We start from the raw sequence: 144,179 nt of genomic DNA on the forward strand, positions 1-144,179 counted from the left end.
CGGACAGTGGAGGAGAGTGCCACAGAAACAGCTACATAAGCAAAGGTAGTTACTGGTCTGTAACGTATATTACACACCTCTTCGTCCACATGATATACCTCAGTTGCTTTCTGGCTGTTTACATTCAGTCTCTGGGACATTTTAAAAAACAATGGGCCTGTACAGACAGGCCAAAATAAAGCTGCTTCTGGTCAGTTTGGAGGTATGCGGTTTAAATGCTGCATGCTTTTTAAGAGGCCAGAAGCCATGCCAAAGCCACACTCCAGACCTAAGGACTGGAGCGCAACTTTGGTGCAGCTTTTAGCGTCTTAAGATGTGTGTGTCATTAAACAGCATACCTCCAAAGTGATCCAAAGCAGCTTTATTTTGACCTGTCTGTATGGGCCCAATGTCTGTTGAACAGAGTACTGCTCACTCCCTTGTTTCTTCCTCTTCCGTGAGGGATCCTGAAAGAAATGATGCCTACATCTAAGTTTTTTAAAACATGGATACTATCCAAGTGAGGGAATGAGTAGAATTTAACAAAGGCAGGTGGGCTGATCTCATTTGTGGTAATCCAAGTTTGTAATCCTAAATAAATTGGCTGAGAGAGAAAGTGGGACTTACACCTGAGTAAGCATACCCAAATATGTAATTTGTAAGAACAGATGTACTGAGATTATCAGGTGTACAGTACAGTGTGATAATCCTACATAGGGTTGTTAGAAAGGAGGAGTAATCGGATCACAGATTCACTGAAGATGTACTGAGATTATGTAGGATTGGGAGAAATGAGTGGTAATAGGAACCCAGATTCTCTATGGCACAGGTGACCTAAGAATTATGCTTGAGCAGGGAACCCTGATTTCCAAAGTCATAGTCCAACACTCAAATCACTATACCATTTACACTTCTCGTATTACAAAAAGAAATAGGCACAATTTTTTACAGTCTGGGTTTTTTATGTCAAATTTTCCTCTTACTAAATTAGAAATTAAAATCTTACCAAATTGAAAAGTGGTGAAAGTTGGGCAGGATCTGGATTTCATTTATCTCCCCCCACCCAATTATTATATCCTTTATTGATACTTCATGTATATATACAATCTCAAATTCACATATATCTTTTTAAACCATATCAAACAAAATAGAACAATAAGGGATAATACTAACTCATTTATATTATTCTCTTTTTGTATCTCAACTCTTTGAATCTTCTATTAACAAAGCATCCTTCCTCTTAATCAGTATAGTTATTCCAATTTAAAAAAGGAAATTAGTACTGTTATTTAATTTCCCTCCGATTGTGGCATAAATTTGAATCTTACAGTTCCCCTTCTTATCTATAATTTAATATTAACCCCATATTAATAAAACATTGTGGGCGGGACTACCCCACCCCTAGGCGCCGCCCCTGGGACTGGCTCCATGAATGCCACCAAAATTAGTTTTAAACACTCCAGAAGTCCAGTATTCAGGCTCACAGTCTTTATTTATTATCACTCGGTGGTTACACAATTACCAAGCCGACTTCCCAGTTACTTCACTGGTGATAGTAGCAGAAAATAAAGTCTCCAAAAAAATGGTTGTAACACAGCCTAGTTGCTTCACTGGCTCCGTTAGGACTCCTTCCTTCCCTCCAGGGCATCCTTAGCTCTAGGGCTCTTCTTTACAGAGTGTGTGAGCGGGAAGGACAATACTCCTCTCCTGGGTTCCTTGCTCTTTCCCTTGTAGAATGTCTTGGCGGGGCTGCTCCTGCTCGGCGTCTTTCTCTCAGCTCCCACCACGGCTCCTCGCCTTCCTCCAGCCCCTCCCTTCTTCTCCCTACTTCAGGGTTCCAGGGCCATCCTCTCTTTTCCCACTCTTCTCGGGAACAAGTGGGGTGAGTCCCTAGCACTGGCCCCACTCGCCCCTTCCCTCCTATGAAGTCTCTTCCTTTTCCAGCTGCTTCTCCCCTTCCCAAGCTCACCTCCTCTTTCCCTCTCCACGCTTCCTCTCCGCGTCCCCGTCTTCCGCGTACTCTCCTCCCCCCTTGCGCCTCTCCCTTGCCTCTTTTAAACAACTCCAGGGCCTCCGCCCTCCCCTCGGGTGCAAAGCCAAACTCCTTTCTCTCTCCCACCTGAGTTCCTTCTCCCTCTCTCTCTTCTTCTGGGTCCTCCTGACCTCCACTCGCCCGCTCAACCCGACCACTAGCCTCCTTATCTTTACAAACATATAACAAATCTGTGATATGTTTGTCTACATTTTGTATACATATCTCTCTGCATATACACACATGTACACAAACATGTTTCTTGCCACTAATAAGTCACTTATTAGAGGACTACGGAGAGGCAATACGCACAACAAAGAATTCGTTCTATGCTGCCCGTATTGCGTCCGCTGAGTCGCGTCCGGCAGAGTTGTTCAGGGTGGTCAGGGAGCTAACCCAGCTTCCTCCCGCCCTGAACCAGATCCTTGAACCTTCTAAGGCCTGCTGTGACTTGTTTAACGACTTTTTTGCGGATAAAACCTCTCGTATAAGCGAAGGTCTGAACGCTGACATTACAGCAGAACCTAGGGTAGAAGTGTCCAGAGCCTCCGTGGACTATGTTAAACTGGATCAGTTTGAGTTGGTGAGTACCGAGGATGTGGACAAGATCCTTGGAAGTGTTCGGAAAACGACCTGCTCTCTTGATCCCTGTCCCTCGTGGTTAGCGGCCCAGGGGGGACCGGAGGTAACGTCATTGTTACGCCGGATAATTAATACATCTTTGAGGGATGGGCTATTTCCATCGGATCTTAAATTGGCCATAGTAAAACCGATCCTAAAAAAGCCCTCCCTCGACCCCCTGGTACACAATAATTATCGGCCTGTTTCGCTGCTACCATTTTTGGGAAAGGTGATCGAGAGGGCGGTTGCTATCCAGCTTCAGGCGGTCTTGGATGAAACGGATTATCTGGACCCATTTCAAACTGGCTTCCGGGCGGGTTACTGGGTTGAGACGGCCATGGTCGCCTTGGTCGATGATCTCTGTCTGAGCATTGACAGGGGAAGCGTGTCCCTGCTGGTGCTCTTGGACATCTCAGCGGCTTTCGATACCATAGACCATGGTATCCTTCTGGGACGCCTGGCAGAGGTGGGGGTCGGGGGCACCGTGCTTCAGTGGTTCCGGTCCTACCTCTCTGGGAGGTCCCAGATGGTGCAGCTGTGAGACGTGTGCTCCGACGAGAGGCCCCTTAAAACTGGGGTCCCTCAAGGGGCCATTCTGTCTCCCATGCTATTTAACATTTACATGAAACCGCTGGGAGAGATCATCCGGAGACATGGGGCGCGGGGTTATCAGTACGCTGATGACACCCAAATCATTTTCTCTATGACTCCGACTGATGCAGTGACTGGGGATGGCGTCTCTCCTCTCGTGGCCTGTCTAGAGTCAGTAATGGGCTGGATGAGGGGAAACCGACTCAAGCTGAATCCAGAGAAAACGGAGGTACTAGTGATAGGTTCTCCTGGTCCAGGAATGGCGGTGGTTCCACCTGTCCTGAACGGGGTCACGCTCCCTGTGAAGGACTCCGTGCGCAGTCTGGGGGTGCTTCTTGACTCGTCGCTTCACCTGACTGCTCAGGTGAATGCGACGGTCAAGAGCACCTGTTATCAGCTTCGGCTGATTCGCCAGCTGCGCCCATACCTGGCCCAGAGGGACCTAGAAACTGTTGTACATGCTCTGGTAACTTCGAGACTGGATTTCTGCAACGTACTCTACATGGGGCAACCCTTATACCAAACTCGGAAGCTGCAAATGGTGCAGAACATGGCAGCCCGGCTGGTCACTGGTGCTCCCAGGACCAGCCATATAACACCGGTTTTAAAAGATCTCCATTGGCTGCCCATTCGCTTCCGAGCTCAATATAAGGTGTTGGTAATTACCTATAAAGCCCTAAATGGCTTGGGCCCAGGATACCTAAAGGACCGCCTCTCCCCGTACATTCCGCCTCGCACCCTCAGAACGTCTGGGCAGCAGCTACTGAAGGTGCCTGGGGCCAGGTTAGTCTCCACTACACGGAGGACGTTTTCCATAGCTGCCCCAGCCCTTTGGAATGCGCTGCCCACAGAGCTCCGCTCGTCTACTACCCTGGCCCAATTTAGGAAGGACCTTAAAACCTTCCTATTCCAACAGGCATTCCCCGAATAAATATCCTGTGGGCCTCCCCCCTCTTTCGTGGCCAAGAGGTCGGGCTATGGGGCTTTTTACTGTTGGTTTGTTTTAATATGTATTCTATTTTGTGTTTATTTTATTCTGATTGTATTTTAACATGTTGTAAGCCGCCCTGATCGGAGGAAGGGCAGCATATAAATAAAATTTTATTATTATTATTACTTATATACCTATTTATCTTTTAACCTTCAGTGGGAAAATTCAACTGCAAACCCTTTCACACAAACCAATTATAGCACTATGATTCCACCTTAATTACTATGGCCATATCCTATGAAACTCTGGGACTGGCAGGTTAGAAAGGAGTCTTTGGAATCCCCAGCCAGGGAGTTCCTCTGGTTTGTTGTTGTGTGCATTCAAGTCATTTCAGACATCTGGTGATCCTAAGGCAAACCTATCATGGGGGTTTCTTGGCAAGTATTTCTTCATAGAAGGTTTGCCATTGTTTTCCTTTGAGGCTGAGACCATGTGACTTGCCCAAGGTCACCCAATGGGTTTCATAGCCGAGTTGGGAATCGAACCCTGGTCTCCAGAGTTGTAATCCAACACTCAAACAACTATGCCACGTTGGCTCTCTCTGACTAAACTGTAAACCCCAGGAGGGTTCCACAGGAGACAGCCATGGCCATTAAAGTGGAATCATACAATTATAATTACATAGTGTGATAGGTTTGCTTCTTTAATTCAAGTGTTTCCAGACAGTGTAATCCAAACATTTTTGATTTATGTATAACAAAGCTTGATTTTTTTTAAAAAAAACCTTTTGAATTATAGCTATTACCTCTACAGTAGAGAAATTCGCTTTACACGTTCTCCCATTTGACCCAAGTTATTGTTGCAATGATGAAGTGTTCCTAGACAGAAAGATCATAAGGCCCTAAGTAATGAAACAAAGCTGCTAACAGTAACAGAAAGATCGACTGGTTCTCCTCAGTTAATGAGTTATTTGAAATTTATTACAAGGTCATCCTGAAGCTAAAGAATCATTAAACCTGATGATTTATAAATAGCGCAGTGGTGAATAATACTTGAGATTGAGGCTCACAATCCTCTTTTAAGAAAAAGTATTTTGCCTAAACATTTTCAGGGACTTTTATGACAGACGCTTTACAACAATAAACCCTTTCAGATTGCTTTTCATCACCCTCCTTCCTCAGCTCACATTTCTAAAGAAAACCAGCTGAAAGAGTCACAAAGTGGGCCTGACACCATCCCCAAAATGCCAGCCACCTCTTTTTCTTGTTCTCTGCATAAACTATTGTGTACATAAACAGTACACCACTGATGTGCCCTTGACATACAGTATTCTGCTTTCTGCCTCACAAAGGGATCTGTGTGTTAGGTCTGGTGAGGGAGACTAATCCAAAAACTGCTAGACTTTAGAATATGCTGTATATTTTTAATGGAGGGCACGGGCATTAATGTTTCTATATCCCAGTATCCTTCAATGCAAACTTGAAATCTGGTTTGCACCAAGATGGTATTAATTCAGTTAGCACAGCAATCCTAACTCAAAGATGTGCCATCTGTAGAGGGCTAGGATTCAATACAAGTCTCTTCTATTGGCAGAAATGCTTTTCCTGCCTGCTGATCAGAGCAATCTACCTGCGTAACTGCTTTGCTGGCTAAGATCTTCTGGCAGAAAAGGCAAAGTGATGCAAAAAGAAAAAACGTGGCTTGGTGTGAGGAAAGAACCAAATTATGCCAGAGGAAGATGTTGGGATATAGAGTCACAAGAAAAATGTAGACTGTGGGTTTTAATAGTAACCAGGCATAAAAAGGTGACTGTGAGCCATAATGATTAGGCATTTAAACAGGAAGTGACATTAAAAGATAGTCAGCAAGTGCTGTAAAGAAGTCCTGTAGGATGCTGCCAGTCTGAAGAGTCCCTCAGGAGGGAGGCTGGGTCCTTTGTGGCCCCAGAGGGAAAGGCAAGTCCTAGTAGGCCTCACAGAGCCTTGGCTAGAGTAGTGACAAGCGCTTCACCCAGAGAGGGTTGTTACTGGTGTGGATGGAGGATGGTGTCGATGTATATAGTGTTGCACACAGTGGGACTCCTAAGAATACAAGCCTCATCTGAGAGAAGTTTACAGTGTCTCTTTGCTCACTGAGAAAGGGAGAGGTGTTTCTCCAGCTCACAAGCTGCTGACTACAGTCACGAAGGTGGAAAATACAGTGCCAAACGTTGACGTGTTGCCTCACGCGCTGCGTAACAACATCAAAAGCGTTTTAACAGACGAACAGCACAGTCATTGTAAAAACAGGCAAGAAGGCACAAGGAATGGCAATAGAAGAGACCTTAATGGCCTTACATTTGCTCCCTGAAGCCAATCATCCTTGTCCTTTTCACTTCTCATAGCCATCCACTCAGCCCGTTTCCCATTAGCCTGTTCACTTCCTTTCCCAGTGGAACTGAGTGGCCATGGTAGCACTTAGAGAAAGGACAGTACTGCCCTTGCTTAAATCCATACCTTCCAAGTGTCCCAGTTGGCCAACGACAGTCCCAATTAATTCTCTATCGTTCCACTTTTTTAGTTCTTCTAAAATGTCCTTGCTTCACTGTCCTCCTTCTACCTTCCCCTTTGTTCTCAGCTTATTTCAGTCTCTGCAAACTGTGTTCAAACTGCAAACGTAGCTTGTACTCAGTCGCCTCAGCTGGGTGGGGGCAAGAAGGGGCAGAGTCTTACCCTTCCTAGTAGGCTCAGGCAAAGGCAAACTGCTGCTGCTTCCTTCCCTACCTCATTAATACCTTTTGGCTAACCTGACCACACATTATTGTAAGGCCACAATGTGTCCCTGTTTTCATTTGTGAAATGTTGGTGCTAAAGAAAGACCCTGTGATAAGTTCACCTTAATGTGCCTTAAATTGGAAACAACTTGACACACACATGTAAATCTTTCTATCCTGAGTAGTGTTAGGAAGTTTCTAATTAGGGAATATTTAATAAGTTCAAATTGCTAAGAGAGAGGGCCCTAACAAAACCCTCACAAGACTGTGTCCCGATAGCGTATACCAGAGGACCAAACAATCCTTTGAGAGATGATGCGGAAACAGACTCTTTCTAATTAATGTCTAAAGTTTATTAAAAGGGAAAACACATGGCAAATGGTCACACACACACATTCAACACTTGCAGAAAGCAAAGGAGGGAAATAGTGAAATAGGTTAAGAGAGGCACCACTACGGGAGATACGTACCTCTGAAGACTTGTCTGGGAGTCCGATGCAGATGGGGATGATGCAGATGGGGATGATGGAGTAGACACGGCTGCCAGAATGTGGGGAAATGGCCGTGAGAGGTAAAATCAGAATCCAGTCTGGCGTCAACCAGTCAGTATTCAGGTAATAGTGCACCAGGTGGACAAATCTACAGATATTTATAGGCGAAATCTAGCCTCTAACTATGAGCTTAATGGTTTGGCTGAAGCCAAGACAAAGGGTGTGAGGACCCAGACTATTGGGTGAAGAATAGCCTAGGCAATGCACATGGGTCTTGACACAATCGGGGAAGACAATCAGATGTATGGGTGCATCACATCAAGTGTGAGGCTGAAAACAAACAATCAGCATTGTGTTGGTTTTGGAGGTGATAGGTTTCCCAATGGCAACTCCCAAACCTTCCTGTGTGGAAATTCCTAAATGTTATTTTTCAGGGGTCTTGTGAGGCTGATGGCCACGCTGACCTTCTCGCCTAGCCATAATGGCGGACTTGTGCTGGCCAAATGGCCGTAATAAAGTTATTATTATTATAATGGCGGACCCTCTTAGGAGGTCAGCTTGGGGTCACGGAGGGAACGTCACACTCCAAAAATTTTAATAAAAGCAGATGTTCTAACAGTAGTAAGCCAAATATTTTTCTGAACAGATGGGGTAGGGGCAGAGACGGACTGGTTGAAGCAGAGAGTAGGGAAAAGAAGTAAGGAGAAAAGCTTTGGCTGGGGAGAGCAGAGCTGGGCTGGACAAGGAAGGAGGATGAGAGTAAGATGGACTTCTCTCTGGTACAGGGGTCGGCAGGACTGGCCCCAGCCCGGTCTTGCCACAACTGCTGCCGCTGCCGCTGCCTCCTCCTCCTCCACTTTCTCCTCCTCCACCTCCTCCTCCTCCTGGGCTGCTTGACCACGCTGCCCTCCTCCTCCTCCACCACGCGGAGGAGGAAGAGGAAGGCCACGTGGCCTGGGGCAGAGGAGGCAAAGGGGGAAGCCCCGCGCTGCCCTCCCTGCCTCCCTGCACGGCCCCGCGCCGCCCACCTCCTTCTCCTCTGCCTCCTCCGCCCCGCCCCCAGGCCGCATGGCGCATGGAGGAGGGGGGAGGAGGAAGAGGAGGAGGGGGAGGAGGAGAAGAAAGAAGAGGAGGAAGAGGAGGAGGGGAGAGCAGAAGGAGGAGGAGGAAGAGGAGGAAGGAAGAGGTGGTGAGTGGCCAGAGGCCTCAAGGTTTTTTAAATTTTTATTTTGGGTGCTTTTAATGCTAACAAGTCTCCCTTGGTTTGACAATGATAGTGTGATGATGATGATGATGATGATGATGATATGAGTCAGCTTGAGAGGCATGCAGGCACTGTTTCTTAAGCCGAGAGAATGTCACCTTCCAAAGTGTGTTTTGGGGGCTTTTAATGCTAACAAGTCTCCCTTGTTTTGACAGTGATAGTGTGATGATGATGATGATGATGATGAGAGTCAGCTTGAGAGGCATGCACGCACTGTTTCTGAAGCCAAGAGAGTGTGACTTTCCAAAGTGCCTTTTCTGTGTGTTTTTGGTTCTTTAATTGTGATATTGATATCAGAAAGCCTCTGAGGCAAGGCCAATGTAAATTGCTGTGAGTTTTACAAACTCATGCTCAGTGAAGAAAAACCACAGTCCCTTGACCAAGTACACACTTCTGAGAAGTACACTTGGTGCAAGAACTGTGAAACCACCTTGACATGTTCAATATGCATAGCCATGTGAACCCATGTTCAGTGCGAAACCTAAAGAGTTTGGTTATGCAATAAGCCTCTGAAATATGCAAGAGGCCATGTTAAGTAAAGCCATGTTCAATCCCCAAATGTGCTGTTTGGAATGGGGGGGGGGGGTTGGCCAGAAAGGGAAGTCCATTTCTGCCATCTGTCTAGGAATAATGCCCAAATGTCCTCCATTTTGATCATGCCTAAGAAACATGCGTTTATATTAAAAAATCCCCAAATTTTGGGCATGTCCTCCATTTTTAAAAATGTGTCCTACATTTGAAAATGTCATCCTATATTATTTAATTATCCCCCCCCCCCCCCCCGTTATTTGTAGGACACCAACCTGGCCCCCGGCTCAAAAAGGTTGCCTACCCCTGCTCTGGTATATGGCCAGATTTATGAAAGTTGTTTGAAAAATGAGGGAAGTCTTGGTATGGTTTGAACTGTGTAAAAAGTAGCCACAAATGAGTGGAAAGATGACTGTATAAAAGAAGCATGTTTGAGTTTCATCCTTTTTGCTTCATTGTGTTATCTTGTATTGTGTACTCTTCCAACATTGTGCTTAGTTTCACTGGTTCAGATGAAGGAATGGATGGATCTTTCTTTTACAGCTTAGCTTGAAATCTGATCTCTGTCTAGTGTTTTATAAGAAATGCAAATGGTTCAAATACCATTTTAATAGAAATTCATGAGGCATAGCTTCCTGTATGCCAGCTGAATTCATTGGAGAAATGGGGGATATAAATATAACTAACGTATAAATAATACATGTGTGTGTATATATGACTATCAGGGGAGTGAGTAAGTGAAGAAGAGATAGAGAAAGCCTAGAGGACCAGTAATAGCAAAGGAGTAAGGTAGGTGTTAAATGAGATGGAAGTTCTCTTTAAAAAAAAATCTTTAAAAACATCACATTTTACCAAATTTTCATTTCAACTACATAAACTTGTTTGTGTCTGTGTGTGTCTCTGTGTGTGTGTGCACGCGTGTGCGCAATTGCATTTAGGCTATTCATATGATATTGTGATTTTAAAATATAATTTTAATTTGCTAGTTGTTTATGTCACAACTATTACCATTATATTCAGTTATATACAGGAATTACAATTAATGATTAACATTAATAGGAAAAAAAATTTCTAAGGATTCTACTGGATGGGATGGGAAAAGGTCAATTGGGAGGGTTGACACCAAACCTAGTTTGGTGATACAGGGATGATTATTTAAGATTTGCAGAGGCCATCCAAAATGACTTTGGTCCCTGGAGTAGAAAATCCAAACTATACCACCTTTCCACACATTAACATGTGGTACAGCCTAGAGACTAGTGACATCCTTGGTTTGATTTTGTTTAGCCTCACATTTTGTTCCATCTGCTTTGAAGAACAGCTACATTTAATCTCAGAATCTCCTGTGGAGCTTGGCAGCTTTTAGTTCATGTTTCTTTATTTCCTACAAAAAAAAAAAAAAGAGATCTTTCATTCAATTGCACAATCACATCTGGATGCATTGTGATATACTCAATGTGCATATGCTTTGGTGCACTTTGATAGTTTTTGTGAAAGAAAGATGCAGACTGAAAACTGTGACAAACTGTGCCCACTCAATTGTGTGAATGAAGTTCAGAAGTGAAAAGAATGAGGGATCACCACAAAACTTCTGGAAGCAGATTTGTTTCGGCTTTGATCCCCCCCCTCCAGTGCCAGACAAAAACATTACTATTCAGAATGGTGTTTCAATTGCTATGGCATTGTTACTTTGCTCTATTTTTAGCCTACTGCTGCTGAGATGGTGATTGCATTTTAATCTTCCATTTCACTGCATCACAGTTAACAGGCCCAGACAAGGAAGCATGCACGAGATTTTCTGACTGTAGTTCTATCAAGTGTTCCTCAGAACCCTTCATTTTTTGGATTTTCTGTGACAACCATCATGGATTTGTCTGAATACATTTGGCCCTATTACCGTAACCTTTATTAGACATAAAAGCAGAAGAGCCAGTGTGATCCAGGGTAGGGATGTCACCGTGTGATCAAATGAGAGATGGGCCATGGTTTAGTAGCAGGTCACATCACATGCCTTGCATACAAAAAGTCTGAGGTCATTCAGACATTGTTTGTTTTAGCTTTCCAGGTTTGTTATTCACACTATGGAACCGCATCAATGCACATCTCTGCAAGTTTGGTTGCTCACACGTGCAAACATTCATATAAAGATGGAGTCAATGATGCAAATGTATCTGGAACAAGTTCAAGGCATGCAGCGTTTTATCCTGGGTCTATTTGCATCAGTTATTCACACTACCGGTGATATGGATCTTTTTTAAAATCTTGGGGGTAAATCCAATATTGAGTATCTGTATTTAGTGAGTTCTTTGGCGGCCCTCCCAAATTTAATCGGGTGCATTCAGGATGTGTATGAACAATGAGGATTCATCCTAGCTTATTTTCACAGTGTGAATAACCACTGAGATGACATTTCTTGAATCTCCAGGCAGGGTTAGGAAAGACTTGTGATAAAAATGTAGAGGACTGCTAGTACTCAGTGCTACTGAGCTGGGTGGACCAATGGTCTGATTCAGTATGACCACCTTCCTATTTTCCAAAGCACACAAAGTGCCTAAGACAAAGACTCAAATTTCACCTCTTCTACAGATTCAGAAGAATTAGACAAGTATAATAGTCACAGTGTTCAGACATAGATAGAAATTTGTTTAGCAAGACAACAGTAAGTCTAGGTCAGTCTGGGGCTCACATGCTCCCCTAGTCTTGGTTGTAGAAAGAGATCTGAGGCTTTACTTCATAACAGCTACCTGGAATGGATACAAGGCTAACATGATCACATACCCACCCCTGGGAGCAATTAGGCTGGCAGGTACAAGGGACAGGGCCTTCTTCATGATCACCCCCTACTTGGGCTGCAATTGACATACTCTACATTCCTTCATTACAAGCCTTTAAGTGGGCCCTAAAACCTTTTGGCCTAAATCAGAGCTAATTTAACAGTTGGTGATAACTGGCTTTCATAGTTAATTTTTTTATGTGCTGTTCCTGTTTTATCATTTTTTCTATTGTGTTTTTTTATTTTGTACACCTCCTCTAAAAATGTCCTATAACTCTTTTAAATAAACCTTAAAAATAAGTGAATGCTTTTGAAATTCACATTGCACAAGTGGGTAGCTTCAAGGATGAGTCAGAAGAGGTCATTAGCAGGTCTTTCTGTCTTTTTCCAGTCTATGAATGATTGCAGCAATTGTCACAGCATTCATTTTTGACCTAAATTCCAATAGGAGTTGCTTCTCTTTAATTACTTAAAACAAAAAGACATTGAAAACAGCAGAGGATTGTGTGAAGTATGCTCTGTACAGGTAACATATGTCTATGGCCAGGTCATTTTGCTAATCAGTAAAGGGCTATTGCTCACACAGTTGTAGATTTTTCATGAAAGTTGTACTTGAATATGAAAAAGAGAATGCAGGGGCAGGGGGGAAGTCTATTCCTTCTGTTAACGTTCAAAAGTAAAACACAGCACGAAAGGTGATCTTATGCACTAATATCTTACCCTACAAGTCTAGTAGCACAAACATAACCGCATGCTACAATCACGTAACTTCTGTCTTTACCTTATCCTTGCCACTGAGGAAAGATCACTTGCTCTAGTTATCTGCTTTTTGTTAATGATCTAGTTCTCTTACTCCTGACTGAGCTTTATCAAGTCCATATTCTTATTTTGGAGATAACTACTGCCCCCTTGAGGAAGATGCCTCCACCTTCGGGTTCAGGTAGCTATTGAGATATCACTGCAAGTTGTCCGCAGCACTAAAAGCAAAATAAAAAAATAAAATAAAAATGGAGGATGATCTGTTGTACCCTTCAACGGGATGCGATCTTATACACATCTGGAACAAGGCAGCTGTCCAAAAGAGGTCAAGCATAAAACCTCTCGAGTCTTTTTTTCTTCTTCCTTGGGTTACTATAAATAGCTCTCTCACATTGCTCTTGGGCCCTTATTCATTTGAAGGTCAGTTACAAATTACAGACATTTTTTCATGATAGCACGTTGCATAAGGATAAAGCTCAATAGTGGGAGGAGACAGGGAGATGCTACTTAATAAAGAAAAAGAGGGTTCTAGGGTGTTTTAAGGAGGACAGTTGCATTAGCTGTGGCACGTGGGCACCAAAGCTTCTCTCTTCAAAACAGGTGACAATGTTGAAATATCTAGATCTGAAGCAATGGCTGAGAGCTGACAAGCTTAGAGCACAGCAATTCATCCTAGATATAAGAGTTATCACTGCTTGTTGCCCTAAAACCCAAATCAGTATAGGATGCCTGGCTGCATTAGAACAAGTTACTCTGTTGTGGTTTCTTTCCTTCAAGACAGTTGGCAAATCTGGGCTGCTGAGCTCATTGGCTCCCCCCCTCTTCTTTACCCCCCCCCCCAAAACCTAACCTAAAACAGATCAGCGAGTGCAGGGAATTGAGATTTTCATGGCAGTGTTGAATAAATTAATGCATGGAAGAGCAAACAGGGAGAATATGAATCATTCAGCTCTGGCAATGCATGTGTAAAAGAATGCATGAATTAACACACACACGCACACACACCCAATTAATATGAGGAAAGAGAGGAAAGGAGACATTCCAAATAAAAGCCCTGTAGCACAATGTGTAAGAACAGAGACTCTGAATTTTCTGCTCAAAATCTAACAGAGTTGAAATCCTCTAACTCTGTATTTGTGGATGGGGGGAACGGGATCTGACAACAAATAATGCAAACAAAATATTTGTATATTTTCAGTTCATCTGCAAGTTTTATACACTTGGTCAAGCTGATCTGTTTTTAAAGTGAGAAGAAAACTGTGTCCAAAAATTGTTTCAAGTCGAGCTCTTTCACTGAAGAATTTTCTCAATATTTATTGATGATGTAGCAACATGTTTTTAGAGCCTACACACGCACACACACTCACCAACATTCTTCTATGAACCACAATGGATAAAATAAACAAAACATAGATCTACAGCTTTCTTTTATTTAATCTTTCTGCTAAATCAACCAGATTTGTCATTAGACACTATCTTCTGCAGTATGTGGTACAGCTGGATCCAAGAATTGGGATTAGCAGAGTCTTCTCCTTAGTAATATTGTTGAATTGGCATCATTATCTCAACTTCTAGAACAGGAATCAAAACAGCAAAAACCATATCAGGCCACAACTTTATTAATATTATGCAGAAATTTGGGGGCTCATTTTCTCTTTGTGGCTGAGAAGGCTGCTTAACAAGTCCTGGATTTTCACAATAAACCACGAAATGACATTTGTGTCCTTTAATCCATAGGAAGCACAAACAATGTACGTCTTTAATCATTTCCAAAATCATCCACTTCACTTGGCAAGACCTCAGGGAACCCCTGGATGGTTTTGTTTCCAAGAGGCAAGGTTTTGTCAAATTGTTCTTTATACAGTATTGTCTTATTTAGAGGATGCAATTTAGTTCAGAGGTTTCAGGGGACCAGCAGTTACAGATGGATGCCAGCAGGTGGCATCCCGAAAAGACAGCACAACCATCATGGTTCCCTGTGGGAGAGTGACAGGAAGATCCAGCGCAGTGGCTTTCTTGGCCAATGAAGGTGATTTTCTTGACTTTTTTGCATCTGTCAAAGTCACCAAATATAACTATACGTATATGTATGCTGCACTCTAATGCACCATCTCAACATTAAAGTATGGCTCCCCACCCCTTTAATGAAAAGTAGCTATCACTATGAACATTCATCTTTCTATTTAAATAAGTGCTTCTTCAGGCTTGATATTATGGTTGTTATTTTCATTATCACAGGAATGTAGATTAAGGTCTAAAACACACTGCAGAAATAATCCAGTTTGAGACAGCTTTAACTGCCCTGGCTCAGTGCTAGGGAATCCTGGGAATTGTATTGTGGCACTAGAGCTCTCTGACAGAGAAGGCTAAATGTCTCACAAAACAAAAAAACAGAATTCCCTAGCATTGAGCCAGAGCAGTTAAAGAGGTCTCAAACTGGCTTTTTTCTGCAGGGTATTTTGGACCTAAGTTATTATTAATAGTGACTATTTAAATTGCTTTTAGCTCTTAGAATGATCTCATGCCATAATACCACAGCAAGCTTGCATCATTTTTGGTCCACACAGTGAAGCTCCACCACCCATATAGTGTGGCCTTACAGGCAGACCAATAACTTTTTTGCTTTTTCAGTTATCAAGAAACTGATAACTGGTCAGTTAATGGGGCAGATATTATCACATCATCCAATATTTCACAGATGAAAAGCAGAACACATGTGGCCAAGCATGTGTTGTTGCCTAAATCTAAAAAAAAGGGCAAGATCCTGATCCTTTTCTCCTCTCCCTCTACTGATATAATTGAGTGCAAACTACTTTGGAACTCACTTTGAACTCAACTTGCAGCAACTGAGGTCAGCTGAGGACAAAAGGAGGAGGAACTGGGGTATTTTAAAAGCATCTGAATAAAGTGGGACAACAAATTAATAGCAACTGTCCTTGCCAAATCAGGACAGCTAGACGATAGTTGACATTTGGCCAGTGTGTTGTAATGGTTTGAGTGTTGGACTAGGACACTGGGAGACCAGGGTTCGAATCCTGGACTGGCCATGGAAATGCACTGGTGCCCTTGGGCAAATCAGACTCTCTCAGACTCAGAAGATGCCAGTGGCAACCCCCTCCAAAGAAACTTGCAAAGATGATCCTGTGATAGGGTCGCTTTAAGTCAGAAATGACTTGAAGGCACACAACAAAAACAAGGTATTCATTTTGTTGCAGAAGATTCTCCCTCCCTCCACCCACCACCCACCCCCAAATTGGGAAATGGTATAGGGCTTCCATCACACTTGAGGACATCAGGCTTCTTAAAGGGGCAAAGAACACACTGCATGGAATTTAAAGCTTGGTATGTAGACGGGAAAGGTCAGTGGGCTCAAAAGGAACTGCGTTGCTGCTACTGTAGCACTACACCTACCCAGTATGTGCCATGTGAAATTATTTCCTCCCTGTGCCTAACAGTAGAACCAATCCTAGCTCTTTTTTGGTGCCATCTGGTTTATGAGATCCAGTTTGATACCACTGATTACAAATTCTGTAGGCATGCTCCCTACTTATCAGTGGCCTGTTTCAGACCGCCAAAATAAAAGCTGCTTCGAGTCACAGTGGAGGTATGGTGTTTCAATGATGCATGCGTCGTAAGAGTCCGAAAGACGCCCACAAGCCACCGCTCCAGCCCTAAGGACTGGGGAGCGTGGCTTTGGTGTGGCTTTTGACTCTTAGGACGCAGTATCATTGAAACACCATCCTCCACTGTGACTCGAAGCAGCTTTATTTTGGCTGTCTTGTAACGGCCAGTGATTCCTATTTTTAAATTCTGTGAGTTCTTACCCAAATTCCTTACATGTATTGGCAACTGGCTTAGACATAATATGTAACAGTGCCCTTTGCCTACCTTTGGCCTACTAGGGTTCAGGAGCGTGTGGTTGCTGTGCGCTCCCAACTGTAGAATCGCGTTAGCACGCTGCTTCCTGCCCATATGTACTGGGTCTAAATCTCAAAGTTACCATGCTTTTAGAGCCTCAATACTAATAAACTGCAGGAAGCTGGGGGAGGGGGGGCTTCAGTTTGCCTACTTTACAGCAGGCTTCTCTAGCTTTCATGACCAGGAACAGATCAAGGATACGTTATCTTGTTATTTGAAGGCTGATGATGCCACCTTGCTTGTTGGCTTTTAAGCAGTTTGGAAATAACTCCCTCAATTGATTTTGGTTTTCCTTCTTTGTTCACAACATTTAATAAGAGCCAGCTCTTCACTCTGGAGTCTTTTTTTCCTCTCACACACAGGTACTGCAATGATTGTTTATTCCCAAAACAAATAACTCTGGCCATACACAGAAACAGCAACAAAGCAATTTTTATGCCTGGAGGCCACACCCAGCTCTAACGTTAATAATATTTCATAGCCTTCAGGCTACCCTTTATGAAAGCAGAATAATTTTTCACCAATTTATGACACTGATTATTTCTTTTATAGGTATCTGCCAAGCTCTCTTCAACAGAGACCAAGCTTGACTCTGCAAAGTGTGAAAGCTTACAATTCATAATAAAGGCATATTTTCTTTCTCCTCTGGACTCTCTTGTGTTGTCCTTTAGTTTTTTTGAAACCTGACTTTTTAAAGTTAAACAGTGTTGAATATTCATTGTTGTTAACTGCTGTCAAGCTAACTTCATCTTATGACAACTCTATGAATAAGAGCCATCCAAGTCACCCTATCATCAACAGGCCTGCTCAGGTCTTGCAAACCTAGGGCTGTGGCTTCTTTGATTGAGTTTATCCATTTGTAATGCAGCTTCCTCTTTTCCTATTGCCTTCTACTTTACCAAACATTATTGTTTGTTCCAGTAACTCATGTTTCTCAGGATAAGTCCAAAGTACAACAGTCTCAGTTTAGTCAACTTGCAGGGTATACAGATGGGAGGCTAAAAGCTGTCTGTCTTTGCCCCTGGTTGGTACTGCAGCAGCCACACGCTGCAGCACTGACCGGCTCCCTAAAAAGAAGCCACTCTAGGCAGCTTCTTTGAAGGGGCACCATAATGGCGTGTCCAGTATGGAGATGTGCGTGCCAAGATGGCGCAGGGCAGTGGATGCCCAGCCCTATCTAGCCCTACTTTCGGCTCCAGGCCGGCACAAAGTGCCAGACTGTTTAGGGCCTTAGTTTCTAGGGAAAGTTCAGGCTTGATTTGCTCTAGCACCCATTTATTTGTCTTTTTAGCAGTCTAAAAAGTAGGAAAGTTTCTCTGTATTTTTGGCCTGATGGTAGTCTCTAGTCCTGAGTACAAGTTACACATCAAGACTATCAAATGTTGTGGTACACCCATTTTTTACAAGAGAGATCCATAGATTTTTTTTATTACCTTCAATAATAAAAGACTTTGCAACCATCTTGGAGGAAGGAACATCAGTAATTTAATATGTGTTGTGCAGCTTCAGACAACGACCACAGATACATAACTTTAAAGTAGACACTGAATACACTGAAATAGGTCAAGATCTTCCATACCTTGGCTCAGTCATTAATCAGAATGGAGACTGCAATCAAGAAGTCAGAAGACTAGAACTTGCAATGGCAACTATGAAGAAACTAGAGAACATCCTGAAGTCTAAAGATATTTTATTGAATACAGTCAGCCCTCAATATCCACAGAATCCTTATCCACAGATTCAATCATCCATGGCATGAAATATTCAAAAAATACATGAATTCCAAAAAGCAAAGCTTGATTTTGCCATTTTATATAAAGGTCATCATTTTACTACAACATTGTATTGAATGGGACTTGAACATCCATGGATTTTGATATCCACGGGGGCTTCCGTAATCAAACTCGAGGATACCAATGGTCCATTGTACTAAATTTAGGATCGTCCATGCCATCGTATTTCCTACTTCTATGTATAGTTGTGAAAGCTGGACAATAAAGAAAACTGACAGGAAGAAAATCAACTCATTTGAAAGGTGGTGCTGGGGAAGAGGTCTGTGATACCTTGAATGGCTAAAAAGAAATAAACTAGTCCTAAAGCAAATCAAATCTGAATGTTCCCTAGAAGCCAAGACGATTGAGTCTGTTGTACTTTGGACATACTATGAGAAGACAGGACTTGTTAGAGAAGACAGTAATGTTTGAGAAGCTAGAAAGCAGCACAAAAAGAGGAAGACCACATACCAAAGGGATAAACTGAATCAAGGAAGCCATGGCCCTGAGTCTGGAAGACCTGAGCAGGGTAGTTGATGACAGGTTGACTTGGGAGTCTCTCATTCATAGGGTTGCCATAAGTTGAAGTTGACTCGATAGCAGTTAACAACAATCCCGAGTAATGCATAGGCGCTGGGTGGTACATTAGCCATCTTGAATCTTTGGGGAGGAAAGTAGGGTATAAATAAAGCTAATAATAGTCATAGATGGGTGGGAAAAGAATATTTATATAGAAGCAGTATTTATTATTTGAATTTGTAGCTCACCCTTCACCTTATGGTTCCAGGGTAAGCTACATTCATAGCAATAAAATAATATAAAACAACTCATAAAACCACAATCATCCCCCCACACTAAAGCTTCGCTATAGAGGGGAGACAGCATACTCCCTGATCACTCATCCACTTCCAAAAGAGTGGGTAAAGATACCTTGTTTTCTCAACAAAGCACATAATGAACATGCCACATGCACCTCATTGAGGAGGAAGTTCTATAATCTGGGACCACAACAGAGATACATCATCATATCTGTCATAGGGCTGAATTACATTGCCCTCCATAAATTTACTGACTGAGGGTACATAGGCTATGTAAAAAATGTAGGCTATGTACAAAATGTATATCCAGTATTAAGAAGATCTTAACTTTTTATTTAAGATTATGTAATGATCTCTGAGATCATTGGTTTTTTCTCATAACCATTTACACAATTTCAATTTAAACTACATGATTTAATAATTCCAATCAAAAATCCACCAAACAGTGATACCTTTAGTGGCCAATCAAATGTTGCAAGCTTTGGAAGCTCCACTGGCTTCTTCATCAGGAAAGGTGTTACAAACTAAACAGGAGATTAGGAGAAAAAAATTGAAAGATGTTAGTCAAAGGCCTGGATTTTGCTGTTTCTCTTAGTTAAGATGGTATAATGAGGGTCATATCTTGCAGGTTGGCACCTCCTCCTTCTGGCCATGTGGCAATTGGGAGATTCTTAAAGTCCAGGAAATTTAACATCCATTTGCATCTAAACAACTTTGTGATTTAATAATGTTTTTTGAAGGCTGAGGGAAAGCTACCATAATAAAACTATAATTTAATCATCATAATTATGAAAAAAAGGTGATTTAGATGGCTGTGGATGTGTTCCCGTTTTGAAAACAACAGATAAAAAGCTGTTTTTCAAGCCTTTTAATAAGAAGGAATTGCAGCTTTTATGGAGTAGATCTGCAATCCAGTAGTTGTGAATTTGGCCACGCTGGGGTAGCAACTAAAGAGGGGGAAGCAGTGCTGCCTCATTCACCATGAAGCTGTAAGAAGGAGACTTTAGGAAACTGGGAATAAGGCTATTGTTATTTTGCTATAAGGCTATAAGAAAGCTGTTAAGGCGAATCTCTTCTGGCAGGCCTTCCCAGAATAAACCACTGGGCCATGTAATGACCCCCCACATACACAGATATGTGATGAAGCTGGCCACCATTAGTGTTTTAACTGTTTTATGTAATTTGAATCTTAAATTGTTTAATTCATTTTTTAAGGGGGGGGGGATATTTTGTCTATATCGTTGTATTCTTTTAACATTGTAAGCCACTTTGATTGTTTTAACAAAAGGTGGGATAGAAATAAAAGTTTTATTATTATTTTATTTATTACAGTGCACAACCTTCTTGACAACACAACAAAATGTGTCCTTATCCAAAGTGTAAAACAAACTCTTTACTGCCATACAGTTGTACGGAGACACAGGGTGCAAGTACATTGGAGAAAGAATACGTCTGATACGACTTTAACTGCCCTGACTCCATCCTAGAGAATTTTGGGATTTGTAGTTTGGTGGGGCACCAACTCTCTTTGGCAGAGAAAGTGTATATAAACCCCATACTGACAGGCCAAAATAAAGCTGCTTCAGGTCACTTTGGAGGTATGCTGTTTAAATGATGCATGCGGCCTAAGAGTCCGGAAGCTGTGCTCCAGTCCTTAGGACTGAATCGTGGCTTTGGAGCGGCTTCCGGATTCTTAGGACTCATCATTTAAACAACATACCTCCAAAGTGACCCAAAGCAGCTTTATTTTGGCCTGTCTATATGGGGCCTTAGGATTCCATAGGATGGAGCTATAGCACTTGGTGTCAAACTGCATTATTTCTACAGTGTAGATGCACCCACATCTGCTCATTTTCAGGTTTGTATTACAATCCTCCCCTCTGGCCTTTTAAAGTTACTGGACTACAATCCCCATCAGCCATAGCCACGGGATGATGGGAACTGCAATCAAACATGCAAAAAAGTGGCTGCTCCTCTTCCCTGTTCAAGAGACTAAGATCCAAAACAAACTGCATAAATAATCCAGTTTGAGATTGCTTTAACTGCCCTGGCTCAGTGCTAGGGGATCCTGGGAAATGTAGTTTTGTAAGCCATTGAGACTTCTCTTTCAGAAAGCTCTGGTGCCACAATAAATTACAATTCCCAGGATTCCCTAGCACTGAGCCAGGGCAGTTAAAGCAGGCTCAAACTGGATTATTTCTGCAATGTGTTTTGGACCTAAGTCCTTATCCGCACTGCAGAAATAATGCACTTTGACCCCGCTTTAACTGCCACAGCTCAGTGCTATGGAATTCTGGGATGTTTAGTTCTTCATTTAGACTTCTCTGTCAGAGAGCACTGGTGCCACAACAAACTACAGATCCCAGGATTCCATAGGATAGAGCCATGGCAGTTAGAGTGGTGTCAGACTGCATTATTTCTAAATGTCTCACAAAACTATAGATCCCAGAATTCCACAGCTTTCAGCCGTGGCAGTTAAAGCAGAACCAAACTGCATATGTCTCACAAAACTACAGTTCCCAGAATTCCCTAGCCTTGAGCCAGGGCAGCCCTGACTCCGCCCACTTCCTCGGAAGCGGAGGTCTGTTCGTCGTCAGTACAGCGGTCGGGATCCGCCGAGGGGAGCAGCCATATTTGTCTCGGGAAACGAAGGCTTCTAGGTCTCTAGAGATAAACTTTAAAGAAAAGCCACTCAGCCGGGGGGCACTGGCTTTACGAAGAGAGGAAAGTAAAAGCCGACGGAAGCCTCCTGGGGACTTAATTGTGGGGTGGGACTCGGGGTAAGTGTCAGGGGGCGCGTTGCCCTCACTCAACATGTCGGCACTGCGCAGGCGTCCCTAGGCTAGGGCCAGGCCTAGCTGCACTCTTCCCCAGCGCCTCCCGCGGCCATAGAGACGGAGGTCTAGAGCGTCGCCTTCTGCATGAAATGGCCGCCTAGGGCAGAAGGCGGCGCTCTAGCCTTCCGTCTCTATGGCCGCGGGAGGCGCTGAGGAAGAGTGCAGCTAGGTCTGGCCTTAGTGTAGGGAGACACTGTCCTCCTTCGCACCTTCTTAGTCTCCCCTTTACCCCTCCCTCCGCAACCCTCGCCCTCCTTTCCCTCCAGACACTCCTCTCTCTGGGGAAGAAGCAAGCCCACCCCTCTGAGCAGCCTCACAACCCAGCTCTTCTTCTAACTAAGACCTTCATCCCTTTGCCCCTGGCCTCTGGTTCCTCTCAGAAAGAAAAAGCCTTTATTATTCTCAAATACTGTAACCCCCACTCCTTCCCCCTCCGTTCCCTCCTCAGCAGGGGAGTGTGTTGTCTGTGGTTTATTTGTCTGGAAGGAGGCGTGTGAAGAAGCAACTCCCAGCTAACTTGCAATACTATATATATATATATATATATTAACTTGCAATACTTTTGAACATGCAAACTATATAGTCATTGAGTTGTGGTGGAGGGAGAGATAGTCTTGGTAAAACTCCTCTGTTGTGTTGTGTGTTTGTGTGTCCTTTAACCCCTGTGCTCCCCTGCCTTGGTTTCCTTGCCTTCCTGTAACACAATTCTCTTTCCTGTCTGGTGCTGTTTCTTTTTTTCTTTTTGCCCTCTCAGAAACCCTTTCTGGGCACTTTTCCTTTCCCTCTGGAAAACTCTTACTGAGACTGCCTCCCCTTTTCCACTTTCTCCCTTTCCTTGTTTCATATTAACAGGCTTCATTGCTTGCATTTTTTGCTTTTCCCACTCTGGAGCCACTAACTCCTTCCCCCTCTGTTTGGGTTTGGAAACAGTACCCTGAAATAACAGTTTCTTCATTCCTCCTTCATTCCCCCTCCTCTTTCAGCCTTCAAGCTTGCCATCTCCTTTCCTTTTTAGGCTTCTTTAGCCAAACTTGTGTTTGCTTCTTCAGAGGCAGCTTCCGGAAGGGGGGCATGTGAAAGACTAACTCACCACTAACTTGCAATACTATATAGTTGCGATACATTTGAGCATCTAAACTATAGGGTCATTGAGTTGTGGTGGGGGGAGACCTAGTCTTGGTAAACTCCTCTGCTCCCACTTTCCACCTCTCTGTGGGTGGAGAATAGTATTTGGAGAGAGAGGCTGAAGAGGAGGATGCCAAGGAAACTGCTGTTACCTTATAAATCTGTTTTTTCTCACTCTCGAGTTCCGAGGGGTTTGCATGATTCCTTGGCAATGAATGCGGCCAGAAGTGGCTACCGGGTCTTCTCGGCAAACTCCACAGCAGCCTGCACAGAGCTGGCAAAGAGGATCACAGAGTGAGTGTCTCAGACTTTTCCGTTTACCTCCTAATCTGTGTCCATGAGTTTTATCATTGGAAGTTGCTTGAAACCACCTGTGGACAAGAAAATCAGTGGTATAGGTTGAGCCTCCCTTGAGACCAGAGGTGTTTTACATTTTGGAAATTTTTGGAATTTAAAATGCATACGTGTTTTATACAGATAGCCTTTGTTTAATCATGTTGTGGATGAAACAAAGTTGGTGCACATGGAACCATCAGAAAGCAAAGGCCACCATAAAAAACAAGTTTGGTTTTTGGAATATTTCACATTTTGGAATTCCAGATAAGGGAGACTCAACTTGTATTTGCTAAAACAGGCCTGGTAGGAGGAGGGTTTTTTGTTGCAGGGTTACTCGCGGTTAGTTTAATTCAAGGTGAAATGAATTAATTAACCTTAAGTAATGTGTTTCACTTCAGCTTAGTTCAAGAATGCATGTCTTTACTGCTTTGGTGATTCAAATGTTCATAGTCTTATTTATTTCCATTTAAAATTGCATTGGTTTGAAATAATAGTCAATTTGTATTTTTGCTGATAATTGGATTTAAATATTTTAAATTAGCTCCTACTAGGCTTTATATGAGATTAGCAAGCAGTCATGATGTTGTGGTTTGTGCCCACATTTATTAATTCCATTATTGCAGCTGAGGACTCCTACAAAGCAAATGGCTTTGTTTCATAAAGAGAGGCAATGTCTTTCCTTATGTGTAAATTATCAAATTTTGTTTGTTTTTCTCCGTAAAATATTTAACCACACCCTCATCCATTTTTGTTGCAATTTATTGCACTGTGATTGGACAGTTTGAAAATGAAATGTAATATGTAAGTACTGTACTTTTTTGTTCATAATAATAATAATAATAATAATAATACATTTCATTTGTATTTTCATGACTTGAGAAGATTTGGCTTTTCTTGGTAGGGTGCCAAAATCTGTCATCATATTATACCTATGTTTACCTGACACAAGGCCTTACTGCACTACTCCTTTATACAGCATTAATCTGCTCCATAGAATCATAGAATCGTAGAGTTGGAAGAGACCACAAGGGCCATCCAGTCGAACCCCCTGCCATGCAGGAACTCTCAATCAAAGCATCCCCGACAGATGGCCATCCAGCCTCTGTTTGAAGACCTCCAAGGAGGGAGACTCCACCACACTCCGAGGAAGTGTGTTCCATGTCGAACAGCCCTTACTGTCAGGAAGTTGTTCCTAATGTTGAGGTGGAATCTCTTTTCCTGCTCTGGGTCCTGTTCTCTGGAGCAGCAGAAAACAAGCTTGTTCCCTCCTCAATATGGCATCCCTTCAAATATTTAAACAGGGCTATCATATCAGCCCTTAACCTTCTCTTCTCCAGGCTAAACATCCCCAGTTCCCTAAGTTGTTCTCATAGGACATGGTTTCCAGACCGTTCACCATTTTAGTCACTCTCCTTTGGATACACTCCAGTTTCTCAATGTCCGTTTTGAATTGTAGTGCCCAGAACTGGACACAATATTCCAGGTGGGGCCTGAGCAAAGCAGAATAGAGTGGCACTATTACTTCCCTTGATCTAGACACTATACTTCTATTGATGCAGCCTAAAATTGCATTGGCCTTTTTAGCTGCCACATCGCACTGTTGACTCATGTTCAGCTTGTGATCTACTTGGACTCCCAGATCCCTTTCACACGTAGTTTTATTCAGCCAAGTGTCCCCCATCCTATATCTGCATTTTATTTTTCTGCCCTAAGTGCAGTACCTTACATTTCTCTGTGTTGAATTTCATTTTGTTAACTTTGGCCCAAGTTTCTAATCTATTCAGGTCATTTTGAATTTTGATCCTATCCTCTGGAGTATTAGGTATTCATCCTAATTTGGTGTTATCTGCAAATGTGATAAGTATGCCACCAATTCTGTCATCCAAGTCATTGATGAAGATGTTGAATAGCACTGGGCCCAGGACATAGCCTTGTGGGACCCCACTGGTCATTCTCTTCAGATGAAAAGGGCCATTGTTGAGGACTCTTTGGGTTTGGCCGGTCAACCAATTAAAATCCATGTAACAGTTACCTGTCTAACCCACATTTACAAGTTGTTTGCAAGAATGTCATGGGAAACCTTGTCAAAGGCCTTACTGAAATCAAGATATACTATATCCAACAGCATTCCCTTCATCTACCAGCTGGTAATTTATCAAAGAAAGAGATGGGTGTTGTCTGGCATGACGTGTTCTCTGAAACCCATGTTGACTTTTTGATTATGGCATTGCCTTCTAGATGTTCACAAACTCCTCTTTTAATGATCTGCTCTAGAATCTTTCCTGGTATAGATGTGTTACTAACTGGACGATAATTGGTTTGGATCCTCTTTTTTCCCCTTTTTGAAGATGGGGACAACGTTTGCCCTCCTCCAGTCTGCAGGGACTTCTGTTCTCCAGGAGTTTGCAAAGATTATTGCCAATGGCTCCGATATTACATTTGCCAGTTCTTTTAATACTCTTGGATGTAGTTCATCTGGTCCTGGTGACTTAAATTCATTTAGGTTAAACAGGTATTCCTGTACTATCTCTTTACTTATTTTGTGCTGAAATTCCCCTATTCTGTCCTCTGCTCCATTATCCTCAGGTTGAGCACCCTTTGCCTTTTCTGAGAAGACTGAGGCAAAGAAAGTGTTGAGTAATTCTGCCTTTTCTCTGTCCCCTGTTAGCATTTTGCCATCTTCTGCATGTAGTGGCCCTACTATTTCCTCCTCCTTCCTTTTGCTGCAGACATATCCATAAAAGCCCTTTTTATTGTTTTTAACCTCTCTAGCAAGCCTGAGTTCATTCTGCGCGTTAGCTTTTCTGACTTTACCTCTGCACAGGCTAGCTATTTGTTTGAATTCCCCTTTGGTGATTTCCCCATGTTCCATTTAAAACTTAGCTCAGTTGAAAGTTCCTTAGTTATCCATCCTGGTTTTTTGAGACACCTCCCATTTTTCTTCCTCACTGGGACTGTTTGAAATTGTGCCTTCAGTATCTCCCTTTTGAGAAACTCCCATTCATCTTGAACTCCCTTCTCTTTTAGTATTCCTGACCATGGGATCACCCCCAGTATTTCTAAGTTTACTGAAATCCGCTCTCCTGAAGTCTAGAATGCGTGTCTGACTATGCCTGGCTTTTCCTTTCCACTGTATAACAAACTCCAGGAGAAGATGGTCACTTCCACCTAATGATCCCACCGCTTGCCCCCCATTAACCAAGTCATCCTTGTTGGTTAGGATCAGACCTAAAATAGCTGACCCCCTTGTTGCCTCTTCCACCTTTTGGATCATGAAATTGTCTTCCAGGCAAGTGAGGAATTTGCTAGACCTTGAGGATGTGGCTGAGTTTAACTTTCAACAAATATCAGGATAGTTGAAGTCACCCATCACTACTACATCTCTCTTTTCTGACTGTGTGGTCATCTGTTCTAGAAAGATATCATCCAGTTCCTCCGTCTGACTTGGGGGTCTGTAGTAGACTCCCACCGTAACATCCTTGTTGTTTCCCTCCCCTGTAATTTTTATCCAGATGCTCTCCACCTGGCTTTCAGTATTGATGTCCTGGATCTCTTTACTGGTGTAAATATCTCTGACATACAGTGCTATTCCTCCTCCTTTCCTGTTTGGCCGATTTCTCTTAAAAAATTTTATACCCCTCTATTTCTACATTCCAGTTCTGAGACTCATCCCACCAGGTTTCAGTGAGGCCTATTATATCATATTTGCTTTGTTGTACTAGGAGTTCAAGTTCATCTTGTTATTTCCCATGCTCTGTGCATTAGTGTAGAGACATCTCAGACCATGGGTCCTCTTTAGTTGCTGCCTGTGCAAGTTTTTTTTGCCTTCCACGGTTGAGTCCTTTCACTATTTGTCTTGTTTCCTCTGTGTCAGTTTGACTATTTTCTCCATCCCTTTCACCTTCCATAATATTGTCTCCCTCCCCCACAAAACTCAGTTTAAAGCCCTCCTGATCAAATTCTTGAGACTGTTGGCAAAAACATTTCTTCCAACTGGCATGAGATGCAACCCATCCGTTGCAAAAAGCCCCCCCTCATGGAACCACAGCCCATGATCGAAGAATCCAAATCGTTCTCGGTGGCACCATCTGCGGAGCCAGTTGCTCACATCCACTGTTTTCCTCTCCCTTCCTGGACCATACCCTTCAACTGGCAGAAGAGACGAGATGACAACTTGTGCATCTATTTCTTTCAGCTTCCTACCAAGAGCCTCATAATCCCTTTTAATGTTCTGCAGGCTGTGTCTTGCAGTATCATTGGTTCCCACATGGACCAAAAGGAAGGGGTATTGGTCAGTTGGCTTGACCAGTCTTGTCAGCCACTCTGTCACATCACGGATCTTTGCCCAGGGAGACAACACACCTCTTGAGACATCTGGTCAGGCCTATAAATCACTGCTTCTGTATCCCTCAGCAAGGAGTCCCACACTATGACCATGTGCCTCCTCTGAGGCTGAGTAGCAGCTGTTGCCTTTGGTGGTACTCCCAGGGTCCCCTACTCTATCCCTGAAGTCTGTACATGATGCTCTTCCTCGTCTTCCTTAATAAGGGAAAGAGCTTCAAATCGATTCTCTAGCTGCAAGCTCTTGGAACAATCCCTTGTTGGCCTAGTTCTCTGTGTGACATTCCTCCAGCTGTCTGCCTCCTGTGTATGTGAAGTGATCTCTTCCTCCCCAGCAACTTCTTCTGTGTGGTCCCCATCCAAGACTGTTGGTTCCGTTCTGTCCTGGAAATCCTCTTGCTCCCTAATATGCTGAACCCCCTCAGCAACAAGCATACTCTCCCAAGGGTTAAAAAAAAATTCAAACACTCACCTTTCAAAATGGCCACCCAGCTACTTCTCTCTCCTCCTCTCTGTTTATGGTAGGGTTGCTGATTGTATATGAACTGTATTGCACCTTGCAGGCTTTCTTTAGTAATCATACTTTTACAGGGGTACCCCGGGTTACGAATTTAATTCGTTCCGCCGCCGCTTTCGTAACCCGAAAAGCTTTCGCAAGCCGAAAACCCATAGGCGCTAATGGGGAAAAGCCGCGATTTGGTGCGAAAAAGCGCCGAAAAGCACCAAAATTTCTTTCGTAACCCGAAATAACCTTCGTAACCCGGAACAGTTTTTTTCAATTGATTTTTTTCGTAACCCGGAAATTTCGTAAGGCGGCGCATTCGTATCCCGGGGTACCACTGTACTATGCTTCCCAAACTTATTTCTTTCACAGTAATGACATCATGGCCTCCATAATATCCTTTCCCTTGCTTCACCATTGGTCTGTTTTGGGGGTTGCTGTTGTGATGTCGCGGTGGAATGACATCATGATAACACTTGGCAATGAACAGGACTCTTTCTTGTGAGAGGTCAGACCGAAAAAGAAGGTGGTCATGCTGCCCTTGTCATTTTTTTTCCATTCAGTGTAGTTGTAACTGCCTTGACTTTTCAACTGTGCCATTTTCCCCCCTGTTAAATGCATGACTGTGTTTTGCCTTTTGTGTGGTAGGGTTCTCTTGCATCCTCCAGCATACCTCTACCATGGCCATGGATGGCACGTATGCTTGGAAGAAACCCAAACTCGTAGAGTAGTCATGCATCGCCCTGGTGGAAAGTTTCATGAAAGTGTTTAATTGTTATGCTAAAATTTAAAGGCACTATAATTATATGCTACTGCATAACAGAAGGAAAGGTATTAAATTAAATATGCCACAAAAGTTGTCTTTGCCATCCAAGCACCAGAAGTGGTCTGTGAATTCCCTGCACAGATCTCCTGGTGAATCTTTGAAAGAGGAATTAGATGGCCACACCCACAAATGGAGTTTTTATTAAAGAAACCACAGTGGGTGTTCTGAAGCACAAAAAGTTATTGTTTGGTAAGGGACTCATTAACATATTTGCAATAGTGCTACAATGAGACAACACCAGGACACCTAACAGCATGCGGAAAGGCATAATTACTAGCTGTACCAATGTGTCCCTATGACACTATAGCAACATGGTGCGATAAAGCCCATAGAGAAGTGGGTATTGTGTCTCTCTTACAGCATGAGACAAGAAAGCTGAAATGAAACTGGAGAAAAGTGGCTTTCTCCTTCTCCACGTGCTATTGTAGCACTTCTGTTATCCTTCATGAGGGAGATGGTCATAAAAGTGTGCATTTTGCCAAACAGCATTTTCCAGTATGGCAAATGACATCCTTATATGATCATTTCCCTCTGGAAAAGAACAGAAGTGTTTTGGCAGCATGTAGAGTCAAGGAGAAAGTCACTTCTCTCCGGCTTTGTTTTGGCATTCTTTTCTCATATGATAAGACTTTTAGCAATCTCAGGGTACTTCCGGGTAGAGGGCTCCTAATGCTGTCAGTCAGAAGCCATGGTGCACATATTCCATCTTTTTCTCCTTAATTGATAAAAAAAATTTGAGAGAGAAAATAGATGGGAAAAGTGGTGGGAAAACACAAGTGTTTCAAATGGAAAATGCTGTTGATTCGTTGTTTGATAAAATTTCATGTTGGAGGCAGGAAACTGCAGGGTATAAAAAGCCTGTTTGGATGTGCCTGAGTTCTGGAGGCTTTTAAGAAGCGTCCCTACCTTGGAGTGTTTCTGAGGCTAAGCAGGCCTGTGGGACAGACCTTTGCCATGCTCTCATGTGCTTTTGAAGTCCTGTACAAAGTGATTGCTGAAGTCCTGTCCACCTCTGGTTGTAGATTAGGACAGGCATCACAAATACACTTGTGAGAATAAAAGTCATGTGTAAAAGACAAACTTTGAATGTATGGATTTGTCAAATCTGACAAGGACGAACAGAGATTTTATTTCTCCCCCTCTTTTTCTTTTAACAGCCTCTGAAGCCCTGAATGAGTAATTCCTGTTCAAAATGTGTTGAGCTGGATTTTAAATTGAAAAACCATATCTTTTACATGGTCGTTTCCAGTTGTTCCTGCTTTTGTGTTTGCAGGTTTCTATCTTAGGGTGTGACTACACTGTAGAAAAAATGCAGTTTGACACCATTTTAACTGCTATGGCTCCATCCTACCGAATTTTGAGAGTTTTATGAGCACTAGCACTTGTTGGCCATGAAGGCTGGATAAATTAATGGCGGTTAGGGCTATTGGAGGCTCCCATATCAGAAGTGATATACCTTTGTGATTTTTGCATGAGCTGGAGGGAAAAATTCTACTCATGTCTGGGAAGGCCTTTCATAGGCAATAGATATCAGATAAGCCATTGGTCTGGTTCTGCATGGCTCTTAATGCTTGTCTATAGCATTTAAAGATACTTTTACTTTCTAATTCTGTTTGTTCAGAGTGAAATAGAATTTCTATTTTCATATTAAAACAAAATTGCCTCCCATATACACATCCTACTTCTTCTCAATTTTGACAGGGATTGGGGTTGGGGAGAAGAGGAAAAGCTAGATGACCATCTTCTTGGTTCTTATTTGCAAGGATGAGTTATTATGTAGCTGCTAGTATTTATTTAACACTCTGGTAGATCAAAGTGTTACGAGCAATACATGTGTGCATGTCTAGTTTTCTAATTTTCCTAACTAATTTAAAGTGTCATCTACCCTTGGTTGTGATTGTATGGTGTTGTGCATTTCCCCGTTTCTGTCAGTGATAGTCAAAAGTACCGTACATATAATGAAGAAACTGTATGCCATTATGAGATACTATTCCACACTGTGATCCTACAGATAATGGTGAAAAGAGTAAAAAACCCAAGATGGGAACTATCATCTGCAGAAGTAACATTATGTCTCTGATCAGGGCCTCTGAGATAAATTTAGGAAGGCAGAAGAAGATGGCTTTTGGGCCTGGAGGCAGGGGTGAAGGCAGCTCTCAAAACTGATGATTCAAAGTCCAAATGGACCTTAAATCCTCAGTTGTCTTTTAAATAAAGATAATGGCATAGTATGAAATTCTAAAGCTGTGGTTTTTCCTACAGAATGACTAATCTTAGGTTGTTTGAATATGACTACTGGTAAACTGTTATTTCTGCCATCCTGATTTGTACGGATTCATTCTAAATTATTCATTCACATGATTTGTGAGGATTCATTCTAAATGGAAAAAAAAAGATTTTTGTGGGTTTTTCGGGCTATGTGGCCATGTTCTAGAAGAGTTTCTTCCTGACGTTTCACCAGCATCTGTGGCTGTGGTGAAACGTCAGGAAGAAACTCTTCTAGACATGGTCACAAAAAACTGTGGATGCCGGCCATGAAAGTCTTTGACTTCACAAAAATAAATAAATAAAATTTGGAAATAAAAGACATAGTACATATGTTATATGTGTGTATGAGTGAGAGAGACCATTTTATAGGAAAAATAGACAGGTTCCTGTTGAAAGCCAAGAAAATATCTGAAGAGCTGCTTGTTTGCTAACCTTTGTAAAATAATGCAGTGGAAGGGGGCTGTGAAGTTTTCTTTTATAGGGAGGGGCTATTAGAAATTCTTGGGGCCTTTCTTGGCTCTCCAGGCCCCAGATTAATGCATTGACTGAAACACACACACCAGAGACAGAGGCCTTGTGTCTGATAACATCTTGTTCTGCCCTCTGTCATTTTTTTGGGTTAGATTCCTTTAAAGATGGATGTGTGCATGAAGAGATAATGGGCTCTGATATTCAGCGTCCGGCCTGAGGATTAGTTTTTCCTCCAGTATCCCATCTCTTAGGAATTCCTTCTAAGATATGTAAGAGTCTTAGTTTCATTCTGTTTTGAATGTGGCAGTTTTATGGCCATTAATGACACACTGGAAATGGGAAATAAGAGGCAGTAAGAATATTAAACAACAGTATTAAAGAGTAATGGGAAAAATTAAGTGAGGCTACTAGAACTTTTTTTAGCAATGTTTTCTATAAAAGAAAAATGGCAGTAACCCTCCACATCTGAATTAATTTTTTAGGGTGTAAATGGGATGTCAGAGGCTAAGATTTTGAAACTTGTTGACAGATTTAAAATGACTGTGTTGACAGAAACAGAAGGTATTCTCTAAGAGTTCCTAAAGAACTAAAATGTGAAATAATGGCCCTTCTGAAGTGAAACAGAAAAAAAGTAGCATGGCTAAAATAATCTTGTTACAACAAAGCTTATTTAATTTTGTTTTTGTTCTTAGTACAGTCGTTCTTTTGTATCTGCAAGGGATCTGTTCCGCCCCACCACCACAGATAACAAAACAAAACAAAATGCTGGACCTCAAGTCCTGCTTCCTATGGCAGCCTGATGTGCATGTGGCCACATCCATGCGCTTCCATTAAAAACAATGAGGCTTGCTAGCTGCAGAAGCTCAAATTTGCTGATGGCAAGTACACAGATAAGAAGAGCCCACTGTATGTGTTTTCAAATATAAAAATCAGAATCCTCTTGTGTTATGTCCTATGAACTGCCTTAGGAGTACTTTGGGGCCAAAAGGTGGGGATGCCCATGCTTCTGTGAATAATAAATTGTACAATATATTGTAAACCTGAGGGTGGGAACAATCAAATTAAGGATTTGCCCTGGGCATCTTTTTGGCTAAAGGATGAAGTACAAATGCTCTATATTAACAAATACATTTGGTCTGGTTAAATAGTAGAAAGCATTATGGTTCATGTTAACCTGAATTATGTGGTTGAATAAAATTGTTTCATACCCATAATTAATTAGAAGAGAGAACTATAATTTTAAAACTATACATGTCTAATTTGATATTAAAAACATGTCTGCTCTGGACATACAGTTTTTAATTTGGACTGTTAAGGCTTACAAGGTATGAAATTTTCAAAGATAGTTGCAAATATGGAAAATACTTGGGCACTCAAGTTTGAAAGTATTTTTCACTATGATGTTTGAAAGAAACCATAACATAAGCCATATGTAAGTATAATGTGCAGTTGGAGCAGATCATCATGTTGAGGTATCACTTTGAGTTAGTGACAAATAGCAGCCTACCCATAGAGATGAGATGGGTTAACATTAGGATTGATTTATCGAGGGTCTAGATGTCATGTTCATACAAGTGCTTAGATGTGGGAACAGTGCCTATCCCATCATCATATTACGCCTGCCTAAGAGAGGTTGCAGTTTAAGTAGGGCTCTATCCCAAAAGAAGATCCTTTTAATACTGTGTCACGACCATGTAGTTGTAACGCATGAGCAGAACATGTTCAAAGCCATTTTCTCTACAGGAAGGGGCAAGAAGGAGCTGAATCAATACTGATGGAAGTAAAAAATTGAAGTTAACCAAAATCAAATATGCAGTGTGGTGTGATTATTTGAGGCTATTGGAAGAAGGCCTCAAAGCACATAGACACATGGTCTGTTCACATTCAGTCCTGCAAGTGGCTTACTGTAAAGTAATTACCACACCTGTCCCGTTGTCTGGATAACACTACTCTGAAGCTTTTGTAATGTGTAACTAAATCACCTTATCAAACAGTTGTTGTTGTTGTTGTTGTTGTTGTTGTTGTGTGCTTACAGATTGCTCCTGACTTATGGCAACCCTATCACAGGGTTTTCTTGGCAATATTTGTTCAGATGGGGTTTGCCTTTGTCTACCCATCTCCTTATATGAATAATAATAATGATGATGATGATGATGATGATGTTTTACTTATACCGCTTTTCCAAATTAGATCAAAGCGGTGTACAACAGGAAGTACAATACAAAGTCAAAATAAAACATAACAGGCCTCTCTCCTCCTCAAGATGGTGGCTGAAGGGAGGGCTCTTAGTCTTTCAGGCCAAGCCTCTCTCCCACTTAAGATGGTGGTCGGAAGGAGGGCTTTTTCTTCTTTCAGGCAGGCAGTTGGAGCTAGCCTGCCTCTCTCCCCCCAAGATGGTGGCTGAAGGGAGGGCTTTACTTCTTCCAGGCAGGCAGTTGGAGCTAGCCTGCCTCTCTCCCCCCAAGATGGTGGCTGAATGTTGTGGTGTCTTAAAATGTTACTGATGAGTGGGTGTTCGGAGCACTCAGTGCTGAGAAATTCAAGACTCATATCTTTGGAAGTAGTCAGCTTTACAAAACTAAGTCCCTAATCTTATATGGAATGTGATAGATAGTGCAACCCTCCCTATGTTTCTTAATCCTATATAATGGATAAGAGGAACTCTTTTCTTGTTGGGTAAATTTCTGTATGTGGGAGATAGCAAAAAGAGAGACTTTTGAGAAGGGCACAGGCTGGTAGTGGGAGCAGAGGCAGAGCCAATGGATGATAGAGTTTACGGCATTACAGGATTGTGGAGCACACAGTTTCTCAGCTTTCCTTCATTTTCTCTTTTCATATAACACCTACCCCTGTAAAGAAGTAGGTCTGACTGATACCAGTGTGTCTTGTTCTCAAAATAATATAGCATTGCAGTCAAACCTGAATTACTCTTTGCACCCACTGTTAACAAAGTAAATCAGTTCTGGCATCAAAGGAAGTATTGCCCATCTGATTGGGGACTCTTGCTGAATGTCAGACCTGCTCCATCAAGGGATTCTTTGTTCAGAAAATATGGCACTGTCTGTCTCAGCTGAATATCAGTTTTGATACCAGCTGAGGGTAGTTACACTAGTATAGAGCTTAGTGGTTTGTGTGTTGGACTATGGCTCTAGAGTTTGTTGTATGCCCTCAAGTCATTTCTGACTTACATTGACTCAAAGATGAACCTATAATAGAGTTTTCTTGGCAACATTTGTTCACAGGAGGTCTGCCATTGTCCCTGAGGCTGAGAGCATGTGAATTGCCCAGTGTCACTCAGTGGGTTTCATGGCCAAGCTGAGAATTGAACCCTGGTCTCTAGAGTCATAGTCCAACACTCAAACCACTATGTTATGCTCATTCTGGAGATCAGGATTCCAATTCCTGCTTAGCCATGAAACCCATTGGGTGGCCTTGGGCAAGTCACACTCTCTCATCCTCAGAAGAAGGCAGTGGCAAACCTCCTGAACAAACCTTGCCAAGAAAACCCCATGATAAATTCACCTAGGGTCTCTGTAATTCGGACACAACTTGAAGGCCCACAACACACACACACACACAGAGAGAGAGAGAGAGAGAGAGAGTGCTTTTTAGGTATAGTTTTGAAAACCTTTTAATGAGTGGCCTGACTTCTCTGCTGTTTACCTATCTTTTTAGATATTGTCCATAATAATAGCTTCTTCATATTTGCTTTTGAGTGGAATAATACTGGCTCAACCTACCTTTATGTTTTACTGTCTTAAAATGTTACTGAAGTGTGGGCGTTGGGAGCCCTCAATGCTGAGAGACCCAAGGCTATACACAGAGAATGTATTCACCCCAGGTATGTTAGATGAGCTTTTAAAAAGAAAATAGTCATGGGCAAACACACATAGATATGCTCTTGCACCTTTCTGAGCACACTCATATAGGCTTCTTCCTTCTTGGAGATCATCATCATCATTTATTTACACAGCACCATCACTGTACATGACTCTTTACAAGTAAAAGAACAACAAAACAGTATCCTGCCCTCAGTCTTATAGTATGATTAAGACATGACACAAAAGGAAAAGGAGATGGCAGTGTGGGAGGGGATTAAGTCCAACAGATACTGCCTCTTCTTCTCTCTCGCTGAGGCCAGGAAAGTAGCAGTTGGGATGGAGGAAGGGCCTTAGTAGCTGGGAAAGCACTTGCAAATGGCTAGTGTGCCCATCAGGTCTCTTGGGGGCTTAATTCTAAAGTATTTCATTTCCAGTTAATGAGTTGCATGTTGTGGATGCAGCTGACATCATTCTAGACTTGAAGGCACATTTTTAAACAGATATATACATTTCTTCACAAGTAATTTTATAAAGCTTGCTTCTGTAAATACTGATGTGCTGTGCATAGCTGGAGGTAAAATATTTAAGCCCAATTTTGAGCAATAATCATATACAACCCAGCTAATTGGGACAACCATAACCCTTATGCTAACCAGCTAGAAGGGTTTGGACCTCTCAGGATCAGTTTTGTTGATAACCTCTCTGTTCATTCTTTGTGTGACAGGATACATACTCTAGGGATGAAGTGCAATTAAGGTTGCCATAAGTCAGGACCTCCAAACCGGGACAAATGTAGGACACATTTTTTAAAAAAAAATGGAGGACATGCGAAAAAATATGATGATTTTTTAAAAAATGTTAATATAAACGCATGTTTCTTAGGCATGATCAAAATGGAGGACAGTTTGGCATTATTCCTAGAAAGATGGCAGAAATGTACTTCCCTTTCTGCCCAAACCACCCCCCTCCATTCCAAAACACACACAACACACATTTGGACATTGAACATGGCTTTATTTAACATTGCCTCTTGCATATTTCAGAGGCTTATTGAATAACCAAACCCCTTGGGTTTAACACTTGGCATGGTTTAACATGGCTATGCATATTGAACATGTCAAGGTGGTTTAACAAGAAGTGGATTTGCCGTTTCAGGTTTCTTGCACCAACTGTATTTCTCAGAAGTGTGTACTTGGTCAAGGGACTTTGGTTTTTCTTCACTGCGCATGAGTTTGTAAAAATCAGAGCAAATTACATTGGCCATGCCTCAGAGGCTTGCTGATATCAATATCACCACCATCATCACTATCATGGTTAAAACAAGGGAGACTTGTTAGCATTCAAAGCACCAAAAACACACAGAAAAGTCACTTTGGAAAGTCACACTATCTCGGCTTCAGAAACAGTGAGTGCAGGCCTTAGAAGCCGGCTGATATCAATATCACCATCTTCATCATCATCACTATCATTGTTAAAAGTGATGAAGGCCTTGAGTTCTGGTCCCCACAACACACTGCAGCTCCCAGAATTCCACAGCCTTGAGCTATAAAAGAGTCAGGGCTTGGGTTCTGGTCCCCACAGCACACCAGCTCCCAGAATTCCACAGCCTTGAGCCAGAAAAGAGTTAAAGCATTGCCAGCCAAACTGGGTTATTTCTCCAGTGTGGATGCAGTGTGATGGAGCCACTCCCATCCCTCCCTCCCTCCCTCCTGGGCTCCCTTTTGCCTGGTGCCTCCCCCTCAGACCCCACCCATGGCCCCCACAAGTCCTGGCTTCCCTCTTGTTGGGAAATGCAGGCCTGGCCAAGGAGGGAGTTGGGCACACAACAACAACAGCAGCAGAGGCGGAAGGGGGGAGGAGGAGAAAAAAGAAAGGAAGGAGAAAGAAGGAAAGGAGGAGAAAGAAGAAGAATAGGAAAAAGATAAAAAGAGGAAGGGGAGAAGAAAAAGAATAGGAGGAGGAGGAAGAGAAAGAACAAGAGAAAGAGGGGAAAAAACAAAGAGGAGGAGGAAAAGATAGAACAAGAGAGAGGGGGCGAAAAAAGAAGAGGAAGCACTTTGCCGGTAAAGCCCTCTCCATGCTGCTCAGCCTTGGGCCCGTGTGGGGAGGAAAAAGAAGCTCCTCCTCTTGAGGCTGGCTGGCCAATGGGAGAGTGGAGCTGGAACAGCCCCGCCCCTGCTAGCTTTCACAGGCTCCTGCAGCAGGGGCGGGCTGCCCAGTTATTGGCCAGCCAGCCTGAAGAACAGGAGCCCCTGCTCAGCCCTGCACGTGCCCATACAAGAACGCGCAGGGCAGCCCAGGGTGCAAAATGGAAGCACCGGAGGGCTGCAAAGGCTGCAGCAGGAGCGGCTGCAAGAGTGGCCACGTTGGTGGCAGACTAGCAGTCGGCAGCAATAGCTGCAGAGCAGCTGTAACTGCTGCTGCTGTGGCGATAGCCACAACGGCAGTGGCAGGGACCAACTCAACCCGGGGCAAACCCGAGGGAGGGGGAAAAAGGGACAGGACAGTCCCAGGGGGCAAAAAAAATGGGAATTTCACACCCCCAGGCGGGATATGGCATCCCTAAGTGCAATTAATAGTAACTAAGCGAAGGACCCAGATGTCAAAGGGCTATAGAGCCAAATATATTATCCTGAACTCTGCACACATACTCATTCTTGTTTAGTATTGGCTTTCAAAGCAAGAGATGTGAGTCTTCACTTGGTATGAAATGCATGGCACATGTTTTAATTTGCTAATTTATGTAATTCAGATTTGAATATTAGATAGAATATGCCTTTGGGGCATACCATGCATCTTTAGAGCATGTCATAAAACTGAGTTTAATTTATCTATCCAAGGAATACAGTAACAGGATAGTAGCAACATCTCTGATAAGCAAGCAGAAAAAGTTGATACTTTCATCCCTTTTAGGGGGTGTTCTCACTAGGTGAAACCCCGCGTTCTGAATCGAATCCTAGGAGTGGCGTTCCTACTAGGAACCGATTTAAATCTAGAACTGTTCTAGAGCAACCCGCAATCGTCCCCACTACAAATCGAATCGTGGAGCGGTTTAAAATTTTGAATCGTGTTTTCGTCATTTAACGCGTGTTAATAAAGTACTAGGGTCGGACCTACGTTTTTCCCTTGAATCGGGATAGGAACCGGAGCATTTAAATAGGAACGACAGCCTTTGAAATCGGGTTAGCTGGATGGGAGGAGCAGAGTGCGATGGGGCTGGCCTTGGGGGAGTTGCCCTTTCTGTCCCCATCCGTCGTGGCTGTCGCCATTTTTGCTTCCCTCACCCCTTTGTCCGCTGTGGTCTTTCAATAAGAGATAAGGATTATTTTTATTTTTTATTTTAATGGTTTACAGGCGCTTAATCTCTTCAGCGCTTTAAGCGCCTGAAATCCCGGCTGCTCAAGCGCCTGCATCTGCCAAAGGACTACAAGGCTTCCCCCGGTGGATTGCAACCTCCCCTCTGTGTGGGGAGAGCCCATTTCTAACGAAGGAGAGGCAGGAAGGGAAGCCTCCTCTCGAAGAGGCATTCCCTGCCCGCTTGGGCACTGATCTCGCCCAGGCAGGGAAGGGAAGGCTCCTCGCGAGGAGGCATCTGATCTCGCCCAGGCAGGGAAGGGAAGGCTCCTCGCGAGGAGGCATCTGATCTCGTCCAGGCAGGGAAGGGCTCTGATCAATGGGGGGGGATAGAACCTTTCTCCCTCCCTTTCTCAAATGGAAACTGCCTTCTCCTCCAACCCTGGAAAGAGAATCTTTGGGAAGAGTGCTCCCTCCCTGCTTTTCCAGCAGCCTCCTTCATTGATCTCTGGGCTCTCTGAAGGGATTCTCCCTGGCTGTCTTGGGAGACATGAAGAGGGGATGCTGTTCTGCAAAACCCATCCCCATAGTTTCTCTGGAAACAGCTTGGGCTCCCCAAATTTGCTTTGCCAGAAGCCTCTCCCATTGATCTCTGGGCTCTCTGAAGGGATTCTCCCTGGCTGTCTTGGGACGTCTCTTGCTCTTGCTTTATTTGGCTTTCACTCTCTCCTCTCTCTTAGGTCTGCAGCCTCTTGCCGCTGGGATTGTTCTCTTTTCCCCTTTTCTGTCTTGTGTCTCTATCCCACTTAAACTGACTGCCTTCTCCTCCTTGATCCCATTTTCCAACCCTGGGCTTTGGATGCAGAGTCTCTACCCACTGAAACCCACTGCCTTCTCCTCCTTTATCCGATTTGGCAAACACACACACACACACACACACTACAGACAGACAGACAGACAGACAAACGATTATATATGAATACTCTCAGACACACATGCATAAATGCATACACACACAAACATATAGGTATATATACACATATATATTTGTGTGTGTGTGTTTGCACACACATGTGTGTGTATATATATTTATATATATATGCATATGAGTGTGTGTGTGTATATATATATATATAAGGTAATTATAAAGTAACAACTTTTTTAATTTATGAAAAAAACTCATCTGTAGTTCCAAACCCACTGTAGAAATAATACAGTTTGAGACCCCTTAACCTGCCCTGGCTCAGTACTAAGGAATTATGGGAACTGTTGTGTTTGTGAGACATTTATCCTCCTCTGCCAGAGAGTGCTGGTGCCATAATAAACTACCATTCCCAGGATTCCCTAGCACTGAGTTAAGGCAGTTAATATGGGGAGACGCAGAAGAGGACGTTTGAGCGATTAAGCGCCTTCATTGGTCCATTTGGGGGGGGAAACCCGCCAAAAATACATCGATTCACAAACTGTCAATGAAATGGAAACGATGCCAAAAGTTAAATCGCTTCCAAATATTCCGGATTAACGTTATGTCATTCTGATGTACTATTGATTGACAGCTCCAAATAAGGTATGGAGGAGAAAAATCGATTTATTTAAACACTGATTTCATGCCAAGTAGGAACGCTTGCAGGTAAAAACTTCGATTTAAAAAACCAGATAGGAACGAAGAATAAAAGCGATTCGGAACGCGGGATAAGACCAGGGTTATTTTGAATCGGTTTTATTAAAAACGTTGTATTTTAAATCGTTTCAAATCTTAAGTGAGAACACCCCGTAAGACTAGTTTGGGCACATCATGTTGTTTGATTCAGTAAACTAGTGTGGTGCAGGGATGAATTATGAGTTGTAACAAATCCGAAATAAACTTCACTCCACCACTTGCCCTCACCAAACCAGAGTACTGTTGTGCTGAAAATCAGCCTGTGCTTGTCTCCATGTGACTTAAGTGTCCCAAAAAAAGGTTACATGTTAAATTGTTGTGATTCAATCATTGTATCAGCTTTCTAAAGCTCTTTGTTGATGCCATTATAAGCTGGCCTTTTTATTCAGAAGAGTTCATTATTGTATGTTGAGACTGTGCTGGCTCAAGTGAATGAAGCAGATCCAGTTTCAAATAGAACTCTGTGTTGTATTGACCTAGCTGAAGATTTAATCTTTTTTCATAGATGACTGCTGTGACCCCTGTTTCATGAGCATAAATTCTTAAAATGCAAATCTTCTCTGTATATATTTATTTATTATAATATTTGATTATTTTTCTTACAACTGTATACCACAGTTGGGTATTTATTATACTTGTATCCCACACTGTGGATACTAGGGTGTCATATGTTACCATTGCATGGTAGATCAGCAGAGCAAATGAGGTGTGAGCAGAATGTACAGTAATTTCCATTCCACTGGTAGATGGAGGTGGCAGTGCATATAAACAAATGTTTTTACACAAGATAATGTTGAATGTATCATTTCTGCAAGAACAATCTGCTAACATAAAAAAGTTCTATTATTTCAGAAGCCTCCACAAGCTTTTCATTCATTGGGTCTGTGCAATGTGTATGTGCCTTCAGGTTGTATGTCGATTTATGTCTATCTCATGAATTTCACAGGGTTTCCTCAGGCAACGAACTCTCACAGGTGGTTTTGCTAGCTCCTTCCTCTGAAATATAGCCTACAGCACCTGTTATTCATTGGCAGTTGCTTTGTTATAGGCACACTTAATTTATATCTTTTCTTAAATGGTGGCATTTCCTAATGTCAGAATCCATTTGGGAGGGAAATCATTTTGCACATGAACTTCTCTCATAAGACACATTACACATTTCTGGGAAGTTCTTGGATAAGATTGTCTTAGCAGACATATATTGACAGCTAAAGCAACTTGAGTATGGATCTTTTCATAGAGAGAGAGCAAAACAATAGAAGCACTGCTGATAAGGTCCCCTTATACTGATTTTAATGAGGATTAGAGAGAAAGAGAGATTTTTGAGATCAAACAAGTAGTTCCAAATTGCCTGTTAAAGAAACTTTTCACTATATCTTAAATAGTCAGGTGGGTGGTTGGCAATGGCAAAGCATACACCCTTTCCAAGTCATGATTTATTGATATACCACACACAAGCCCTACTCAGGTGTTGCAGAACTTAAGTATAGAGGGGATTGGGACATCATTCTGTGTCACTGTCCCCACCACCTGTGATCTTCTCATTTTTGTCAGGAGGATCTGAATTCAGAAGTATCAAGGAAACATTGTATTACACATGATAGGAACTCTGCAGTATTTGGGTTTCACTTTGTACAGAGCTCTTAAACCACATTTAGTAACAACAATCCATTCAATTTTTTTTGACTATTTTAGATTGTTGCACAAGGCTGATTTCTTGGTGATGGTATGAAGATGTGCAAATTAAAGAGGATCTCTTTCCTGGTTCTCATTTTCATCCTGGAGAGAAGTGACCACTGGGGTCCCACAGGGCTCTGTCCTAGGCCCAGTGCTATTCAACATCTTTATCAATGACTTGAATGACAGAATTGGGAGCATATTTATCAAATTTGCAGATGACACCAAATTAGGGGGAGTAGCTAATACCCCAGAGGACAGGATCAAAATTCAAAATGACCTGAATAGACTAGAAAGCTGGGCCACAGCTAACAAAATGAACTTCAACAGGGAGAAATGTAAGATACTGCACTTAGGGCAGAAGATTGAAATGCACAGATATAGGATGGGGGACACCTGGCTGAACGAGACTACATGTGAAATGGAGCTAGGAGTCCAAGTAGACCACAAGTTGAACATGAGTGAACATGTGTGTGCGGCAGCTAAAAAGGCCAATGCAATTTTAGGCTGCGTCAATAAAAGCATAGTGTCTAGATCAAGAGAAGTAATAGTGCCACTGTATTCTGCTCTGGTCAGGCCCCACCTGGAGTATTTTGTCCAGTTCTGGGCACCACAATTCAAAAGGGACACTGAGAAACTGGAGTGTATCCAAAGGAGGGTGACTAAAATGGTGAAGGGTCTGGAAACCATACCCTATGATGAACGCCTTAGGGAGCTGGGTATGTTTAGCCTAGAGAAAAGAAGGTTAAGAGGTGATAATAGCCCTGTTTAAATACTTGAAGGAGTGTCATATTGAGGAGGGAACAAGCTTGTTTTTTGCTGCTCCAGAAACTAGGACCCGGATGCAATGGATCCAAGGTACAGGAAAAGAGATTCCACCTCAACATTAGGAGGAACTTCCTGACAGTAAGGGCTGTCCGACAGTGGAACACACTCTTTCCTCGGAGTGTAGTGGAGTCTCCCTCCTTGGAGGTCTTTAAACAAGAGTCTGGATGGCCTTCTGTTGGGGATGCTTTGACTGAGAGTTCCTGCATGGCAGGGGGTTGGACTGGATGGCCCTTGTGGTCTCTTCCAACTCTATGATTCTATGGACACTTTTTGTACAGTGGCCCCTTGGCATCCACTGGGATTTGTTTCTAGGACCCTCCACAGATACCAGAATCTGTGGATACTCAAGTTCCATTAGATATGGCATAGCTAAATGGCAAAATCAAGATCTGTTTTTTGGTGTATAGGCATGGATGGTTGAATTCATGGAGAAAGAATATGTGGATATGGAGGGCTGATTGTATATTAGGAAAGACAACTCGATACCTATGTTATTACCCACAAAGATGTAAGGCTGTGAGAGACTCCACCACTAGTAGTAGTCTGTCTTCAATAAGTTGGGGAAATTTAGCTTGGCTTGTTATTGGGAGGGGGTAATGTCTGAATAGAAAGCACCAACTCTACCAGTATTCATAGATGAAGACTCCAGGCATGAGTAAACTAATTAACTTTTATTTGGGAAGAATATGAAATTGACTTATTCTAACACCTAGCATACACACCTAATCAAAATAGAAAAAGTGAAAGGAAACAGTTTAGGGTTGGGTTGAGAGGTAAATTCTACCTGTCTTGAATAATAGTCCGTGGAAAGCAGGAGCGATTCAGAGCAGAGTCTGAGGGCAACAGCCACTGGACAAAGCAGGGTGGGGCTTGACTGCAGCAGAGAAGCCAGGTTTTCCTGATCATATTTATATTTTAAAAATAGCCCCAGACCAAGGTGATTTCATGGGGAAAAGACTGGATAGCCATTCGGAAGGACCAAAAGGGTTCCTGAAGTGGTGGTTGGCTTTGATATCCAAAAGTTAAGACGCTAATTTGATTTACTTCACAACACCCTGACAAGATCTGGAGTACCCCAAAATGAGCAGACATGAAGGGCATTTAGGATCGCAACCAGGGATGAAAGGGAACCCTGTCTTGTTTGATCTTGTTGTCACATGCTGCTATGCGCCACGTCCCCATGCCGCCGTCACGTTGGCGTGTAACGCTGATCTGTAGAGCCTCTTTGTGTGGGTGAATGCATTTATGCTTCTTCAATAAAGTGCTAAGTGTATTTTTGTACAAAGTTCAGTGATTATTAAGCAAAACGCTGCATTGTTAGAGTAATCATGCTTTTGAAATGCACTGCTTGGAAAAGTTCTGGATTTTATCTAATTCATTTGTTGCTTTATCTTGTTCCTGGTCAGCTAAAATATAAACAAAGGATTTATCCAAAACACACAAATACATCAATTTTCTCTGAAATGTTTAAGGTGAACATATCCCATACAAACTATAGAAGACTGAAAAACAGAACTGATAAATGTGTAACTTTCTAAAGTGTGATATACCTGTCTAAATCAAAACAATGAAGATGACTTGGAAACTTCAGACAGTACAAAATGCAGGAGCAAGATTGTTGACTGGCACTCTTTTCAGAAACCAAATAACACCAGTTCTGAAGGAATTGCTCTATCTGCCAATACACTTCTGAATTTAATATACTGAATTGAAGGTGCTGGTGATAACATTTAAAGCCCTAATTGGGACTCCCAATACTTGAGGAGGTATCTCTTTCTATATATGCCTGCCCATGAATAGAGGCCTGTTGGAGGCATGCTCCTTTGTATCCCACTGGTAGGGGAAATACTTGTGGGAAGATGTAGGAAAAAGCCCTTTTCTGTGGTGGCACCCCATTGTGGAATAACCATCCCTGCTTGGAAGCCTGGTTGACACCAATGTTGGTATCATTTCAGCATCACATGAAAACTTGACTTTTTATTAAAGCCTTTGGGCCTAAATGATTTTACCCAGGCTGTGCATGTGCTACATACAATTGCATTATTGTAAATTGTTTTAAATTATCCGGTTTTTATTGATAAATTATTCAATATATTGTAGTCTTTTAAAATTGTTGTTTATTGTTTTGAATGTATTTTATTGTAAATCGCCATGAGGTCTTCAGCTATAATGTGGGATATAAATATTTTAATAAATTTTAATAAAGCAGTTTCATCACAAAAGGTGTGTTTGAACAAATCTGTTGATCGTAATGCCTTAACATGTCATTACTTAGTTTTTTGTTGTGAAAGAGCTTGTGAAGTTATTACATGTGATGTTGTATCTTGTAAATAATGCATAAATATTTGCTTAGGGTTGACTTTAATTAATAGCAGAGTTTCGTTTAATGTAATTCTGGCATCAGAAATGGAATGCTGTGGTGGGAATTGAACTATGGTTGTTATGAAGTGGCTCAAGATTCTATTTTTAAAAATTAGCTGTAAAATCAGAACAGAACTTATTTTATCACTTTTATTTAATGCATTTCTTAGCTGCCTTTCAAGACAACAGACCTCCTGGGATGGCCTACAAATTCTTAAATCATAAATTACTTTGAAAACAGATTTAGAATAAACCAGTAGAAAAGCAGGATGTATAATAAAAAGGTTCACTTAAAGCTAAAGAAATCAAACGAATTTTAAAACCTTAATTAGAAATAGAATTAGCTAGATATAGATATCTTAAGGGGGACTTTTTCAGAGCAGGGGCCACCAATAATAAGGTCCAATCTCTTCTACCCCACAACTGTCCTGATTTGGCAGAGGTAGTCATGATCAATGCTTAGTCATCCCACTTTTTCAACTGCTTTTAAAATGTCCCAGTTTCTTTCTCCTCCCGCTTTTTTCCATTGTCCTCATCTAATTTCCATTGCTACAAACTGAGTGAGTAATGCAGAAGTAATTTTGCACTCAGTTAACACAGTGGGGAGGGTGAGGAGATAGGGGGACAGATGTACCCTTCCCAGTCAACTGCTTTAGTCTCTCCTAGCTTCTGAATTCTTCCTTGTCAATAACTTTTGCCATCTTGACCAAAGTCAGGTGTTGCTCAGCCACATATGGCCCACTTTTCATATGTGAAATACAGGAAAGTATGATCCTTACGGCGCTCAACTTTAATGGTGGGCCATTAAATAGAGCTTCCAGTTTTGATCTGTACACATTGTAGGTCCAAAAAGAGGTGTAGGCTATAGAGCCATAGAATCGGAGTTGGAAGAGACTTGCCATCAAAATCCAACCTCCTGCCAGGCAAGAATACATAATCAAAGGACCCCTGATAGATGGCCATCCAGCCTCTGTTCACTCTCCAAGGGAGTGTTTTCTACTATTGAACAGCATTTATTCTCAGGAAGTCCTTCCTTATGTTGAGGTGGAATCTCTTTTCCTGCAGTTTGCATCCATTGCTCTGTGCCCTAGGTAGTTCTCTAAATAACTTGTGCTGTTAGAATTATTATGGCTTGGTTATTAGTTAAGAAGTTTAGCAGCAGCAGCAGCTGCATCAACAATAAGCATGTACTCCACAGGTATTTGGTAAACATCTAGATCTCAGCTTCTGGTAAATAAACAGGATACATTGGTAGATAAAAAGAAACTTGTTTTATTGCTACATCACGGTTCTACAAAAAATAACTAATCAGTAGAGAAAACTATACTTGGTAGAAGAGTCCCTGGAGTTGACTCTCATGTGTGTAAGTAAGAAGAAAAACATCTTTAATAGCACAGCTTGGTTTCTGTGTCCATGCTTGGTGAGAGCAGAGAGAGGAAGAGGGAGAACAAAGGGCATAAACTTTATTGATCCCCAGAAAGGAAGGGGTATGGGAAGTGACCTCTTCACAAGCACACTGACCAAATGACCATAGAGATATACATCAGTGTTCCTGCTGAAAGGAAAGAAACTATAGAGCTACACACAAGCATTGATGCTAATACTTCAACCGTGCCTAAGGTCTTTTTAAAGCTTTATCTTAAGATCACAACTGCACCTAGAATGTTTCAAATAAATGTTGGGAATATATGGAGGGCTGTTGTTTCATATGTGGGGGAATTGAAAGAAGGAAAAATGTTATTGATCTAAAATTTATATGTTAATCCAAAAAAAATTCTAAAGATACATATTGTAATTTTACCAGAAATTTTTCTGTTAGGCATTATGGGCCTGAAACACATGGGCCAAACGAAGCAGCTTCTAGCTGCTTTGAGGGAGTGGTATTTAAATAATGCACACCCGAATGTGGACTGAAGCTACTCTGATGCCGTGAGGAACGGAACAAAAAGGAGTCTATTTAAACTGACTCCTGGCTGTGTGGCTTGAGGCCTGCCACAGTGGCCCACTTTGAGAGCAGGCCATGTGATTGCCATGGTTCCGGCCCAATTGTGGCTGGAGCAGCCAGAAGCTGCTTCTTCCTGGCTCTCTGTTTCACCCCATGGATAAAGCACTGGATAGTAAGTATGGATAAATATTTACTGGAGAGTAAATATGTTCAATATATGAAGAGCAACAAGAATATTGTTTGTTCAAGCTTCGAAATGGACTTAAGTACCAACAATGGAAGAATAGATTGTTGCTGAGTTGGTCCAAATTGCCAAATTAATGTGGGTTCTAAAGGATAAGCCAGTTGAAGGCTTTTTGAAAGATTGGAAACCATTTATGGATTTATTGACAAAGAAATCTAACAATAATAACACATGCCTATTATTAGTAGTAATTTTAGCAGGATTATTTAATTGGATCTGTAATGACAGAATTTTTTTCCCTTTTTTCTTTTCATTGCAGTCACAATTAGTGGGTCTGAGCCCTGTTATATACAGGTGCCCCTCCTAATTCAGAGGGACGACCTCCACTATTTGCAATGGCTGTGAGACTTGAATAATCATGAGCCTCCATTTTCACGGGGGGGGGGGGGGGATAAATCCCCTGTGAAAATGGAGGGCCAACTGTATTGTGTGTCTTTTTTATTTTATGTTTTTCTTCTGCTTTTTCCTACCATTTCTTTATCTTTTATTGCATGTTAGTTTGATTGTAAATTAGAGTGTTCATGTTAAAAAGTAATAAAAATTAACCTCAAAAAAGAGAAAAGAATGCTGAATTTGATGAGCCTTTAGCACAAAACTACACAGCTTCTTAAGTTCTGAATTAAGGTAAGTATAGAGCTGATATTTAGTATTCTAGGTGTTCATGTTTGGTGTACACATGTGTACATGTGTGATGTACAGTGCCTGCTACTAAGCTACTAGTGAATATCTCCTTGCTCTTTCTCTTTCTCTCTTAAGGCGTCTTGGGGCTGAACTTGGAAAATCTGTGGTGTATCAGGAAACTAATGGAGGTAAGGCAAGATTTTTTACTTTTATTTTCTTTTTATTTGATAGTGTGTATAGGCACTTCAAATGCTTTCAGAGAGATTTACAATACAAAACCCAAAACATAATTAAAACACCAAATTAGTAAAACAACATACAGGGCAATAAGATAAAAGTCAGTATAAAGTTACATTCACATTCAAAAGTGATGTGATTGTGGGAAAGTGATGTTGCATTTAGAAACTTGCAAAAATTAAAAATTGACCATATCACCTAGTTTCTATGAGCAGTATCTGCAAAATATGTTTTGTGTGTGTGTTGTGTACCTTCAAGTAGTTTTTGACTTAATGACAACCTATCATGGGGTTTTCCTGGCAAAATTTGTTTAGAGGAGGTTTGCCATTGCCTTCCCCTGAGGCTGAGAGCATGTGACTTGCCTAAAATCACCCAGTGGGTTTCAGTGACCAAGCAGGAATTCGAACCCTGGTCTCCAGAGTTATAGTCCTACACTCAGACCACTATGCTGTGCTGGTTCCTACGAAGAAGTAAATAAGATTCTGAAGTCTTGAGGTGGCTTCAGTTCTTGAGCCCTCTGACCCCCCCCACCCCGACAGTCATTATTTCTAACGGCTTTCATTGCACTTAATTTTCCACTAAAACAAATTTGCTAAGACTTGTGAATCAATGGCTGAATGAGCCATTGACTAAACTATTCTCTGTTCTATATGGTAAAAGACTTCTCTTCCTGTTTTATCCTTGTCCAATCAACTGGCTCTTTTTAAGGCTATGGATTTTCTCTGTTTATTACAGTCATATCCCACCATTCCTCCAAGGAACTCTAGATGACATACATTGAGTTCTTTCCCCACCCTTTATCCTTGTGCAACTCCATAACATATGTGGGTCTGAGAAATTCTGATTGGCCCAAGATCAGCCAGTGAACTTAATGCTTGAGGGGTGAAGCAGATGGCTGTTAAAGAGTGGCCTCTGGCTGTGATTGGGCTGGGACTGTGATGATTGCATGGCCCATTTCCAGAGTGGGCCACTGCCAGCAGTCTCAAGCCACACCAGCCAGGAGTTGATTCAAATCGATTCCTTTTTAATCCAGTCCTTTGGACTAGAGTGTGGCCTCGGCATGGCTCCTGGTTGCTTTGGGGGCGTTTATCATGTAAATGTCATGCCCCCAAAGTGACCAGAGGCCACTTTATTTGCCTCATACATTTCGGGCCTGAGTGAGGTTTTGAACCCAGATCTATGTGGCCTTCAGATTATCCCAGGAAGTGAAAATAGGCACCCAGACCAACTCAAGCTGCCCGCCACTGATTTTGTTCATCAGTCTGTTTTCAGTACTAGCTAGTCATGTGTCTCTGAGAACCCTATGTGCACAGCATTAGCATTAGGGCAAAAATGCTCTTTTGATGTTTCCCCCCAGCCTCTGATATTCAAAGACATTATCCCTTTCAATGTGGAGAATTTGCTTAGTTATCATTGCTGTTGAAAGGGGGCATTCAAAGGCAGAGCTTAGACAGCGTAGGTAGGAAGAGCTTGGAGTGCAGGTGAGATACAGTGTGGTAAGAATCACTTGCGTTGGATGGCAGCATGCCCTTCTGTAAGGCATCAGCTACTTGGACTCACAATACCTAAAGCATATGTTCTTGCGCTCATACTTATCCCACCTATGATATGAAACCTATGACTTCCTTTTCTATCCCTCTTCCTCCACACCAACTTTTAAGCTGCAAACTTTATCAGAGGGCCTTATCAGTGCAGAATTAAAAACAAAACACAGTTTCTCAGGGATGCTTTTTCAGTCCTCGTAAGTGCTTAGAAAGGTTTTTTTAAGCTTCCTTTATTCCACAGAACAGTATTTCTTGTTGGATGTGAACATACCATTAGGCCAGAGAGTCTTAAATTTTCTGCCTACTTGGTAAGATAACTAAGGCGGGGTACAGACTTCCAGAAAGAGGCGCCAGGGAGGTGCCTCTCTTTGCTGCACAGCAGCATTGCAGCAATCAGATTGTGTAATGCTGCTGCACAGCAAAAAAGGAGCAGTAAAAAGCGGCTCCTTTTTGCTGCGCTGCTGCGCCGCAGCAAACCTACAAAGACGCCCCGATGGTGTCGCAGCTGCGCAGCACTGTTTTAACGCTGCGCAGCTGTGACGTCATAGCTGTGCACGCCGTGTGGGTGGTGCTGCGCAGCTGTGACGCCCTCGTTACATGCGAGGGTTGCCGGGCGTGTGGGCGCTCTGCCCACCAGGCAACCCTCACACGTAACGAGGGCACCACAAAGGTCCATCTGTTGAGGGCCTAAGGCTCCTACAGCTCACAGAATGATAATGCTGAGTAGAGTCAAGTACACAAGTCACACAGCTTGGCATAATCAGATGGCAGTTGCTTATTGATATCTAATTCCTCTAATTCCTCTTGTAGGAGGGGATTGCAGAGTTTCATTTTTATCAAGCTAAGAATAGACATTGGCTTGGAAATATGGCATACTCTCTCCATTTCTGCTGAATTCTAAGTGAATTTTTAAATGTTACATGTCTTCCTTCTTTCTAAAGGTATACCTTTCTCTTATCATATCTTCTTTCCTTTGTATTTCACACATAATCTGTATCTTGTCCCTATCCTGCCCAATTCTTTCATCTCGTCTACCTTTTGCTATTTGAACATTCACTTCCTCCTTACAACAACTTCTGTCTTTTAAACCTTTCCTCTTTATTTCTAAGGGTGATGTCATTATGGACAGCTATAATACTTTAAAAATTCAACCAAAAAAAAAAAAACCCTGGCTAATTTCATTCAAAAACCTCTGTTCTGCAGCCACCTCTACTGAGTGTTATGTTTTTTCTCTCCCTTCTCATGAAGGGACACATCTATATACAACCTCTCCAGTTTCTAGTGACACAGTGCCCAGTACTGGGTTGTTTCTTTGAGGTGGTAGAGTAGGTTGCTGCCATAGCCAAAATGTACAGCAGCAGCCTTAACGTTACTCCTTTTCTTTCTCAGTCCATCTGTCCTTTTGCTGTCTTTATTTAAAAGATTCTTAATATGTTTAAAACAATAACTATGGTGGTAATAATTTTAAAATTATATTTATGATTTCATACTAGAAGAAGCAAAACTTCCTCAAGGTAGTTTACAAAATAAACACCTATAACAAGAAATACTTTTTATTCCATTCTTCATACTCAGCCAGCCACTCGGATAGTCTGTCATCCACGTGAAGTGTCCAGAGTAGTAGGTCTGTTAGCTATTTTTGTTGAAACAGCCTAATGCAAGAATCTTATGGTACTTTGAAGACTAGCCAGTTATATTTAGTGTAACCCCTGCAACAGCTGGAGAAAGGGGCTGTTCACAAAACATAAATCAAATAAAACTAGTTGTCCTTGCAGCTGCTACAAGATTAGACTTTTGTCTGTCTTCTTTCCTGTCTCTTTTTTCTCCAACTTTGCAAATTGTAGCCATGCTCTGTGACCATCTCGTACATCATTGATTAATTAATTAATTAATTATGTTATTTATACCCCACCCTTCATGCTGCTGTTTTTTATTTAATCAAATAACTGTAGAACAACTAATGGGTGGAGTGGCCAAGCAAGGAGATTCTGGCTGGGTTACAGCAAGACTTCTGAGGCTATCTAATGTAAGGGCCCACAATTATTTTATTATTATTTTGCCAATTTATCAGGGAGCATCACCATAGTTGTGCCCATTGGATACAGCTGTTCTTTCTTGAAGACTCACCAAAGATTGGCAGTCAGTGGCTCAGAGATTGGCACTGGTAAAAAGACAACCACTTTGAGAAGCACTGGGCTAGAATAATGTGCCTCAGCAAAAAATGGGCTGAGACCCATTGCTGGTTCCTACCCTACAGTTTTTCATGAGAAATGCTGCATTAGATTGTCTTGCAAAGTCAAGCCATGTAACTTTATTGCAAAGTGTTTAAATTTCTGTGCTTCCTCTGCAGAAACAAGGGTCGAAATAAAAGAATCTGTCCGAGGGCAGGATGTGTTCATCATTCAGACAATCCCCAGGTATGTTTACATGGATTCTCCTTGAACTGTGTAGATTAAAAACCCAGATTCCTGAATAAATGCAATTTCCTGTTCAGTAGATTTAGTCTAAGCATTTACAAGTGTAAATACTACTCTGTTTCCCTTTCTGATTTACCTTCTCCTTCATTACAGGGAGAACATGTGATGTTAATAATGCCAGTTAATCTCTTGCATCAACAGTGAGAACTTTAAATCAGACAGTTTAATGAGGCACTGAAAATGACAGTAAATGAAACCAGATTACATTTCTTAGTCTGTGGAGCTATCATGAAGACACTCTTACATAATTACTCTTTTTCTTTTGTTATGTTTTGTTTCTGTTCTGAGGATTTTAAAAAAAGTATTGTTGCTTGTTCAACTAGAACATTCTTTATAGCAGAATGAATAAATGTTTCCATCTACTGACAATAAAAATATTGCTTGATATTCTTTAGAGATATTTGGATACAACATTCCTGCAGAGGAGTTTCTGTCTTCCTGGATCTGAGCTGTAGCTCAAAAATAATACCATTTTGATTGTGTTTTTCCCATTCCCTGCATGGAGTACTTCAGGAAGATCATCTCTGTAGTTGTCTTTATGTTGTTCTTACAGGTTATCTACTGGATAGCATGGGTTTGTGGTTTTCAAGCCACTCAGTTGTAACAAAATGGTGAGGATATGTAAAGCAGCCTTGCAAAGCAAGTCCATAAAAGCTACTAGCTCTTCCATCTAAAATATTTTGTTGCATGCCTGCTTATTAATAGTTGTGGCACAGAAATAGCCTTAAAGCAAAAATGAACCATGCATACATCTCTGCCTAGTTGCCATGCCTAATTGATACAGGTCTGCAGGCAACCAGCTGTCTACTAGGCTGTAGTGATTCTAGCAGAAATAGCATTGCAGTACATGTGAGTAAGAACAGAGGAAATAATTTAGATAAAGTTCCTTTACATGTACCGATGAGGTAAGAAAGGGAGACGGTTGCTTCTCACTTTCATGCTCCCCTCCCTGATGTCCTTGTTTTACTAATTTGAATCCTCTTTCTAACTTAATGCTGTACCTAGACTTTCTCCTTTGGTAACATTTAAACATACTTGAAGTCATTATTCACAGTGGCTTGTGATGAATTTTAGTTTAAAAACATAAAACAGAAGGTGAAAGTTTTCAAAACGGGTATATCTGTAACATGCAGGGTCTTGGCAAACATTTGCCCTTCCATAACCTCTGCTAAACCACAGAGGAAAATGGTGTATTGTTCATTTTTTGTCTTAATTACTTGGAGGTGGGGTGGTTTTTATGTAATCCTTGGCTGCTTCCATGATGGTGAACAAAGCTTTCTTGTGCATAAAACCATCACATCAGTGCAGTGTGGTGGAGATAGAAGACAGAACAAACCAGAAAATACTGGCCACCGTGTCCAGATAAATAGGTCTCATTTTTCAATGAGAGGTTTACAGTGAAGAAAATGAGAGTGCCTAGCTAAACTAGAAATTCAATCAGTGGTGTATTGTTAAGAGCCAAAAAGCTCTTAAAGGTGTCATCTTAAAAAGTCTCTGGTCTCAATCTCATGGAAGCCCATGCAGATGACAGAAGTATTGCAGCTTCAGAACGTGTGTTCACAGAGTTGTTTGTCTAGCATGCTTCCAGTCAGAGAGCTCCCCATTATGCCTCCCATCAAGTGTAGACAAGTGACAGTTTCTGTTTAGACCTTTCCATCTTACAGTGATATAGCTGGATTGACCACTTTAATGAAGCTGCCCGTGATTCCTCACAACATCTGTATTGAGCCCTACACTGGCTGCCTATTAGCTTCTGGGCTCAATACAAAGTGTTGGTTATTACCTATAAAGCCCTATATGGCTTGGGCCCAAGTTACTTGAAGGACCGCCTCTCCCCATATAGTCTGCCCCGCACTCTTGGAACATCAGGAAAAAATTTATTAGTACATCCTAAGGTGAGACTAACAGCAACCCACCAGAGAGCATTCTCATCAGCTGCACCAATGTACTGGAATAAACTTCCAGAAGAGCTTTGTACGACCCCCACATTTTAAAAACTTTTAAAAAATAAATAACAACATGGAAGCTTTTTCAGCAGTGCTTCTTAGTTCTGGGGCAGGAACATTCCTTCTTCTGACACGAACAGGTTCATAGGCTAGTATGTGGGGCCCATGGATATTAAAAGTTCTCTTTGACTCAAATGCATGGAGAAAATTTACTGTATGTAATTTCCATGATTTGTGATGACAAATCCTTCTCTAAGTCAGAAATTCTTTCTCTAAACAGGACTTTTAATATGTTTGAGGCAGTTAAAATAAAATGGAATAAAGTCTGTTTCCTCTATGGCAATATGTTAAACAAGTGAAGAAACACTAGTTTTAAAACTTTATTTATGGATGACATCTCCCAAATTGATCTAATTGCCAACTCTACCCCCCCCCCCCCCCAAACACACCTTGCTTTAAGATCTGTGTTTATTGCAGAAAATGGAGGATTCATTCCCAAGTGTACTCTAGTTATATGTGGAGCAATTGCTGGGATGTTTGAGCCCTGTGCAAAGTAAACATGCACTTAAGGACTTTAGAAATTTAGTACGTAATAGATACCTTTGGGGGACAGCTTTTTTTCTAGACATCTGTGCTCTGACTGCTATTTAAATTAGGAAATCTCTGACAGTGTCGGCAGGAGCCCAGGGTTCTTGAACATAGTTAGGAAATTCAGAGGAGGGGGATTTTTCTTTAGAAACTGCTAATGATATTTGGGCTGATGTTTTTGCCTGGGAGGAAGCTGTTGCCTGAACTTTCCTGGCAAAGGGATGGCTGATTCATATTTTCAACCATTTCAGAGATGTGAACACTGCAGTGATGGAACTGTTGATCATGGCTTATGCACTAAAGACATCCTGCGCCCGAAATATCATTGGGGTAATTCCCTACTTCCCCTACAGCAAACAAAGCAAAATGAGGAAGAGAGGCTCAATAGTCTGCAAACTCCTTGCTTCCATGTTGGCCAAAGCAGGTACGTAGGTTTATCAGATGCAGCAATATTTTACCTCCCACCATTGTGCTAGGTGATAATTAATCTGGCTATAAAGAAGCAAGTGGAAATCTCTCCTCCCACCATAGGAATGTGTTCCTTTTTCAGAAAGAGATGCCACTTTCTTTCTCTCTGCTCTGCCTAATAATATTGTTGTACGGAGAAAACAAAGTGTGAAAACCATGTGTTCTACCCTTGGAATTCCTTGAAGCAAAGATGGGTGTGCTCACCTACACACTTGGATGCTTGACTAAGCCTGTATTCCAGAGTGAGACATATGTTCAAAATTGAGCATTTGAAGGCAACCACTAAGCTAAAAGAATTCACAGATGGGTCATTGGAGCTTAATGAACTATTGTACAAGTGTGTCTGCCTTTTAAAAAAACAAACAACAAAACACTCAACTTGCATCCTGTATGAAAACATCAACCCAAAGCAGTGTACTTTAGCCCTATTCTTGTTCTGTGTTTTGATAGGTTGTTTTATAGTGACAAAGTCCAATGTGAGTGATACATGCTCCATGACTGAGGTTCATGTAACCTGGTTTGCAAAAGTATATGTAGCAAATATGTAATGTGTTTTTAAACAGAATTGTTGTTTAGTTATTTTTTTAAAAAAAACCTTTTGTGTTAGTCTTTTTAGCTGTATTTTGTTGTGGTAAACACCCTTCAGTCTTGTGCTAAAAGAAAAGTGGGATATGAACTAATTAAATAATTAGTAAAGTGTCCTGATTACCCGAACCTTGAGAGATCGGGTACACCTAAGTAATTAATGCTAACCACTATATGAACAAGAATCTTAAAACCTAGTATTTAGGAGTGCGGTTGTGTGATTCATATCTAACTTCTTATTTGGATTCTTTGATCAGTGTAATCTGTGTTCTTTTTAGGTTTAACTCACATCATCACCATGGATCTTCATCAGAAAGAAATCCAGGGCTTTTTTAGTTTTCCTGTTGATAACCTGAGGGCATCACCTTTCTTACTTCAGTATATACAAGAAGAGGTGAAGTAACATCTTGTCTATTGCTAGTCATTGTCTCAGTTTGATTAGTAAACAGTTTGGCATTGCACCTTTTAAGACTTCCTTGAAGAAACTGAGACGGAGAGTGGGATGCAAAATTTACATGGAGACCCTGGTTCTCTCTGGGAGCTTGTAACCTTTCCTCCTCAGGCAAAGGTTGCCCATTGTGGATCATGAATTAGTCCAGGAGGTCTGAAGCATGCTTCTAAATCAGATAGGAGTAACACCCAAACCAGATGCTCTTTTTAAAGTGGTAGTAGCAGTTTTGGGGGTAATGGGTGATGCAGATCTGCAGTACAGTGCTGAGGAAAGCGGAAAGCATAACCCTTACCACCATGCCTGATTAAAATTGTCCCATGCTCCAAAGCTGCTGTTCCACTGGGAGACACCTTTGTTTTACCTTGTTGGGCAAATAATAGCTTGGGAAAGAGGGCAGTTGATAAAGGTGGTGGGAGAGGCAAGGTTCAAATCTTCCCATCTCTCCCAGCATTGTGATCCCTATTCAAGTTAAACTTCACCAATCTGTGTCTTCCTAATCGATCCTGTTCATGACTTCATGTTTTAGTTTGTCCCTGAACTAGAAGGCATAGCTAGTACATAGATGATGTATAGAAATGTAAATGTCCTGCAGCAGTAAATTTAGCAACAATGCTGAAGTATTTAATAAACAGTAGAAGCTGAACAGGTGGCTCACAGTCTTTGAGGAATGGTAGCAGTTTTTGTCTCAGCCTACAGTTAGTAGTTACAAAATGATTATCAGATATGTAAAATGCTGGCTTCCCCTCCCCTACACACATCATACCATAGAAAGTTAAGCAGTATTAGAGCTGTAGTGCCTTAAATAATCTTTTCTCTTTACTCCAGATTCCTGATTACAGAAATGCAGTAATTGTAGCCAAGAGTCCTGATGCTGCTAAGAGGTAAACTGTCATTTATTATTGGTATGAATGAATATTACTAAATCTGCAAAATTCAACTGATGTTATCAGAAGGTAGCCATATAATGAAGGCCTTCTTAGCACTTCAGACAGGACCTGAGTAGATGGGGCATGATAGCATGGGCTGATCCTGAGCTATCCTGCCCCTGGTGCTCATGGGGTTAGTGCCTCAGTTGGCATAGGGATGGGCAAGGGTTCATACGCTCATCTCTGCACTGATCCAGGGCGACTGGGGGACTCCTCACATAGTTCACACACAAGCAAGGTAAGGAACGTGGGGGGGGGGGGCTGTCTGAATAGTCCAGGTTTGCCACAGAATTTCTTAGAAACTCTGTGCAAAACCAGGGCTATTTTAACCTGGGATAAAGGCTCTTTCCCATGGGGTCAGACTGGATCCTTCAGACCCACTCCTGTGTTTTCCGGATCAGGATTAATCCCACCACAGGGATTTCAGCCTGCATTGTCTAAACTAGACAACTCCAAGCCAGGGGGGAGCTGGGCCATTTGGCTCATGCAGACAACCCCTAAGTGGTTGGTATATGATGAATAGGAAAATACATATCTGAGGGTGGTATATTTTGTTTCTGTTTGCTGGAAGTAGTGACAATGCTAAGAGAGGGCTGGGTGTTAATGTCTGGTGAAACAGAGGGGCAAAGTAATTTTTCCTAAGGATGTTGCAAAATACACACTAGGAACTAGGAGTTGAGATAATCATCTGCATATTTTCCTACTATACACACCTTCAACACTAGTGAAAATCCTTAAGTGATTGTAAGATGACTATATCTTCAAGTTATACAAACCTGATTATAGAAAGAGAGGTTGAAAAGGGATTTTGAACCCAGGACAATTTTAAAACACAGAATTTTGGCTGAAATTGTGTATCTACACTCCATGTGGCAGATCTAATGTTTCAAAGGCTCCTAACTCTACACTGTGCTGAATAATTTATCCATTGACTGCCTAATTGACAGCTAAGAACTGAAACAGAAAAACCCTTTCAAATCCCTAACAGAGTAGTACAATAGTTCTCAATTATGGAGCCCAGGTATTTTGGATTACAACTCCTGGAATCCCCAGCCATCTTGGACAAGGGCCAGGGACTATGAGAGTTGCAATCAGGTAACATTTGGGGTTGCAGTGTTAACCAATGAACTGAAAGATTTGTTACCAGTTTGGCACTGGTGAGCAGTAAGTCTCTCCTTTTCCAGGTTTCTGTGCTCTTGTAGAACTTAGCTGTATTAGTCTGCTAGTTGACTATTCTCTATACTGATGTAGGCTCTCATGATGGGGTCATCTAGGGGTCAGCTACAATAAAGAGTTGAGATTAATCTACACAAACCAATGTTAAATCAGCTTTGGAGTGTATTGGTCTTCCTTGTTTAATGGTATTATTTTCCAGTTAATGCCTAAAATAAAATAAAATATAGATTCTGCAGAATCTCTATCCTATAAAAGGCAATTGGTGCATAAATCTCAGGTTAGAGGTTCCGTATGCATATAACGCACTATTTTGCCATTAAAAGTTTTCTAACTATGCTAACTTAATCATGAATTTAATCCCGCCTCAATCTGTAGGGAGAGGCAGGAAATATAAATAAAATATTGTTGTTGTTGTTGTTGTTGTTGTAGATAGTTTTTTGTACGTGGGGCAGTAAGCTGGTGGCCTGCAATTAGGGCTGAAATGACCTCTAGAAACCAAATGCATTGTCACTTAGAAATGGCAAAATCAAATTCCTCGATGCATCCCAAAGTTGTTGAAAGAATGCTGTTCTAATGAGTATGTATTTTCAGGAAAAGATGCACCAAGAAGTATTTGGAAAGACCTTTGCTAGAATATTTGCAACATTAATCACTTTGGAATGCTTTTCGCTTTAATTTTCTTCCCCTTTGTCTTGGTTCACTTTGGTAGACCACATTACTGCACTACACTCTTATAGTGCTGCTATTCCACTTTTACTGCTTTAATTGCCTCCTGTTGCATTCTGAGGCTTATAGTTCAGTGAGACCTAAGAGATCTTTGGGTGAGAATTCTAAATGCCCCTCCTTAAACTGTAAATCCCAGAATACAACAGGAGGCAGCCAGAGCAGTTAAAGTGGAATAGCAGCGCTATAAGGGTGTAATGTAGTAATCTAGTTAGCTAATGATCTGGAATTATTATAAACAGGAAAGGCGTAGAACAAACTAATTTTGTTAGGTATAGGATGACATTTTTCTCAGATATGAATAGGACACACTATCTGTACATACCTGTTTCTCAGATCTTAACAGGAAGGATAGCACAGTTTGCTTGTGTTCGCTGTACCTCCACAGTGAATAGCATCTGGATTTCCTATTAAGGAGGCAAGAATCACATGTACATTTGTGTTGAAGTTCGGAGGCAATGGTAGAAAAGGGATAGTATTATGTGTTACCTCTTGTTGGTTGAAAAGCATACAGACAAGTCTGAAAACTCCTTTCCTTTGGTTGAATTCTGTTTGAATGGTACACTGAAAACTGGCCAAGCAAAGGGCTTTTCCAAGTGGAAAAGGCTGCATCCCACTAACATGCTGTTATGTTTATGTAGGGCCCAGTCTTATGCTGAGCGGCTGCGGCTGGGACTAGCAGTCATCCATGGGGAGGCACAGTGTACAGAGCAAGACATGGATGATGGACGACACTCACCTCCAACAGTAAAAAATACAACATTGCACACTGGTCTGGAGCTGCCCTGTACGTTGTTAGTCTTTTACTATCTTCCTTTTTGTTTAGTTTGTTAGACAAGATGCTCCTTATAGGTCTTTAAACAGAGGCTGGGTGGCCATCTGTCAGGGATACTTTGATGGAGGTTCCTGCATGGCAGAGGGTTGGACTGGATGGCCTTTGTGGTCTCTTCCAACTCTACGATTCTATGAAAACAGGTGGTGGTATGATTTTGCTGTTCCACTATACTGTGCTGTATAACCTTCAGATTTTTCCATCATTTTTGTCTAGTTGCCAAGATGGTTTGGAAAGCACATCTGAAAAGCACTGTACTGTGTGATTGTACAGAGGATTATCCAATAGCAACTCAATTCAATAGCAAGAAGGAAATAACTCAATTATTCCCCTCTCCCAGTTTTCACACTTTTGTTAATTATAGTGGAGGAGCACATTATATATGTTTCTGGTCTGTTCAGGTTCCATAAAAAAGTACCATGCTCAAAATTCAGCATTATTTTCCTAGATGAGTTTTTCTCCTGTGTTAAAATTGAACCACCTAGAAATGTTGATCTTTTAAAAAAAACCAACTGTTGCATGTGTCTCCTTTGTATGTCCAATACGACTTCCACTTAATTTTTCTGGTATTTAGTCATAACCAAAAGGTTAAAATATTGTCAAAAAAATTAAAATAAAAAATCTTGATTAGTTATTTGAGATGCTGAGAGTTAAAGCCTCTTTAGTAAAATTGGCTTTTGTGTTGGCTTGGCCTAGTGAAAATATATTTGCTCAAAAATGTTCGTGTTTTGGGGCTTCAGCAAATATCAACATTCACTTCAAGACTTCCATAAAACTGCCTGAACTAACAAGAATTTTGCAATAAACTAAAACAACAAACTATGTTCTACATTTATGATCAGCATATAAAACTGGGGATAACAGTTTCTTAATTCACATGCACATAAGTCTATTTTGCAGCTGGGAATTATGATGAGATTTCCTAGGCTGCATCTGCACTGCAGAAATAATTCAGTTTGACACCACTTTAACTGACATGGTTCAATGCTGTGGAATTCTGGGAACTGTAGTTTGTTTTGGCACCAGAGCACTCTAACAGAGAATGCTAGATATCTTACAAAACTACAGTTTTGAGAATTCCATAGTAATGAGCCATAGTGGCAGATAAAGTGTTGTCAAACTGGAATATTTATGTAGTGTGGATGCAGCCCTAATTGTCCAGCTGTTACAGCTACCAATTGGAGGAGAGACAGTTTAGCACTTCTAAAAATAAGGGGCAGGACTGTTGGGCCCTGTTTGAACACTTCACTTGTTAGATGTACACATGGAACAGGTTGTTTGAACCAGAGCTTGGGCTGTTGCTTTTAGTAAATAATTCATATAGTTGCTAACTTTACTGACCCTGAAAAGTAATGCATTACTGTTAATGTTACCCACCCCCAAAATAGCATTATTTGTTCCATTACTTGATTGTTACCATTTTGTTTTTTTCAAAAGCTCCCTAGGTTTGATAGGAAAATGGCATAAAATGAAAACTTCTACTCAAAAATCTTTAAAAAGCCTCTTTCAAAATTACTGAAAAGTAGCTAGAAACCATTACTCACTTCTTAGCTTTTTAGCATTGTTCCAGCTCTTTTGGAAATATAGCTTTCATATGCCCTCATCTACATCAGTGCTTCTTAAGTGACCTGATTTGGAGGATCAGCAATTTTTTTTTCTTTCACTGGTCTAAGGACCAGTACCATGTTTGTGCTCATTAGCTATAATTGTTTGTTTCTTTCCTAGTGAATTTCTTGGGACCAGAAGCTAATTATTAGTACTTAATATTTCAAGGCTCAGGTTTGAAGTTGAAGACTGTTAGCTAACTTAGCCTTGATAGTCTACTATGCTTACTGGCTAAGTAGACATGTAATTTTGTGTCACCTGTATTCAAATGACATGCTTTTTTCACTATAATAATGGCATCCCTGATATCATGAAAACATGTTATATCACATTTTCCTAATTTTTCTCTAACAACCAGCACTTTTTCATAAGCTAAACTTTAGTTTGTTAGAAAGAGGTAGAATTTCATTGGTCATATTATCACATTATATTTTTGAATGACTAATGTGTGTGAGATATTTGCATTCAGAATGGTAAGTACTGTAAATAACTTTATAAAATACTAAAAAGACATTATATTATTTATCATGGTTACCGCCTTTTAACAAGGCTTTTGGTATGTTACACCTGTGAAACAGTGTTACTGAGTTTACTCTAAGCTTATGAAATCTGTAGTCATAAATATTCTTTTACCTAAAAGGAATGCATTGCTTATAGGTTAAAAAATAGGAATATGTTGTTACTAGACATCTTGTCACTATTTTTAGATAAACTGGGAAAGAAGGAAACTAGCCACACTCTGGAATTTTATTCTACCTCCTTTTAGAGCAATGTGATTATTTTTTCTTACCGGTAAATGCTAGGTGAACAAAGGCTTATTTCTTTTCTTTCTCAGAATTAATTGTTCAAGTAAAAGAGAGAATCTTTCTAAAAACCGGGTAGGTCTGTGCCCTTAATTATTGTGCCATTAATTTTTTTCAAGTACACAGTTTAATAAGACACAAATTATTATTATTATTATTATTATTATTATTATTATTATTATTATTAATGGCTAAGTGTTGAAATGTAAATGTTTCATCTATGGCAATAGGAGCTTATTTGTGGAAGCAGTATACATAAGTGAAATATTGTTGATTTTCTACTTATCTTACGTCTCTTGTTTGGAGGAGTCTGTTCTCTCTGTTCTATTTGACTAGGTCTCTTGTATTTCATTCTGTGAAGCCACAAAATGTGACCCTGAGGTCCCAAGACTGCTTTTGCAAGCCTTTCACCATCCTTTTTCTTGCAAAAAGAAAAAGGAGAGGATAATTGTTTTTCCTGGAAACCTATCCAATGGATTGTAGGGTATCCCTGCATTATTTTATATTTGGAAAACACCTACTTTTCAAAACCAGAAGCGTATTTTCAGTCGCTTCCTGGAAGGATGGCATTTGGAGAACTCCTTGAGGCCCTACAGGGTCCCAGGAACAAAAAATTGGCTCTCACACCTTTTGAAGTTGTCCACATCTTGAGGCATAATCTACCATAAGCCTAAATCCAATTACCGTAAAAATTCCAACTAGAGTAGACCCACTAAATCAGTTTCAGAATGCTAAATCAACACTTAGGTAAATCCCACTGATTCAGTTGATCTCCTGTAATTGAGATTAGCAATCAAATTTAGGCCTCGCTCTAAGAGGGTTTTATTATTTACTAGAGCAAGTTATTGTTAAACCAACAATGTCAGGTAATACCTATAAGTGAAATGTGTGGTGTTGTTTTTCAAACTCTGATTCTATTTTAGCTCAGGCTGTGAGTTAATCACTTATTGACAAGTAAGCCCCATGGAACAAAATGGAAATTACTTCTAAGTAAATATGTATAGGGCTGTGGACTCCTGTCTTCATCTTCAACATAGGAAAGAAGCTTCCTTAGCACTCTTCTCTCTCAGTTCATTGGCAAAATGGCAATAGAGAACTCCCCTCAAGCATCTGTCAAATCAGGATTGGGTTATTCAAATAAATGCTGGGTGTTAAGTAAAATCATTTTTGGGACATTACAAAGTCAGATCCTTCACTTAAATGATTAGACCACTTTGGCCATCTTCTTAATGTTTGATAGTTACAGTATACTATTTATCCTGATCTTTATATGTTATTCCTGTCACTGAACTTCACTCAGGTCTTGCTGCAAATTTAGTAAAAAAGTTAAATAGTTTAACCATCGGAACCTATGATCTAAGTAAGTCCTTGACATGGTCTAGATTTTAAATGTAATATTTACTGATATGCTGCCATTTGTAGAGAACTTGAAGTATAACTGATTGATTTCAGCTCCCCACATAATTATATAATCATGAAGCTGCCCTCGCTTCTCCATATCTTCAATCTCTCTCTCTCTACAGGCTCCTTCCTGTCAGACTTCAAACATGCTCTCATTTCCCCAATTCTGAAAAAAACTTCTCTTGACCCCTCCTCTTTGTCTAGCTATCGTCCGATTTCTCTTCTCCCCTTTCTTTCTAAGGTTTTGGAACGGGTTGTCTATTCGCGCTGTCTTGAGTTTCTTGAAGCCAACTCCATTCTCGATCCCTTTCAGTCTGGTTTCCGCCCAAGGCATTCTACAGAGACAGCTCTCACTAAGATCTCGAATGACCTTTTACAGGCCAAAGCTAATGGCCTTTACTTTGTTCTCATTCTTCTCGATTTGTCTGCAGCCTTTGACACTGTTGATCACTGTCTCCTAATTGACATACTCTCTGACCTTGGGTTCTCAGACTCTGTTCTCGACTGGTTTAGATCTTACTTGTCTGGCAGATCTTTTGCAGTAGTTGCAGGGGGTCTGACTCCTTCTCCTGTTCCCTTATCTGTTGGAGTTCCCCAGGGCTCTGTTCTGGGTCCCCTTCTGTTTTCTCTCTACACACTGTCCTTAGGAAAACTCATCAGCTCTTTTGGTTTTTCCTACCATCTCTATGCCGATGACACCCAGCTGTATCTTTCTGCCCCTGACCTTTCTCCAAGGCTTGAACAGCAAGTCTCATCTTGCCTTACAGCTGTCTCACAGTGGATGCGCCATCGGCGTTTGAAGCTCAACATGTCCAAGACAGAGCTTCTTGTCCTTCCTCCTAAGCCCACCCTTCAACTCTCCTTTTCTGTCTCTGTGGACAACATTTCTATTCAACCAGTCCAGCAAGCCCACAGTCTTGGTTTTATCTTTGACTCTTCTCTGTCGTGTATCCCTCAGATCCAGACCACAGCCAAGGCTTGTAGATTCTTTTTGTACAATATTGCCAAAATCTGACCATATCTTTCCGCCTCTACTGCCAAGATCCTGGTCCATGCCCTAGTGATCTCACGACTTGATTACTGTAATGTCCTCCTGGCTGGGCTCCCTTTTTCTCACCTCCGTCCTTTAATCTCTGTCCAGCATTCAGCTGCACGCATTATCACTTCCACCCACCGCTCTGACCACATCTCTCCTGTGTTGGCATCCCTTCACTGGCTCCCTCTCCTTTTCCACATTCAGTATAAGCTCCTGCTGTCGACATTCAAAGCCCTCCATGGACTGGCCCCTCCTTACTTATCAGACCTTCTTTCTCCTCACCTTCCCACCAGGGCCCTCCGTTCTGGTAGTCAAGGGTTCCTGTCTCAGCCCAGGATTTCCTCTGCCCCATCCCGGATTCGCCCCTTTTCACTTGCTGCCCCTCACTCCTGGAACCTTCTTCCTCCACAAACAAGAGCCATCACTTCATTAACCAGCTTCAAAACGGAGTTGAAAACCATCCTATTCAGAGAAGCCTTCCCAGACATCGCATAATTGTCGCTTACTATCTGATGTTCTGTTGTTGGCTGTTTATCAATCCATTTCCTGTATTGCTATGTACTGTATATGCATTATCCTACTTGTGAGTATGTATTTTCCCTGGAAAACGATTAACCTTCCATTTTGAAGCCAAGCCCTCCCTTCAGTCCATCTGCCTTGGTCCAGGCCTTGGAGGTAGAGAGGAACTGCTGGACCTCTTACCCTTTCCCTCTACCACTCCCTTCTCCTTCTGTGTCATGTCTTTTTAGATTGTAAGCCTGAGGGCAGGGAACCGTCTAACTAAAAGGATTGCATGTACAGCGCTGTGTAAATTTACAGCGCTTCATAAATAAAGGTTAATAATAATAAGGTCACATGAAAAATAGATGTTCCTCAAAATGTTTGCAGTTTGATACCATTAAGTATCAGAAATGCTTACATTGGACAGAGAACTATACACTAATTATTTCTCATAGAAAGAATAATTAGAAATATTCTTTGTACAATTGTTTTTTTAGGGGAGTCAAAATGAATGGATACCCCTATGCTGCATATGAAGACTGTACAGGTTGAGTATTCCTTATCTGAAATGCTTGAGACTAGAAGTGTTTTGGATTTCAGATTTTGGAATATTTGCATCTATATAATGAGGTATCTTGGAAGTGGGACCCAACTCTAAACATAAGATTCATTTATGTTTCATATACATTTTATACACAATATTTTAAATAATTTTGTGCATGAAACAAAATTGTATACACAAAACCATCGGAAAGCAAAGGTCACTATCTCAGCCATACATGTGGACAATTTGGATTATAGAGTATTTTGGCTTTTGGAATTCCAGATAAGGGAGACTGAATTTGTTCTAAACATTAATTTGCCAAGTGTGAAAAGTAAATATATACAGCATTCAATAAAACTATTATTCTAAGATTTTGTTGGCTTTTTCTCCCTTAGTGATGATGGCCAAAGAGAAACCACCAATAACAGTAGTTGGAGATGTTGGAGGTAGAATTGCCATCATTGTGGTAAGGACCAATAAGGCCAAAAGGATGAATGGCTTTTCCCCTTGAGTTTCTTCTTTCTCAATTATTTATACCTGCACTTAGATGGGATTTCAGTTCTGGGCTAGAAGCCAAAAGTTGATTGCTTCTACTGGAATGCTAAGTAATTATGCTGCATCCTCCTGTTTCACTTTTCCCCTGCTTAATTAAATAAGGATGTTGTACTACAGTATCTATTATATTGTTCTGGTGTAGATTTCCTGAAATCTCCCCATTTGATTAAATGTGCAAAAAGAGCCAAGCCCCAATGGATGATAACACCTTTACTGTTCACTACTTTCTTTGGAATGATAACTTGGTCTCTTAGAAAAGAGACTTCCCCTTTTAAGGACTGATTCTTTTAACATGCAAACTAGACATCTTATGCTTACCAAACATACGTACGTATGCATGCCTTTGTTTTAGTGAATTCTCTATGAGCATATTGTGAGAGACAGGTGAGGGGTTTTTGGACTGCTCTTCAATCTGATTGCAAGTCCAGCAAAGACCAACTATGTAGTTTTAATATTTTACAGCCTCCCAACCAAGTGGCAAAAGTGCTACAGTCTGTGTAAGTTCCTCAGTGCTCCCCATGACTGATAGCATCTTGTGACACAGCAGTGCATGATGCTCAGTCTACTTGCCTGGCTTCCCTCAGCATGAAAATGTCCTGACATGACTTGCTTTTCATTTTTGAATGGATACCCCTATGCTGCATATGAAGACTATACAGGTTGAGTATTCCTTTGCTGAAATGCTTGAGACCAGAAGTGTTTTGGATTTCAGATTTTGAAATATTGCCATCTATATAATGAGTTATCTTGGAGATCTTAGATGTGTTCTGCAGCTAACTGCTGCAGGGAGTACAGGACACTTCATTTTACACCTATCTTTGGGAGAAGGACAGGTTACTCACCTGTATTGGTGTTTCTTCGGGTTGTCATCTGCGAATACTGTACGTACAAATGGATTCTACTGCGCCTGCGCAGTTCAGCTCAGAAACTTCTAGAATCACTGGGCAAAGTTCACTTTGCAACTTTCTGGTGGTAGCTCCGCCCACCCTATATAAATCCCCTGCATTCCTGCTCTTTCCCCAGTTCCAAAATTTTATGCCACGTAAAAGCGACAGCATAATGGAACAACAATGAGCAGGACACTGAGGGGAGGATGGGTGGGATTTGTATGTATTCGCAGATGACCACTCGAAAAAATATCATTACAGGTGAGTAACCTGTCCTCCTTCTTTGTGGTCTCTGCGAATCATATGAATGGATTAGACTGACAAGCTTAGGTCAGTGGCGGAGGGAGTGTCATGACACCAAGTGAAGTTCAAACAAAGTTGTGTTTATTAAACCAAAACTGTTTGAAGCATTCTGTACCTTAGTAATCAGGCACTTTAGTATCAACAACAAGCGCAATGCAATTCATTAAAGTAATAAGGCATATAAGAAATCATGCCAATTTGAACAATAGTGATTGCAAACAAGCCCAAAGGCACTGATCAGGGTGTTGTTGTCAAACATCAAGAGTCAAGTTTCAAGGCATATATGACTTGGGACACAACAGAAACAATTATCAAAAGGAATGTAGTGCAAACAAATCAATGTAAACCTGAAATCAACACTGTCCTCCCAAAAGCTGCATCCTGTTTGACCTTAGTATCCAGCCTGTAGTGTTTGATAAAGGTCAGAGGCTGGGATCAAACAGCAGTTTTGCAGACATCCTCCAAGGGCACCCTAGTCAAGAAAGCGGAGGATGTCGCTACCGCCCTAGTTGCATGGGACCAAACCCTGGCAGGGAGAAGTCTACCCGACAGTTCATAGCAGATGTGGATGGTACCAACCACCCATTTAGAAAACCTCTGCGCAGTCACAGGCAGTCCCTTTTTTGGTTCCGAATAGCATTGAAACAGTCTTTTGGAATGGCTCGAACCCATAGTTCGGTCCAAATAGAAGGCCAAGGCCCTCCAAATGCCCAAGGTGTGCAAACGGCGTTCGGTATCAGTGGTCAGGTTCAAAACCAGGGTCGGCAGTACAGTGTCCTGACACAAATGGAAAGCAGACACCACCTTTGGCAAAAAAGGTAATGTCGGTACAGAAGACAACCTTATCCTTATGAAACCAAAGGAAAGGCTAATCCCTCCATAAGGCAGAGAGTTCGCCCGCATAGCGAGTGGAGGTGATGGCCACAAGAAAGGCTGTCTTCCAAGTCAATAGCCTTACGTCAGTAGTGGCCATGGCTTCAAAGGCAAACTTGGATTGGAGACAAGACAGCACAGCGTCCAAGCTCCAGGCAGGTGCTGGTACGGAGACCGGTGGATGGAGGTTGTTGCAACCCTTCAGGAAACACTTCACAACGGGGTCCCTGCAAAAAGAAGGCCTGCCATCAAATTGGTAGTGGCAGCAGATGGCAAAAAGATAACACTTGATGGAAGTGAGACACAGCCCCAAATCCAGAAGTGACATCAGGAACTCCAGCACCGTTGACGTTGACGCTCGGGATGGAAAAAGATCTCTCGCAGAGAGAAAGTCCACAAACTTCTTCCATTTGGAAGCATAAGATTTCTTTGTGGCAGGTTTCTGGGCAGCCAGGAATACCATCCGTACCAAGGCAGGGAGCGACTCTAGGGATGGAGCCTCCAGGCCACCAGAGGCAGATTGTGAATGTCTGGATGTCAAACCCGACCGTTCTGAAGTGTGAGCAAGTCAGGACGGAGCTCAAGCTGGAGGAATTCTCTCTGACACAGATGGAGCAAAGATTTTTCTCATCTTATACCATACCCAATAAATAAAATTCTGGTTGCATGGGGAAGTTGTAATTTAGAATTTGTTGTATCCAACCAGAATTTTATTTATCGGGTATGGTATCAGATGGGAAAAATTTTGGAAAGCTCATATTTTATTTGACTTCAGCGGCAAGGTTGTTCTATGCTGGGAACTGGAAAAACAAAGATAACATTGATTATAATAAGTGGTTGTTAAAAATGTTAGACTTTTCAGAAATGGACAAACTTACCTGCTTGATAAGAGGCCTTGCTTGGGAAACCTGTAAAGAAATTTGGAAACCATTCATTAGTTTTTTGGATAAAGAAAAGCAAATCAAATGCACAGTTGATTGATATATACTGGATATAGATGCTGTTATATATACTAGAAATTTAATCTTTAGTTTCTCAAATATTAATACTTCCTTGTTTCTTTATTTTATCCTTTAAAGGACAACCAAGGAATACAGAGAAAAGTTTTGGAATTTTTACATGATGTAATGCTCTTCTTATTTTCGTTAAAACGCATGGTTTTGGAAGTCGCAGACGGTCCTAAGAATAAATATATGGACTTTTTGGGTTATAATTAAGGTGTCAGCAAAGTTGTGTAATGGGAATTTAATATGGTATTCTGAATTAGCAAGAAAAAAAGTAATCATAGCTCAAGGTAGCAAGTAGTAGACTCCAAGAAGAAAATTTTATTTTTGTACGTCTGTGATTGTGGAGTATGTCATGATGTATATGATTTCTGTCTATTGTTTTTATTTGTACGTGCAGGGGAGGGTACAGGAATGGGTAGGGTAATGGATAAATAATTGTAAGAATGCTATACATATATGTATTGTCATTATATGTACTGCTGTCTTGGGTAGTTAATGTATAATTGTGATGTTCGGTTTTTATAATGTAACTTGGGTTTTTAAGAAATAAAGTTCATAAAAAAAACAAATGCTTGCGGTAGGACTGTTGGGATGGAGCAGACATACCATGTTTTTTCACAGCTGCATTAATGCGGTACTTGTAGTTTAAACATTCATCCGTCTCCTTATAGAACAAGCCAGCATCATCAAAGGGCATGTCCTCAATTGCCATCTTGGCATTGGGATTCAAGTCCGACGCATGGAGCCGGGAGTGACGTCTGAGTGCAATCGAAGCTGCCATGGATTTGGCCAAGCAGTCAACAGAATGGTGGGCAGAGGTTATTAAGCCATTCCCCAATGTCCAGGGCTTCATCCCTCAGCTCTGTAAGCAGGTTTCGTACGTTGTCTGGAACGTCGGGAATGATGAGGGAGACATGTTCCACCAAATATTGTACCTAGGCCCCCATGCAGGCATTGGCCACTTCGAGTCCCAGAACTGAAGCAGCATAAGCCTTCTTGGCCAATGCATCAATTTTCTCGGCCTCTTTGTCTGTGAGGGAGGTAGATGTTTTAGGGGTGAAAGATTGTTGAGATCCTTTGACAATGGCCGAATTCTGCTTTGGATGGGAGAAAAGCCATGAAGAACGACAGGGCAAAATCCTATATAAGAACTCAATCTTCTTGGTCGATGAGGCAGCAGACGCTGGAGTATCCCAAGAGTCCCTCACTATCCAGTGCAGAGAAGGCAAGAAAAGAATGGAGGCTTGGGTGGGGACTTTCCCATGAATGCGTCTCTCTATCGCATCTGCAGCATTGTCGTCCGTGCAGGTGGCTTCCAACTCAAGAGCATTGCCCATCTTGATAACATGATCTGCAAAGGAATGGATGTCGTCAGTGGGAGATGCGGAGCCCAGTTGGTAAAACTCCTGAGTGGAGCTGGTACCAACAACATCAGATGAGACAGAACCAGCACGAGAAGAGTGAAAATCACCCTGATGAGATTCTTCCTTGTCTGACTGGGCCTCCTGTTGAATAAGTACAGTGGTACCCCGGGTTACGAAAATAATTCGTTCCGCCGCCGCGTTCGTAACCCAAAATCCTTCGTAAGCCGAAAAAGCCATAGGCGCTAATGGGGAAAAGCCGCGATTTCATGCGAAATAGCGCCGAAAAGCACCAAAAATTTTTTCGTAACCCGAAATAACCTTCGTAACCCGGAACAGTTTTTTCCTATTGATTTTTTTTGTAACCCGGAAATTTCGTAAGGCGGTGCTTTCGTATCCCGGGGTACCACTGTATTGGGGTTGGAGACCTATCCCTGAAATGGGCTGTCTGAGTGGCTGCCACTGCTGTTGGGTGAGACAGCGGTACCGAGGAGGAAGATGCTGATGCGGCTGGTGGTCTGGTGGTTAACTTATGGTGACCAAAGCAACAACAAATCACATCTTGATCAACGGACATGTAATACCTGTCCATTTCATTGTCATAAAAATAGTCCCTTTCGTCCACGAGTAGGGGCACGAGTGTCGGTGAGCAGCAAGGATGGGAGTGGTCCTCTTGGCACGGGATCAGAGCCGGCAGTTCCATCTGCGAATCTGAGTCATCCAAAATGTGATGGATGGTGAGGTCTTGAACAGGAGTAGCATGAACCAGGACAGGAATCAACAATGTAGGCACTGACTGGAGAGTCTAAGCAGACCCTTGTCTCCCGGTATCGGCAGGGACTGGAGGAGTCTTGGCTGGTACTGATGGGATGAAAAGGTTGCCAGGGGTAGTTTGGTCACCAGATGAGGACTCCATCCAAGGCTTCTTGGAATGAGAATGAGACGCCACATCAGCTTCGGCCCCCTGCTTTCTCAAGAAAGAGACTTGGAAGAGGACTTAGAGCATGTTATCTTGAGGGAGCTCGCCTCTTTCCTTGAATCCGACTCCAACCTAGAGGACTTAGAGCCTGTTTCCTTGAGGGAGATCGCCTCTTTCTTCAAATTGGAATCTGACCTAGGCTTATCCTTTTTGTCCTTTTTGGGGGATTTAGACTTGTCCTTAGCTTTAGGTCTTGCCCCCTTTGCTTGGACATCGCGGTACAAATCCTTGGCGGAAGCGGCAGCTGCTGCGGTGGATGGGGGCTGAACCGTGGAAGACGATCCTGTCATGGTCATGGTGGGTTCCGCAACTGATGGCAGAGAAAGGACCAGCTGGTAGGGGCTGCTTTCAGGCGGGACTCCCGGTTCTTCCTGGCTTGGGGGGCGGTAATGGACTTGCAGAGAGCACAAAATTGAGGCTTGTGCAAACAAGTGGAGTGGGGGTCCTGTTCGGGAATCTTACTCCCACATGTATCACAATTTTTGAAGGCAGCCATCACAAAAATCATCAAGCAAAATCGAAGTCAAGCGGAGATCCAGAGGTCGACAAAACACAAGGAAATCAGAACAAGAATGGTCAAAAACAGTCCAGTGGTCAGAAATCGAGCAAAGAGCAATCCGAGCGAAGTTCCAAGAGCTGCTAACGCAGCGGAAAAAAGGAACTTGGGAAAGAGTGGGAATCCAGGGGATTTATATAGGGTGGGTGGAGCTGCCACCAAAAAGTTGCAAAGTTAACTTTGCCCAGTGATTCTAGAAGTTTCTGCAGGCGCAGTAGAATCCATTTGTATGATCCACAGAGACCATGAAGAAGAAAAATATATATGACACCAACAGTGCATCCAAAGTCACTTTTGTTTGTTTAAAGATGTTTTTAGCCACTAGACTGTCTATCACAATGAAGTATTTTTCTTGCTACATGGGGCTATCCTTGTACCTAGTTCAGAAACTTCAGTTGGTTCAAAATATGGCAGCCAGACTAGTCGCCGGTAAATCTAGAGGCGATCACATAACACCATTCTTAAAATCTGTACATTGGCTGCCAATCAATTTCCGAGCACAGTACAAGGTGTTGGTAATAACCTTTAAAGCCCTTCATGGTTTGGGTCCAGGCTACTTGCGAAAGGGCAATCCACCTCACACACTCAGGACCTCTGGGGAAAATCTACTGCAGCCTAGGAAAATCAGGTTGGCTACCTTCTCATTTGCTGCTGTAAACTTTTGGAATGACCTGCCGGAGGAGATCCGTCTTATTACAACTCTTAATGCCTTTAAGTAGGCTGTCAAGATGGATCTCTTCCGGCAGGCCTTCCCTGACTGACCGCCCCATAACATTTGTATGGTTTGCTTCATGTTTTTAAATTGTGAGTTTTTATAATTTATAATTTATTATTTTAATTGTATTTTATAATTGTTGTTGGTTAGTTAAAATGGGAGTTTAAGTGGATTGTATTGTTTTATCTTATATATATTGTATTGATACTGTTATTAATGTATTTTGTGATTGTAACCCCGCCTCGATCCTTTGGGAGAGGCAGGCTATAAATAAATTTATTATTATTATTGTTATTATTATTATTGCTTGTTTTCTAAAATCTCTTTCAGACACCTTTGGTGGAAATATTTGCTTCAGGTCTATATTAATTCAATGTAGCAGTTTTTTGGTGATAATTTCATAAACTTCTGATACACATAGCTGCTGCAAAAAATATGCATTGGCAATATACCAAACATTTTCATCCATAACACTAAATAGACATTGAAATATCTTCAGATAATTCTAAATTTAGACATAGTTAAGACCTGTGAAGCAACGGAGTAGTTCTAATTTTTTTAGTAACTTCTAGCATTTAATTGGGATTTCCTTTGCTTTTCAGGATGACATAATTGATGATGTGGAAAGCTTTGTGGCAGCTGCAGAAATCCTGAAAGAGCGTGGGGCTTACAAGATCTTTGTTATGGCCACTCATGGGCTCTTGTCTGCAGATGCTCCACGTTTGATTGAAGAGTCATCAATTGATGAGGCAGGTCCCTATAGATTATAGAGATTAATATTTCATTATCCCTCCAGTAGAGAGTGATGTGTTCTTCTTGTTCTAAAATTTCACATTTTGGATGCAAACCTATCCGGGTGTTGGCTACAGGATTAGTGCTGGTATTCATAAAGTAAACAGAGAACAATGTCAGTTTGGTTTCTGTTGGCATCTGCCTCTTTCTGTCCTTCTCATAACAAATGCTTGTACCAGAGGGAAGGTTCCTTTGGCATAAACAATTTTTTTGAGACTGGAGAGCAATACCATGTATTTGTCACTCTAAAAAATAATAAAACAAAACCTTCCCAAAAGGAGATCCCCTGGGGTTTATTTTATTTTAAGAAAATCCATTTTGCAACTTTGGAGTTTATCAGACAAGGGAAATTGGAAGTATAATCCAATGGCAATCCGAACGCAATCATGGGGTTTAACGCTATTGCGTGACAGACTACCACATGCAATTCCGGGCAATGAGAAATCAGTCTGAACACAATCATGGGGTTTCATGTTATTGTGTGATAGACTACCACACGCAATTTCGGGTAATGGCAAGCTATTTTTGGGCAATGGGAAGTCAGTTCGAATACAGTTCAAATTCACATAAATTCGCTGAACTAGCGAATTCACGTGAATGCATTCTGGCCCTACTTTCTTTTCATTCAAAATTAAGAGAAATTCCTCCCATGTGATCAACTTCTGTGACATGTGGCATAGTGGTTTGAATGTATGGCTCTGAGGAACAGGATTTGAGTCCTACTCGGCTATGAAATCTACTGGGTGATTTAATAATAATAATAATAATATTTATATCCCGCCTCTCTACAAAATGCAATCGGGGCGGCTTACAAGATTAAAATATATAGTCCGAACCCTCAACCCATCCCCTCCTTTGAACAAATCTTATGAAGAAAACATCTTGCTAAGTTTGCCTTAGGGTCACCATAGGTTGGAACCAACTTGAAGGCACACAACACACACATACATCTGCCCACCTCTCTTCACATTGAGCACAATTTATTCTCGATACTGTCATAGTTCAACACTTCGTATTTCCAGACTATGAGTTAGATCCAGGTTTAATCATACTCAGAGTAGACCCATTGAAATCAGTGAGAGTTAAGTTACTCATGACTGATGTTACCCAAGCAAATCGGCCGTGATCGAACTCCATAGAGAGGCTTTGCTGTGTCAAAGACCTGTTTTGATAATCTTGCTCTTCTGACCATAACATTTTCCTGCACTGAGAGGAATGTGATGCTGTGGTGTCTTCTGAACTTCTTCTTTTGGTGTGAGTCCTGGTGAAAGGAGGAAGCAACAGAGTGGGCACTCACAGCTACAGGATTGTACCTGTGCCACAGAGCACAACAGTGGTAGCATTGGTGATCTATTCTGTCTTTTGTCCTTCGAAATGTTAAAAACTAAACCCAGAGCTGCAGATTAATGTTTTTATACAGTGTTGCATGCAGTGTTATCTCCTGGAGTCAAATACCCTAGGAAACTGCACAGCTGAGGGTTATCTTAGGAATTTTAGCCCTTTCAAAAGTGAAATAGCTGCTATTTTGACCTTGATTCTTGGAGAAGGCCAGACAGATATAGGTGACTCTCCTGACTATTCTTTTAAGGTAAATTGTTGCTTCCATCTCCCCAAGTAAGTGGCTATTGGGAGTTGTTATTTAACTGCTGTTTCCTGTAGCTCAGTGCTAGTGAATTTTCCTTTGGGGGGCCGAAATAGACAGCCAGAAGGGGCAGCTTGAAGCCGCCCCTCCCGAAAGTGGATTGGGGCCACAGCAACCACACATTGACGCTTCTTTTTCTGGACCTGCTCCTTTTTCCCCACACTGCGGCTGAAAGCTGGCTTCATGATGCTCCAGTGGCATGCAGTGTGTGAATGCTGCACCACTGGAGTGTTAGGCAGCTGCCCCTGTGTAAATGGCCAGGCAGCTTCTGAGTAGCTTCAGGACGCGTGGCATATAAACGTCACACTCTGAAGATGGTTCAAAAGGGCCGTCTGTATCAGCCCTATAGTGCATATTGGGGAGAAACAGGTTGTCTGAATCTTTTACTGGATGTCATATGCTTTGAAGAACGAATAAATCGTCTGTGTCTAAGATCTTGTCTTGTTTATTATGGTGTTCTAGTTTTGAGACACTTGAATGGTTGTACAAGTATTTGAAGTAGTAGAGGTCCTCCAGAGGCTGTACTGAAATTTGCATCAATCCTGAGCTTGTATATTTTGTTTAGGGTTGATAGGAGGCTGTGGTTCACCATCTGGAGGGCTAGAGGTTGCTCACCCTTGATACAAAACATTGATGGAAAGCCTCTGTTCACACAGTATGCCTTTGAACCCTCCACACTATTATTTATTAAGTATTTGCCTTTGTTAATTTATTTATTAAGTATTTGGGATGTGGTGGCTTAGTGGTTAAGATGTCAGTTCTGAAGAATGGAAGGTTGGCAGTTCAAGGCCCAAGTGCTGCATGATGGGGTGAGCTCCTATCACTAGTCCCAGTTTCTGCTAACCTAGCAGTTCAAAAGCATGCAAATGCAAGTAGACAGATAGGTACCACTTCTAAGAGGAAGAAAGTAACAATCATGCTGGCCACATGACCACCAGGATAGTCCTCGGACAATACTTGCTTAAAAATGGAGATGAGTTCTGCTGCCCACAGTCAGTTTCAACTAAACATTCATGTCAAGGGACTACCTTTACCTTTACCTTTTATTTGCCTTTTATTTTTTGCATGTGCATTTTGAGGAGCTCATGCTTATTAAAGTTCTTGTTTTTAACTGGAAGGCAGCTTTGGTCATATGTACTCCCTAGCCTGCAATGAGAAGGGCTTTTCACAAGGCATCATTGGTTAGATCTCCTTTCTAACTTTTCAATTACATCTACAAGGTTTTTCACTCGTAATTGATTTTGTACTTGTGAAATAATGATCACAACCCCTGTATGTAAAGAATTATCAAATAGTAATACATTAAGCAGTTTGAAAATCTGGCTGTTAGGTTTTTCTGTGTTATAAAATCTGAACACACTGAATCTGGTGTCCTTTGGAATTTTTTAAGCCAAGTTCTGTCCCTTGTGGGTTTACTCCAAATAGATGCTTTAGCCATATGTTCTAATATGTTTTCTTTTCCATGCATTGCTAGGTGGTGGTCACCAATACAGTTCCTCATGAAGTCCAGAAACTGCAGTGTCCTAAGATAAAGACTGTGGATATTAGTTTGATTCTGTCTGAAGCCATCCGCCGAATCCACAACGGGGAGTCCATGGCTTATCTCTTCCGCAATATTACAATGGATGATTAGTTTCTTTTTGTCATTCTGCCATCTGGTTTCCTCAAACAGAAGAGAAGAAGAAAATATGCATGAAGAAACAGTGCCATAGTATATTGTTATTTTGGGGGGAAGCTTTGTAATGGGTCTGGTTGTTAGGGAGTGATACCATGTGATCCAAGTATCTAAATTTCTGAACCAGCTAACGGGGCTGTTGGGTCAAGATGCAAATAGGCATTAGAGTCTGTTATAAATTTATCTGAATGATGACTGTGGTAGCCTTTTGCTCTTGTTAAGCAAACTGATGTGTTACAGAAGAGTAACTTCAGTGAGGATGAATTTAGAGGCTTACTGTGCTTGTTAAGTTGAAGTAAGCTTCACAAATACTTTAGGCATATAGGTACTCAACCTATTTGGATAAAAGTGTGTGTTTTCTTTTCCTACATTGCTGGTATGTGCAATGCCCTTTTGTAAGCTTGGGAACCATTCTGAATCTCATAGATATTCAAAGCTTTTTTCTGTGATGTCATCTACTATTAGACTAATTTGATGGCAGCCATGCTAATTTGGGCAGCAATAGTATGACTTGAAATGGTTCCAGAGTTGTAGCAGAAAAGAAAGTTCGACCTCTCCATTTGTAGTTTACTAGGTTCCAATCTTGCGTAGGTAGAACAAAAGAAAGTTGAGGGACTTCTTTGCTTCTTGCTACACTGAATGTGTAAGATTAAGTATAGTCTATTGAGATTTGCTTCTGGTGGCACTTTATGTTCACACATGGCCCAAAATCAAGGTATGTAATCCTGAAATTACAAACAAATTCATGGAATGCTTTCTTGTCAGTTACGCAGTTGTACTCTCTGATGCAGAATGGTTAGCCTAACAAAATGGTCATTACTATTTCTTCTTTCAGTTAAAATGAAAGTGGGGCTTTCATCCTGCTTCCCACTGCAGTATCTTTTCAATGTTACATGAAGATGGCATACAGAACTTTATCCCTGTTTGAGACTATCATTTTATGTCTCCTTGGAAGTGAAACTGTCTAACCTTTGCGCTGTGATTATTTTCTTCTCAGCACTTGCTCTTATGATGCCAGTGTTCCACTCATAAAATTCCCACTACCCTCCATCAGATCCTCTCTCTGTGTGGGACTTAGCATCTACTCTCCAGTTTGCTGTCAGGTCAATATTTTCTGCTCATTTATATGGATGAATAACATAGGCATATGATGGCAACAGTGTAACGTATTTTCCCCAAGATGATTATATAGCTCATGTTCTAAAATCTGAGGATATTTCTAAATTTTTAAATAGAATCACTTTGTGTAATGTTTATTCCAACTACACTTTTGTTAAAAAAAAATTGAAGGTGCCATTTTTGATCATCTGTGTCTACTGAAGGCTGCTGCACTCTGCCCATGGATAATATGGGTAAGGTAAAATAAACCCATGCAAGCTCCTGTTGCTGCTTGCCTTCCCCAGTAGAACAGCTATTCAGAAAGGCAGAGCTATCATTGAGAGAGAGGCAGAGAACACAAAATTTGGTGCTGGCTATGCCGCTCCCTCCAAGGAGGTCTCTGCAACACAATCTGGTCCAGAGGTTTTCTAGTCGTAATCATTGTGATTTTGACAGTGAAGTCATCTCTGCTTCGTTTGGTCACAACTTTTCCCTTTAGTATTCTGTGTCCAGACTCCTATATCTTAACAAGTCAGTTGACAGAAGCATTGTGTTAGGCATACTCTCCCGATTTTGGTACTGGAATGAAAGAAGAAAAAATACACTTGGTATAATCTTGCCCTTAAGAGTTGACTCATGCAGATAGGAACTCTGATAACATATTTATTTCCAGTTCTTCTCCAGCTTTTAAGCCCCTTGCCTGAGCACACATCTTTTTACACCACTTCATATCTCTTGTTTGGATTGTTTTTCCAAGCCCTGCTTTCTTCTTGGCTTCTTCTGCACAACCATTCCCTAGCTTTTCAGTCCACTGTTTTCCCTTCTAGCATCAATGCCAATAGCTGACATCTGAAAGTGGTTTTTGCTATTAGAGAAAGTACCTCAAGTGCACTCCTTTCATAATGTAATGTCTTAAGTGTAGTAGGGAGACGGGACTTTCAAGGACATGCTATCACTGTGGATGCTACTTCAAAAGCATAGAAGCTATACAATCCATCTTCCTAACGCTTCATAATAACTAATTACTTGTTATCACAGACTTTTCATGGAACCTATTCTTAACAAGCCAGATTATTGCAGCAAGTTATTCTAGGGGGGAAACTATTTTTTTTAATGTTGTGATGGGAGTGTTTGCACCTTACGTTAAGTGTCCTGAGTGCTCAGTATTGGGCAGGTTATAAATAAATGGCTTCATTACATCTTCACTAACAGGCATTTTGCAAAATGAGCCAATTGCTGCCACAGACTTCATTGGTATAGATTGAATTAAGTGGTGTACAGTATAGATTCAAAGATCTTAAGAGCTTCCAAATGCCCTCACTGAAAGAAAAAAAGGGGGAGGGGGAGACATTCTATTGTGGTATAAATAGCCCATTCCAAAAATGTGACTAAAGATTATTAGTTAACCAATCTGAATCAACAGCCATAATTTAAGCATTGCCTCACCAAGGTAGAGATATGCTAGTAATTGTGGAAATGGAATGCTGAACTTCAGCAACATTATACCAGCTTTGCAACCATATTGGCACAAAAAGACAGGGTTTAAGTGCCTTAAGTGTGGAATGATAATTTTAATTCACATTTCTGATTGTAAGAACCGAGCCAAGTATGGTACAGTATATTTATCAGACTGATCAACTGGGAACAGCTAGTGATGTTGATACTGGCTGTCTCCTTCAGATGCTAAGCATAAATGAGGCTTTTAATAAGGGCCATGCCTACAAAGACACAAATCCCTCGGGTTACGAAATTAATTCGTTCCGCGGCCGCTTTCGTAACCCGAAAAGCCTTTGTAAGCCGAAATGCCATAGGCGCTAATGGGGAAAAGCCGCGATTCAGTGTAAAATAGCGCCGAAAAGCACCAAAAATTTTTTCGTAACCCGAAAAAACATTCGTAACCCGGAACAATTATTTCCTATGGGATTTTTTCGTATCCCGGAAATTTCGTAACCTGGGTATTTCGTATCCCGAGGTACCACTGTATATATATATTTCATTCCATTTATCACTGGTATAGGGGGTAACATTTCCCATGCATATTTACTTCCCAAGTAAGTAGATTTAAATGTATTCCAGTCCTTATTAAAGGACAACCAGTCCTGGAGGTTCCTCAGTTTATGCAAAAGGTTCATCAGTTTATGCAAAAATGCACACTATACAACTTAACTACCTTTCTTTCTCATGTTGACTTCATAGGTATGTAAATCTGGAACAAGGACACTGTTCACTGTTGAGATTCCAGTTTACAAGTGTTAATTAATCCCTTTTAGATGATGTTCAATATACAGTAAGCAATACTGTGGCATACGCTCACAGTGGTTTTACTGTAAATGGTGAACACTAGAGAAAAAGTGATCATGCTTAATCCATTGCTGTCATTTTTATGAGCCTGAGCTTTATTCGAGATTCTTCAAATGGTACCAGAATGTAACAGAATGCTTAAAATGTGGATGACATTGGAATTTTTTGATGTCTTCTTTGCTTTCAAGCATTTTCAGGTTTATGTTGGATATTAGTTGCTAGTTTTAAGGAGAACAAAAGCATCCATATATACATTGAGAGTACAAATGTTCTGCTATGCATTATACCACTTTTCTAGCAATATTTTGGAATTTATTCTTCTTTATGCATATTTTGGCAGAGACAATTTGTTTGTGAGACTCAGGATTACAGTAAGTAATGATGAATTAAGATGGAAGTTATGTAAATGTATTACATGCATTGGCATTTTATGTGATAGCAGTCTGTTGACACTATGGGTTTTCCTTCATGGAACCTAGTCGCTGCTACTTAGTAGGGCATTCTTTCTTTAATCCTATTGGCCTTAAAAAGATATGTGGGGAGACCTAGTCTTGTTCCATCACCCTGAGGTTCTTGGGAAGATTCTACCTCTAGTAAACAGTTGTGTTTTGAGCTATTTTTCTTATTTCAGAGCTTTTGCTGTAATTCTGTATAAGTATTGCAGAATTCATAAATCTAGCTTTTTAAAATTACTTCATTATTCCTAGTAAGAGCCTAGTGCAATTGCCTATTTTAAACAACAGTCAAAGCTGAAAAGATAAGCCTTGAGATAGGTTTACAGTCAAAGCTATTATCTGCTGATGTAATAGTTATTATGCTGTTATAAAATAGCAAGTAGCTTTTAAAGTGGCTATTTATAGCAGTTTTATTCAGATTCATAACTGCCTTTCCAATGTTTTTATTTCTTTGAAATTTTAATAGCGGGAGCTTTTTCCTTTTTATTCTTCCCCTCTGATTTTTTTAGCTAGACGTTGCCTCTTTATGAAAATGACTGGGTGATGCCACAAACTCATTTATTAACACACTGCTGCATCCCTTTCTAGGCTTATCAGCCATCCCCACAATCTGGTTATGGGGGAAGGGAATTTACATATTGGCTTTTCTAGACACTAAATTTTCTCTACCCAAACCAGAGAAAACCAGAGTGAGTATGTAATGTGACACTCAGCTTCCAAGTGGATTTAAAAATTTAAAACTGTTGCTCAGCACAGTGGTAGGATCAAAGGAGAGGAGTGAATCCTTCTAGACTTTGCCACTTGTGACAAAGAGGACCTAACTGAATTTTCTTGTAGCTCTGAGTTTAAACAGTGTGGGACCACAAAACTGAAAAATCCTGTTAAATGTTTAAGACTAAAATTTGTACAATAGCTGGAACTATACATTCCACAGTACCTTCCCATCTTAGTAAAGGTAATAGCAAGCAATAGACCTTGCTATTGCTTAGAATAGTCCTTCTTAAATACAAATACACTGAGCTCAAAAAATGTAGTATCCTCACAAGGCAAGCACTAACTTGAAGAAAGATGTATATGCTATACATAGCAAGTGATTGCACATTTTGCCCCATCGGAATCTCTGTGAACGTTGCCCGTGGTTTTGGGCTGCATCCATTAAATGCCAACCTCCCCACCCACCCATCCAATAAAGGAGAAAGGCTCTCAGTGTGTTTAAGAAAAACTGTTTAATCCAAATCTTGACTAACAGATTCTGGATGCATCTTTGCTGAACCAGAATGCAGTTTAATCAAGGCATGTGAAAACAAAATGTGTTACTTTCCACAGTTTGTCTTTTAGTACCATCTCTGAACTAGACTGTCAAAAAGTGTCTTCTCTCTGCACACTGTAAAGACTGCCTTCTTTCGTGATTGGTTTTTGCAATACACCTGAAGGCAAGGCAATATATTCAGCATAATCCTATAGTGTAATCTCTGTGAAGCTATTGTACATCTTTTGCACACTGCTGATAGCACAGTGTGCAATAGGAAAAGCCTGCTGCCATGCACATGTCTTTGATTATTTTTAAGCTTCCAAACCAAGATGGAGTGAAAGAAGCTCTTCTATGTTTTCCATTTGTCAACCTTGCTTGTTACTGCTTGTTTGCAGCTACTATGGCCACTGTTAAGAATTGGGTTTATAGAACAAATTATCTGACTGCTAATAAAGATAAAAATGGCTACATTCTCTTCTCAGTCTTTGACATAGGAGCATTCGTGTCTTAAAGCTGCGTATTCCTTTAATTCTGTTTTAACTTTTAAGTTCTAGGCAGTCCATGAAGGCCTCAAGAGATGCTGGGAAGGAAACCAAAGTAATAACAATATATGCCTCTCAAACCCAGGAGGAATAGAGTCCTTACCCATCATGCTCTCCTGTGTTTATACTCTGTTCTCTAATTATCCTTGCATCCATTCTACTTCTCCTTTTATGCCTTACTGTGTCATTTTAAAGAATAAAGCAAAATCTTAACAGTGGTTTGCTGTTGGCCAAAAATAATGAGCCATGCAAGTCTAATCCTCAGCTGTATCAGGCTTTTGCACATGGATGTGCTGAGTAAATGGTTAAACAGACCCTAGAAATAATTTCCCTTAACAGAAAGCTTAATGGGTTGAAGTAAATGCTCTTCCTCACAAATCCATGATTAAGTGCAAGATCAATGTAGCATAAAAGGGCTACAATCCTAATCATGTGTCTCTGGAAGTGAACCTAATTGAGCACAGTTTACTTCTGAGTAAACATGCACAGGATTTTGCAGTAAGTGAGCAAAGTAAAGGTTACTGGGCTGTTAATCCAAGTAACTTTTTCATATTACCTAATTTGTACGTGCTTTTCAGTATGTGTCCATATACATTCTTGAATAAACACTTAATATTTCCTGGGAAGTGACTCTTGAAAATGATCAGTAGAAATTGGGAGATTGTCAGTGTCCTCCTTCCTCCCCAGAAATAACAGTGGCTATGTTTGCTGATGATACTAAATTGTTTAGCGTTAGTTAATATAGAAAGGGATAGCAAGAAACTCAAAAAGGAACTCTTAAATGGGGGGACAGGCTTTAAAATGATGGATGCAGATCAATGTAAACAAGCGTAATGCGATGTACATTGGCCACAGAAATCTCATATTTGGTGATGAGATCTGAGCTGATGATCATTAACAGAGATGTTTATCACACTATGCTCTTAAAGAGGTACTATTCCAGTGTGACTCCTCTAGCTGCCTCCTGTTGCATGCTGGGATTGGCAGTTTTAAGGAGGGTATTTAGAATTCTCAGGCAGAGAAGTTCAGCTCCTTAAAACTGCCAATCCCAGCATGCACAGAGGAGTCACACTGGAATAGTACCTCTTTAAGAGCTCGTCTGATAAACACCTAAGAAAGAGATTTTGGCATTGTGGAGGATCGCTTCATGCAGATAGTCAACTTAGTGTGGGAATGTTGGGAATAAAATAAATGAATGCCAACATCATAATGCCCTTTAATAAGTTTAAGTAAACTGCCCTTGAGATACTGTGTACGCTTCTGGTCACCGCATGGACATGGAAAAGGATAACTGAAATGATCAAAGTCATCTCTGAGGAAAGGTTATGTTTAGAGTGACCAGATGTCATAACTGCAAAGGGGGACAAGAGACCATAAATGTAGGGCATTACAAAATTAAAGCTAAAAACCCATATAAATATAATTCCCATGCTTCTTAGTCATGTTCAAAACGGAGGACATTTTGGAATTCCTCCTGGAAAGAAAGCTGAAATGGAGGACATATCCTGGAAAAGGAGGACCTCTTGGTCACTTTGGCTATGTTTGAAGCCTGCTTTGAAAAAGTAAAAGGGATATGGGGCATGTTGTATTAACTTTGGCATGGTGTGGAGAAAAAGATAGGTGGGAAATGTTTTTCTTTGTCATAATACTAGAAATCAGAGTTGTCCAATGAAGTCGCATGACAGAAGATTCAGGAAGTAAAAGGGAAGTATTTCACATATAAAGTTAAACCTTGGAATCTGCTGTCACAAGCTGCAATGATGACAGCCAACTTGGATAGTTTTAACAGGGGATTTCAATAAGATACGAGTCCTGACAGCTATATGTTTCCTCTAGTACCTGAGAATGAGTCTGACTAGAATGGCCATTGATCTGATTCAGCACACTGGATCTTATGTTTTAGATCACACCTTTATACAGTGTATTCAAGAGAGTGCAATTTTACAACTTTTGGAGGAGGGGAGGTTGTTACACAACTACTGGGTTTTTAAGATTGGGAATAAGTACAATATTTATGCTGTATGCAACTGTACACAGATGCTTTGTCTCATAGGCTCCCTTCTGCATGATTTTGGGAAACTAGAAACTCATGTGTTCTTTAAGTGAAAAGCACCCCTGGTGAGGTGGCATTTTTAGCAAGGTTGAGCAGTGAAGGGAATGGGTATTTAGTGCTTCCCTGCTGGTTGCTGCTGATTCTTACTTATAATAACCTTTTCAGCTAATTTTCTGTTTCAATGTTCCAGAAGCATATTTACAGTGTAATCTCTGTTAGTTAAAGGCCTTGGGGAGGAGGCAGTGGGTTTTTTCAAACAATAATAATGAAAAAGACAACCAAAATATTTGAAGGAGCTCTCTATTCTAATTTGAAGAGTCTAATTTAATTAACATTGGGCCTTCATAGACATGTCTTGATTACTACTTTTGATGAGCAGCTCCCATTGCCTAATGAGAAGGAATTAATTTTCATAGGTATCATCCAGATACTTAAACTTGTACAATATATAGAAATTTGTCTTGGTGGCAACTGCCAATGAGATAAAACTTCAAATACACTCCCAAACAGCAACAGAGCAGAGAATATGGATATATATACTTTTCCTGAGTGCATTTTTTTAAAACGTCCAGAAAGCTAATGCTGCTTAGCTCGAATTGGAAACAGCATTTCTGAAGCAATTACCATATATACTTGACTATAAGTCAACCTCATCTATAAGTTGAGGGCAAGTTTTGGGGCCAAAATTATGGATTTTGATATGACCTGTGAATAAGTTGAGGCTAAAAGAGAGAACAAAGCTGAGCAAAGCAAAACAATGTCAAAGAACTTACAAATCCAGTGTGCTCACTCTTAAGGCTGGATGGATGAGAGAGTAGAGAGGATTGGTGCTTCCAGGGTAGATATACCTTTCACCAGGGATAGTTCTTTCTTTTAAATAAGAGTTAAGATACAGTACTTACATGACCTGGATAAGCTGACACAGGCTTCAGGGACATAGCTGGGGGGGGGGGGTTCTTGGGGTCCAGACCCCCCCATTAGAAAAATGAATGGTGTGTGCTGCTGCGCCGCTGCACCAAGCTCCATTAATGGTGGCACTTAGTCTGACCCCCCCTTCCTAAAATCCTAGCTACGTCCCTGCAGGCTTTTTGGGTCAATTTTTGACCTAAATTTCTAGCTTATACATGAGTATATATATAATACAGTACTTTCAGCCAGCAATTTTAGAGCATCTATTGCTGTCCTATAAATTATATGTAAATAGTTAATGCTAATCAGCTATGATCCTGTTGCCATTCATTATTAGCAATCAAAGATTTCCTGTGAGCAAGATGCCTGGCATATTTTTGCAACAAGTGTGGGTAAACACAGCAGTTTCCAAGGTGGGAACCACTGAATTTAAGGATACAGAGGAAACAAAGGGGACTGGGTCCAGTGTTAAAGGATTCACAAGGCAAGTTATAGAGCCACTGTTGGGTGGCCCTGCTTAATTGTGACAATACACAACAAACCTTTATTCAGAGCAACCTTGCAAAGCAACTTTTTGGCCATCTTTGACAAGATGGTATACTCCTCAAACACATGTCAACAATTAATTTAAATATTTCTAACTTGCTCTGTATCTAAAGATGCCAGACTACAATTAACAAAGTAAATTAAAAAATAGTTTAAAATAACCCCCAATCTGGTATAGCAGAATCAATTTGCCTTTTAAAATACTCTTAAATGTAACTTTTGAAAATTACTAGGAACTGTTATTTGTTGCCTCAGTAAATATTTGTTGTGTGCCCTCATGTCATTTCCAATTTGAGGTAACCCAAAGGCAACCCTATCAAAAGGTTTTCTTGGCAAGATTTGTTCAAAGGGTGTTTGTTTACCACTACTTTCCTCTGAGGCTGAGAGTGTGTGACTTGCCCAAGGTTTCCATGCCTGAGCAGGGATTTGAACCTGGTCTCCAGAGTCATAGTGTAACGCCCAAATCACTATGCTACGCTGGCTTTCAATAAAGCAGCACTGCTAATTTTTTTTGTTACATTGCTTTTAAAATGATTTTTTTACACTTTTACCAAAAGGAAACTAATTACATCTAACTAAGTTATTTGTAATTTATTACTTTCACAGCTCTACTATTCTCATAAGTGCCCCCACATTTAACAAAGTAGATACTGAAAAGGGTGGGCTTGTGTTGGATTACTATTACGCATTATGTTTGGCTCTATGACTGTATAACAGAGGTAGGAACTGTGTGTCTTTCTAGGTGTTACACTGCAGATGTTATCCTGCATTTGTATGTGCTGGCTAGGATTGATGGGAACTGCAGTCCCAACAACATCCAAAGGATCACATGATGTTCTCCGCCTCTGTTCTGAATGTACAGTAAATTGCCTGAGATCCCAAAAATCAGAAACGGGTCCATGTGCCTGAGGTGTGTGTTCAAGCAAACCTTTCTTGTGCTTATCTGGTCCATATGATGGAGACATAGTCAAATCTGATGCAGGCTGTATTTTCACCAGAGCACTGAATAACTTGGTTTCAGACTCTTCTGGTAGGCTCTGTCAAGAACAGCTTCTGTGGTCAATTTTATGTGATATGCTGCCATCTGTCGGATGATTTGACAACACTGAAGAGTCAAAAGTATGGGCGAGCAGAGTTTAAGCAAACCTGGTAAGTCACTAATGTAAAGTGGAAGCAATACATATTTGTTTGCAGCAAAGTTGGTTGTGTTTTGAAAACTGAAAATAACTCCTGCTTAAGGAGGAGGACTTCTACATGAAAAATGATTTTCAGCACTCCAGTCCCCCCTGATACCCAGCTGTAATATTCAGGAGACTCATAATGGATGAGAAAGGAGTGGATGTAGCTGGGGTACTGGTTTGTGGGATGGGATCTCAGACCAGGTTGTCACTTCCCCTCCTCATCATGCTTCACTGAAATTTTGAAGGTGAGCTAAGATATGTGTCATCTTTAAAGCTATTTCAAATGAAATGTAAAGTTTGATTTTGACCTAAGACCAGAATGAGGAACTGTTGGCTCTCCAGATGCTTTGGACTATCACTCCTACAATCTCTATTGGCTATGTTGGGTAGGATTGGTGGCAGTTATAGACAAAAACATCTGAAAGGGCAAAGGTTTGTCCCTTATCTTTGGGCTACATCCCTGATACAGTTCTCAGAAATCATAGTGAGGAGAATTTATAACCATTGAGACAGATACAGCACAAGGGTTGCCTCCTCAAAAGGTGGAATAAGTCAAGGTATTTGGAAATACAGTGGAGCATCCAGCACGGAAAGGAGTCGTGGTAAGCATAGTCTAATTTGAAAAATGCTTTGAGGACTGCTTAATGTGGTTATTTTCTTACTCCTTAATTCATAGAGTGGAATAGGTCAAATACAGCCAAGTGGTACTGGAGAAGTAGGTGCTGGGACAGGATATGGAGGCGAAGGAATTGTTGCCATTTTCTGACTTCTGGTTCACTTACAAACATGTAACTACAGCTGCCGAATTGTGTAGTGTCCCAAAAATTAGACTATCCTGCTTTTGTTGCATGATAAGCCTACCTTCATGAGTACAGCCCATAGGGACACACAGGATAGGGCCCTCTTGGTGGCTGGTTTTGGAGGGAGGCCAGGATGGCCCCCTCCTTGCTTTCCTTCTGTCAGCAGGCAAAGCCTTTTTGTATTCTGGCAGGCTTTTTGGACTGAAGGATTTTGAAAGGGTGCTGTGTTGATTTAAAATTGTACTGTGCTGGTTTTAAACTGTTTTTCATCCTTTGTTTTAATACTGTTAACAGTTTGATTCTAATTTAATGTTAACCTCTCTTATATTATAATTTTAATTTGCAAGCTGCCTTGAATCCCAGGTTTAGGAGAAAGTCAGGGCACAAAGGGAGGAGGAGGAGGAGAAGGAGGAGGAGAAAAGAGGACAAATGGGTACTTGTGCCTGCCTTGATAAGGATATAATCATATGCTTCTTGTTCTGTCTGCATCTCAGCTGCGAGAATATCATAAAGGTTGCCTGTGCACCTTTAAAAGGGGTCCCTGAGCACTTTAGACACTATATATAGAAAATCACCTCATCACCTCTGCATTGCAGTCAGGCCAGAAGTGAAATGCTGCTATTTAGCCAAACGCTTAGGAGAAGCAGAGAATATTGCAAAAAGATAGACTTCATCATGCCATGAGTTATGGTTTTAGGGATGTTGTTGTTATGGATTAGTCAGGATTCATTACGCTTATGAAACACCTTTCAGCATCAGTTAAGGACTGTGGGAACCATCACCTTTAGTGTACACCACCCACTGTGTGTCAAGTATATCCTTAGGGATTTTTTGTGGTATGCAAACACAGCTTGAGAGTACACTTGTCAGCCATCGTCAACCCGGTATGATCAGGACATCTAATCATATGTCAACAATTCTGTACAAAACCTGGCATTCATTTTTCAGCATCAAGGGGTGCTGGCTGATGGATATAGATTTTGTATCACTCAAGGAGAGTTATCCATTCAGAAAACAAACACAGCTGCTCCAAAAGGATTGCTGCTTTGTGAAGGTACTTGCTCATTGCGGCGCTGTGACAAAATCTTGTAATTCAAGGCATTCCTAATATATTGACCAGTGTAACAAGGCAGGACCAAAATATTACAATAGCAAAATTGTTTTTTTAATATTACCAATATGAATATATTGCCACGTTGTTTTGCAAAATAAATAAAAACAATTTGAGTTATGAATATTAAGGTTATCAGACTTTTGACAAGAATTCCAGGGTCAAGAGCAGTGCCTTTCAACTTTTGGCCCTTCAGCTATTTTGGATTTAAAAATCTCAGAATCGCCAGATAACATGGCCGATGGTCAAAGATTCTGGGAACTGAGGTTCACACACATGATTTTGGGGGAAAACCCTCTTTTTTTACCTCAAATTGTTCAGTCAAATTAGAGTTAAGAAACTTGTCACACATTGTGTTGTGTGTTTTCTTAGTTCAGTCTGAAATCTTCAAAGAAAGTTGAACACTACAGAGTATCTGACGTTACCTCAAAACATTTTGCTGCCTGAGAGAAAGGGCAAGATGGTGCTCCTTCCAAGAAGTGGAATGATGCTTTGGCATTTTTATTTTAATGCTGGTGATGTTACAGGATCCTTCATCATCCTTCAGGGCACCAGTCTAGTTCAGGCTTACAGGACAGGCTATGAGTGAATCTACAATGTAGAAATAATACACTTTGGCCCGTTACAGACAGGCGTAAAGTACATCCTGGGGATGTACTAGGGTTAGGGAAAGTGCGTGCCTTACGCACGCACCTAACCCTAATATGTCCCCAGGATGTACAAAATGGCGGCACCTGTTTCACACGGGGGGCGCCATTACGACGTCACGTACGCACTGCCTCCAAGTGGGGTGGCGCGGACGTGACGTCTTTGTGCCACGCGAGGGCGCATAGAGCGCCCTTTCCGCGGCGCTAGAAGGAGCTCCGAAACGGAGCTCCTTCCGCAATCTGCATCGCTGGCACAGCCTTTAGACGGCTGCGCCAGCAACGCAAGGGAGAAAGGGGCCGAGCAGCCCCTTTCTCCTCCTCCCTGCCGCCGTCGCATGTCCTTGGGGCATGAACCCCCAAGGACACCCCTTTCCAGGCCGCGGGGAAGCGGCCTGGAAAGCGGCGGATCGGGACCTCGGAGACTGCTGTTCTGGCAGCTGAGGTCCCGATCTGGCGGGGAAAGGAGCATCTAAAGGCCGCCCCAAAGGGGTGGTCTGTAACGTGCCTTTGACTCCATTTTAAATGTTGTAGCTCCATCCTAGGGAATCCTGGGGTTTGTAATTTTACAAGGTCTTTAGCTTTCTCTGCCAAAGACGGCTGGTGCTCCACAAAACTACAAATCCTAAGATGGAGTCATGGCAGTTAAAAGGGTGTCAAACTATATTACTTCTAAAAACACCTGAGAAGAAATTTGATGCCATCTCAACCAGCATTCACTCCCAGAGGGAGCTACCTTTTTTGTTTAATGTGTTTCATTGTCTTTCAAGACCATGGCCTTCCCGAGATGATGTACAATATAAAACAGGAAAATTAAATATAAATGAATTATGAATTCTTGCTGAACAAATTTTAAAATAAGCCCCTTAGGCATAAACAAAATACCGTATGCCACTTAAAAAAAAGTAACAGCAGCAAATACAATTTTAAAAATAGAGCAAATAGGTATATAAAATGCAGTCACTGAGGGAACCGGTGTCTGTCTTTTTGGAGGGAATCGGACTGCTGTTGAAAGGTCTCTCTCTTTAGTTGCTATCATCCATACTGATTTGAGGGAAGGTCTGTGGATTGTGACTACAGGATTCCCTAGCATTGAGCCAGGACAGTTAGTGCTCTCAAACTGGATTATTTCTGCAGTGTGTGTTTTGGACCCATAGGCCAGGGGTAGGCAACCTACAGCCCGCGGGCCGGATCTGGCCCGGCCAGGCCTTGGGACTGGCCCCAGCCTGGTCCTGCCACCAATTGCCGCCGGGGCCTTTGGCCTATCAGGAGGAGGCGGGCAAGGGGGGGGGCAAGCGGCAGGCAAGGGGGGCAAGTGGGGGCAATTGTCTATAGAAGCGTCAGAAACATGCATTTATATTAACATTTTTTAAAAAATCAGCACATTTTTGCATGTCCTCCAACTTTTTAAAAAAGTGTCCTCCATTTGAAAATTTTGTCCTACATTTGTCCCGGTATGTGTATGTGTGTGTGTGTGTGTGTGTAATTATTTAATTATTTATTTTTTGGCTTCGGCCCCCCAGTTGTCTGAGGGACAGCAACCCGGCCCCCGGCTCAAAAAGGTTGCCTACCCCTGCCATAGGCTGTAGCCACACTGGAGAAATAACCTCGTTTGGCACCGCTTTAACTCTTTTCTGGCTCAAGGCAATGGAATTCTGGGAGTTGGAGTTTGTTCTGGGGCCCAGAGCAGAGCGGAGCTTAAAGAAGGAAGGCCCCACAACAAACTCCAACTCCCAGAATTCCATAGCCTTGAGCCAGGAAACTTAAAGCGATGCCAAACCGGGTTATTTCTCCAGTGTGGATGCAGCCAAAGAGTTGAACACGTGTATAGGTTGCCTGTACAATATATATGTTCCATACAATGCGTGAACTGCTCTACACTTATTTTGGAGTTTGTATCTTCCACGAGGTTTTAAAAAGACGCCTCCTGTGCTCAAAATGGAGGCCCTTTTGGGATTCCTCCTGGACAGAAGGCTGGAATGGAGGGCATGTCCTGGAAAAGGAGGACCAAGTCTGGTGTCACTGTGCGACGCTTAATGCAGGGTGACCAGATGTTGTAACAGCAAAGGAGGACAAGGCACCTCCAAACATAGGACAGCCCAGAAAAACTATGTTGGACGTGACCAAATGAGAGCTAGAAACACTGATATAAATGTAAAGCCATGCTTTTTAGTCATGCTCAAAATGGAGGACCTTTTGGAATTCCTCCTGGGAAGAAGGCTGTGTCAAAAAGGACACAGAGAAGAGTAACTGAAAGATAAAAAAATGTAGCACATTATAAAATAATGTTCACAAATAGTTTATTTTAATAGTTTATTTTTTAATTCTAAATGTATTTAATTCTTTTTTTAGGGGGGACATGGAGATATTATATATACTGTATATTGGCTGGATTTTGGAACTGTAAACCGCTTTGATTGTTTTTGTAACACAAAAGCGGGGTATAAATAAAGTTGTTGTTGTTGTTGTTGTTATTATTATTATTATTATTATTAAAAGCTGAAAACCTCCATATAAATATAACCCCATGCTTCTTAGTCATGCACAGAATGGAGGCCCTTTTGTAATGCCTCCTGGGCAGAAGGCTGAGTGAAATGTAATAAATAGGGCATGTCCTGGAAAAGGAGGACGTGCGGCCAGCCCGCTTTGATGTCTGACTGAATGAGAATGAAAAAGCAGCAGCAGCAGCAGCCTAGTCCTTTCGGCACGCGCGCCCTTTTTCAAAATGAAGTCTGATCCCTCCGTCTAACGGTCTTCCTCATTCGCCCTCAAGAAGCGCGAGGAAGGAAAGGAACTATTTTTTGTTCTGAGGCACGAGGACGGTTTCGTGACAAGGTCGCCTAGCAACCACAAAAGCCGGTTCGCATACACACACACGTTCTGAAGTAAACAAAGGCACATGGGCAGCCTTCTCAGCGAATCCTGGCGCGGGAGGCTCTGTGAGGCCACCAATGGGAGGCCGGGATTCGAACGGGGCGGGATTGTGACGGCAATGGCTCCCTTCGAACGTCGAAGAGGAGGAGGAGTGGGCGGGGCTCCCGTCTTGTAGCAAAACAGCTGGGCCTCCTCCTCCTCCTCCTCCTCCTCCAAGTCAGACGCCTCAGAGCGAGGCGGAGGAAGGAGGGCCTTCTGCGCTGTCACTGGGCTCCTTGGCTATTACCGCCATTATCGTTTCCTCCGTTATTTTAGGAGGGTTAGAAGACATTGGCGCATGGAGGGCAAAGTGCCAGGAAAGCCTCTCTGTCTGCTCTCAGGGGCCCCGCTTGTGACAGGGACAGGAGGGGCTTTTTAGGACTGGGATCTTCCTCCTGGGGGGGATTCTGCTTTTGTTACCAAAACAAAACCCCAAAACACAACGAACTACTTCAAATTCAACTACCTTTGGTTGAACTACTTTTCATTCAACTACCTTTGATTGAACTGTTTTCATTCAACTACTTTTTATTGAACTGCCTTTCATTCAACTACCTTTGATTGAACTGTTTTCATTCAACTACTCTTGATTGAACTACTTTTCATTCAGCTCCTTTCAGTTCAAATACTTTTGATTCAACCGCCTTTGATTGGACTACTTTTAATCCAAATATTTTTGATTGATATAGCTACTTTTGATTAAACTACTTTTAATTCAACCACTTTTTATTCAGCTACTTTCAATTCAACTACTTTTGGGATCCAGCTACTATTGATTGAACTACTTTTGACTGAACTCCCTTTAACCCAGCCCCTTTTAATTCAGCTGCTTTCAATTCAACCACTTTCCTGTCGCTGGGCTTTGTTTGTGTCTGTGTGTGTCTATATACATCTGTAAATACATGTGTCCCTGTTTCCCCTCAGAGGGCAAATCAATATAATGAACCCAGATTTTTAAAAATACTGTATTTCTTTATAGGAGATTGTATTTTTACAAGCGAGTCAAACCCTAGCAGGGAGCAACCAGAGAAGTGTCCAAGATGTCTGTCAAAGTCAGTCTGTATGAGCTGGCCGACCTCTCCATAGGGACTCCGGAGATTGGCATCGTCAATTTCAATGCCCTCCATGCCCTCCTCCATGCCATCCTCAGGCAACTCAACCTCGAGGACATCAAGACCGAGGTGAAGCTGGACCGAGGCCCGCCGTCGAAGACGGAGCTGGTGGCCGCGGCCGTTGAGAAGGGGCTTGGGGACTTAATGAGCCAAGATCTGCTGCCGGTAGAGAAGGGGAGCAAAGGAGAGTTTTTGAGCGAATATGTAGATGCCCGACTTGCAGACTTGGAGAAGAAGATGTATCTGATGGAGACTAATCTCCAGGGAGTGGAAGACCAGGTCCATGGGATAGAAGATCAGTTCCAGGGGGTCCAAACCCAAGTCCAGGGTTTTCAAGACCAGGTCCAAGGCTTTCAAGACCAGGTGCAAGGGGTACAAGACCACGTCCAGGGGGTGCAAGATAAAGTGAAAGGCATCGGGAAGCAGCTGAAAGGGGTCCAACAGCACATCTCTGGCCTGGAAAGGCTGCCTTCTGGAACAGACTTGCTGGAGAAGGCCAGGAGTGGCTCAGGCACTGCGGTATCCGACATGTGGCAAATGATGCAGATGCAGAAGAAGGTGGAAGCCAACGAGGACGGCATCAACCAGGTATGTGGACTTTCATGCTAGGCAACGAAGATTTTCATACCAGTGCTTACCGTGGGGCAAATGATGGTAAAACGCCAGTAAAACGTTTAGGAAATGTCCGTCTGAAAGGCTGACACGCTTCCTAAATGTCGGAATCGTCCCCTTGCCTCCACGTCCCTGAATCATTCAAGGGCAGCCATTTCCCATTAATGCAAAGTTTCCAATCATAGGAAATTTCTGCTCCACAAATGATTCAAGGACACTAGAGGTGAGGGGACGATTCCCTGCCATTTGAGAAGCGTGTCAGGCTTTCAAACATGCGTGCTTTCCATGCATTTTACCAGCGTTTTACCAGCGCTTACCCCACAGTAAGCGCTGGTGTAAAAATCTTCAACGACAGGTGCAGCATGAGTTTTTATACAGAATGTGGCCATGAATCATTGATGGAGTGCTCAGTACAGCCATATATTTGCATTTAGATTTTGAGATATGTGCAATAGCAAGTACATTTCTATACTGCTTATAAGTGAATTTGAACTCCCTAAACAGTTTACAGTGTGTAAGCCAATTGCCCCCAACAAGCCGAGTACTCATTTTACCCACCTACGGAAGGATGGAAAGCTGGGTGGACCCTGGAGCCCTGCCTGGGATTGAACACACAACCTTGCAGCTGCACTACTGGCATTTAAGCACTGTGCCATCAGGACTCACAATGGCATGGGAGCTGCTTAAGATGAGACCTCATTGTCTTGTATACCTGTAGAATGACCTGCCGGAAGGGGTTCAACAGCTGAATACACTATCTGGATTTAAAGAGCATTAAAAGCCAGTCTCTTCCTGCAGGCCTATCCAGATAATTTTTAAATTGTGAAATTCAAATGATGAATTTTAAGTTTGGATTTTTTTGTTTGTTTGTTTGTACATCTTATTTGTCCTTTTAAATGGATGTGTGTTTTAATTCATGTCTTTTTAACTGATGTTGCTTGTTTGTTACTTGTTGTTGTTGCCCGTCTCGATCCATGGGGAAAGGCAGGTAAGAAATAATAATAATAATGATAATGATAATGATAATAATAATATGATTATCCTCAGGAACACTTCAAGGTCATATCCATGTATTATGAAAATATTCAGTTTTCCCTGGATTAAAAATCCTAAATTGCATCTTCTAAAGACTAATCAGGTCACTGCAGAAGTAATGAGGCTTGACACCTCTTTAATAGACATGGCTCAATGCTATAGAATCCTGGGATTTGTAATTTTATGAGATATTTAGCCTTCTCCATCACAGAGCTCTGGTGCCACAACAAACTATAAATCCCAGAATCCCATAGCACTGCCCCATGACTGTTAAATTGGTGTCAAACCGGATTATTTCTCCAGTGTGGATGTAGCCTTAGGGCCGAAACAGACAGTCATATAGGGGGCACCCCACGGCCCCAATCTGGCTTTTTTCTGCCTCTCCTTTTTGTGCTGGAAAAAGAATGGCTTTTCCACTGTGGCAATATTTTTAGGTGCTTATGCGGCATATAAATGCTGTGCCGCCAGAGCATCACACCAGTGCCCATTGTCTGATCAGTTGATCAGCATGATACTGGCTTGGGGGCAGTGTCGGGGTGTGCATCATCTAAACGCCACATCCCCACACCATCCCCAAGATGGTGTATTGTGCCAGTCTATTTTGCCCCTCTGTTTACCCACCAGCTCTGGGGACCTCTTCGCCACCCTGAGTGCTCTTTCCTTGGCTACTCAAGTCAGTCCTCTTCACATATGCCCTTTTCTGATTTGAATTTGAAGTGTTTGTTTCGTTTCTTGAGAGAGTTTCATGCCTTTGTTTCATTCCCTTTTCTAAGTGACCTGTCTTTAAAGATTCGTAGCATCAAGGTCTTTTCTGGTCCTACAGCTTTAACTACAACTCCAGTTTAGAACTGGAACTACTGTGTTTCTAGAACTTGTGTGTGTGAATCTTGGTATATCACCTGAAGCCTCCTTCACTGTTTTCTCTAGGACTAATGCCTCATGGAATAATGAGCAGAGTCACAAACAAACCATTTTCCCTGTAGGCTCATGTAGCAATGCTTTAGAAAAAAATGATATGAAAACACACACTGGCACCATGTCAATATGAATTTGGCATGTCTGGTCAGTACTGTAAGTGGGTTTAGGCTGGTGCATGTTTAAATATGAAGATCTTTCAAGAGCTGAAAGTAGAAAGCAATCTGGTTGAGGTTAGTTTGAAAGGAACAACCAAGAGTTTTGTGGTACCTTAGAAACTAACAAATGTGTTGTGGTATTGATTTTGTGGTTTTCTTGGCAGAATTTGTTCAGAGGAGGTTTCCCCTTGCCTGCCCCTGAAGCTGAGAGAGTGCGATTTGTCTAAGGCCACCCAGTGGCTTTCCATGGCCTAACAGGAATTCAAACACTGGACTCCAAGTGTCCTAGTCCAACACTCAAGTCTCTACACAATACTAGTTCTCCATGGTTACTTATGGTTTTGGTGACACATTGGTAATTAAATTTGATTAATCACTTTGTTTCCTTTCAAATATCAGACATAGTTCTCTTCAAATATTAGAAGTATTAATCCCTCCCCCCACCGCCATTTGGCTTGACAGGGGTCTTTAAGGGTATGAGCAATCACTTAAGAAATTTATTAATTAGCTTTGATTCATAAAGATGACTCTCCTCCTTGCTCCCAACGCCATGTACTTGTGCACGCTTTTTTTTTCTCCCCCAGATAGAACTCTTTAGTCATAGATAGCTAAGAAACGGTTGTTCTGAGAAACTGAGAGGATTTGCTAAGCTATATCTGGAAGGAATTGGTCTGTCAAAGATAAAGGTATATCACGGCTAGCTAAAGTGGGGAAATGGATAGGTTCCAGCAACAGCATGTGTCCTCTGGGTCATATTTCCCTCTTTTAAAGCTGCTGAACCAAAGACAGCTCAACCTGTGAACTGTGAGGTATGCAGAGAATGCCTCCCAGCAGCAGTAAGTTTTGCAACAGGCCAGGGCTGGAATAGTTGCAGTACCTTATAATGTAATGCTTACATTTATTCAGAAACTTGTAGTTCTTGATCAGTGCTCACCCCTATGTTGTTGCACTGCAGTTCCCAGCATATCTCGTCATTGCCTATGCTAACCAGGGCTGATGAGAGTTGCGGTCCAATGACATCTTGGGAGGGTGTCCATTCCTGTTCTTGAGACATGTGTCACATATTGATGCATCTCTGAGCTGAACAGATGTAGTCACATCTCTCCCTTTGCTGTTGGAAGAAGTCCTGTATATTACTGCTAGTGCTGAGACCACTGCATTGTATATCAGGTGGGTTGAGTGGAGAGCCAGCGTGGTGTAGTGGTTTGAGTGTAGAACTTGGACTCTGAAGATCAGAGTTTAACTCCCTACTTGGCCAAGGAAACCTACTGGGTGACCTTGGGCAAGTCACATACTCTCAGCTTGAAAAAAGTCCATGATTGGTTCACCTCAGAGTCACCATAAGTCAGAAACTACTTATAACCATAAGTCGAAAACTACTTAAAGGCACATAACAACAGAACAGAGGTCTTGTCATATCTTGTTGCTGGTTCCACTGTTAGGGAGTGTGAGGCAGCTGCCCAAAGCTGTCAGAGACAGCAGCATCAATTCTACAGCTGTGCCACCTAGGCCCCCAACCAACCTGTTTTTCTTGTGCCTCCTAAGCTTTTCTGCTTCTCTCAGGGACTGTGAAGGTGCTCTTCCATGACAACAGCGCTTGTCCTGCCTTGGGCCCTCACAGGATTCAGTGAGGAAGCTGAGACTAGCAAAGCTTTAGAGTTCTGTTCTCACTTAGGGTATTAGGGTAATCCAGAAGTACAGGGTCATGAGGAGAACTCAAGGTCAAGTACAGTGGAGCTGCTGAGTACATAAATTGGGCCAACAGCAGGGTTGTAAGGGACAGAGCAGTCAATGGATCAAGGATAAAATAGGAACAACACAAGGAGGACGGACCAGTGTGCAGCCAGATTAGAAAGTTGGGTATCACAGAGCTAGGAACTCTGTTTGCCCATGAGAAATAGCAGACTGCAACTGGGAGCTTGTCTAAATGGTCCCTTTGATTTCCCTAAACCCAACTAAAACTAGTGAGCCAGCCTTAAGATTCTGTATACTTAAAGAGCCATTTACTCTGAGGGAGGCTTCCTTCCTTCAGCATAGTCTGGTTCTTCTCAGCTTGGAGGCACGCACCTTGCTGATAGATGTTTATCTGTGCCTATACTTTCAAAAGTCATAATTTCTTAGGTAGACTTGCAGATAAGCCCATGTGCAGGTCTCTCCAGTTCATCAGGTGCAGATGAACTACTACAACCTCTCCTCAGATGCTGACAGTTTCTGGGGCAGTCAAGGTATTTGGATTTCATAACATCAGAATGGGGCATCTGATTGTGTTCCCATAGCCAGATGTAGAACAATGATATCATCCACGTACACATACACACACACCTGCTGTTAAATGGCTGTGGAGGGGAGGATGGTATTGTAGTGAAACAGTGAGTCCTGAAGATAGTGAAGAGGAACCATAGTGTAGTTCTGCCAGCAGAGCTTCATGTTACACTTTATGCTGTAGGATTGAAAAGTACTTTGTTGTGGGGAAAGCTATAGAAAGGAGTAACTTGTACATAATGAAAATTATTACAGGTTGAGTCTCCCTTAACCAAAATGCTTGGGACCAGAAATATTTTGGCATTCAGAATTTTTTTAAATTTTGTAATATTTGCATATTCATAATGAGATACCTTGGAGAGGGGTAGTTTCAAGTTTAAACATGAAATTCGTTCATGCTTCATGTGCACCTTATACACATAGCCTGAAGGTAATTTTATACACGATATTTAATAATTTTGTGCATGAAACAAAGTTTGTATACATTGAACCATCAGAAGGCAAAGGTGCTACTCGCTATCTCAATCACCAATGTGGACAGTTTTGGATTTTGGAGTATTTTAGATTTTGGAATTCCGAGTAAAGGAGACTCAACCTGTATCAGTCTAAAGTGGATGAGTAGCAATGAGATAGCTCAGAATCTGGATGAAATGGCCTGTGGATTAATGAATGTGGAATGCTTGTGTCCAGTGATGCCGACTGAAGGCTTGAAAGGACAAGTCTGTGCTTGATTTTGTAGTGAGAATACCTGGTATTCTGATTTTTAATTAACTCCCTGGCAACAAGTGGGCTGAAGAAGAAATTGCAGAATCATTACTTAACCATTTAGGTAGATTTAAACAACTATTCCAGTCTCCTGTTTGGCAGGGCTTATCTATCTGGTCTTTATGGAGAAATACTTCAGTATTTCTTTTTGTAGTTTAATTATAACCCTAGGCCTTTTCAGGTTACCCAGGGAGTCTTGCTTTCTTTGTAATACCCTGTTGGTATCAAAGCACTGCATAGTGGACAAGTGCATGACTGCTTTTGAGGAATGTTCATGAGAAACACAATGTTTTAAGGTTTATTTGTTTACCGTATATATTTGACCAAAATTCGACCTCATGTATAGGTTGAGGGCAAGTTTTGGGGCCAAAATTATGGATTTTGATATGACCCATAGATAAGTCAAGGGTAAAACTTGAGGGGCATATAATAAAAGATCTAAAGGATGAAGCAAAGCAAAATCATGTGAAAGAACTTACAAACTTCCAGCAGACATAGCTCTTTGTGCTTACTCTTAAAGCTGGATGGATGAGAGAGTAGAGGGGATTGGTGCTTCCAGGGTAGATTATACTCTTGCCTTTCACCAGGGGATAGTTCTTTCTTTTAAATAAGAGTTAAGATACAGTACTTACTTTGACCTGTGGATACGTCGACTCAGTAAATTTTTTAACCTAAATTTCTAGATTTATACATGTGTATATACAGTATTTTGTTGTCACCTTGAGATCTAGAAACTGAGTTTGAGACTCTTATCTGTTGTCTTAGCCTTTGTCTTATTTTTAAAAAATTCTTTTCACATCCTGGTTGCCCAGTTGAAGGCTGCATCTAAACTGCAGAATAAAGGTAGTTTGACACTGCTTTAACTATCATTGCTCAATACTTTGCAATTCTGGGATTTGTAGTTTTGTGAGATGTTTAGCCTTCTTTGTCAGAGCACTCTGATGCCACACCAAACAACAGATCCCAGAATTCCATAGGATGGAGCCATGGCAGTTAAAGTGATGTCAAACTGCATTATTTCTCAGTGCGGATTAGACTCGGGCCCCATTCAGACTCACCTCTTTGCACTGGATGGAACTGGGCAGATTTGGTCCCCCCCCCAATCCCTCCGGAAGCAAGTGCCCACTACCTCAATTAGGGTATTTTAACCCTGAATGCCCTTGTAGCTCCTGCGGAGAAACCAGTTTAAAATGAAGGTGCCTTTGCTGTCAATCAAATTCAGTTCCGCTTTCGTCATAGGTGACATTTCCTGCAGGCATTGGGCAATCGGAAGTGTGCTTCCCCCCTCCTTTAAAAAAAATAACAGGTGGGAGTGTGCACATATTCTGTCAAATTAAAAAACCTCCAGGTGTGTGTGTGTGTGTTGTGTGTATTTGGGTCACTACAGATTATGGCAACCCTAAAACGACCCCATCCTGGGGTTTTCTTGGCTAGATTGGTTCCGAGGAGATTTGCCATTGCCTTTCCCCTGAGGCTGTGAGAGTGTGACTCCCCCAAAGTCATGGGTCTCCACAGCCATCCAGCCTCCTTCCTCCTCTTCACTTCCAGCCCAGTGCTACCTCCTTGCCTGCTCCCCATGCATCCTCTTCCAATAATAATAATAATAATAATAATAATAATAATAATAATAATAATAATAATAATATTCCTCACCCCAGAATGCCATCTCTACAACCTCTTGCTTTGCCACCCCAGAATGCCACACATACACATACAACAACAACAATAATAATAATAATAATAATAATTCCTCACTCCAGAATGCCATCTTTGCATCCTTTGCTTTCCCTCAGATTGCCACCCCAGAATGCCACACATACACATACAATAATAATAATAATAATAATAATTCCTCACCTTGGAATGCCATCTCTGCATCCTTTGCTTTCCCTCATAATCACCCCAGAATACACATATGTAGCAAAAGCATTCTGTATCAATTTGCCAAATTGAAAGAGAAACATTTGTAACATTCGCACTGTAGCTTTCGCATATAAAATTGAGGAAAAAAGCCTTTTGCAAAGTGCATGCTGGGAGCAAGCAAATGAAAGGGAAAGTACCACAAGCTGACATACATTCTAGCTATATATGTAACTACCAGTAGCAAAAAGTATGCGCATAATCCATCAAAAATAATTAAAAAAAATAAAAAGAGAGAGAAAGCTGCCTGCCAGAGCGGAGGCTTTCTCCGTTCCCTGCCCTCCCTCTGACCTGCCCTGAATTGATCCTTTTTCTGGCTCCTTCCTCCTCTGCTTCTTGCTCCCCCGTTACCCCAATTCTGCCCTTAGCTCCCCCGGCTCCATCCATCACCTCAATTACCCTTGGCACTTATCCTCCGGCTCCTGCCTTCTCTTCCTCCTCCTTCCAATGCTGCCCTCCATGGCCCCCTTCTTTCCCCTGGCTTTATCCTCCTCCTCCTCCATCACCCCAATGAAGGGGAGGCATGTTCTGCCCTCTGCCCTCCCTCTGACCTAAATCGCTCCCCTGAACTTGCCCCGATCATGATTGGGGCCAAGTTCATATTTGCCCGACCTGTTGTTTTTTTAAAAAGATACAGCTTTTACTCCACTTCCAAATGACCCGCACCAAGAGGCATTTGCCCCAGAATGGGTGTGCAAAACTAAAATTCGCTTGTGGGAGATTTGGGGCGAATATGAACTTCAAGTGCATAATTCGGTTCCTGATCCAGGGTAAAAAGGTAGTCTGAATGGCCCCCCCGATTGCCTAATTGAAGAATATAGTTGCTGGGGTCAGCAAGTGACTAGTCTGTGTTTGACCACCCACACAAACCTATTGAAGACTAGTGTACTGTGAAGCAGGTAGATTACTCAACTAGGTTTTTGTTCAAAGGAGGTACAAGCTACCACTGATTCATGCATCTCACTAGATGAGTTTGGACCAGTCATTCCCATTCAGGCTGTCCTGCCTCGCAAGGTTGTTTGTCTTTGCTATCAGTGGTTGGTTCCCTGCTTGTGCCTCCCTCCACCTTTGTGGATGCCCATTTACTTGTTTCTCCTTCTGGGCCTAACCTGGCCATCAGAAGGTTATAGCATTTCCTTCCCTCCTTGCTCAAACAGAGTGGGTGAACAGGCAGCAACAGCAAGGGCTAAAATTGGAAGTGGGCATCCACTGGGCTCCAGGTCGTGGCAGATGCTCAGTGATGCCACTCTCTTTGGTTATGACATATTTTTATTGAGGAAGATATTATTACTTGTGAAGAACTCTAATAATGGTTAAAGCATTTAAATAATTGTTGGAGGATATGGGAAAAAAGAAAGAACCCAATTTAAAACCTATTCTAGCACCTTAGAAGATAGCTCCTTTCTCTCTGGTGCTATTACCATTTTCTTCCCCATTTTGAGTGCAGTATAACCCAGGGAGACAGCCCAACTGACTATTAATGGGGGAGCTGTGGTTAGATAGGATCACTAATTTTCCATGGCATGACTGTTCTGTAAACTGGGATTTTTTTAAAGTCAAATTTTAGAGGAGTCCATAAATCTAATGCCTTCAACATGCTCTCTTTCTCTTTTTAGGCCATGACTTTGTTACAGGATCTATTGGATGAGACCAGTAACATGAAATCAACTACAGCCAACTTGGAGGATGACATACAAAAAATCAAGGATCATTTAGCCCTGGTAGATTACCCCAACCACCTTGGTTCTTTTTATTTAATTTCTTTATTTTGGTTTTGGCTGAGCTGTTCAATAGTGGAACAATGCTGCCTTGGAGATTGATGGTGTCACTCTTTGGGGGTTTTTAAATAGAGGCTGATTGGCTATCTGTCGAGGATGCTTTGATTGTGCATTCCTGCATGGTAGGGAGTTGGTCTTGGTGGCCCTTGAGGTCTCTTCCAACTCTCTGATTCTGTGAGCCCAAAGAAAGTCTGCATCAGCTACTTTTAATAGGGGCTTATTGTATAGATGTCTGCAAAGAGACCATTTTAAATAGGGACATAGTGTATGGCACTATGCCCTTATTTGAAATGGCCAGCACACTCTCTCTTTTGGGCTCTGTTGCTGCTGAACCTGCTTGGGTGGAAGAAGAGGGCTGCCTCTTTTTCTCCAATTTGGGAAAGGGCAAGGTAATGGGGTGGGAGCACTGCTTCCATGCCAAGAGGAGCTTCTCGCCTCTGCCTTTTGCCATGCCTTTGCACTAGGTCTTTTTTCTAGCATTGATTCATGTATAAGTTGACTCAGGTTTTTTGGGTTGATTTTTCTGGTAAAAAAATTCTACTTATACATGAGTATAATATTAAAAGGATTGTCTCTTGTAAAAGGGGACAACTGAAGGGTATGTGTTGTTCTGTTTTCTTAGTTTATCTTAAAAGTACCTATATTAAAGTACCTATAAATGTGCTGTATGCATTTAAAAAAATTGAGATAAACTCTGTGCAGGTGTTATCATATGATTTAGGATGGTGGGGGGTCTTTAGCCCTCAACCAACATGGTAAGATATTGTGGACGTCATAGTACATGAGATCTGCTAGGCTGATGTTCTAAAGTGTTTCCAGTTCTTACATGGATGGACAAATTCTGCTCCGTAAATCTAGTGATTTAGTTTATTATTTACCGAACATAAAAATTTAGAGGAGTGATGCTTTTATGCTATGCTGGATATTGGTAGGTCAGGCATGAATGACAAATGGTAAGGGGATTTCAACATCACTCACTCAGGGGCTGGGCAGACCAGGCATAAAGGCCTGCTTGGGGGTGGAGACGGGGTGTGGCGTCCATATGATGCATGCCCCGACTCCACCCCCAGGGAGACGTGATGCCACGCACCACTCCACACAGCATCATGGTGCTCATCTGACAGTGCGTCCACACGGTTCAGTGCCAGAGGAATGCTTTAAAGCCTTGGCGCCATGGCTGTTGTGCCCTTTCCAGGGCACAAAAAGGAGTCACTTTTTGCAGCTCCTTTTTACACCCTGGAAAGGCCAGATCAGGGGCACGATGTGTAGTTGCTGTGGCCCCGATCTGGGAAACATGGAGGTGGCTGCAGGCTGCCCATTCAGGGGTGGTCTGCACAGTCCCTCAGTTTAGAGAAATGTTACTTCATTCATCATATGGGTTTTAAACTATTAAATACTATATGAAATCTGTGTGCATTTTTATGGCTAAAACAATTGGTGGAAATGGGAGAAAAAATTATTGTTTTGAGATAGTACCCCACTAGGGTTTTGTTTTGTTTTGTTTGTTTGTTTTTTGTTTTTGGATCTCATTTCAGAAGAGACATTCCTTCCTGTGTCAAATGAGGGAAAGATGAATGTTTCTTTTAGGAAATGTGTCTGCCTCCTGTGGATTTGAAAGAATATATGTGAAAATAATGAACACACAAGCACATACCAGCTGCCAAGTTAATTCGAGGCCACTCTTTCATCAATCAAAAGATTATTAATCAGTTCAGTTAAATGATTAAATATCGGGACTGTACATAATCTTAACATAATTCTACAGGTGATTAGAAATCCAAAGGAGTGATAAGTTGGTCCTCCTGCCAACTCACATACCCCTAATGAGGAAGAAAAACAATGGGGTAAGATTGTCCATGGAGCTCACCACCTGTATTCTAAAAGTGTAGAGAAATCAGCCTATTTTTTTACTAAACTCTTGCAAGTTTAGAACCTGTTTATGCTCGCATCTTATCCCTGATCGGTCAGGGCAAAGGGGGAATCTTAACTTCAACCAGTGTGTTGTACTGGTTAGAATACCGGGCTGGAATTTGAGAGTTTCTGGTTCACAACCTCACAGGTGCATGAAACACAGTCAACAACATTGGACCAGTCACTCTGTCAGCCTGATTTGTCTCATGGGGTTGTTGCTGAGAGAGAAAATGGGCAAGAGGAGCTATGTACACCACCCTGAGCTAACTAGAGGAAAGACAGGCCATAAATGTAACAAATACATACATACATATGTCTTTCATTTCACAGATAGACCCCCAAGAGATGGACAATCGACTTAAAACTTGTTTAAGCGACCAGCATAGTATGGATCAGGATCTGGTAAGTTTCTTCACTGTTCCTCCAGATGAACAAATAGACTCTTGATAGCAAGGAACAAAATTGTTCTGTTTATATTAGTTTGTAGGGCCCACCTGCATAGTGATTTTGCAGCAGAACTTGAAGGACATGGTCAGTGGACTATCTGATTAGCAGCCAGCCAGCCAGCACCAGAAATGCCTAGTCTCACTTCAGTCCCTGTCATAGCTTGGATATGTCATTTTTAAAAAGTAACATGTGCCATTTATTTGTTGCCCATATTGTTCGGTGCTTTGCTATTTTGTGTTATCTCAGCTGCAGAAAAATAACCCATTTTGTTGTTGTGACTTTATTTTTACTTTGGTTAAACAACATAATCTTTAATTATGTAAGGGGGATGGAACGTCTGTTCTTTTCTATTTTAACTCCAAAATAAGCTTTTTCCACCACTCCGAGCAGCTTGAGACCAAGGGCTCTTTCACATCGCACCATTATAGCACTATGATTCCACTCTCACTGCCATGGCTCCATCCTGTGGGATTCTGGGATTGACACTTTAGGGAAAGCCCATTGGAATCCTCAACCAGAGAATTCTTCTCTTGCCTCTGACCAAACTACAAACTCCAAGATTCCACAGGATGGAGGCATGACAGGTAAAGCAGAATAAGAGTGCTAGGAAGGGCTCTGTCTTTCCTCCTGCTCAGAACACTGTCTGTTAAGTATAGAAGGCTCACAACTTCTTGGTGCATCCCATTGAATAGCAACTCTGGGCACTACAGAAAGTGTCAGAAAGTGTGGGTGGCTGCCTCCCATAGTTTCTTGTTGTTCTATTGTGGTTGGAGAAAAAAGAGAGGGAGTCTCATGCTGCTGTGAGTGGCACAGGACATTCATTTTCAAGTAAAAATAGACTAGAATAGAAAGAACACTTCCCTTTGGCATTTGACATAAATAATGATAACTCATAACAGAACTTGTATTTTAAAAATAACTTTTGGGGAGTTCATTCTGCTACTGTTGAAAAATAAAGCCATTACACGTCATTACATGGAAGACTAGCAGTAACAATGTTAACTTTTAAATGCATTACCCCAGGCTCTCCATAGCAAGGAAACTGCATGCCCCAAAGTGCCTATAGTACATTATACAGGAACAATCTGGGATATGCAGTTTCCCTGTTGTAGAGAAATGATTTCACTCATTACCACCTGTGTGTGTGTTCTACCACCTTTTGCTTATGCACCAGATTCATAGTATAGGAAACTGCTGTACAGTGGGCTATTCAGTACCAACCAATATCCCAGCACACATATGATGTGTGTGGTAGACTGCATAGAGCAAGTTTGTTCATTTGCCCAACAAGTCCTTTCTACACTTGCCTCAAAATGGAAATTTTGTCCCACCAGAAGATTTTGTTTATTTCTTTGATACTTTACAATGGACTATTCTGGGTGAATTTGATAGGAGTTGCAGGTCAAACAGCTGTTGAACTAAAGGTTCCTCACCACTGGGTTAAAAAACTCTCAAAGAATTCTCCAAATATTGGCCAGGGTATTTCTTGCCTACTTCAGCATCAAGTCTTCCTACTGAACAATGAATAAAGGTGAGAGCAGTGTTCTCAATGTTGCTAAGTGTGGGGAAGAAATTGTGACCTTATTAATGTTTTTGTTTCTCTTTAGAAAGACATAGAGAGGAGGCTAAGCCAGTTTCCTTCCCCAGAGGAAATGAGCAACATGGTGCGCTGGGAGGTTCTTGAGGATGTCCTTGTGAAAGGCAAGAGGAGTCCAACCCCTGTAAGTCTGGTTTCTTGGAACCAATGAGGATAACCAGGAAACAGCTCTCTGTATAGTATTTTTGTTTAGTTCTTAGTATTGTGTTACTTTCCTGTGCTACATGTATTCCATGTAGCTCACAATAAACATTAACTTATCCAACTATATCACTAAAAGTGTATGTGTGCAAACACACACATGTATGTGCATGCATGTGTAATAAAAGATTTGATGGTCAGAGGGGTACTAGGGAGACTCCACTTCAAGTTCACATTTGATCACGAAGTTGATTGGATGACCTTTCCCCAATCACTTTAACTCATCCAGACCTACTTCACAGGGTTATTGTGAGGATATAAAAATAGGGAGGAAGAGGACCTTTCATACCACCTTGAGTTACTTGGAAGAAAGGTGAAATGTAAATGTAACAAATACCAGGATGAGGCACACACACTTGTATGTTGTCTCTTGTGCTATAGTTTAATATATTTATTTTGTATGAAAAATGTTATAAATATGCAGCCAGTGTACTGTGCAGCACATTCTGTCCTCTTAGTTTGACTAGTGTTAAGTGGGTGGGGCTGTCATTTCAGGATTTTTCTAAGTAGAATTAGAAGCTATTGATCAGCTCATTTATTTCATTTAGTTGCCACACATCAGTATGTGTTTGTCCTGCAGTTTATAAAATGAAGAATAAAATACAATATTAAAATACAATACAGTGATTAATGCACAACAAAAGCAATAAATGCAGCCTGAACAAATGCATTCTAAAAATGCAGCCTTTCCTTCTCTCAGTAGAAATGTGAGGAAAGATTAGCAGTGGTGACCTTAAAACCAAAAGTGTAACAGTATAAGGTCTATATTAACATGGATGCCTTCTCTTGGCACTGAAACAATGATAAAGTGTCAAGTGAGCCTCCTGGGGAACACTGTTCCAGAGGCAGAGTACCACTGCCTTTTGTATGCAGTAAGCACAGAACGACGACGACGACGACAATGCATTGCTGCAGACCTGGGGAATGTGCAACCCTTGACCTGTTGTTGGACTTGCCCCAGTCAGCCTGGCTAGTGGTGAAGAATGCTGGCAATGGTAGTTCAACCATATTTGGAATAATGAAGGTTTCCCACACTTAAACTAATGAGTGGGTCATATTGACTTTTTTGGCCCAGGGATGCCCTAATATGTCTTTTACTTTTTATAATATTTAAATTTCCCTTCAAGGCTGATATTACTTTGTTCTGTCTTTATATCAGTTTGTGAGCATATGTTTTAAAGTTTGCACAAATATTCATGTGCCTTTTAGTGTGCAATTTTCTTTAAAATATGCACCTTGGAAGCATTTTTCTGTAACATGTTTATTTTTTTTTTCTATGTAAATATCAACAATGTATTTGTTTTCTACACAATTTGTTTGGCAATGTGTACATTTTTTATTAGGGGAATTCTACTACGAGTATTCCTTGCCTAAGAAAACCCCATGAAACTCATGGGGTCTCCATAAGACAACAGACGACTTGAAGGCATACATGCATTGTACAGTGGGCTCTAGGTTATCTGCTGAGCTTTGGTTCTAGTGCCGCCCCGCCTCCCACATACCAAAATCCATGGATGCTCAAGTCCCATTAAAAACAATGACATAGTAAAATATTATCCCTTACATAAAATGGTAAAATCAAGGATTGCATTTTGGAATTTATATATTTTTAAAATATTTTCAAGCCAAGGAAGGTTGAAACCATGGATAACGAATCTGTGGATAGGGAGGGCCAACTGTATACAGTACTGTAATTCAGAAAATGTGGGGGGAGGGAGGGAGGAACTAAAGGATGATTGCTTTGAAGTTGCATATTAGTTTAGAAAATGCAAAGTAGTTTGTATTAAATGAGAACCAAACAACTTTTGCCTCGCTCCCATTTCTGGACCTTCTTGCTGTGTACTTTGCCACCCAACAGGGATATAATCACCATCTTGCCAGAATGTTTAATAATTATTCACAGGATGTGATTCATGTTGCCAATGCACAGCAAAGATGGCTGCTAGAATTTCAAGCCTAGGATCCATGAACTTAGAATAAATGAAAGTGCCCCTCAGTATGTGCAGAGTATAAAGAACATAACGACTGACCATTCTCTTCTCAAGGATGAGTACCGGTGTGTTGAAGAGGAACTCATATCTTGAGAAGAGCGTGGAAGTAACATGTGGTAATGTAATGAGATATTTGCTAGGATAACAACATTTTCAATGGAATTAGTTTCAAAAAGTAAAAAAAATCTAGTAATATCATTAATGTATTCAAATTATAACATGCTTTTTCTAAAATGATGGTTTTGAGGGGCTTATTTGTAGAGAAATTGTTGGTCATATCAGTATTTTTAAGAGTATTTTTCTTCTTAAAATTAATTAAAATGCAACTCAAAAGTGAAAAATTACAAAAGTAATACAAAAGAATTACTTTTTAAGTAATGATTAATGACAGCATATCACTCTAGGAAAGTAGCAATTATCAAATTATTTTTTCAAAATAACATGCCACGCTGTGGTTCTGAGTGTCTTTGATCTCCACAACCTGACACATGGTTTTATACCTTCCTTGATGAGGAAAGTCATGAGTTTGTGTTGTTGTTTTCAAATATTTCAAAACATAGATTCGGAACAAGCAATTGAAGATACCTCAGGGCTTCCCTTTTGGACCAAGAGGACTGCTTTGTACATCCAAAAGACACACATTTTAGCATCATCCTAAATTTCATAAATGTCCCTGTTCTGTAGTCAAAATGCAACTAGTGCCCCTTGAGGCTAATTAAAGTAAAACTTGCAACTAAATTGAAACCCCATTTAGCCATGGAAATCCACTGGGTGACCTTGGGCAAGTCACTCACTCTCAGCCTCAGAGGAAGGCAAAGACCCCCCCCCCCCCACACACACATTTTGAACAAATCTTGCCAGGAAAACCACATGGTAGGTCCACCTTAGAGTTGCCATAAGTCAGAAATGGCTTGAAGACACACAACAACAGCAGCAAAGTTAAGTGCCCACCAAGCCACCATTTGGCTCTGCAGCCAGGCTTTTGCAAAATACAAATGTTGTTATAAGCTGGTACAATAGTATAATTTCATCCCTATGGGTCACCTGTGGGTATACAGAATCCAGTTTTGAAAAACCACCACTGTATCCTTAGAATTAGCCTTAGTTTCTTTAGACTTTTTATTGATTAGTTTGAGCCTTTGGGCCATGTTTTGTTGCTTTCAACCCAGCTGTATTTTTTTAGCTCTGATCTGCCTCATGATGTATCATAGAATTCACCAAACAGTAAATGGGAATATTGAGGAGTCAGAACAATGACAGAAATCTATGTCTTCCAAGTACCCAATTACTTCAGTCTTGTATTTAAGTACTAGTCTGGTAGTCATGGGTAACCAGGAGATTCTGGCAGGCCCATATACAGAGTCCTATCTTGGTAAGTGAGCACGTGATACAGGAGATCTGGAATTTGTCCCTGTTCTACATGCAGTATAGAATCCACTCCTTTTCTGTCTCTCAGCAGACTAGATTCCCCCAGCTCTTACTCTTACCATGCAATTGCCTTGTCTCCTTCAAGAGGTCTAGACATCATTTTTCACTTGTAACTTAACTGTGATTTCCCACTGCTTCTTCCCACATCCTCCTTTTCAGGAAAAGACAGAGCCATGCCTTGTGCTGGAGATCTGGGCTAGGAGCCCTTCTCCTCAAACCATCCTTTGAGTTATAAATCAGATTTCTGGAGTGGGGGATTGGGGTCCCCCCCTCCCCGCTTTCCTAATAGTGCAGGGATGGAGACAGCTGCAGCTGATCAGTAGTTTTTTAATTGAGAGTCTCTGTCAAAAGAAGTTGTGTAGCCAAGTTTAATGTGTGAATCTCCTATACTGTATTTCTACATGACTTTTGTTCAGATCATGGACGTTGAAAGCTGGGGTACCAGAAGATAATTGGCCAGGGATTTTAAGTATTTGGGCTACAAGAGAGAGCAAAATGTAGTCTTTTCCAAAGGGAGGAGTCAGGCTCATGTCACTGAGCCCTCAAACCTTTTTTCAGTGTCAACCTAGAACCCGAAGGTATGGGAAATAAGATAGTTTGTCTCTGAGGATGTGTAGATTGTCCTCTTCTCACAACTGAGGAACTGCACATATCCCCTTACTTCTATCATGGGTAAGAGTTAAGCATGCAGCTCTATGAATTACAGTTGTCTCTTTGTATATACGGGGGATCCATTCCAGATGGCCCCATGGATAAGAAAAAATGAGGGACCTCAAGTCCCGTTCTTTCCTGTTGCCACACAATGTGCGCACAACTCCATTAACAACAACCGAGGCTTGCCATTTGCAGAAGGAAGCTCAAATCCATAGATGGTAAGCCCATGGCTAACAAGAGCCCACTGTATATTGTCCAGTATGTTGTCTACTCCTAAACTGTTAGTGGTTTGTGAGGATTTTTAGAGTGATGTTAAGGACACCTTTTTCATCGCAAACAAAGATACATGTAAAACTGAAATGGGCAAAACCACCTTTTAAAAACCAAATAATCTACTTTGATTCTCATGACTTTTCCAGTTGAATTTGTACAGATGTGGCCAATAAAAATAAATCTTTTAAAAACATCTATAAATTTATGTGTATATTTTATTTTATTTTATTTTAATATACTGGTTGTGAATATATTTAAGAGAATTTTTACTCTTCCTCATTCTTGTATAATTTTCGTTTTACCTTTTTTCCAAGTTGCTCAGAAGAACTGTAGAACTTTTCATGCCCCTGTCCTTTAGCCTCACAACACTTAAGATAAATTAGACACAAAGAATGTAACTGGTCTGGTAAGTTTAGTCCAGCAGCAACTTTGAACGTGGGCCTCCTTGCTCAAACTCCAGCACTTTATCACTTCCTTCATGCTGGCTTCTGATATTGCAGAAGCATGAAAGGATCATAATGTTGCCTTTATTGTTTTGTGCCTTCAAGTCATTTCTGTCTTATGGTGACCCTAAGATGACCCTATTATGGGTTTCTGGGAGGCTGTGTATGACTCACCCAGGGTGACCCAGCAGGTTTCCATGGCCAAGTGGGGAATTGAATCCTGATCTCCAGAGTGCAGTCCCACACTCAAACCACAACACCACATTGGTTCTCAATATAATGTTGCCTATTCTATATGAAATAGCTGACATTCTCAGAGAGTGTGGGCTGTACTATATGTGAGAGGCCTGTGGTAATTCCCCTGACCCAAGCAGTGACTGGCTGAAGATTCTTTATTAGTACTGAATGTTTACCTCTTAACTTCCTTGTGCCTAACCCTTTTCCTTGTGAATTCATCTGGTTCATTTTCTGCCACTAAACCCATTTCCCTTCTGTTTATTTCTAGGAGACAAGTCCAGTCTTGCGTTCTCCAACTGGTTCTACCTCCTCTCCAGAAGGCAGAACCCCTGGATCTCCAGGAACCCAGCCTGGGACTTACAGAAGAGAAGGAGCCCCAGGTGTTCAAGCTGCCTTACCAGGGGCTCCAGGAGCCCCTGGAGCCCAGCCTGGCATTGCTGGGGCCCAACCAGGAGCAGGTTATCCTGGGGGCCAGCCAGGAGCAGTTCCTGGGCCTCAGCCAGGTTATCCTGGAGCTCCAGGGGCTCAAGCATTTTATCCTGCAGCCCAACCAGGAGTTCCTGGAGCCCAGGCACCATTTCCAGGAGGTCAAACTGCAGGTCCTGGGGTCCAGCCAGGGTCCTATCCAGGAGCACCTGGAGCTCAAGCACCTTATCCTGGGGCTCAGCCTGGAGCTCCCGGGGGTCAGCCTGGAGCTCCCGGGGCTCAGCCTGGAGCTCCTGGCACACAAGCAGCTTATGCTGCTCCTGGGCCTTATCCTGGAGCTCCTGGAGCCCAACCAGCCTATCCTGGAGCACCTGGAGCCTATCCTGGGGGCTATCCCGGGGTGCCTGGAGCCTATCCTCGGCCACCTGGAGCCTATCCTGGAGCTCCAGGAGGTTATGCAGTTTATCCTGGGGCACCCGGACCTTATCCTGGGGCACCTGGGGTATATCCTGGAGCTCCAGGTGGCCAAGCAGCTTATCCTGGAGTGCCTGGGGCTTATCCTGGGGCCCAGGCAGCATATCCTGGGGCTCCTGGAGCTCAAGCAGTATATCCTGGAGCACCTGGCATTTATCCTGGGGCCCAAGCAGCCTATCCCGGGGCTCAGCCTGGAGGCCCTGGAGCCCAAGCTGCCTATCCTGGAGCCCAGCCTGGAGCCCCTGGGGCACAAGCAACCTATCCTGGGACCCAGCCTGGAGCTCCTGGAGCCCAGCCAGGTGCTCCTGGAGCTCAGCCAGGTGCGCCTGGAGCTGAGTCTGCCTATCCTGGAGCTCCTGGAGTTCCGCCTGGAGAACATGGGGTTGGGCCTTCCTATCCTGGAGGTCCTGGGATTGAACCAGGTGCTCCTGGAGCCCAAGAAGTATATCCTGGAGATGAAGCTGGAGTTTTTGGGGTACAGTCTGAATTTCCTGTCCTAAATGCCATTTATCCCGGAGCTGAGCCTGGACCTCCAGGTGTCCAACCTGGATATTTTGGTCAGCCTGCCATTTCCTGGCCCTACCCTCCTGTATATCAGCCTGGTGAACCTGGAGCATCACCTGCAACAGGCCAACTTGCCGTACCACCTGGCCCCACTCTTGGTATCACACCCCCAACGTCCCCAATATTGCCTTCAACAACTCCCGTGCAATATCCTGAGTCTCCCTCTGGAACTACTTTGGCTCCGCCCCGCTACGCTGAGACAGTGGATGCTCTGCGCTCCCTTGCACAGCTGACTGAACTCTATTATGCTCTAAGAGACCAGATCAACATGCTGGATCAGTATAAGTGTGGCCATGCAGATCTCCGCAGGTTGCAAGACTTCCTCACAGATGCAGGTAGGAATTGTGGGAGTACAAGCATAGCTTGAAGATAATAATTTTTTGAACTCCACCTCTCATAATCCTTCAGACAACATGTTGCTGGCTGGAGGATTTGGGGATCTGCATACTCTGCCCTCCCACCAAAGGAGCATTACCAAGCTCTCTGACATAATATTTTTTTCTATATTTTTTCAAGTTTCACAAATATCCTAACCTATTTGAGCAGATTTTCAGAGCTGGCTAGCATTTGTTTGTTTTCTGCATTGATGGCTACCAGTTTGGAGGAGAGGGGGGAACCTGATAACCCAAACATTTTGGAGTGTTACACTTGGAAATCAATCATTTAAAAAATAATTTCTTTCTTCCTCTTTATCTTGGGCTCTTCTAGATTGGTCTAAAGAAGTGTGATTTCTCAAGATATTGCTGCTTGGGTTTTGTGCTTTGTCACTTCTGCCTCCACTTGTTCCATTCTTTTTTGGGGGCTGTTTGTACCAAATTCTTAGATCTTCACTGGGGCTTCCTTGAAGGTTTTCTAAAACCTGGACAGAGTTTGTTGAGGTGCTCCTATGGTTTGAAGGAAAAATGTTACCCCTCAAATTAAAAAAAAAAAATTAGAATCAGATAGCTATACAGTAATGCAAAAGTGCAGTTTGATGCACCAATGTACTGTAATCTTTTAAAAAATTAAAAAAGGAGTGGAGAATACCTTTCTGTTTCAATACGTGTTGGAAAGCCATCGGAGAGTGAGAATGAAATGTTGCATCTGGTGCCAGCAGTTGCCAAAACATAATCTTAGAAAACAGAAGCATCATTTGGATATTTTAAAAAACCTAAGATCTACAGCAACAAATACAAGAACCTCCTGACACATTTGCCTGTCTTTAGGAGCCCCCTCCCTGCCTCTATGTATCTCTCTCACACACGCCAACTCTGGGCATCAGTTTTTATGGCCGCATTCCCACTATGATTTAAAGCGAATTGCTGATTGGGTTATATGACCATTGTTCCCTTTTGAAACCAGTTCCAATCCTACTATGATTGGTTTCAACCATGGTGAAGCAAGGCAAACACACACAAAAAAATCACTCTTTCCTGACACTAGTTCTTTGGCAGTTCTTTTGAAAAGGATTGATTCGGAAGTATGTTCAACAAGTGGGAATGACGGATCTTAATTGCATAATTCTGGAGGGGAAGGACTAATGGCAGAGGGGTGTTTACCATCCCTCCTCAGTTTTTGGTAGATCCACCATCCCCCCACACTGCTTTTGTGCTTGTAGGGTGACCTATGGGTGCATGTTGTTTTTAAAAATAAAATTGATAGAATATTTGATTCATTGATCTTACAATCAGTGAGGCAAGTAGTTGCAAAACCAATCAATCAAATTTTCTGTCATTTTTTTTTAATTGATATAAGATTTGATTCATTGGTTTTGCAACTACTTAAAATTACCCAGGCGATCCGATGGCCACTCATAGTGAGGGAAGTAGTTGCATGAATTTTATATCAGTTTGTTTTAAAAAATAGGTCTCAAGCTGGGCTGCCTGGGCTGTCACTCACGTCACTGATGACGCACAAATGATTGACATGTATTTTGAAGTGGCGCAAAGTAGTGGGCACGACAATCGTGCCAAAAATAAGCGATTAAAGGAGATAATGAAAAGATCCACTTTCATAGTGGGAACAACGAACCTTTTGGAATCTATTTACTAACACAGAGCACAAGCAAATTGCAAACTGGTTTAAATGTAAGTGGGAATGAGCCCCAGGTTTTCAAAACAGCACTACTTGTGCCTGAGAGTGAGGCTTGGGAGAAGCCCAGGGTTTCCAGAAGTACAAAAATGCTTTGTGGGGGGAGCTGTAAGTGGGGAGAGGGGAAGTATGAAACCTTGAAAATATCAGGACTTCGTACACTCAGTGGGAATGGAATGGCATGGCACAGGGTGTCATGGAAAGGTGAATGGTTGGAACCCTGAACAGGGGGACACCATGTCCCACATTTTGTTACATATCCCATTTGAATATCCTAAAAGCACCCTTGGTCTATTGATAAATCTATTTTCTTATTCCTGGATAGTTTATAAGAATATTGCCGTCATCCCACCTGACCTTCCAGAAAAGCTTGCTGCAATCAAGTCCATGCAAGAAGATATGAAAACTGAGAAAGAGAAGGTGAGGGACAGCATGCTTGCTGATTGGTTATAGTCAGGATTTCTCAAAAGGAATTTACACAAACCCAGAAGTACCAAGTGGAAGCCATTCTCTTTCTTTTGGCTAAATTTCTCTTGGCTAAATTTTTTATATGTATTTCTGATGGCTAAATTTTTGTATGCTTTGCTACAGCATTTTCAGTCATTTCTTTTTTTCTCCACAGATATTAATAATTTTTAAATTCTTGGATAAGGATAACGTTAATTCTCAGATCTAAGTAAAAGTATTGAGATTGTCTTAGTGTAAAGAACTTCTACTGCGACTTCCACCTGTTATCTAAATGAGTTGGAGATAAGATTAAAGCTACAGTACCTAGGACAAGCGCATATGTTTTAGTTACTGCAGTCTTATATTAATATTCCCTCTATGCTTCGAACTATTCATGGATCTGACTGATATTCTTTTAGACGTGATGCATTTTGTTTTACGACCATCCATTTTTTTCATTTTCCAGTCATTTCTGTATTTATTTTTACATTCATTCTCTTTCTGCCCAAGCCATTCCATCCAAAAGGCTCCCTCAAGCGAAATGCTAACAAATCTTGGTCATCTTCTTCCACCTTTTCCTTTTTCCACATCCCTCATTTCTCCATCCCTCCCCCAAATGTGTTTCTTCCATCCTTTTTATGATCAGGGAAAGGTATGGCAGAAGAGCCATCAGGTTCACCACATATTTATTCTTGGAAAAGTCCATCTGTTTTGCACTGCTATGGCTTGATGCTTTGATTTGACTTAAACCCAGAGTGTGGGTCTGGAAGTGGTGAGGACAACAGAACAGCAAGATGTTGGGTAAATGGATAGGAACTGGATATTTTGAGGGACTGATGAAATTAAACCACATTTTGAGAAGCCCAGGATGCTCATCCTCACTCTAGAACCATGTTCAGCTCTGGATTGGTATAAGTGAAAGTACAGATAGATCTCAGTTAACAAAGTAGATGTTTATAAACACCGGGCAGCCAGAGGAACGCCAGCAAATAGCATGACTCTGTTTTCATACTGTGTGACCTACAAGGATGATGATTTATTGTGGCCTGCAAAAATAAAGGAATAATAATAATAATAATAATAATAATAATAATAATAATGTAATCCTGGGCATTGCTTGTTTAACAGAAAATTTGGTACCAGAGGCAGAAATAACATTGAAAAATAGGGAAAGGTTCCCAGACCCTCTAAAAAAGAATAGCAGATTAATATGTTTCAGCAAACTTTTTTCAAAACTAGCTATATGCATGTTTGAAATGAAACAACCAAGTCAGGCAAGTCTTGCACGGATAAACAAAAACATCTGAACCTCCTTTAAAGCATTTTTCAAAATGCATTCATGGATGGCTTTTTCTTTCACCAGCCTCTATTTATCTTATTATTTCCACTTTGGAGGCTAGACTTACAGATCTATCTTTTCTTTAATACTGGGGTAGCTGGTGAAGCAGGCTTATCTGCTTTTTCCTTTTCTCACAGTTTTGTTGTTTGCACATGTTCATTAAGGATTTTGTAGGCAGGTGCTATTTATTACCTTTCTTGTTGTTGACAACTTAAACAGCTGCAGTAGGATCAGCTTGAGTAGAGTCTGGCTCTTTCACATTTTCTTGCCTTTTTTACTGCTGCAACCCAGCACTGAGAGTCTATGTTTCTCTATCCCTGCTTCAGTATCAGTGCTGATGCTGCTAAAAAATCTTCCAGCTAGACAGGACAATGAGGAGAATGGAGGCTGGACAGCCATAAAAATACTTCCTAAAAAGAGTTCTTTGTCAGAGGCTTTATTAACTGACATGCGCCTGTACTGCTCAGGATGTACAGTACTCCACAGAACAAAGTAGTCATTACTATTTTCAGCAAGTAGGGGGTGGCCACTTTTCTTCTAAGAAATTCCATATTGGAAAGTTTGTGTTCTTTCACCAAAGACAAAAATGATTTTTTTAGTTTTTCTCTAATTATGGTTCTAGTTAAGGAAGATTCAAGATGTATTTGAAGGAGAACTAGCAGGACAAGACGCAGAGGAGAAAGTGGAGGGAGCTGGTCAGATCAACATGCAGATAGGTTATCTCAGGTAAACAAAACCCAGCAACATGACTATACATGACTAGACTAGACTATAGAAAGCCACTAATGGGCAAATTCCACACCAATTTAATTAGTGGATACATAGGTTTGTAGTGGCAGGTCCTTTCAAAACCAGTACTGCAAGCATTTTTTGAAATTCTTATGCTTGTTGTGTGAGGGAAAGCCATGATCTTGCTTCAACAGGTCCAAATAAGACATTGTAAATCCCAGATGTACTAGTTACTTGTAATTAATTCCTTTTTAAAAATAATAATTGAGGTAATGTGTCACAGTACAATTATTATTTGGTGAAGTATAATGTCTCTCCTTTTGCTGTGGAACTCAATATTTTAGTTATTACTACAGGGTTTGACCTCACTAAATTGTAGAGGAGAAATTTCACCTGGTTCGAGTTCTGGCTCATGATGTGCAAAATGTCGGGGGTGCTTTGATTGTGAGTTCCTGAATGACAGGGGAGTTGGACTGGATGGCCCTTGTGATCTTTTCCAATTTTATGATTCTAATGCTGCTGCCTTGTGTTCATTGAGCTGGCAGTGAGGTTGATGGGACAGTGGGTTTTCACAGGCCAGCAGATTGTAGGAGTCAGGATTTTTTTACAAATAACTAAAAGAGATCAATATTAGTTATTTTCAAGAAATTGAAAAGTAAAAAATTGCTTTTTGAAAAATATAATTATAGCAGTAACAAATGGGACCTGCCAGCACTTTTTAACTAAAATTAGCTACAGTTTGTTTTAAAAGTAAGTTTCTAACTTCTGGTCTAACCTATGTGTTAAGGAGAAGAACCAAGATAGTAAATGAATCTGTAAGACACTTTGAGAGAAGTGTTACTGTTTGATTGTATTTCTACAAGGTTTTCTGATGAAAAAAGGATTGACATGATGTTTTGTCAATCATTCATATTTTTGACATGTCCTTGTTTTTAGTTTTTTTAAATAAAGAAAATCATCCAGCAATTAAAATAACTGGTGTATACACTTGGTGTATCAAATGCACCCACTATTTATCAAGTACTGACATTTTGTTTTATATTTATTTATTTATTTAGTATATTTATACCCCACTCTTCAGCTACAAAGACTCTCAGACCAGCTTACAGATTGTTAATTTGACAATTTGTTTTAAACACTGGTGACATTTTCTGAAGAGGTAGTCAGAAGAAAGATCAAACCTAGTGTTGCCCTTTCAGAATCAGCTAGCCTGGGCGGTGCCACAATACACAATTATAGGGCTATAATTTCACTTTAAATGCCATGACTGTATCTTGTGGAATCCTGGGGCTTTTAATTTTGTCAGGAGCTTTTGGCTGAGAATTTTAAATGTCCTCCTGGAAACTGTGAGTCCCAGGGTTCCATAAGATGTTGTCCTGGAAGTTAAAATGGAATCATAGTGCCATAATAGTGTATTATGAAAGGGCCCCTGAAATAAAAAAAATGGCAAGGGTCATCTTGGTGCAGTTCAGCCCTCATACTGATAATTTTGCTTCAGCAGTTTCTCTGTAACTTTGCTATATTTGGGGCACAATTTATAGATTTGTTTTTATATTTAAATATTTTATGTTGTTCAATGTAACTATTCTCACATTGTGTAAGATAAATATAATTTGAGTGTGTTGAAATAGGTTTGAAAGAATTGTCAAAGGTTTGAAAGAATTGTCAAAGGCCTGAGAAGGTAAAGGCCCTTAAACAGTAACATCTTACAAGGCAGGACTGGGATGCCTGCTTTGACTCAAGGACCAGGTAGTTACCTAGTAAACTTCTTGTAGGCTTCATGCCAGCAACAGGCATTAGAACCCACTGCAATGCATCAATCATCCACCTGAGGAGTGGAGACGGTCTGGTTTTCATTCACTTGATTGTATGCTGTGCAACAAGATTTAAAACTCCATCTAGTGCACCACCTTGAAGATGAAGTTCATTTGCAGGTGGTGGGTAGGTGAGGATATGACTTAGGACAGTATTGTAGAGAGAACTAAAGAGCCCTGCTGCACACATTTGCCCCATAAGTAAGAGGCTTCCCTTCCCTTAAGGTCTTCCACCTGAGAAGAAAATGTCTGCATGAAGAGGGAGGCCTAGACAGTAGATTAAGATAGAAGCTCATGGCCGGAACTGAAGCCTGACTGAAATTAGTGGTGGAGTGCCTTTTCTAGTGAAAGAAACACTGGAAGGTCTTAGGGGCTCTACAGACTGCCCCTTTTTGCGCCAGATCAGGGCCACGGCAACCTCACACTGCTCCAATGTAGCCTTCCGAGGGTTCAAAAAAGAGTCGAAAAAAGCAATTACCTTTTGTGCTCTCCAAAGGGTACCATAGCTGCGGCAGTGTGGCTGTATGGCACCCCTTTGGCGTTGCGTCATCTGGACGCTGAGCTGGAGGTGCACCATGATGCCGCATGCCATCTGGAGTGGCACGTGGTATCAGGATGCCCTGGGGGGGCGCAGTCGGGCATGCATTGTTAGGACACTACACCCCAACTCTGCCCCCAGGCCGGTCTTTCAGGCCAGTCTGTAAAGGCCCTTCATGGTGCTATTTTCCTAGTTATACATCCTATACTGTATATACAGTACTGAGGCCCCAAGTACATGATATGGGAAAATTTGTGGACATTATCTGAGGAGTTGAAATGTAGGGCAAAGCATTTGCTGTAATAAACAAAGGAAAGAGCAAAGACAAAGATGGTCATTTGAGCACCACGTAGCTAAAAAAGATGATTGATCTAAGTCCTGTTTGGGTTCTCACCTGAATATGTGTAGGGTTAAAACTGGGATAGGGATGTGTCTGTGGATAAGAGCTGCCTCCCTGTTGCTGAGCACCCAGAAGCAAGTTAGACTTCAATGTGTTAACTGCAAAAATAGTTGCATTTGGTTGAATACAGTTCTAGAGTGATCACAACCAAGAACCCTAATAAGATTAGGTTCTCACTCATGGGAACTTTGGCCTGGTACAGATGGGCCTTTAAAGCGCCCTCGTCATGTGCAAGGGTTGCCTGGTGGGTGGAGTGCCCACATGCCCCGCAACCCTAGCACGTGATGAGGGCGTAACAATGGTGGTGCCCTGTTTACATGGGCGCCGCCATTGTTATGTAAGTGCGCACTCATTATGCCACCGCTATGGCAGAAAAAGGACCTGCTTTTTGCAGGTCCTTTTTCCACCAGTGGGAAGCCGCACGGTTTGTCTGCTGCGTTTTCCCCCCGGCGGAAAACTAGGCGCCGGTAGACCGCCCTTTTTGGGCAGTCTGTCCCAGGCTGGGTATCCATAATCAGCCTTAAGTGGGGTTTTAATCAGAGGAGCACTATAATTGCCAAATATGGTTACAGAGCCCCCGTTAGACCTTTATGTTCAACATAAATGTTTTATCTATCTCAGCATAGGACCTTGCTGGTATTCTGTCTTCCTCACATGGTCTTGCCATTTCTGGAGAAAGTGGCTGGAAGCTGAATTGCTGGGATGGTTTCATATACCTTGGGGAATTTTGCATTGCCATGAATTGTGTTGCTCAACAAATAAGGCTAAGCAAACATCTAGTTTATATAGGGAAAGCCTGGAAAGCTGGGAAAAAGCCTGATTCTGGCACTTGCTCGGCCAGGGTTTCAGTAAGGTTTATCAGTTTCCCTCATAACTGTATTTGGGGTATGTGTGCATGTATGATGGTTTGCTGTAATGGACAATAGATACACACTCATGCATATAAATATACTGTAGAATGACTTTTGTTTTCCTATTGGACTTTTGTTTTCTCTGTTGCTGGCTTTGTGGAACAGAGCAACAGTGCAGGACATTGAGAAAGAGCTCAAAGAGCTGAGAAACAAGCAGGATGCAGGGAAGGCCACACTGGAGCAGTCTGTGACCGACACTGCCATTTACCTCCAGGAACAGGTCAGCAAGTGACATCAGGATGAGAAATGGTAATGTAGTTTCCCTGGGTTCTGAATACCTTTTTGAGTTCCAGATCTTTTTGGAATCTTTTCCCGTTATGAGGAGACCGTGGACATACCTGTCAGACAAGGAGATGAGTAGCATAAACCTGTCCAATGCAAGGCCTGGTAATTGCAGTAACTTGCAAGATCAGTTATTCGAGTTCTTCCTCAACTTCCTAAATTTGATATTTATCTTGCAGTTAGCCAGGGATTAAAAAAAATCATCATCACCAACACCACCTTTATTTGTATCCCATTTCCCTCAAAAACTGGTACTCAAGATGGCTTACAATGAAAGCATATACAATACAACAATTGTTATATTCCTTTCCCGGCAGGGTGCAACATGTTAAGATACAAAACACAATTTAAAAGAAAACACATAAAACCAACAGTTAAAATACAGTACTATTACCTTTTACCTGTACACCGCTATGATCTTGAAAAAGGAATAGCGGTATATAAAAATAAAATATTATTAGCATTATTATTATAAAACCATTAAAGTACATTCATATGAGTACATTCTTTAAAATATACAAATTAAAAAGTCATGTTTTAAAATTGACTGTGTATAAGCCTGCTGGAGGAGATGTATCTTTAATGTCGTTTTAAATGCCATCAGCGTTTTCAGCTGTCATATCTCTTCTGGCAGGCCATTCCATAGTTTTGGGGCAGCAGACAAAAATGTTTTCTGGGAAACCGTTGCCAGTCTAGTCCTGGCCAGCGGGAGCAAACATTTCTCAGAGGACCTGAGCATACAGGGTGGATTGTACAGGAGAAAGTGATCCTATAGGTAACCTGGACTCAAACCACATAGAGCTTTAAAGGCAATACAGCTAAAATCTACATAAGGCTTACAGTAATATGTAATTAAACTGGCCGTAACACAGAAAACAATTTAATGTATACCATTACAAAGAATTAAAGAAAAAACAATTAAAAAACAGTACAGCTGTTTTCCTGAGCTGCTCTCTCTCAGCTGTACTGTGTGAAATTTCTAGAGAAGGTTCCTAAAACTCCTGCTCAACCTCCCAAAAACATCGCCATTCATGACACATGAGGCAACATAGTGTTGCCCTCCCCTTTGCACATGGTGTATGTTCGGGCCCTATCTGGGAATTGCTAGATAAAAGTTGTTGTCACATTGCTCCCACATTATGCTGTCCTGACAAAAAATGCCCTTCTGAAGCTCTTGTTGGCCCTATGGGCTGTAGAGGTAGGTGAAAATATCCCAATGACACTAATGGAAGCTTTCCTTCTGTAACTAATAGCAACTTTAGTGACAGATGTGATGAGGCAGACACTAGCTGAATTATTTGGGGAGTAGCAGTCTAACACAAAACAAAAAAGGAACTTTTCTAAATTCTGTTCCAAAGGGCTTTAGAAATAAGACAACTTTTTACTGTTCCAGCTCCTCCTAAAGCCAAACTCTTTCTCTCCCTTTCTTGCTGCCCACAGTTAGACAAGCTTAGATCTGTAATAGAGAATATGATGGCTTCTTCGTCCACCTTGCTGTCAATGAGCATGCCACCCACCCCGGAGCCTGGGCTGGCAGCTCAGGTCCAGCAGGGCACATGCGCTGCTTGCAGCTTAGATGTCAGTGAGAAGGTTAGCCAGCTTTTCAAGCGCTATGAGCAGCTGCAGGACTCTATCAACAACTTCATGTTGAGACAGGCAGAAGGCAAACTGGCCAAGAGACCCAAGCACCGCCAGGTAAGGCCTGGGCCAACAATGTTGACCTGAAAAAGTTTGTAGAGTATATGTGAGCATACAGGATGGAGTGGGGTGGAAGGTGGCAGGAGAATGTGGTGAGGATGATATATGAGTGAGGCTTGAAGATGGCTGCTTTGGGACTGTAGCAGAGCAATTTAGCTCTTTATTGCCTGCACTGAATGGCACTAGCTCTTCAAGATTTCAGAGGCTTTCACACTCCATTTGGACATGGTGGGGATTGAACCTGTGACTTGTGGTATGAAAACCGTATATTGTGCCATTTTGGATGCTGCATGAAAGTCCCCACCCTCTTCCCAATAAAATTTGGGATCTTCAAGGGAATGGGCACAAGTCATTTTACTGTTGACAAAAGAGGGATATTACTTTCTGTTGTGTATGAGGTGATCTGGGGTTCCCCTCTCTTTTGAATATTTCAAAAGGCTTATGTTTTGTAATGAGGTTACCAGTGGCTCTGAGACAAGTGCTGAGTTGGTAACTTCTGTTGCCAGAAGCCTTGTGAGGAATAAAAGTTCATGGAACATGCAGCCTGAACGTGCCCTTTTAAGCTTCAAAATGTGATGGAAACCCCCAAAACACACCTTGTAAATCACAGTGGACCAGACATTCAAGCCAGCCCTACTCTGACCCCTTGGAGATTGTTTTGGAAGGAAAGTTTCCAGTTTTTGTAAGAGTACTGAGCCATCTTTGTTGAATCAGACGCTCTTGGCCACCAGTTCAGCTTTTCTCTGTCCCTTGTTCCTTGTCAGATTGCTGCTATCTGGTTTTCCACTTTAATATTGCTCCAGTGGGATTTTTTAGCAGTCTAGTGGTATGAAGTGATACAGCTTCAATCCTGTAATTGCACTGAATTAATGCAAGCATACCTAAAGAAACTGATCTTAGAAGTTAAACCTACCTAGTGAAGGACAGAGCTAGGAATGCCCGTCTTAACTTTCTGGCTCTACATTTGTTCATTTCCTTGTTTTGACTTGCTTTTTTATCCTTGATTTAAAATAGATGAAGGAATTGTGGCAGTTGCTTTCTTTCTTTCTTTCTTTCTTTCTCAGTAGTTGAGCCTCTGTGTACATTCTTGATACTTGTTTCTATTTTTCTGTTGACAAGATACAGTGTCTGATTCTTATGGTCAAACTCTTATTCCCCCCCCCCCCCCCCGGGGTTATAGTTTTCCACAAAAAAGTGCCCTCTAGAAATGTTGAAATACAATTCGTATAATCTCCTGGCTCATCATGCTTTCTAGCAGGTTGTGGGAGTTTTTACTCAAAACATCTGCAGGACACTAGATAGCAAAAGGATACTATGTACCTTTGTTATTAAAATAAGTTGAGATTGTTCCTAAAACTGGAGAGATTATTTATAGATAAAAATGATAGGTATATCTTTTTGTGATTCTCTTTCATCAGATGACAGGTTTTTGTTATTTGCTGTTTTCTGTAATAAAATGCCAATATTTGATATCTCTTTGCACATTGAAATGGCATTGTACTGGCGTGTAGGAACAGAAAAGAAACACTGGAACATCAACAACACTTGGGAATGGAAATTACCCATGGATTCCACTTATAGAGGAGGAACATGTAAAGAGAATTCATAGGTGTTTGCTCCTAACTGCAAACTGCAGAAGAATATATACAAAACTTCTTAATGCTCTAGTTCTGGTTGCACATCAATAAAAATTAGATTTCACTAATGTATAAAGAAATCCATCTGAATTTAGGCATCAACTAGAAAACTGCTCCTAAACAAAGTATATGGCAGATACAAGGCAATAGTGATAGAAGTGTATTGTTACTTGAGTAAGTGGTTTATTAATTTGATACTGGAGCCTTTGAATGTTGCTGATCCCATGTTGCTGAATACGTGCTTTCACCTTTGTGGAAAGGAGCAGATTATGTGGCTTTTGGACTCAGTATTCTACCAGAGAGGACCAGCATGGTGTAGCGTCGTAAACATTAGACTATGACTCTACAGGGTTGGAATCCCTGTTAGGCCATGGAAAGTCACTGGGTGACCTTGAGCAATTCACACTCTCTGAGCCTCAGGAGAAGGAAAAGCAAAGCCCCTCTGAACAAATTTTGCCAAGAACACTCAGTGATATGGCTTTAGCATTGCCATATGTTAGAAACAACTTGAAGGCACACAATAATATATCATTTTCATAGGAAAGACCTAAGAGGTTAGTCCCCACCTGTATGACTTAGTCTTTAAAATTCACCAACCAAACAGCACAAACCGCCAGCTCCCATGAGGTCAGGATAATGTTTAAAGGCCTTTCTTATGAAGAATGGAACTATTGTTACCTTGTTGAAACCAGGCTTCCCCAACCCAGCCTCCTCCATATATAGAATCATAAAATCGTAGAGTTGGAAGAGACCGAAAGGGCCATCCAGTTCAAACTCCTGCCATGCAGGAAATCCAAATCAAAGCATCCCCGACTGATGGCCATCCAGCCTCTGCTTAAAGACCTCCAAAGAATGAGATTCCACTACACTCTAAGGGAGTCTGTTCCATTGTTGAACAGCCCTTAATGTCAGGAAGTTCCTCCTAATGTTAAGGTGAAATCTCTTTTCCTGCAGCTTGCATCCATTGTTCCGGGTCCTGTTCTCTGGAGCAGCAGAAAACAAGTTTGCTCCCTCCTCAATATGACAACCCTTCAGATATTTAAACAGGGCTATCATATCACCTCTTAATCTTCTTTTCTCCAGGCTAAACATCCCCAGCTCCCTAAGTTGTTCCTCTTAGGACATGGTTTCCAGACCCTTCACCATTTTAGTCACCCTCCTTTGGGCACCTTCCAGTTTCTCAATGTCCTTTTTGAATTGTGGTGCCCAGAACTGGACACAATATTCCAGGTGGGGCCTGACCAGAGCAGAATTTAGTGGCACTATTACTTCTCTTGATCTATACACTATACTTTAATTGATGCAGCCTAAAATTGCATTGGCCTTTTTAGCTGCTGCATCACACTATTGACTCGTATTCAATTTGTGGTCTAGTTGGACTCCTAGATCCCTTTCACACATAGTCTCGTTCAGCCAGGTGTCCCCCATCCTATATCTGTGCATTTCATTTTTCTGCCCTAAGTGCAGTACCTTACTGTGCTGAATTTCATTTTATTAGCTTTGGCCCAGCTTTCTAGTCTATTCAGGTTGTTTTGAATTTTGATCCTGTCCTCTGGAGTATTAGCTATTCCTCCTAATTTGGTGTCATCATCAGCAAATTTGATAAGTATGCCCCAATTCTGTCATCCAAGTCATTGATAAAGTTGTTGAATAACACTGGCCCCAGGACAGAGCCCTGTGGGACCCCACTGGTCACTTCTCTCCAGGATGAAAAGGAGCCATTGTTGAGCACCCTTTGGCTTCGGCCAGTCAACCAATTACAGTTACCTTGTCTAACCCACATTTTTCAAGCTTGTTTACAAGAATATAATGGGAAACCTTGTCAAAAGCCTTACTGAAATCAAGATATACTATATCCACAGCATTCCTTTCATCTACCAAGCTGGTAATTTTATCAAAGAAAGATATCACATTTCTCTGGCATGACTTGTTTCTCTGAAACCCATGTTGACTTTTTGTGATTATGGTATTGCTTTCTAGATGTTCACAGACTCTCTGTTTAATTTAATATGTTGGATTGCAAGCCCCATTATTCTCATATTTCTAATTGGTCTGCCTGATATGGTCTCCAGGAATGCAAATTCACCAGGAGTTTCTCACCGAGTGATGTTGATGACTGCAGTACACTAGCAAGTCCTTTGCTGATTTGTTTTGGGGGCAGTGTCCTGGTTTGTTCTGAAAGGATTGTTGTGCCTTCCTTCATTCTATAATAAGAGCATATCTGGGCGATTGATAGGGCCACTACGGTTTAGTACTGGTTTTAATTAGCCTATTGTCTTCAAATCAGGATGAGGAGATGCTCAGCCACATCCAAAATACCATCCTGCAAGTACAGGAAGACTGTGAGAAGCTGAACGCCACTACAGGCAACCTCATAGAAGACCATCGCCAAAAGCAGAAGGAGATCAGTGTAGGTGGTCTTGGGGCAGGGTTAGTGAGTGGTGGGGCCCAAGGAAAGTGGGCACTGCTGGATACCACCAGAAGTGTGCCAGATTGTACTGCTAAAAACTAACAGCAAAGTAAGGAGCAGAAGAACTGCAGTTATGAGTTACTGTTCAAACAGTGAATAACAGCAATAGATCATTCCCAGCTATTTCAGGGAATAGTGGCAATGGATTATCTTATAAAAGTAACTTTCCAAATTCAGGCTTGCTAGTTGATTTCTTCAATAGAGAATGGTATTGAAAGTATGGGGAAACATTTGTGCCCTTTCCAGAGCTCACCCCTTATAGGTGAAGAAGCTTTAGAATACACCATCAGATGGCTTACAGACAGGACAGCATAGGTATAAAACTGAAAAGTGGGATGTACTATTAAGATTTGAAGCACCCTGACAATTTTGCAACTTTGGAAAAACAACTTTATTTTTCCTTACAGACACCATGATTTCGACCTAATCATAACTAAAATTAGCCATTTGGGGTTGCCAAGGACTCTGGCACACTGGGCCGTCTCAGCAATTGAGCTTTAAAAAAATAGCACAGACTCCCCAACAGTTGAGTCAATCAGTATAAAACCCTAGGTTCTTAACACTTGAGGGCAGTAAAGCCTCGTACACATTTGTACATTCCTGGTGCAGCCAGTTGCAAAAGAGAAGACCAACTCCTGTGCCTTTGAGAGTTATATGGAGGATAGAATTTCACCAGAAATTAATTTAATTCCCTCTTCTGCACAGTTAGTATCAGTAGGTAGACAAATCAGTATCTTCTAGTTTCATACCTAATCTAGAGTAGGGAAAAATGGTATCTTGGGACTTCCAACCCCCAGACCTCACTGTCTACATTGACTGTTGAGAACTGTAGTACAGAAGTGTTATATTCCAAGGAGAAGCTGATGTTGAAAAATACTTTTATTTCCTCCTCCATTTTATTTTTAACTCTTACATGTGCTTCAGTTCATTTCATCGGGTCTGTCTGGGCCATAAAAGTTTATGTCTCATGAAATTTGTTAATGTCACAAGACTCTGATTTGTTGGTTGGTTTGCTACAGTAGATTAGCATGACTAGCCCCCTTTAAGAATTCAGGCAATAATGTAGCAGCTTAGCTTGTGCAAATGATATTTATTTAATAAACAGGCAACTCACTACACAAGCCCACAGTCCATTAGTAGTAATAAAATGAGATGAAAAACACAATCTTGAAGAAATCAATCTGGAAGGGGTGAAAGAGTCAATCTGAAAGGGGTGTGTATTTGGCAAGATCTGAGCCCAGGGAGACATTGGGGAGCAGGTGCTTCTGTTTGCTTGGGAGAAACTTGGAGAGGAAGGAAAAGGAGATGGTCGTGGAAGAGGAAGGGAGGTAGTGGGTGTTACAGGAATTTGAGCCAATGTTTTAAGTAGCAACGTTTGATCCCTTTTGCATTCTGTACTTTTTAAAGCTGTTGTTCAAGTCCCTGGAAAAGCTGGAGCATGAAAAAGCAGACAAAGATCACCTAGTGATGGAAATCGATGTGGTAAGGAGTTGGACTTGATAACACACTGTGGATTATACTTGTCAAACCATGGTCAGATGTGTCTGTGTAAGAAGTATTTTCAGAGGGTGCAAACATGAGGAGTTGATACAGACATGAAATGCATCTGTACCCATTCTTAATATCTCTGATGTTTAGGGGCCAGCAAGGTTCCCCACCCCACCACACCCCAAGTGCGCTGGGAATGGGAATCATATTTGTGCCCACTGACTGCAACTGTTTCTTTATACTGTTTTTAAGCTAGTTGATTTGAATTGTCTCTTAAATTTTTATTGTAGAGTTATTTAAATGGGCTTATTTGTGAGCCACCTTGGCTCCCTTTCTGGGAGAAAGGCAACATGGGAATGAAATGAAATAATATATGAAATGAAATGAAATAAATAATATAAATAAATAATAATAATATAAATAAATAAAACAAATGTTCAATAATAAATAAATTATCCATGGACCAGCAGACAGCAGTTCAGAGACGGGCACTAATCCTTATTTTCAGGGGATGTCTTATTTTTATTAAGTATGATACAACAGTCTACATTTATTCAAATATAATTAAGTTGTCATCTTCTGGAACATTGTCATAACTCTCCAAACCCAGAATTCCATCCTGAATTTCTTGCAACTCCATTTCCTTTAGAACCATTGGCCACAATGTGGAGTCAAAGGCTTTCGTGCCGGCATCCAAAGTTTTTTGTGAGGTTTTCGGTCTATGTGGCCATGTTCTAGAAGAGTTTCTTCCTGACGTTTCACCAGCATCTGTGGCTGGCATCTTCAGGGAATTAGCCCCAATCTTTCTGCTCCCTTCCCACCCCTTTCCGTTCCGTGTCGAGGCTATCACTATGTCTTATTTTCAGGGTATGGTTTATAGTGTGCAAATGCTTAGAAATCCTGCTACGGCTTATTTTATGGGTATGTCTTTTTTGGAGGGAATGGCAGTTGGTGTAATCAAACTGCTATTACTGAAGGCCTTATTGCATGAGAAAAAGAAAGCCGAAACAGAGCAGGAGAGTAGCAGCTTTCTCTGTACCTATCTATATGTTGTTGTGGCACTTCCATTCTCTTCCTTAGGGAGATGGTACTAAAGCATGCCTATTGACTAATGGATTTTTTTTAGCGCAACAGAAGGCAAACTTTTACAACCATTTTACTCAGGAAGAGAACAGAAGTGCTACGACAGCATGCTGAAAGGCAAGGAGAAAGCTGCTGCTCTCTCGCTCTGTTTTGGCTTTCTTTTCTCATGTGATAAGGCTCATGAGAGTGTAGATACTAGGGATACAAAGGATACTAATTCATGTTCACATCCCTGATGAAAAAAGTACTTCTTAACATTTGAGAGGCCCCATTGAAGAAAAAGAAAATAGTTACTAGCCTCTCTATAATTTGGAACATCTTTGGAGACAGTTAATTTGTGCAAAAATACACATTTTTCTGCACAGAATTTTTTTTGCACATAAAACTTTTTCTGTTCATGAGCAAAATACTGCTTATGTGCAGAATCCCACCCCCATGTAGATTTGTGCAAATAAACTTTCCCTTAAAATCTTCTGAAATGCAAATAAGTTGTCAAAAAATTGAATCATGTGCAGGGAAAAAGGTAAGATATACATTTAATAAAATAAATAAACAAATATTCTAGCATAGTGGGAAGAAAACTGTTGAAATATTTGTTCTTGCATGCAGGAGTGAAATAAGTGAGGATTTATATCCCTAGTATCCTGGATTCTGCAGGGCAGAGTTGGCTTTTCTCTCCTTTCTTTTCAAACAGAGATTCTGATACCAGCCATCCTTTGGCAACTAGAACCAGAAGATGGGAGTTGCTCCTTAGCTATTCATATTTTGTGGCTATCATGGGTAATGGTGATACAGACCAGACCAAAGATCTGTCCCTATCCTTCCTATTCCTTTTAGAAAGCAGACAAGACTGCCCTTGCTGCGAAAGTCAGCCGCACCCAGTTTGATGCCACCACAGAACAGCTGCATAAGATGATGCAAGAGTTGCTAAACAAAATGGCTGGGCAAGAGCAAGACTGGCAGAAAATGCTGGACAAACTTTTGATTGAAATGGACTCTAAGGTAAGCAAAACTTAGGGGCTTGCCAGCCATTCAAAGCCTGGCTGTGGATGGCATCTGAAGTGCCTGATAAGAAAGAGTTCACCATGCTAGGGGTTCCATGGCATGGAGTGAAATTGGATTGCCAGATGCCTCGTGAAAATACTCCTGCCATTCCCCCTGCTATAGACACCTGTACATTCACTGAAGTGGAGACTGTATTTTTTTTTTTTTTGTTTTGCTTGAATTACACCATGATTCCTTGCTAATTTTTCTGCTGTTTCTTTATGCCATATGTATTGTTGTTGAATATTCATCTAAAATTACTGTACCATAGCTATTTTCAGCATATCATAGTGCTTCTGACAATCTCCACTTGTCCATGAACTCTGGAAGTGTCCTAAATCAAGTTGCTGAACTGTCAGTTTAAGTGCTTAGTGAATGTCAGATGGCAGAAGATTTTTTTGGCTTTGAATGCTATCCCTCTGGGCCTTAGACCACTCCACTGAAGCAAACCATGTTGACTTGGATGAATCTTAGACACAATAGCAGAGGGGGAAGCCTCTGGATATCTGTGCTTATGAAGTGTACCAGTACACAGATCAGTATGCAGAGGGACATAGAGCTCCTTTGAGATTGACTGGAGAGACATTTGTAGCATAAACTTTCATAGACTGAGTCTACTTCAGCAGATGCATGGAGTAGACTGTGACTGAAGTAGACTTAGGCCCAGTACAGATTGGCAGAAAGGTGCGGCCAGACATTGCCCCTTTTTGCCCTGGATGGAGGCTGCAGCAATCAAATGATGCAGCCTCCGCAAGGCTTAAAAAGAACCCGCTTCCTGCAGGTTCTTTCTACACTATGTGTGGGGTGCCATTGGTATACTTGTGCACAATGATGACATTTGTGTGGCATGGTGCTGTTTGGGTGCTGCGCCACGCGGAATCATCATTGCATGCCCCCATATGGATGGGCGTATGCAATCATGATGCCCATGCGCCAATAGTACGCATAGGCACGTGTGGACGCGCGGCCCTACAGAACCCTAATTTCAGCCCCAAGCTGGCGCAAAGCACCAGTCTGTACCAGGCCCAAGTTGCTTATGCTACAAACCTACTCTCAGTCTCAAAGGTGCTACAATATCTCTTTGCATACTGATCCAGACTAACATGGCTATGTCTCCTGAGTGCAAAGATCATTCTGATACAGTGTTAAATTTGCATTGTGTTACCATTTAATGGTGGGCTGGGGAAATGTGCAGCCTTCCAGATGTTTGACTACAACTCCCATCACCCCTAGTTGGTGTAGGTAATGATGAGGGATGGTGGGAATTGCAGTCCAGTGACAACTGAAGGGCCACACATTCTCCAGTGTTGATTTCAAGATTCTGTATGAATTCCAGAAATGGTGAACATCCCTGTTTCCTTTTGCCAAATTTTGTTTTGCATTCCTTTCGTAATAAATCTCCACTGCCTCATCCCCAATACCTCCCTGCCCTGATTGTCAGCTCTAGTGCCTAATAGGTGTTGATGGCCCAAATGACATCAGGCAGGTGGCAAGAGCAAGGGCAATGGCAATGGCTCACTCATTGCTGTTAACTTCAAAACCACTCAAATTCCAGGCAACTCATTATGTTTTAAAAGAAAGTCTAGAACAGCAGAAAGTCAAAAACCAAATTAACATTGAAATATTTGTCCTTCTGTTACCACTTGGGCCCCATTCATACTAATCCATTTGCCCTGGTTAGTTCTGGTTCAGATTCAGTATGTCATTACTGAATCTCTCCAGAAAGAAGTTCATACTACCTTTGCACTGACTGAAGCTCCCCAGTGCAAATTACCTCACTTGAAGTTCCCATTCACAAAAGTAGCACTTGAAGATGGAGCCTCCTTGTTGTCAATCAAACTCAATTTGCTGGTTTTGCACATAAGGGCAAATCAAGCCCTCCTGGGATCCCACTCTGGCACCACTCTTTGGTGTAACAAGTGTGTTGTTGCTATGTGTTTTGAGATGAGTTGTAGGCAGCTCTAGTGGCAGGACAGAACTTCCTGTTCAGCAAGAAGAACACAGAATGAAGTGGAACAAGCCCCACTTTCTTCTCTAGTCTTCCCAGAAGCTCACTTCGGGAAGTGCCTATGTTGTATCAGATATAGGATGGTGGTTAATCCAGCATTAGTCTCAGTGATGTCAATATGCAGTTGTACTTGAATCTTCTGTACAACTTCTTGTGCAGCTTGACCGCTTGGAACTTGATCCATTCAGACAGCAGCTGGAGGAGCGCTGGAAGGATATCCGGAAACAGCTGAAGCAGCGGGTACCACAGGATGAAGGTGATGAGGCTGCTGGGATCAGAAGGTAAGGAAGTCTAAAAGAGAACAGTGATAGTCTTGTTTTGGGGGTGGAGTGTGTGTGAAATGAAGTAGTGCCCAGGTGTCTTGTGGTAACATCCATCAGAGCTGGCTTCTTGAGACATCTTTCTCACATTTGTGGCATAATTGGAAAATGTTTGACAAGTCACCAGGGTTGACAAACATGCTTCCTATGTACTTCAATTAATGTGCCATTTCTTGGTTCGAACATTAGAACTTGGCTTCTCTTGAGCCCTGGTGGCACAGTGGTTAAATGCCTGTACTGTAGCCACTCACTCATAAACCACAAGGTTGTGAGTTCAGTCCCAGCCAGGGGCTCAGGGGCGACTCAGCTTGGCATCCTTCCAAGGTCGCTAAAATGACTACCCAGCTTTGTAAACTGCTTAGGGAGTGCTTAAGTGCGCTGATAAGCAGTATAGAAATATACTTGCTATTGCTGTTGCTGAAAGATCTGAGGAAAGACAGTCCCAGCCTTCCCTGAGCCATCAGCTCCCAAATGTGATGGAGTACAAACTCCATCATTTCCAGTCAGACTGTCCATTCTGGCTGGGGTGATGGGATGGGAGTTGTCATCCAATACACTTGGAGGCCACCAGCTTGGGGAAGGATGATTTGGAGACTGATAGTCGTATCTTATGATGGAACATGCACCATTGATCCAAGCTGATATGAACATACTGTCACATACAGGGTGAGTTCCCTGAGAGGAACATTTTTGTCATTAAGCTTGGTTCACAGTAAGGTAAGTATTTGATCCTTCATCAGTTACTTCGCTTTGTCCTCAACCTACTGTTCAACAAGCTTCAGCCCATACCTCATGAGTGCCTAATGATTGCTTTTGACACCTACTCTGGAAGCACAATTGACACTCTGTTCCAACACCAGGGGAAGGGTTTCATTGCCAAGAATGCTTCTGTTTGCACTTTCTTTGGCTTTTCTCAGGCATCCTTAGCAACTTGTGATGTAGTCCTGCTTTTCTTGGTTTAAGGAATAAATTCTGCTTACAAATTATCCCTTTCTCTACCATCATACCAGTTAGGTTACTGAGCAGTTTTGGGAAAGTGTAAATAGTTCTGATTAAGGGAAATTGTTTAGTTAGGACTTGTGAAGGTAAAAAAGTTGTTTTGCACAGTGGAAGAAGTTTACGCATTAGTGCTATTGATACAGTATCATCAAATTAATCATATAAACTGAACTCAAGAATACAGCAAAGTAACATGATAGAACTGCAGAACAAAAACTATAGCAAGAAATGTCTTGGGGAATAAATTATGGGTTGACAGTAGCAGATGTGACTCCCCTTGGACATATTTCCATAAACTGAGTAATATGATAGATATTTTTTATCCATTCTGATGTATCTAGGAACTTGCCAGTTGGTGCCTTTGATAGTTGCACCACGACATTATACCGGACTCTTATAAGAGGTCTGGATGCATTAGCAGATGCTGCAGTAAGGCCTATCAGAGCTTGGAAGAGTTACTGTAACACCCAGAATGGGTGAGGGATTCTGGGAGCTCCAGTCAAGAAAACTAATTCTTTCAAGCTCTGTGGCTTATTGCTGTCATCTGCACGGGCCCTTTTCCAGATGCACAGTGTTGCATCATTTTGAATTTATGGTGATCCTAAGTTGGCCCTATAATGGGGTATTTATTTATTTCATTTTTATGCTGCCTTTCTCCCAGAAAGGGACCCAAGGCGGCTCACAAAATAAAAGCACTTAAAAAACTTCAGAACAAAAATTTATAAACGATTAAAACAAACCAGTTAAAACAGTATAACATTAACATAAAAACATACAAAAGTTAAAAACATAACTAAAACACAACCCATATAAAAGTCAGTTTTCTTGGCAAGATTTATTCAGTAGAAGTTTGCTGTTGTCTTCCCCTGAGACTGAGAGCATGTGGCTTGCCCAAAGCAAGGAATCGACCCATGATCTCTGGAGTCATAGTCAAACACTCAACCCCCACTATGCCATGCTAGCTGTAATGGAAAAAAGAAATAATTGCACTGCTGCCAATGAAATAGTCAATCTCCTAGTCAATTTAGTTCCTTTTAGTTCAGTATCAATAGTCCATTTCATATTAAACTCATGTTAAATCCATGTAAGATTTAATTATATATAAATATAGACATCTAAAAATAATAGTCATGGATGAGTGGGAGCTTTTATTTGTTGATTATTTCTAGGGGATTTTTAATGGATTGGATGTTTCATAAAGAATTAATTTTTCATTCATCTCAGCTAATGTTAAATCTATTTTACATTTTGCTGTTGTTAACTGCCTTCGAGTTGTCTTCAACTCATGGCGACTCTGTGAGTGAAACACCTCCAAGACTCCCAGTCCTCAGCTGCTCTGTCCAGGTCCTGCAGACTCAAGGCCATGGCTTGCTTGCTTGAGTATATCCCTCTAGCATGCAGTCCTCCTCTATTTCTGCTGCACTTCACCTTTCCTTGCATTTTCTAATGAATCATGCCTTCTCATGATGTGTCTGAAGTATGACAGTCTCAATTAGTCATCCTGGCTTCCAGTGCAAGTTCCGGCTCAGTATGCTCTAGAACTCACTTGTTTTTCTTCTTGGCCGTCCACAGTATTATCAGCACTCTTCTCCAGCACCACATCCCAAATGAGCTGATTCTCCATCTGTCAGCCTTCTTCCTTGTCCAGCCTTCACATCCGCACATGGTGATGCGAAATACATGCATAGCTAATTTTATTCAGAATGCCATGAAAGCATTTTAATAATCTAAACCGAAAAGCAAAGTATGGGCCATGTGCCCATGGCCAGCCTGAAAAGTGGTCCCATGGCAATTGTTTTTACTCACCAGGACTGTTGGGAGGCCTAACAACAGGGTCTACCAGAAGCTTGTGTATACTGTATTGGCATTCCCGTATCAACTGGGTTATTTTTAATCTGAATTAATTTTTTTATTTTTAATTTTGAACTGCCACTGGCTCTCCCATCCCTTCAGGTTGATCGTTGAGTTTATTTCCTCCACTGTTTCAAGCTCTCTAAGTGCTTTGTTGCTGCTAGATGGTGCTGGTATTTGGTGGATGTGGGTAGATACGTAGAGAGTGCACAAGGTTCTCCCACCTGCAAAGGGAAAGGAGGTGGGAGTCCTAGAAATGCAAACTGGCAGTTCTTGCTTGCCCCCATCAGGTGGAGGATAACACAGGAAGCAGCCCTGGGCTACGTGCCTCTCCTGACATAAGAGGTCAACAGGAGCTGGCAGCCAGAACAAGTCCTGGGCTCATACTTCATCCGAAAGGCTAGCTTGCCTGCCTGCTACTGTTTCCACGCACACCCTACCTCTTTCCTTTAATTGAATCCAACATTGACTGCATGCAGAGGAGCGGGAAAGAAGGAAACAAACTCTGACAGACAAGAGACATGTTTCTCCGGGCAAAGTAGTGTACGTGTGTATGTGTATATTTTGTTGCTGTTCTGCCTCCAGGGTGATCTTCAAAGCACAGGGAAGCTTGAAGGTGCTGCTACTCATCCTTGCCCCACTCTTCCAATTACACTTTCTCAGAAATAGCTGGTGGGGACACTGCCAGGTCTTGACTCACATTCTTCCACACACAAACAAACACCTTTTCTTGTGTTGTTAACGTCATTTAGAATTAGGTGAAGGTGTGTCATGTTTAGTGTTTTGTCCCAAGAGCAATGCTATGGACTTTGGGTGTAGTAAGGCCTCTGGCTCTCGGGATCACAGCCAGAACAAAAGACTTGACCACAAATTTCTTAAGTTTTCAAAGGTTTTACTGGTTACAAACACAAATACTGTAACATGAAACTGATCTCTTCTCTCTCAATAGTCCTTCCTAAATACCTTGCTCTCTTCTTGGTGGATTCTCTCTTCTTCTGAGGACTATCTTTCTTCTTTTGTGGACTTATCTTTTTTCCTTTGTGGACTTATCTTTTTATCAAAGGAAAATACTCTCTCCAGGTCTGACTTGGCTGAAATCTTACTACACACTGAAACTAACTAGAGGGAGACAGCACAAGACCCTGGGATTTCCCACAATCCTTGTCTTTCTTAAAGCTGTAGATCTCTATTTCCCCTTCTAAACTAATACATAGAAAAGCTAATATAATCTCAACTAAATATATGTCTCAAGAGCATCAAAGATGCTCTGGAGGCATGACACTCCCCACCAAAACTCTTAATGAGTTTTCCATATAACTTTATATTAACTTTAAGTACTAACACTGGTATACTTTACATTCGAATATATACATATTAAAGTCCAAGTCTCTAAATAACATTGTCACTACGAAGAAAAACCAAGTCTATTGGTCTAGCAAATGTCTTTTAGTCTGGATCTAGCAAAAATGAAGGACCGTGTAGCCAGCTTGAATCTTGAAGGTTGCCTGCTGGAATGGCTCTGGATCTCTGGTCGGCAGGATTGAGGTCTGTCGGTATGCGAAAAGGTAATGGGGCAATCCAGTTACCTTTGTCATCTTGCTGGCAGTGCTGTTCCATGATGCTCAGGAACTGCTTGTCTTTAATGGATGGGGCGAGTCGTTCATCACGGAAGGTGGTCCGGAAGAGTGTAGACTCGAAGTTAGTGGTTATCTTGAGAGGATCTCCATAGCTACCTGACTTCTGCAAGCAGACTATATGAAGGAATTCACTTTTTAAAAGATAATAATTAAGGTCTTGATGTAATAGCAGGGGCTGAACAGGGGAAATATTGTACAAATTGCAGCAAATTGGTTTGTTTGTTTTTTCTAACATAGGTGTTTACTTTATCAAAAATAGCAACCCCCCCCCAAAAAAAAGATATTGTTTTCCCATGATTGATAGAAGATGTGGATTCGACATTTTAGATCTGGAACTCCGTTGTTCCAAAAAAGCGAGGACCATCTTGACACTCTTTGTTGACTCACAGAGTGGTCAGTTAAAACCAGAGTTTGAAAAGTTACTATATTGCTCAAATTACCCGTGCAATAACAGCATGCTGGGTGGGTTGGTGATTCTGGGAACTGAAATCCCGAACAGTAATATTTCCAAGTACTGGTTTAAATGTATGATGGTTCCGTCAATTTCAACAGTAGAAAAACCTGCCATTGTATCTGGAATCCTCTGCATGACATACATGCATGTAACTCAGGGTTATGCATGTGTGTCTTATTTTGTTTTGTTTTTTATTATTATTATTTTATTTTTAAAAATATTTTAATAGAGTATAAAAGCACACATACAACACAATTAACAAATATCACTACAACACATTTGTCTAATCATACATCTATCCTATCCATTTTCAAGCTCACTAACAATATTTACATTTTCAGATTTCTTCATCTTCTTGAAATAAACTCTCAAACCTTTACTCAAGTATTTATCTCACATCCTTTTCCTTTTCTTTCATCCAATTATCATATCTCCTCCTAAACCTTCTTACCCTGCTCTTCCATTCTTCATCCTCTTTCATCTTCCCATCATTTTTTCACTTCCTCATACCTCCTTCCACTTTCCCGTGACCTCACAATACTTTCTTGTACCTTCCTATACTTACATCTACCTTCTATATCTTATACAATTCATTCAGACTTCCTGACTGCCAATATAGGCTCATTTCTTACCTTCTAAGTGACTTGGTTTGTTAATAACATAGTTTTGTTTAATTCAATCTACTATTATCCTTGGTTGTTACTTCAAAAAGAAAGCCTTATTTCTCTTATTTCTACAGATAATACTGTAATTAAGCCATTTCCCTTTGTTCCCGTCTTCATATATAAATCATATATACATCAGTTTTAGTCAGTCTATAAACTTAATATTGCTGTATTCCCCCATTTATCTTTTAAAAAATTAAAAACTATTGATCATCCCTTTGTAAATATTTCTAACGAATTATATTTTACTAATTGAGTTAATTTTTCCATTTCTATCGAATCATATAGTTTAAACATCCATCCCTCTTGATGAGTGGCTATTGTGATCTATAGAACAGGATTTTGCCAAATTCTTTTTTCCAATTTGGCCTTGAACATCCCTAGTAAATAGAACTCTGGTTTTATCTGTAAATTAATATTCAGTATATACTACATTTATCATCCTCCAATTTTTTCTAACATATTTACAGGACCACGAACAATGAAATAAGGCCCTGAGTGTTTCTTCAAACTTCCAACATCTACCATTTGTTGTATGGATTTTAGCTCTTATCAGGGGTTAAGTATCAATGAAAGTACCTTTTACATAAATTCTTTCTTAAGTTTTGGGAGATTGTGTATTTAATTCCTTTGGTCCATATTTTCCCCCATTGCATCAACTGTAAAGAATGCCCCTTTGATTAATTCATCTTTCATTTCTAAGCTTAACAATGTATTGTAAAGAATTTCAATTATTGTAGTCTGATCCCCACATAATTTTTTCCTATTCTGATTTTTGTTGTCTTCAGTTGCAAAAATGTTTACATCCATCAAAAACCTTTCACAAATTTTTCTACATGAAAACCAAATGTAATTGAAGCCCATCTTTGTCATTCTTCTTGTGTTTTCATGTTAATTTTTCCTCTTGCTGCTTTAAAATATCATTATATGTTTACCACTTTCCTTCTATATAGATTTCTTTTCCATATATTGCTTCTTGTAGAGATAGCCACATGGGGATCTTCAAAATTATTCTAAATTTATTTTTTAAAAATCCATATTTAAGGAAGAGCTTTATTTTACACAATAGTTATTGAAATTTTTATTTGTTTTGTCTTTCTTATAAACAAGATAGGCCAACCAAATCTTAGACCCTCTCTTTCTAAATCTAATCATTTTGTATAATCTAATATTATCCATTCTTTCAATCACAAAAGACAACTTACTTGGAAGTATGATTTCAAAATTGGGAAGCCTAATCCACCTCTCTCCTGAGTCTGTCTTATTTTGGATGGCATGCAAAGGACTACATATTCAGTAGCAACATGGAACAGCATGAGCAGCTTGGTTTTCCTTCCTCCAGCTGAACAACTGCAGCTGGGATATGATGTGGTCTTTGCTGTGGGTGGGGTGGCTAGTGTGTCTTTGGAACTGCTGCCCAGAGTCCGTCAGCTGACAGGGTTAGCTTCAGCACCCTGGGTCAAGATATGGCTATGAACTGTCACAGATTGCACACCTTGATCTCTTCCTGCCTTTTGAAAAAAAATAAGTGTCATGTTATTCTCCTTCATACTAACTAATGTGTATCCTAAGTCCCCTACCTCTACCCCCCTTGATTTGAAATTTCCCCTCCTATCTAAACAGGAGACTTCTGGCTCATTTCCACTGCATTTCTTGTGACCGACCCTTGGAAATGGTGGTACCCGGGCCGTAAGTATTTGTAATGATACTCTTACATTGCTTATGTACTTTGATTTATGTGCTTGTGGTTCAGAGTCAGGAAGTTATCAGTATGGAGTTTGCTGCTGTTGTGTGCCTTCATGTGATTTCCAGTTTTTGGCAACCCAAGGGGTTTTCTCAGCAAGATTCATTCAGAGGGGCTTTGCTTTTGCCTTCTTCTGGGGTTGAGATTGTGTGATTTGCCTAAAACATCCAGTGAGTTTCCATGGCTGAGCAGGGATTTGAAATCTGGTCTCTTAGACTGAGTCCCATGCTGAAACCACTATACCATGCTGCTACTCCCAGGCTAGCATGGCCGGGGGAGTTGTAGTCCAAACCAGTAACATTTCCAGTTAATTAAATTAGCAGAGATGCAAAGTGCTCCAGTTTGTGGTCCATGATCAACTTTGGTTAGTTACTGCCTCTGACTGGTGGCACAGCAGAGTATCTGCCAGCCAGCATGAGGCCAGAGTCTGCCATTCAGTGACAAAATGGCTCTCTGGAGCTCAGCCAGGGACTGCTTCATCTTTGCTTGTGTTCTTTTCCTTGCAAAACCTCTATATTTGTTGTCTTGACAGGCACATCACAACACTCCCAGCTGTGCCAGGTTTACCTCCACACCAGTCCCTCCGGCCATACATGGTTTATGAAATGGAACAAATCAGGCAGCTTAACCGCAAGTACGAAGAATTGGGGCTTCCAGCGTTTTCTCTTTGTTTTTTTTTTCTCCTTCTTTCTCCTAATTTATATGTACACTGTATGGCAGGTGGGAATTAGGTAGGGCAAAGAGATTGGGAACTGGGGCCTGCAGAGGAGCATGAACCAGAGAAAAGATCAGGAGCAAGGAGTTACTCTGATGTAGAGCATATGGGCCTAAATCCAGGTACTAGTCCCAGCTACAGTAGACCTATTGAGTCAGTTGCTGAGGGGCAACACAACTCTTACATGAACCACATTGCTTCAATGTGTCTACTGCAGTTGATACTAGAAATTGGATCTATGTCCAGATAGGCAGCCGTTTTTGTTGTTGTAACTTGCCTTCAAGTCATTTCTGATTTATGACGACCCTAAGGCAAACTTACTGTGGGATTTTCTTGGCAAATTTATTCAGAGGGGGTTTGCCATTGCCATCCTCAATGGCTGAATGTGACGTGTTCAAGGTCACCCAGTGGCTTTCATGGCTGAGTTGAGAATCAAACCTTGGTCTCCAGAGTTTGTTGTCCAACACTCAACACACTGGTTTTCATAGGCAAGTGCAGTGGGGGCCAGATCTCATCCCTGCCACATTTTCTTCAGTGAGCTGCAGCATCCTCACAAAACAACAACCAAGAAATGATTAAAAGTGCCTTCCAGTTTACATTTCCAGTTTTTTGAGGAGGAGTCAGGATTGGGGGTTGGGTATATATACATTGGGCTTCTGGTGATCCCTGGGAGAGTCAGGATACAGGGCTGGGGCTACATGTGACCCATGAGCCACACATTCCTCACCCAGATCTAGGCCATTGCAAAGAGTGGGGAGAGCATGGCAAGAAAAGGAGGTAGTGAGGAAATAGTTGGCAGCAATAATAACAGCTGGATAGCAAAGCAAGATGTGAACTGAGACCTGTGAGTTCATGTTCTGTAGGGCTGACCCAAAAGGTGTCACTGCACTATTTTCACTGGTGCATTTGCAAACAGTGAATAGGGAGGAAGCTATTTCAGCCATTTATGGAGAGTGGAAAGATGCTCATCCCTTACTAAGGACAGGAACAAAGTTCTTCCTGGCACTTCCCCTGCACTGTTTTTAAATAATGGCAGGTCATCACACAGAGCAGGGTGGGAATCATGCAGTCTTCCAAATGTTTTTGAAGTTACCATTGGCTATGTTGGCTTGGGCTGTTGGGAGTTGCAGCAGAACACTGGGAGGGCCACATGATTCCCAGCCTTGATGCAGAAGGAACTAAGATGGCTTCCATCTGCCAGGCACTGATGAGACAGCTCTACTGCCTATAGTTGTGAAGCTAGCAATAGCAGAG

General features: G+C 41.5%; 2 protein-coding genes and 1 long non-coding RNA gene across 8 annotated transcripts in view; 2 read left to right on the forward strand and 1 right to left on the reverse strand.

The window, feature by feature from the left end:
- Positions 1-14,144: 14,144 nt before the first annotated feature.
- LOC121921038 lies at positions 14,145-23,478 on the reverse strand. Its single transcript, XR_006101827.1, has 3 exons — positions 23,344-23,478; positions 19,682-19,753; positions 14,145-14,774 (listed from the first exon to the last, which is right to left on the reverse strand). It is a non-coding gene; the product is annotated as an uncharacterized LOC121921038 (long non-coding RNA).
- On the forward strand, positions 22,242-80,403 carry PRPSAP1 (phosphoribosyl pyrophosphate synthetase associated protein 1). 2 transcript variants are annotated; one of them, XM_042448499.1, is made up of 10 exons: positions 22,242-23,485; positions 48,522-48,574; positions 52,518-52,584; positions 55,430-55,602; positions 56,510-56,625; positions 57,508-57,563; positions 60,149-60,294; positions 66,625-66,695; positions 74,068-74,214; positions 77,374-80,403. In XM_042448499.1, the coding sequence occupies exons 1-10, from the start codon at positions 23,322-23,324 to the stop codon at positions 77,530-77,532; spliced, it is 1,152 nt and encodes a 383-aa protein (XP_042304433.1). In that variant the 5' UTR covers positions 22,242-23,321; the 3' UTR covers positions 77,533-80,403. The 2 variants fall into 2 exon arrangements, with proteins under 2 accessions (XP_042304433.1, XP_042304434.1); XM_042448500.1 differs by lacking the exons at positions 74,068-74,214; positions 77,374-80,403 and adding an exon at positions 69,927-71,359.
- Positions 80,404-93,575: 13,172 nt separating this feature from the next.
- QRICH2 (glutamine rich 2) overlaps positions 93,576-144,179 on the forward strand; it is a 67,235-nt gene continuing 16,631 nt past the window's right edge. For 2 of the 5 annotated variants that reach the window (XM_042452345.1, XM_042452346.1), the window contains exons 1-15: positions 93,576-95,079; positions 103,775-103,879; positions 106,178-106,249; positions 107,902-108,015; positions 113,387-114,917; positions 116,978-117,072; positions 119,061-119,164; positions 122,936-123,050; positions 124,553-124,807; positions 128,735-128,857; positions 130,325-130,399; positions 132,326-132,490; positions 134,700-134,821; positions 142,090-142,155; positions 142,743-142,844. In XM_042452345.1, the coding sequence (XP_042308279.1) occupies positions 94,420-95,079; positions 103,775-103,879; positions 106,178-106,249; positions 107,902-108,015; positions 113,387-114,917; positions 116,978-117,072; positions 119,061-119,164; positions 122,936-123,050; positions 124,553-124,807; positions 128,735-128,857; positions 130,325-130,399; positions 132,326-132,490; positions 134,700-134,821; positions 142,090-142,155; positions 142,743-142,844 (3,704 nt within the window). In that variant the 5' untranslated portion in view covers positions 93,576-94,419. The remainder of the gene's footprint in view (positions 95,080-103,774; positions 103,880-106,177; positions 106,250-107,901; positions 108,016-113,386; positions 114,918-116,977; positions 117,073-119,060; positions 119,165-122,935; positions 123,051-124,552; positions 124,808-128,734; positions 128,858-130,324; positions 130,400-132,325; positions 132,491-134,699; positions 134,822-142,089; positions 142,156-142,742; positions 142,845-144,179) is intronic. The other 3 variants (XM_042452347.1, XM_042452348.1, XM_042452349.1) reach the window with 3 other exon arrangements.

The sequence above is a fragment of the Sceloporus undulatus genome, chromosome 2 (assembly GCF_019175285.1).
Source record: "Sceloporus undulatus isolate JIND9_A2432 ecotype Alabama chromosome 2, SceUnd_v1.1, whole genome shotgun sequence".
In the NCBI taxonomy this organism is placed as follows: Eukaryota; Metazoa; Chordata; class Lepidosauria; order Squamata; family Phrynosomatidae; genus Sceloporus; species Sceloporus undulatus.

Excerpts from the sequence above, each read along its gene's own strand:
- PRPSAP1 (XM_042448499.1), top strand. The coding sequence starts at position 23,322 with ATGCCAAGGAAACTGCTGTTACCTTATAAATCTGTTTTTTCTCACTCT. Across the intron at positions 60,295-66,624 it reads CACTGGTCTGGAGCTGCCCT|TGATGATGGCCAAAGAGAAA; the intron begins GTACGTTGTTAG and ends TTTCTCCCTTAG. Across the intron at positions 66,696-74,067 it reads GTAGAATTGCCATCATTGTG|GATGACATAATTGATGATGT; the intron begins GTAAGGACCAAT and ends TTTGCTTTTCAG.